The sequence below is a fragment of the Chlorocebus sabaeus genome, chromosome 25 (genome assembly GCF_047675955.1).
Source record: "Chlorocebus sabaeus isolate Y175 chromosome 25, mChlSab1.0.hap1, whole genome shotgun sequence".
NCBI classification, from domain to species: domain Eukaryota; kingdom Metazoa; phylum Chordata; class Mammalia; order Primates; family Cercopithecidae; genus Chlorocebus; species Chlorocebus sabaeus.
In genome coordinates, this window is record NC_132928.1 from 68,656,628 (window position 1) to 68,780,537 (window position 123,910).

Here is a 123,910-nt window from a genome sequence, read left to right on the forward strand (position 1 = left end):
CAAGGAGACAGTTCAGAGGCTATTTGCGTTCATGTAGATTAGGTTTCACAGCCTCTGCACCATTGACATTTGGGGCCAGATAATTCCTTGTTGTGGAGGCTGCCCTGTGTGTCGTATGATGTTTGGCAGCACTCCTGTCCTCTAACCACTAGATGCCAGTAGTGACCCTTCCCCCAGTGGTGCCACCAAAGATGCCTCCAGACATTGCCAAAACCCATGGGGAGAAGAGTGGACAAAACCTTCCCCAGGTGAGAACCTCTGATCTAGATGACCAATGACACTGGCATGGACCAAGGCAGTAGATGGGCAGGTGGGGAGAAGTGGTGAGATTCTGTATGTGCTCTGAAGGCAAAACACACAGAATTTTATGCGTGGATTCTGTGAACAAGATAAGGATTGGCAAGATTTTAAGATTTTTGGCCTGAAGCACTGGAACAATAAAGCTGCTGTTTACCAGGATGGGAAAGACTATAGGAGGAGCAAGTCTGAGAGGAAATCAGGAGTCTGGTTTGGGATGTGTTGAATCGGAGGTGCCTGTTAAATCCACATGGAGATGACAAGTAGGCAGTTGGATATACAAGACAGGAGTTCAGGAATGAGGTCCAGGCTAGAGACAGAAATGTGACAGTCATTAAATTAGGGGTGTTACTTAAAGCCCTTAGGCTGGGAGAGCTTGTCGGTGCAGGGAGTAGAGATAGGGAAGGTGTGTTAGCCAGCATTTTAAGGTGGCCCTCTGACATCTGACCTATGTTATATCCTTTGAAAGTAGACAGGACCTAGACTTGCTTCTAACTAGTAGAATACGGAGAGATAAGGGGTTATTCCTACTACAAGTACACCATGTTACATATGTCTGTTTTTTTGCTGACTGGAGTCAGAGGCTCTCCTGCTGACTTTGAAGAAGTAAAGGGCTTCTCGTCAACCACTGTGGAGAGGTCTTGTGGCAGGGAACTGCAGGAGGCCTCTAGAAGCAGAAGGCAGACTCCAACAGATAGCCAAAAAGAGGCTAGGGCCCTCAGACATATGGGTGCAAGAAAATGAATTCTGCCAAAAACCTAAATGAGTCTGGAAACAGATTCTTCCCCAGCTGAACCTGCAGATGAGAACATAGCCCAGTCAATGCCTTCATCTTTGCCTTGAGGGAGGCTCTGAGTTAAGCAAAAACAGGTCTGAGTTCATGAGCACATTGGTGCTAAAAAGTTGAGGTCAGGATAAGCCAGCAAAGACTGGCAGAAAACAAAGGCCGAGTCAGAAGCTAAGTGAATAAAATGAAACATTTCGAGAAAAACAGACGGACTACTGTTGTCAATTGGGACTGACAGGTTGAGTAATCTGAGGTCTGAGAATGACTTAAGGGATTTGGCAATGTGGTGATTATGAGTGACCTTGAAATGACCTTGAAAAACAGCTGTCTCCATAGAGTAGCGGGACTGGAAGCCTGATGACAGTAACTGAGGTTAAAACACACACACACACACACACACACACACACACACACGCGTCAGGATTTGGATTCATATGGGAGCAACGATCAAGTCTGCATTCTGTTTTGGAGGTAACATCAATAGGACTTGCTGACAGATGGGAATAGGGGAAGGGAAAAGTCATCCCAAAAGTGGAGGCCCTAGCCACTAGGTAGGAGGGAATGCCCTTTACTACAATGGAAGAAAACCAGGAGAGGAACAGGTAGAGGAGGGAACCAGTTAAAGCTGTGTTAAAAAACCTGGTGTCTGTAACATATTTCCATGGAGAAATTCCATAGACAGCTGGATATGAGTCTGAGCTCAACAAACAGGTCAGGATTAGAACTTCAGAGCCTTCCATTTACAGAAAGTACTTTAACCAATGATACTGTCTAGAATCATCGAGAACAGTGGTTCTGAAACTGAGAGACGAGGGCACATAGGAGGTGGCGATCTTGCTTCCAGGGCACACTGGGCAATGTTTGGAGGCATTTTTGATAGTCACAACTCAGGCCGGGAGTGATACTGGCAACTAGTGTTTAGAGGCCAGGGATACTGCCAAATATCCTACAATATGCAATGAAGAATAATATAGCCCAAAATGTCAGTTGTGCCAAGGTTGAGAAATCCTGGTCTACAAAGCACGTGGCTATAGAAGGAGACTCAGAATCAAGCTCTGGGGAATCTGAAAATGTGGAGATCTGATAAGAAAGGGTAACCCTTAAGGGAGATTTAGGATATAGGTCCAGAATGGTAGGGGGAACACCTATGTGACCATGGTGAACTAAAACAAGAACAGGAAATGAGAACCAGGAGACCCTGAGCACATGTTGCCAGGAGTAGACGTCTTTGCTCACACACCTCCTGATAGAATTTACGTACCATCTTGAACATTTTTAAGTTGACACCTGAAATAGTTCATCATAAGTCTATATGTTTTAAAACTAATTATAGGTTGAAAATATTAAGTATTTGAAAAATATAGGAAAAGATTGACTTGATTGGAATAAAGCTTGCCTGATACAATTTAATTTTTTAAAAAACTCTAGATTTCAGTTATTTTGTTTACTTAACCGTACTGAATCTGAAAAACATCTGTTAAAATGCTGATTTGTGTTTCTACCCCCATTGTATCCGGACACTTTTGGTAGTCCCTCAAAGCAATTTAGTTTAATTTAAAAGAATCAGTGTCACTAACCCAAAGGGATTCTACTTTTCTGATTTCAGAGCATGTTAACATTAACCCAAAGACCCTTTTTCTAATGATACCCTTCCCTCTTAACAAGAAAGAAAGCAAGTCCTAAGTGTTGAAGTTTCTGTTAAAAAATTAAGGGAGACCAGTTTTTTGGGCTGAGCTCCTGCGCTAGGCCTCAACGGACCAGACTAAAGCAAAATGGAATGACTTGTACTAACTGCCGTTTAATCAAACTGAAACTTTAAGGAACAGATAGATCCCCAAACAGACCAGTTTTTCTTGAAAACAGGAGATTCCAGTCTACTCGTGTCAGCATCATACGCAAGTTTCCCCTGCTTTAACCCCTACGAAAAGTCACCTGAAGTAACCTGATGTTAACCAATCAGCTTATTTTATTCTATTGTTCTGGTTCCTTGTTCCCACCTTACCAAACCCCCTGTTCTGCAATTTCCCAGTGGGACCTTGTTCTTTTTTTTTTTTTTTTTTTTTTTTTTTTGAGACTGAGTCTCGCTCTGTCACCCAGGCTGGAGTGCAGCGGTGTGATCTCTGCTCACTGCAACCTCCGCCTCCCAGGTTCAAGTGATTCTCCTGCCTCAGCCTCTCAAGTAGCTGGAATTACAGGTGCCCACCACCACACCTAGCTAACTTTTGTATATTTTAGTAGAGACGGGGCATCACCATGTTGGCCAGGCTGGTCATGAACTCCCGACTTCAGGTGATCCGCCCACCTCAGCCTTCCAAAGTGCCGGGATTACAGGCATGAACTGCAGTGTCCGGCCCTCTTGTTCTGTATTGTAGGATGGTGGCTGCCCTGATCCATGAATCCCAAATAAAAGGAAATTAGATCTATCACTAATGATATCCGATGCATTGTTAGGCATATCAGTTTTACTAAAGAGTGTATATGGAAGGAGAGGATCTGGAAAGGGACTCTCTTAAGATGATCTGTGTACATGATTGTATAGAGAGTTTTCAGGTATCCCCAGGGGAATGGTAACCAAGTTGGGCAACCAGGGTATAAAGAAGTATTTTACAAGCTATACTGTGAATGACAGCAGTGCAGGAAACTCAGAGTTGCTGACAGGAGTGATCCATTAGAAAGGAGGCCTTGAGGCCAGGCGCAGTGGCTCATGCCTGTAATCCCAGCACTTTGGGAGGCCGAGAAGGGTGGATCACTTGAGGCCAGGAGTTCAAGACCAACCTGGTCAACATGGTGAGACCCCATCTCTACTAAAAATACAAAAATTAGCTGGGCATGGTGACATATGCCTGTAATTTCAGCTACTCAGGAAGCTGAGGCAGGAGAATTGCTTGAAAGGGGACCTGGGAGGTGGAGGTTGCATGAACAGAGATTGTGCCACTGCACTCTAGCCTGGGCTACAGAGTGAGACTCCATCTCAAAAAAAAAGAAAAGAAAAGAAAAGAAAAGAAAAAGAAAAAGGAAAAAAAAAAAGAAAGGAGGCATTGAGTTACCTCCCCGAGTGGAGGCCTGGAAAGGGCTGGAGAGAACGAGTCCCAAGCCCCCATGGAGGGACCTGGCTACACGACAGCGGGGACACTTGCTCCCCTGTGACAGTCTCTTACTGCTCTTCCCACTAATTCGGCTGTATCTTTAATGAACTTTTAGTTTTTAATCAGTTTATTGTGCATTTGTTCAATTACAATGGAAATTCCATGATGAGAGGGACTTTTCTGTACTGTTGATTACTGAATTACCAATGCTCAGTGTATTGCCTACCATAGAGCAGGTGTTTAATAAATGTGTGTGGAACAAATGATAAAAAATGAAAATACCTGGACACAGATGTACTATAGATTTGATCTGATGCTAAGAACATGTGAGAATTCCTGGGCAGTTTGCTTCTGTTTCCCCAGCAAAAGGTGACATAAGGGCACGAGCTAAGAGGAAGGTGGCATTGTGGGGAAGAAGTAGGGGAGAAACTTGAGGCAAGTCTCGAAGGCATGAGCTAGTCATTTTCATTAGAGGGAAAGCAAGCCCGCTGGAGAGACAAGGGAGTTCACGGTCACTGCTAAGTATCCTGCCCGGGCTCAGAAACTGGTGCCCTGACATACGGCATTTTGACACATTGAACTGGAGAAGCAGCCTCAAGATCTCTACCACCCCATCCTCTTCTCTGGCTCCAGTTCTTTGTCTCTCCCAAAGCACAGGATGAGGTTCTTCTCTGAAGTTCCTTATTTACCTGGAAACCAGACTTCCAAAGAGGAACACAATTGCCCTCCACTCATTTCCTGAAATCTCATTTTCTATCGCATGAAAGAAGACTGAGGAGTGCAACCACATCTGGATGCACTTTTCCACAAGACACTCTCTGCCTCTAGGCCTCATCTAAATTCCAAAGAGAATCATTTTCAGGTTAATTTCTGTCTTCTGGGTCCATTGATTTCCCCTGTAAATTACTTCACTCCTACACCCCCATCTCCCCTCTTCCCAATGAAGAGCACACTTAAGCATCAACCAGCTGGCTGTTTTTGGAGTTTTCATGTTTTGTGTGATTCCAGTGCACATGTGGGCACATAATAAATTTCTGATGCTTTTCTCCGCTAACATGTCTTTTGTTATAGGAGTGTTGTTATACCCAGACCGTTTGTTCCCCAAAGAAGACCACCAGAGTCCAGAGTCAAAGCCAAGCGGCAAGGATCTTTACTACAAGTTTGAACTTGGTCCCTCCATTCCACAGCATACAAGAGGGCCTCGAACAATGCGAGTGCTTGCTTTTTATAGCCCGATGTAAACAGGATATGTAAAGTTACAGGGGAACAAGGTAATTCTCTCGGTTACAGCATTACAATTGGTAAACATTATACATTTAGCATTCCTTATCGGAGATTTCCCAGGTGATGTTTTTCTGAAGTTTGAAAGAAATATGGAGGAATGTGTTTGTGCTGGGCTCAGGAAGTTGGGAGATATATGGGGGATGTGCCTCATTCCTTTCAGTGTCAGCCTTGACCCTTTATGATGGGGAGGAAAGGGATCACCCCTTTTCTGCCTCTACACCCATTTAAGGTTTGTGGCTGAGTACTTTAAAGTGCGACCGGTTGGCTCAGTTCTGTGATTGATTTCTGGGTGTTTGGCTTATGCAGCTGGCATTTGGTGGAGCCATTTATCAAGAAACAAAATGAAGGAGGATAAGTGGGCCTTTCAGGAAAGATAATGAATCAATTTCAAACATGCTGAGTTTGAGGCATCAGTGGGACATCAAAGTGAAGTAGTATTATACATGGGTCTAGTGGAGGGGGGAAAGAAGCACATGGTGAAGGTGTGATGGGAGAATCGTGAGTATGTGGACCAGGACTGAAACCCTAAGGGCACAGCTGAGATGACTGTGGGAGAGGGTAGCATGGAAGAGAAAGGTTAGCAGAACCCCGAGGAGCACTAATGTGGAAGAGTCACATACATTTATCATGCTTGAAGGTTGTGTCTCTCTAAGCAGATTCTGAGCTCTTCAGGGTCAAAGGCTGAGTCTCGAGCTTCATTCATTCTTAGCCCCTGTCATAGTGCTGGCCACACAGAAGACAATTCTAAAATTCACTGATTTTATTTCTCTGCACTTTCATTTATGAGGATCCTATCACAGTTTATGATTTGAAATGCTGCTAAGGGATACTTTTTTAAAATCATAACTTTCATACAAATATAAAAAGGATACTTGTAAAGATTTGAACTCAGTACTTAACAAGAGAACTAGTAAAATGTTACCACCACTTCAAGAGACAATCTAAAGACCAGACAAATATACAGCCAAGGATGTGCAAATGAAATTCCCTAAGATATGCAAAACTGACTTTTTCCAAAGGAAATTGAGGCAAAAAGGGTCAACTGTACTTTCACAGGATAAAATTTATTTGCATGTTTATAGGCAAATGTTACTATTATTTGCATTGCTATCAGTTATCCACAACTTACAGTTGTAAAACAGCTTAAAGTCAAGAAAGGCACAGGATACACCATAGAGTCACATCTGGGTTGGCATGCTAGGCTGACTCTTTTTCGTCTGAAGACAACTGTAACCTTCTTGGTTCATTTCAAAGTCACAATTTCCCCTGGAATGCTAAAAAGAAAAAGATATTATCCCTACCATTTCTATGAGCGGGGTCTATTACAAAACATAGACGGAAGTATATTTGGGTATTCCTATAACATTTACTAGTTGATTAGGGAGACGAGGCCGAATTGGGGACCCCCCCCAACATAATCTCTTCTAATTGGCATGGGAAATGTTCAGGAATCAAACCAAACCACCTCAAACTCACTCTGGAATGAGGCAGAGTTATAAACAAAATATAGGAGATGTTGAAATAGCCCAGTTGGGTTCATTGAGCTTTCCAAGTCAGAATGCAGGTCCTGAAGGTGGTGACTGTCTCCCCTGTCCCCTCCTGCTCCACCCCTACCCCCATGTCTGCCCTCCTCTAGGAATGCAGGACCGTCCGACTGTATCCTCAGCCTTCAGGTCAAGCACATGATACATTTAAAAACGGAAACCCTCCTATCCTTCAGTAGTGAACAAGGGCGACTCTGGTTGCTGTTGGAAAATTCAGCTGCTTTAGTCCAACAGTTCAGGAGAGGATCAGCATAAGAACTTGGTGATGATTACTAGAGAAAATGCTCCTATGATTTCCTGAGCATAATATTTCCCTTGCAATTTTGGAGCGTTCTATAGCAAACCTGCCAAAAATGTGGAGCCTATAAATAGGGGAGAGTGGGAAGAAAAAAATAGGACCTGTCACAATGCCACTGAAAATAGGGAACTAAAAATTTTCCAGAGATGCAAAGTCAAAGGGGGATTAATATTTACTTAGAAATGAAGTAGCAGGTGCATGCTTTATAAAGAAATGCCAAGAAAGGATGAAATTAGGGGATATAAAAGAGAGACTTAAAAAGATGGAAAAATGTGTCAGCTAAAGTCTCATTTTGAAGAAAGTTACAGATCAACAAAGGGGGAAAAAAACTCAGGTACAAAGATTCCATATTATGTCTTGCACTGATTAGGTAGGTGCTTTATATGCACTTCTAAATTTACTCTTCCTGCAAATACTATGAAATAAGTATCACTACCAGAGATGACATTCAAATATTTAACAGCAGACAAATATTTAACAGCACAGACATTAGCCAATCAGAAGCTGGCTAGGGAGCCCTGCTAAGCCAGGCACTAACCCTCTAGTGGTTCCTTGGCTGGATCATGAGGCCAAGTAGGGGTCAGGGCAGCAGCAGATTCTGTACAGAGGCCGTTCACCAACCTTTGAGGTGTTGCAATATTTACCAAGTAGCACAGCTAAATAGTGTGTGCCAGTTGAACATCAGCTCTGAGTGGAAACCCAGGGCCATGTCCTCTGGGCAGTTGTAGGCTTTCTCTCTTGCCTTTGACCTGTGTAGAGTATGATGCCAGCATTGAAGTCTTTCTTGTTGCTCCTGGCTGTGGTGGTCTGCACTACTCTCTGTGTCTCCAAGTGGAATCCCACTCTATGGGGTCCTGATGGCTCCCTTCTGAATCTTCGGAGGAGAGCAGGCAGCAGGGACCCTCAATCGCCTTTGCCACTTAATCCCTTTAGCATCCTCAAGATAAGTCCACCAGTCTGTACAAATTTAGGTTCATTTTATTTCTGAACAATGTCAGAAGGGAATTACAGTGAAGAAAGAAAGAGTTCGAGTTCCAGCTTACCTACACTTCCTGCAGAGCCTCAAAAGAGAAGGCAGGGTTGCAGACATCTTTGTTTCATCTATCCAGCATCCTCTCCTGTGTCTTGGTACTGGGCTGTGAAGGCAGGCTGCCTGGGTTTGCAACTTGCCACTTATTAACAGTGTGACCTTGGGATAAAGGCCCATCTTTCAGAGCCAGTATAGATTGGTTATTAGAATTGGTGGTTTTGTTAGGTGTTACAAAATGTCAGGGTTTTTTTTTCTTCTTCTTTTAATGTGTAAACTGAGGTATTAGGAGATAGGAAATGATGTGGTGTTTGGAATTTGCTTTAAAACATATTCCAACAAAAGGGCCAGACACATTGGTTCATGCTTGTAACCCCAGCAGTTTGGGAGACTGAGGTGGGTGGATCACCTGAGGTCAGGAGTTCGAGACCAGCCTGGCCAACATAGTGAAACCCCATCTCTACTAAAACAATACAAAAATTAGCCAGGTGTGGTGGTGCATGCCTGTAATCCCAGCTACTCGGGAGGCTGAGGCAGGAGAATCGCTTGAACCTGGGAGGTGGAGGTTGCAGTGAGCAGAGATCATGGCATTGCACTCCAGCCTGGGCAACAAGAGTAAAACTCCCATCTAAAAAAAAAAATATATATATATATATATATATATATATATATATATGTATATGTATATATATATCTCAACAAAAAAAAGAAGGTCTTGATGCGGTGGGTGGGGAGGGGCAGAGGAGACAGGTTGATGACGGTTGAAGAGAGGTGCTAAGTACCTAGGGTGAGGTTCTTGCACTCTCTAAACTTTCGTGTGTTTGAAAATTTTCATAACAAGAGAAAACAAAAAATTAAACAGAAAATGAGGTTGTCATTTCCTCCAGTCAAACAAACATAACAGGACTTAGGATGCACTCTTCCCAATCGCTCCTCTGGCAGAATAGTTTGATCCTCCAGCTAGCTTCCAGCTCTCATCCTGTTCATCTGTTCTCTAGACACTGGCAGGAAATAGGCTCTTCAACAGGGCCTGCCAGGTCCAGTGCTAGGGAGTAGAGCGTTTTGGATTCTATGCCCACGTTTTTTTGTTTTTGTTTTTAAGTGACCAGTTTTCCAGTTGAGATACTTGAAATACAAAGTCTCCTGGTGAGGTCTTGTCCTCTGCTGTCCCATTCCTTTTTATGAGCCATCATGGCGTCAATCTTATCTCTAAGGAGAAAAATTGGGAAGAGAGGCCTAGATTCCCCAATAGAAGCAGGAAGGAAAAGTTTGCAGAATGAAGTGTGAAGCGAGGTTTGTGGTTTGAGTCATCAGAATGTCAAGGAGAAAAGAAGAAAAATGAATCATCATCATTTGACCACGGTATTTACAGCTAGCGGAAGGGACAAGAGGAGAAAAAAGCAAGGGAGGAGAAAAAGGAAGAACATCTCAGAATAAAATTGGGGTGGGTGGGGGGAGGAGGAGGAAGACAGTCTGAGAAATTGGTTTGGTTGCACCGCTACTGGCCACAACACAAAAATGTGTCCATTCCTGGTTAAAATTAAAAATAAATATGCATGCACGTGTATTTGTCTGCTGTGTTTAATCAGATAGCGAGGCACTCCTTTAAGCCCCTTGAAGACCCAAAGTTGCGCTCAGAGACTGCCCACCTGGAACGGAGCCCGAGGTTGAACAGGGAGCGGCTCAGAGGACCTAAAGCTGCCTAGTTCACCACATTCTTCTCTATGAGTTCCCAGTAACGGAGCCCAGTGGAGGAGACGCTACACTTCTCTGTGGGTGCAGAGGCTAAGGGCGGGGGTCTCCACAGAGGCGTCAGCGCCCACCAGCAGCAGTGACCACGCACAGGGAGGTGAAGAATGCGACCAGTGATACGTCCAACCTGGAAAACGGGCCTGAGAACCAAAGGGCCAACTTCTGGCCATGCATAACGAAGCGGAGCAATCTCAGAGGAGAAGGCACTGGAAAAGCGTTGCAGGTCAATTTTTCCCAGTGGAAACGGTAGGCTGGGAGGGAGACCTGCTCACCCCTTTTGACCCACCCCTGCAGCTCAGCCACGCCTCCTAGGGAGGTGGGCAGCCTCGCAGGAGCCCGCGCGAGGCTGCAGTGCCGCCCTCCGCCGCATGAGGGCAGCACGGCCTAGCCGGCGCAGCAGTGGCGGCCCCCGTGGCCCTCTTGGCCAGAGCCAGGCGCAGGCCGGCTTGCGGTGCCGTCGTTCATTGGCCGCGGCGCGGGCGCTGCCATGTTGGCGGAAGCGGACCCCCCTGTGCCGTGGAAACTGGCGGTGGCCGTGGCCGCGCCGAGTCCGTCTGCGCAGCCTCCTGCGTTTTCTCCCTTGGATCTTGGCACTGAGAGGCGGTGGCCGGCGGGATGGAGAAAAGTAGGATGAACCTGCCCAAGGGGCCGGACACGCTCTGCTTCGACAAGGACGAGTTCATGAAGGTGCGCGCGGCCTCCGCTCCCCGAAGCCGGGCCATGGGGGTGCCTCTGCCCTGTGCCCTCTGGGGCCCTCTCTTCGGGCTGCTGCTTCTACCCGCGCACGCTCCGTATCTGGTCCTCCTCCGAGACCTCGCTGCACTTCGCAATGAGTCTTTTGGCCTCAGGTTTGGCAGATGCAGCCTGGAGAAAGCACTTCTGTAAAATCGTGCATGTTACATGAAAAGGCCTGAAAGTTCTGGGCAAGTGGTTTTGAGCTGAATGTCAAAGCCTCTGTTACCCGTTCCTGTTACCGTGCAGTGCAGTCAGATTGCCAGTCCCCTTGTCGGAAAGAAGCTTGTTGACCGGGGTCTTGGAGTTCATTAAGTGTGTGTTGAATAAATCCCTGAGCCCACGTACTTTCCTAGGGACTCGGGTTGGAAAGAAAAAGAACTTAACATGAAGTTTTGCTTAACATTCAGCTAAAGCTTCCGGAGTGGGATCTTTAGAAGCTTAGAACATTCTTACTGACTTGCAGTACGACAAAGCAAACCATTACTCTTTAAAGAAGTTGCTGTACTTCTTTTTACATGATGCATTTGAAGAAGTTGGTAGTTGTAGGTCGTAAACTTAGAGAAAAGAAATATAAACTGAAAACACTTCACTGATGATAAAGTTCATCAGGCACAACCTTGAAAATGGCCAGGCTTTGAGTGAGAGCTAGGAGGAGCTTTGCCTATCTATTTGGTGTAACCCTCTGGGTCTGCACTTAAACCATTCAAAAAATGTTTATATTTAATTTCCTGAGGACTAGGAGTTTTGACACCACTTAGTAGCCGCTTTCAGTGTTAAAAAGCGAAAAGTTTTAGCTTGTTAGTAGACACCTACAATTTTGAGCAAGTGAGTTGAAATCTCTTACTCTGCCTTTCCTGGTGACTTAAAATGTTTTCTCTTTTTCTACAATAGCCTATCTCTTTTTGATAATATTTGCATTCAGATTACATCTCCAAAGCTCTGTTGTTGTTTTTTTAAGTATATCTGTATCTTCTCCAGTGTGACCATACCATTTTTAATGTGTAGGACTTATCTATACCCAGGAATAATGTACCTTATTCTTGTAAGTGATATTTCTATTAGACCACTGTACTAAAAGGTGTAACTTCATTAGGATGTCTGAAAGAATGTACAGAATCAACTCATTGATCTAGAAACCCTTTGTTTCTCCCACTGGGTAAGAGCTACCCTGAAATGAGGGTGGAAAGAAACAGCTAAGGGTACATGCTGGGGAGAGGTGCCCTGGAAGAGGAAAGGCCACACACACAGATCGGGGGCGTTGTTGACGTCAAGAATCTCGGAGTACAGAATAATCTCAGCTTGTCCATCTCTTGATTTCTTAAGGCTCAACACCAGCATCTTCTCTGACTCACTAACCCCACCACCTTTCCCACTCTGAGTTGACAGAATGCCTTTGGTATATGCAGCTTCAGTAAGTGAAATCACAGAAATGTAAGTTCTAAAATAGAACTTAGAGTGCAAACGGGGTGGGGGAGGGTGGCTGGAATGCCAGCAATTGCATATTTCGTGGCTCTACGAATATGCCGTACATTTTATAGTGTTTATAAAAGTGACAACATACATAGAAGAAAATACATAGAACAGCTGTTCTGTGTAAAATGTTGATTTTTTAGGTGGAGCTTGAAGATAAAGGTTATTTGCAATTTGTGTTTCCTTAAACATATGTAACTATATATAAGTTACACTTCCATGGCAGAAAGGATGGTTGGAACATTTATCCAGGATATATTTCTGTGTTTGTGTCTCATTCAACACATTTTGTAATTGGATAGGTTTTGTGCGTGTGAGAAGGTTGGGATATGACATTTGCGTTGGGAGATTTGAGACTGCTTGAAAATCCAGTCAGTTGATGGGAAACTGCGTTTAGGTTGCCATAGATCATAGCAGTTGTTTAATCAGTGGGCATTCCATGACCACCTGCTATGTGCCAGGCAGCAGTCTAGACATGAAGGTATAGGGATAAGTGAGATATGTTTTTTAGCTCTCTAGCATGGTAGATAGGAAGGACATGTGTGCCAAGAAACAGCACTTAGTCCACAGTGGCTAGCATGTGGAAGGATGGCCAGGAAAGAGACTGGGAAAGTAGAAAGTTAGATGAGATGGGATTGATTGCAAGTTGCATTGGGCCTTGTATACTACACTGATGAATTTGCACTTGGTGCAGTATTCGTTGTGGAGTTATAGTCAGGTTAAAAGCAGGAAATGGCGTGATCATATATGTTGCAATTGGAACTGACTGGTAGCAGGAGGCTACTTAAAAAGTTATTTCAGTGGTTTTTATGAGATCTGAGAAATACAGGAGGGGATAGTTTGTGAAAAATATTACGTAAATGATCAAAAAGCAGGAGTGGCAGATGAACAAATCACTTGAGGGGTCAAAGGTGGTGGTGGCATGATGCTGCTGACTTTGTCAGCTTAATAAAAGTATACACGCTGAGCAATATAGAATGCATTTCTACAAAATATTAAAAAATTAATACCTGTAGTGGTGGTGGTACATACCTGTAGTCCCAGCTACTTGGGAGGCTGAGGTGGGAGAATTACCTGAGCCTGTGGAGGTCAAGGCTGCAGTGAGCCAGGATTGCAGCACTGCACTTCAGCCTGGGCAACAGAGCGAGACCCCATCAAAAAAAAAAAAAAAAAGAAAAGAAAAAGTACTAACACTCTTAGAGAGGGTTGACAATCGGTAGATGAATTAGGATGTAAGTTACTGGTAGTAGGAGAGAGGTTGTAGGCTAACAGGGATAACTTAAACCTACTTACCTAGGTGTGCTGTGGAAATCACATCCTGTCTCACATATGACTTCATCTGTTTTACAGAAAAAATAGAGGCCATCAAGCGGCAGCTCCTTCATCTTGCTGACAACAACCTCATTCTTGCGTTTGTACCTGTTCTCACTCCCATCGTTAACCTGTTGTGTAGGGCAGTGGTCCCCAACCTTTTTGACACTTTTGGAAGACAATTTTTCCATGGACCAGGGGTGCAGGGGATGGTTTTGGGATGATTCAAGCACATTACATTTATTGTGCACTTTATTTCTATAATTATTACATTGTAATACATAATGAAATAATTATACAACTCACCGTAATGTAGAATCAGTGGGAGGAGCCCTGAGCTTGTTTTCTTGCAACTAGACAGTCCCATCTGGGGGTGGTGGGAGACAGTGACAGATCATTCGGCATTAGGTTCTCATAAGGAGTGCCTAACCTAGACCCATTGCGTGTGCAGTTCACAGCAGGGTCCACGCTCCTATGAGAATCTAGTGCCGCCACTGATCTGACTGGAGGCGGAGCTCTGATACAGAGTGGCTGTAAATACACGCTGCGCTCCTCCTGCTGTGCCATCCGGTTCCTGACAGGTAGTTGGGGACCCCAGTAGGGGTCTTTCCTTCCTCTGGAAGTCTGCCTCCCATGCTTGGATCCAGTGCCCTCTCCCTTCTCAGGACCCTGTTATTCCCACCCTCTCCACACTCCTTTCCATTGGCTTTCATACACACTCCTGTTTTGGTTTCTTCTACTGGACCCTCCAACCTCCAGTTAAAGCCCCTCACTCTGTTCCATCTCACAGCCAAATGCTTAAGGGTTGTCTTTACTTTCTCTCCCTTCACTCTTAAATTCACTTCCTTCTGGCTTCTGGTCCCATCATTCCACTAAAGACTTCTCACCAAAGTTAACTAGATGGAAGTTGATACGCCAGCCCTTTTCTGCCTCCTTCCCTGACCTCAGTAGACCAAATGCTTCCTTCATTTGCTTTCTGAAACTTGGTGCTTTCTGGTTTTCTTTTGGCTTCTCTGGTCTCCTTGTCTCTTTTGCATAATCATTCTCCTCCTCATAACCATTAACTGGTGGGTTATGGACTCAGCCACATGTCTGTTCCTTTTCGCATGCTGTGCACTTTTCCCCAGGTGACCCACTTCATGCAGCTTCAGTGACCACGTGTAGACAGGTGAAAGGTTCATACTTCTGGCCCAGATATCTTCGATCTGCAGCCTCATGTGCACAGCACCTTGCCATCTCTTCTTGGCTATCTCTGTGGCACCTCAAACTCGGCATATTTAAAACTGAATTTGTCGGGGGAAGATGAAAAAAAACAACCTCCTCTCAAACCTAGCTCTCTTCTGGTATTACCTATCTCAGGTAATACTAGACCTGAGGTAATCCATCCATCTGGTTGTGAGTCAGAAAACCAGGAGTCATCCTTGATAACACCTCTCTCCCTCACATTCTTCAAATCCAATCTGTTACTAAGCCTTAGGATTTCACTTCCCAAATATCTCTGAAATTTGTCTACTTCTCTCCATCTCCTCTTTTCCCACTTTCTGACTCATCGTTATCTTTGGCCATTATAATCTAGTGGTTTCTTACTATAGTCCCCTGGCATCCATTCTTGCCTTTTTCTAGTCCATGTTCTACATCACAGGCAGGGTGCCCTTTTCACAACGCATCTCGGTGCTTTTATGTAACAGGTGCTTGTATGTAATCAGACTGCCACCTGTGTACACCATGAAGACATGAGAAAGCATTTTCCAGAACATTTGGAAGTATTCCAGAGCAGCTTGTTGCATTGATGGACAGTTTCTATTGATTAGTAGCTATCTTGGTTATCAGATTGAAAAAACATAGTGTTTGTAGACTTGAGTACTGTCTGGTTTCAGGCATTGACCAGAGGTCTTGGAATGTATCTCCCTCAGATAAGGGGACCCCTTACTGTAGTTCTGAGGCTGCTCTGTATTGTAAGTGTGTGAATAGGGAATATTGAAACAGGAGGTGTGTCCAAGAGAATAATGCCTGGCTGATTGAATAGCAGTGACCTGGAGATGTGGGCCCCAGTTTCAGCTCTGCTGACCACTCACGTGTGATTTTGTGCAAATCACTGGCCTCTGTGGGCTTGTTTCCTCATTTGTGTCATGGGGTGATGCTTATCTCAGTACTCTTTGCAGTGTTTCTGGCTCTTGTCATTTTATGTTTCTGCGAATAAAGAAACTTACAGTTGCCCCTCAGTAGCCGCAGAGGATTGATTCCAGGACATCTCCCACCCCTTCACAGATAGCAAAATCCGCAAATGCTCAAGACCCTCTTGTAAATGGTGTAGTATTTGCATATAACCTACTTACATGCTCTGGAATACTTTAAATCTCACCTCTAGATCACGTACACTACCTAATACAGTGTAAATCGTTGTTATACTGTATTTTTATTTGCGTTACTTTTTATTTTTTACATTATTTTTTTAAAGAGTCTCTTCAATTCGTGGCTGGTTGAATTAGACGGTGTGGAATGCCTGGATACAGAGGTACAGTTGTAGTAGATTCTTCCCGTTTGCAGATAAAGAAACTGAGGTCCAGAGTTGTTGTGACTTCCCCCAAAGTCACACAACTAACTGGGGCAACTCAGGGCCCTTACCTCCTGACTCCCAGGCTTCAGTACTGGAAAAATAATCGTGTCATGCGTTCCTTTCTAGGTGGTAGGAACTTTGGAATGTGTGATTTTGAATAGTAAGAACAGCCCCAAAATATTGCATAGTCCCTATGCTAAAGCACATGCATTTTATCAGTAGGGACAAGATTGAGGGTCATCACTTATTTAAAACAAATTGTAACCCATCTAGTGATCTGGACTCTTGGCCTGTAGATGAGATACAGGAGAGCGGATGTGGGTGTGAAAGCTGCACAGCCCAGTGTTACTGAGTGCCCGGCACAGCGTGTGCCATCATTTCACAGCAACTAAAATACTGACCTTACAGGTTCATGGTTTCATTTTCAGTCTTCATGAAAAGCTTGAATTATCTTTGGCTTCAGTTTGCAACAGAAATAAAGAATATATTTGAGACTGATTGTCACGAAATTTTCTAATTACCCTTAGAAATTTGTGGAGCAATTTCCTAATGTGAAATACTTTTCTCGATGGTATGAGATCAGTACCATTGGACATACACAGTTTATTCAGTTGGCCTTTGGTAAAAAGAAGTTCTTTGGTATGCAAAAAAAAAAAAAAAAAGAAAGAAAGAAAAAGCTTTCTGAGCAGTTGTGACTTTCGATTTTCTAAGTCACTTCTTGCAATATTATACAATGTATTTCTTGAATAAAATGTTGAACTCATGGTCCCTTGAGTTTTTATTACTTGGGATAGTTGTTCAAAGTTAGATAAGCATGATGTAAATAGATCTTTGTTGTTTAACTAGTCATACAGCATTTAACATCAAATTTCTGTGAAGATTTAACTAAACAAATTAATCACAAACGGAGGCTTGGGCTTCCTCAGGTGTCCCTAAAACACCCACAGCAGTGAGCGCTTCAGAATGAGATCATTCTGCTTAAGCGCTCAAGAAATTAAGTTGAGAAAGTAAGCTGAAAGGCCACATAGATTATCATTAGTGTTACATTGGGGTAAAAAGGAGAAAGAAAGAGAAGAAATCAGCTGGAACAGAGCACAAATATTTGTTAAAGGGAAGGGACAGGTTGTAGGTTTTCTTTGCCTTCTCATAAATACGTCAAACCCAGGTACAGTATTGAACAGAGGATTTAGACATAAAATTGATGAATCCATTGAAACATAAGTTATTTAGCACTTAAGTGCTACTATTTCATACAACTTCTAAGATCATCTGTCCATAGATGCTGGAAAGCACTTTAGCATCCATTTTGAATTTCTCAAGCTTCAGTAATTTGGTAACCAAATAAAGGTTTAGAATGAGCCTTGGGAGACACGAGTTCCAGACTAACTGGGTCGTGTGTCCGTGGGGCCACCCTGCACCGGGGACAGCCCTGGGTTGAGGGCAGGGGCTGGAGGGAAGAGCTCCAGGGACGTTTTTGCCCATAGCTTGCTGTTGTGAGGAAGGGTTCCCTTCCCACAGTCTTTCCCGTGGCTGGTGCCTTCATGGCATTCAGATCTCAGCTCAGATACCGCTCTGTAAGGGTCTTCTATCCCCTTTTCACCACTCACTTTCATAGGGTTCCATTTTATTTTCTTTGTAGCAGTTACCACTATTCATAATGTTTTTTTGTTTACATGTTGATTTTCTCGTTTCTCCATTAGAATATATGCTCCTTGAGAACAGGAATGTTGTCTTTGCTTTTCATTGCTGTGCCCCCTGTAATTACAGTAGTGCCTGAGTCACGCTGTGAATCTTTATTTATTTATTGGATTTATTGGGCTTATTTCATTGTGGTTTTATTTTTGTTACTTATTTATTTTATTTTATTTTAGATTCAGGAAGTGCATGTGCAGGTTTGTTACGTGGTTATGGTGTGTAATGGTGAGGTTTGTGCTTCTAGTGTACTCATCACCCAGATAGTGAATGTTGTACCCAATAGGTAATTTTTCAGCCCTTATCTTCCTCCAACCCTTCCCCTTTTGAATCCCCAGTGTCTATGAATTCTGTCTTTACGTCCACACGTACCCATCATTTATGTCCCACTTAGAAGGGAGATGATGTGGTATTTGACTTTCTGAGTTAGTTCATTTAGGATAGTGACCTCCAGCTCTTTCCATGTTGCTGCAAAAGACACAATTTCATCTTTTTATGGCTGCATAGTATTCTATGGTATATATGTACCACATTTTCTTTTTACATTCTCACCAACAGTGTATAAGCATTCCTCTTTCTCACGTCCAGTGTTGTTTTTTGACTTTTTAATAAAAGCTGTTCTGATTGGTGTTAGATGGTATCTCATTGTGATTTTAATTTGCATTTCTCTGATGATTAGCTACATTGGACATTTTTTCATATGTTTGTTGGCTGCTTGTATGTCTTCTTTTGAGAAATGTCTGTTCATGTCCTTTGCTCACTTTTTAATGGAGTTACTTGTGTTTTTCTTGTTGATTTGTTAAAGTCCCATGTAGACTCTGGATATTAGTCTTTTGTTGCATGTATAGTTTCCGTATGTTTTCTTCCATTCTGTAGATTGCCTGTTTACTCTGCTGTTTCTTTTGCTCTGCAGAGCTTTTTAGTTTAATGAAGTCTCATGTGTCTATTTTTGTTTTTTGTTGCATCTGCTTTGAGGTCTTAGTCGTAAATCCTTTGCCTAGGCCAATGTCCTGAAGAATTTTTCCTAGGTTTTCTTCTAGAATTTTTATAGTTTCAGGTCTTACATTTAAGTTTTTAATCCATCTTGATTTAATTTTTATATATGGTGAGAAATATGGGTCCAGTTTCATTTTTCTGCACGTAGTGAATATTTAATGTTTATCAAATATGCAGGGGCATTTATTGTTATCTGTTGATCCTTTGTCTTAAAGAATGGTTTGAAACACAGACATAGAGGAGCTCATACTAATCTTTTATGACTTTCCACCTATAGTTTATTTAATCCACAGTTTAGCACATCATATTTTGTATTGGTATTTATCTCAATGAGACTGAACATGTTTTGAGGACAGAGATCGTGTCTTCAGCTCGGTGTTCCCTCTTAGTGGTACCTCCCATCATTATGAATACAGAATGATGTCTGGGGGATTTGGGTTCTGTCACAGCTGCAGTAGCTGATGATTTGATAGTTTTCTATATTTGGGGAACATTTTACTTTTTGGCATTCAGCATGAGGCAGCTTGGAGAATTTTGGTCTTCTGTTAAAAGCTCTATGAAATTTTCTCAGTGTTAAGGATATTGATATTTGGGTCTCAGGCAAGCTTTAAATGATTACTTCCCCAGTTCTCTTGTGTTAGTCGTTGTTTGCCATCCTTGTGTGCAAGTAGTTATTAAAACAGCTAAACTTTTAAACTTTATTTGGTTTTAAATTTGATTGTCACTACTATTCTAGTTAATGGTTCTTAAGTTTTCCACAGCTGGTTTGTTTTGCTGTCTTATTATCCTGTATATGATTTGTTAGTCAACTTCTAGCTGTTTGGGGCATTTGTACTTTACCTGGGTTTAAGTCAGAAATATCTCTGAGTATAAAGAGAAATGATTTTTCTTTTAATTTCTGGGCTTACAGACCATATTTCTTGACTTCTTCCAGCTTTTTCAGACATAGGCATATATATTTTAATAAGAAAAAAGTCTACTTTAAAAAATATTGCTTTTTAATTAAAATAGCTTATTTTCAAAAAGTGGATACTATTCTATTCAGGTAAAAAAAGTTTATCTACCTTAGTTTTTTTAATTAATAGACTATTTTTTGGAGCAGTTTTAGTTTTGTAGAAAAATTGAGCAGAAAGCATAGAGGTCCCATCTATCCCGTCCCGCGTCCCCCTTCACAGTTTCTCCTAGTAACATCTTGCTTTAGTATCTTACCTTTGTTACAATTGATGAACCAATATTGAGGCATTATTTTTAACTGAAGTGCCATAGTTTTTATTAAGAGTTCATTCTTTGTGTTCTACATTGGATGGATTTTAATAAGTGCATAGTGTCATGTATCCACTATTACAGTATCATGCAGAACAGTTTCACTGCTTTACAAATCCCTTGTGCTCTGCCTGTCCATTCTTCCCCGTCTCTCGGCACCCTCTGCACCCCCAGCACCCTCCCATCCCTAACCCCAGGCAACTACTGATCTCTTTAGTCTCCATAGTTTTGCTATTTCCTGAATATCACGTATGTAGTTGGAATCATACAGTATATATAGCCTTTTCAGATTGGCTTCTTTCACTTAGAAATATACATTTAAGATTCCTCCGTGTCTTTGTGGCTTGATATAGCTCATCTCTTTTTATTGCTGAGTAACGTTCCATGTATGGATATGCCACGGTTTGTTCATCTGTTTACCTATTAAAAGAAATCATATTTGCTTCCAAGTTTTGGCGGTTAGAATAAGGCTGCTATAAACATTCACATTCAGGTTTTTGTATGGACATACATTTTCAACTCATTTGGCTAAATAAGGAGCACAATTGGTAAGACTCTGTTTAGTTTTGTAAGAAGCTGCCAAGCTGTCTTCCAAAGTGACTTCCATTTTGCATTCTTCCCAGAGTTCCTACTGCTCCATAACCTCAGAAGCATTTGGTATTGTCAATGTTTTGGATTTTAGTCATTCTGTTCATTAGTGTCTTGTTTTAATTTGCAGTTCCCTAATAATAACTCATGTTGAGCATTTTTTCAGATCTTTTGCTCATTTTAAAATTAGGTTTGATTTCATACTGCTTGCCCACCCCAGCTTTATTTAGGTATGATTGTCAAATAAAAATTGTATGACAAATAAAAATTATATACAGTGTGATGATTTGATAATGTGTATACATTGTGAAATAATTACCATAATCAAGGTAGTGTGTTCATCATCTCACATAGTTAACCCCCTCTTTTTATAGTGAGAACACTTAGGATCTACTCTCTTAGCACGTTTCAAGAATACAGTATATTATTCACTATAGTCATCATGCTATACATTAGAACTTCAGAATTTATTTATCTTATAACTGGAAGTTTATATCATTTGACATTACTCCCAACCCCAGTCCCCATTCTCCAGCACCTAGTAACCACAATTCTACTTCCTGTTTCAATGAGTTTGACTTCTTTATTTTTTGTTTTTTTTGCTTTTGTTTTTGTTTTTTTGGAGACAGAGTCTCGCTCTGTTGCCCAGGGAAGAGTGCAGTGGCATCATCTTGGCTCACTGCAACCTCCGCCTCCCAGGCTCAAGTGATTCTCATGCCTCAGCCTCCCAAGTAGCTGGGATTACAGGCGCATGCCACCACGCCGGGCTCATTTTTGTATTTTTAGTAGAGACGGAGTTTCGCCATGTTGGCCAGGCTGGTCTTGAACTCCCAACCTCAATTGAACCACCCACTTCAGCCTCTCAAACCGCTGGCATTACAGGCGTGAGCCACTGTGCCCAGCCAGAGTTTGACTTTAGATTCTAGGAAGACACTCCATATTAGTGAGTGTCTAATTTTGTGTTGCTAAAACAGAATACTTGGGACTGGATAATTTATAAACTATAGAAGTTTATGTGGCTCATATTTTTGGAGGTTGGGAAGTTCAAGTCAAGAGGCCGAATCTGGTGAAGGCTTTCTTGCTGTGTCAAAATGGGGTGTAGAGCATCACGTGGCAGAGGTTGGATAGGAGGAGCATGCAAGAACAAGAGAGGGCTGAACTCACTTTTATAACCCTCTCTCAAAAATGAATCCACTTGCATGGTAACAGCTTGAATACATTCATGAGGACAGAGCCCTCATGACCACTTCTTAAAGGTCTCCTCTCATGAACTCTTGTATTGGAGATTCAATTTTCTTGTATGTTTAAGTTCTTTGTAGACTCTGGATATTAGCCCTTTGTCAGATGGATAGATAGCAAAAATTTTCTCCCATTCTGTAGGTTGCCTGTTCATTCTGATGATAGTTTCTTTTGCTGTGCAGAAGCTCTTTAGTTTAATTAGATTCCATTTGTCAGTTTTGGCTTTTGCTGCCATTGCTTTTGGTGTTTTGAACATGAAGTCTGCCCATGCCTATGTCCTGAATGGTATTGCCTAGGTTTTCTTCTAGGATTTTTATGGTTTTAGGTCTTATGTTTAAGTCTTTAATCCATCTTAAGTTGATTTTTGTATAAGGTGTAAGGAAGGGGTCCAGTTTCAGTTTTCTGCATATGGCTAGCCAGTTTTCCCAACAGCATTTATTAAATAGGGAATCTTTTCTCCATTGCTTGTGTCAGGTTTGTCAAAGATCAGATGATTGTAGATGTGTGGTGTTATTTCTGAGGCCTCTGTTCTGTTCCAGTGGTATATATATATCTGTTTTGGTACCAATACCATACTATTTTGGTTACTGTAGCCTTGTAGTATAGTTTGAAGTCAGGTAGTGTGATGCCTCCAGCTTTGTTCTTTTTGCTTAGGGTTGTCTTGGCTATGCGGGCTCTTCTTTGAGATGAGTTTTTTCCAATTCTGTGAAAAAAGTCAATGGTAGCTTGATGGGGATAGCATCGAATCTGTAAATTACTTTGGGCAGTATGGCCGTTTTCACGATACTGATTCTTCCTATCCATGAACATGGAATGTTTTTCCATTTGTTTGTGTCCTCTCTTATTTCTTTCAGCAGCAGTTTGTAGTTCTTGAAGAAGTCTTTCACATCCCCTGTAGGTTGTATTCCTAGGTATTTTATTATCTTAGTAGCAGTTGTGAATGGGAGTTCACTCAGGATTTGGCTCTCTGTCTGTTATTGGTGTATTGGAATGCTTGTGATTTTTGCACATTGATTTTGTATCCTGAGACTTTGCTGAAGTTGCTTATCAGCTTAAGGAGATTTTAGGCTGAGACGATGGGGTTTTCTAAATTTACAATCATGTCATCTGCAAACAGAGACAATTTGACTTCCTCTTTTCCTATTTGAATACCCTTTATTTCTTTCTCTTGCCTGATTACCCTGGCCAGGACATCCAATACTATGTTGAATAGAAGTGATGAGAGAGGACATCCTTGTCTTGTGCCAGTTTTCAAAGGGAGTGCTTCCAGTTTTTGCCCATTCAGTATGATATTGATGGTGGGTTTATCATAAATAGCTCTCATTATTTTGAGATATGTTCCATCAATACCTAGTTTATTGAGAGTTTTTAGCACAACGGGGTGTTGAATTTTGACAAAGGCCTTTTCTGCATCTATTGACATAATGTTTTGGTTTTTGTCATTAGTTCTGTTTATGTGATGGTTTACGTTTATTGATTTGCGTATGTTGAACCAGCCTTACATCCCAGGGATGAAGCCAACTTGATTGTGGTGGATAAGCTTTTTGATGTGCTGCTGGATTCGGTTTGCCAGTATTTTATTGAGGATTTTTGCATTGATGTTCATCAAAAATATTGGCCTGAAATTTTCTTTTTTTGTTGTGTTTCTGCCAGGTTTTGGTATCAGGATGATGCTGGCCTCATAAAATGAGTTAGGGAGGATTCCCTCTTTTTCTGTTGTTTGGAATAGTTTCAGAAGGAATGGTACCAGCTCCTCTTTGTACCTCTGGTGGAATTCAGCTGTTAATCCATCTGGTCCTGGACTTTTTTTGGTTGGTATGCTATTAATTGCTGCCTCAATTTCAGAACTTGTTATTGGTCTATTCAGGGATTCGACTTCTTCCTGGTTTAGCCTTGGGAGGGTGTGTGTGTCCAGGAATTTATCCACTTCTTCTAGATTTTCTAGTTTTTTCGCCTAGAGGTGTTTATAGTATTCTCTAATGGTAGTCTGCATTTCTGTGGGATTGGGGGTAATATCCCCTTTATCATTTTTTATTGCGTCTATTTGAGTCTTCTCTCTTTTCTTATTTATTGGTCTGGCTAGAGGTCTATCTATTTTGTTGATCTTTTCAAAAAACCAGCTCCTGGTTTCATTGGTTCATTGATTTTTTTTGAAGAATTTTTTGTGTCTCTATCTCCTTCAGTTCTGCTCTGATCTTAGTTATTTCTTGTCTTCTGCTAGCTTTTGAATTTGTTTGCTGTTGCTTCTCCAGTTCTTTTAATTTTGATGTTAGGGTGTCAATTTTAGATCTTTCCTGCTCTCTCTTGTGGGCATTTAGTGCTATAAAGCTCCCTCTACACACTGCTTTAAATGTGTCCCAGAGATTCTGGTATGTTGTGTCTTCATTCTCATTGGTTTCAAAGAACATCTTTATTTCTGCCTTCATTTCATTATTTACCAGTAGTTATTCTGGAGCAGGTTGTTCAGTTTCCATGTAGTTGTGCATTTTGAGTGAGTTTCTTAATCCTGAGTTCTAATTTGATTGCACTGTGGTCTGAGAGTCTGTTATGATTTTTATTCTTTTGCATTTGCTGAGGAGTGTTTCACTTCCAGTTACGTGGCCAATTTTATAATAAGTACAGTGCACTGCTGAGAAGAATGTATATTCTGTTGATTTGGGGTGGAGAGTTCTGTAGATGTCTATTAGGTCATCTTGATCCAGAACTGAGTTCAAGTCCTGAATATCCTTGTTAATTTTCTGTTTTGTTAATCTGTCTAATATTGACAGTGGCATGTTAAAATCTCCCACTATTATTGTGTGGGAGTCTAAGTCTGTTTGTAGGTCTCTGAGAACTTGCTTTATGAGTCCGGGTGCTCCTGTATTGGGTGCGTCTATATTTAGAATAATTAGCTTTTGTTGCATTGATTCCTTTACCATTATGTAATGCCCTTCTTTGTCTCTTTTGATCTTTGTTAGTGTAAAGTATGTTTTGGATTAGGACTGCAACTCCTGCTTCTTTTTGCTTTCCATTTGCTTGGTAAATATTCCTCCATCCCTGTATTTTGAGCCTGTGTGTGTCTTTGCACGTGGATGGGTCTCCTAAATATAGCACACCGATGGGTCTTGACTCTTTATCCAATTTGCCAGTCTGTGTCTTTTAATTGGGGCATTTAGTACGTTTACATTTAAGGTTAATATTGTTATGTGTGAATTTGACCCTGTCATTATTTTGCCCGTTAGTTAACGCAGTTTCTTCATAGTGTCGATGGTCTTTACAATTTGGTATGTTTTTGCAGTGGCTGGTACCAGTTTTTCCCTTCTATGTTTAGTGCTTCTTTCTAGAGCTCTTGTAAGGCAGGACCTGGTGGTGACAAAATCTCTCAGCATTTGCTTGTTTGTAAAGGACTTTATTTCTCCTTTGCTTATGAAGCTTAGTTTGGTTGGATATGAAATTCTGGGTTGAAAATTGTTTTCTTTAAGAATGTTGAATATTGACCCCTAGTCTCTTCTGGCTTATAGGGTTTCTGCAGAGAGATCTGCTGTTATTCTGATGGGCTTCCCTTTGTGGGTAACTCAGCCTTTCTCTCTGTCTGCCTTTAACATTTTTTCCTTCATTTCGGCCTTGGTGAATCTGACGATAATGTGTCTTGGGGTTACTCTTCTCGAGGAGTATCTTTGTGGTGTTTTCTATATTTCCTGAATTTGAATGTTGGCCTATCTTGCTAGGTTGGGGAAATTCTCCTGGATAATATCCTGCAGAATGTTTTCCAACTTGGTTCCATTTTCCCTATCACTTTCAGGTACACCAGTCGAATGCAGATTTGGTCTTTTCATCTACTCCATGTTTCTTGGAGGCTTTATTCTTTCCTTTTTTTTCTTTTTTCTCTAATCTTGTCTTCTCACTTCATTTCATTAAGTTGGTCTTCAGTCTCTGATAGCCTTTCTTCTGCTTGATTGATTCAGCTGTTGATACTTGTGTGTGCTTCACAAAGTTCTCATGGTGTGTTTTTCAGCTCCGTCAGGTCATTTATAGTCTTCTCCAAACTGGTTATTCTAATTAGCAATTCGTCTAACCTTTTTTCAAAGTTCTTAGCTTCCTTGCATTGGGTTAGAACATGCTCCTTTAGCTTGGAGGAATTATTACCCACCTTCCAAAGCCTACTTCTGTCAGTTCATCAAACTCATTCTCCATCCAATTTTGTTCCCTTGCTGGCAAGGAGTTGTGATCCTTTGGAGGAGAAGTGGTGTTCTGGTTTTTGGAATTTTCAGCGTTTTTGTACTGGTTTCTCCCCATCTTTGTGGATTCATCTACCTTTGGACTTTGATGTTGGTGACCTTTGAATGGAGTCTTTGAGTGGACGTGCTATTCCTTTCTGTTTGTTAGTTTTCCTTCTGACAGTCAGGCCCCTCTGCTGTAGGTCTGCTGGAATTTGTTGGAGGTCCACTCCAGACCCTGTTTGCCTGGATTTCATCAGTGGAGGCTGCAGAACAGCAAAGATTGCTGCCTGTTCTTTCCTCTGGAAGTTTCATCCCAGAGGGGCACCTGCCCGATGCCAGCTAGAGCTCTCCTGTATGAAGTGTCTGTCGGCCCATACTGGGAGGTGTCTCCCAATCAGGATGCACGGAGGTCAGGGACCCACTTGAGGAGGCAGTCTGACCCTTACCAGAGCTCATACGCTGTGCTGGGAGGTCCACTGCTCTCTTCAGAGCCATCAGGCAGGGACGTTTAAGTCTGCTGAAGCTGTGCCCACAGCCACCCCTTCCCCCAGGTGCTCTGTCCCAGGGAGATGGGGGTTTTACCTGTAAGTCCCTGACTGGGGCTGCTGCCTTTCTTTCAGCGATGGCCTGCCCAGAGAGGAGAAATCTGGCAGTCTGGCCACCGCGGCCTTGCTGAGCTGCAGTGTGCTTCGCAAGCTCCTGAACTTCTTGTTTGGTGGAATACTCAACATCCATATAAAACATGAACGCAAATTTATATGGATTATGAAAAGACATCCAAGTTATATTGTTATATGGGGAAAAGCAGTTTACATACAGCATGAATATTAAGATTCTGTGTGTGCATGTGACACATAGAGAAACATCTGGAAGGATGTGAATCACAGTGTTAGGTAGAGAAAAAAATAGTGCTTATCTCTACAGCATGAGAATTTGGGTGATTTTTTTTTTTTACTCTGATGGAGATTTTTAGTGTAATTCTTTGTTGTTTGAAAGTTTCACATTGAACATTTGTTACTTTAAAATTAAGGGGAAACGTTTCTGTTTTGAGAAGAACCTGATTGAATTGTGTTGTTTTGAAAAAGAAGTTCACTTTTAGAATTTTAGGCAAAAGGAGAGGATGTTGTCCGTCAGGGGCCACCCTTCTTGGCACCTTTATAAAGCGGACAAACACCTTCATACTTTCATGCATGAAGACACTTTCTTCCTGCAGCAGCATGGCCTTGTAAATGAAGGGAATGGGCTTTCTTACTCTTTCTTCCATTTCATTTGTATATGTCACTGTGATGTCATTGCCATAGTTTTTCTTCTCCGGTTTTATTTTTCAGGAAAATTTCGATGTCGATCATTTTGTGTCTGACTGTAGGAAGCGGGTCCAGCTGGAAGAACTGAGAGACGACCTAGAGCTCTACTATAAACTTCTTAAAACAGCCATGGTGGAACTCATCAACAAGGATTATGCAGATTTTGTCAATCTTTCAACAAACCTGGTAAACTTTAAATCCACGGTCCCATTTACACACATACAATTTCTTTCTCACTCATACTTGTTCTTAGAAGTGTTGTGTGTTTTTAGAAACCTTTTCGTTGATGTCCTCACAGAAATTTGAAGAGATCACTAATCTCATCAATAAAATAACCAACTTTCTTGATATACAATTTTACTTTTTTACTTAAGACTATTCTAAATTGAATATTTTTTGAATTTGATATTATTAAAAAGCAAAGACTAGTAATAGCAGAGTGGTTGTTTTTGTTAGCTGCTGATTACTGTGAAATCTCTCTGGTTTAGACCAATTTGCAAGAGCAAATATCAGCTTTTCTTAAGGAAATGTTTAATTGACTTTCAGATACATATGCTAGCCAGAGCTAGATTCAGAGAACATTGGCCAATATTGATCTTTAGGAGGCTTGGTTTTATAAAATGTAAGAATAGTTTGCCATGAGCTATCAGCTGTTTATAAAAGTAGGTTAGAAGTGCTTATGTTTTAATACTCCCAAAGTTTGCCTTTTGGTCATCCTATTCCTATTTTATTTTACTTTGAAAAGTCTCTCCAAAGAAGTACAGAAAGTAACCATCTCCATGGAAATTTTAAGAAGCATTAAAATTAATGAGCCATATTTGCATTTGGGAAATGTACATCTAAGATAAATGTTGTAGTGGGATTAGAAACCTAGAAATTTTTATTTCCATTCTATTTCATTTGGATTTTTCTCAAGGGTTATAATGGTTAGGACAGATAGAGTCCTTGAGACTTTCACATCAGCTGGTTGAATATTGTAAATTACAGACGGATAGCTCTTTATCTCCAGTTAAAATTTCTCAAATTCATTAAAATATTTTATTCAGAGGCAAATTGTGCCTAAGAAAGCTTTTATTTATTATGACTTCTTTTATTTTTATAGTTTTCATGTACATCAAAGGTTTTTTCACATTCTATCAACAATATTTATTGTAAAATAACATGTTATTTAGTTACTTAGCAATATATGGTTTTCGTTTTGTTGTACAGAAGGAATAACAGAAGTCTAGCACTGCATTGATCATTAAATAGATACTTAGCTATTACTCTTGATTGTGAAGTGTGTGTGCCAACATGATCTCTGCCTTTAGGTTGGCATGGACAAAGCCCTCAACCAGCTTTCTGTGCCTTTGGGACAATTACGAGAAGAGGTTCTGGTAAGTTTCCCAAATAACATTAAACAGTTTACCATAAAGATATGCTTGTTTGCCCCTCCAAAAAAGAATTCCTTTAATCTGTTAGATTGTTGTTTTTTGTTTTTTGAATGTTTAGTAATTATAATACCCTCGGAAAAGTTGTAAATCATTCTGTTTTTTTTTTGCGTGTGATACTGTAACCAAAAAAATTTATGTTTGATTTGAAGATGACAGATTCTTGGAGTAGATAGCTTTAAAATGTTGGGGGAGGAGAAGGCTGTTTGAAAACTCAACTTGTTACCGTCAGCTCACTCATATGTAGGTAGTCACTAATTTAAGAATAGCTTCTATTTTAAACATTTATAGTTTTACAAATATTTTCTCAAATAATATTTTATATATTGTTAGGTTCCTAGACTATCTACAGAATCTCTTTAAACCCTAATGTAACTGAAGGATAATATACAATTAATGTAATAACTAATTGTATTTATTTTAATGTTCCTATGAGATAATGTCTGCTGTGAGTTGGGACTCCCATGTCTAAGCCATTGGAGACAGGGACTCCATCCGGATGAACAGTAGAGAAGGGAGTTTTAGCATCATTTTCAACAGAAAAGTGTGCTACCCTGTCCTGTCCCTGCTGGTCCACCCCACAGTCTGTGTCAGGCACCGTGACTTCCATGCTGTCTTAGCCTTGAGGAGCTGTCATAAACTTGGTTCATTGCACCATTATTACCTGTGTATGTCACCACTAGATCATGCGCAGCTTGTGTAGCCTTATGCACTTAGCCTCTAAAACAGTCCCTGGCACATAGTAGGCTCACAGTAGGTGACATACATAAACATTCAGTGCATGTGTAGTGCTGAAAAAAAAAAGGCAGAATAATAGCAATGTCAGTGTTTAGAAGTCCATAGGAATGGCAGGTAAGAAATAATTCTTAAAAGAGAGGTCTCGAGTTGTGCCTTGAACTAGCAAATATTTTCAGATGTTTGTGTCTTGTTTGATTTTTTCAAAAAGCTTTTAAAGTACTTCTTCTTGGCATGGAAGGGAAATTGTTTTTGTGATCCACTGTTGGATTCCACACTCTGGGTGGCTTTTACATGGCTCTTGGGTGGCTCTCCTGCCTTCTTTTCAGTGTACCTCTTCCTACCCCCAGCCTTGGAGATGGGGTGTTTTCCGAGCCTCAGTCCTCAGCCTTCTCCTCTCCTCTCCTGTCCTCTCCAAATTGCCTCCCATGGAGGTGGATTCACTTTCCTGAATTCTGCTCTGTCATTGTTGACTGCTCTCTCACCTGCAGGCTCTAGTCTTTACCTTGCCACCTGCCAGCACCATATGCTCTCCCTCTTTCCACAGCTGTCTCTATAGCCATCTTTTTCCTGATTGGTTTAGCAATAGACCTGTTCTTCCTTTTTGACCTCCAACTCATGAAGCTACTCTGTGAGATTCTGCAGTCATTGAGAAATGAGACTATTTCTATCTTTTTCACCATTGCATCCTCATTGGCTTGCACAATAGCTGACATTTAATAGGTATTTCATAACATTTGTGGGATGAATGAATTCACTTTTCTATAGAATTTTTGTGATTTCTCTAGTTTATTCTAGTTTTTCCATTACTTTCATTTTGACCCTAATTTCTGATTAATTCATTAGCTTCTAGACATGTTTCTTCACCTATTACCTCTCCCTTTTCCTTGCCTCCTGTTCTTGACTTCTTGATTCTGAATTTTCCCAAAACAACTTTTTCGTGATATATTAGTACTTAAAATGTGTAGAATCTAGTCTAAAGGTATTATCTGGTCATAGCCCTCTTGAATTAACCCTTCCTGTTTTATTCCTACTTTTGCCCAAATTGAAGCCTGCAGTTACCCCTGGATGTATTCCTCACTGGTTCTGAAGTATGTCATAACTGTTCTATCTTCCTGCCTTGTCTTCTGATAATCTTCTCTCTATGCTTGTCAGCATCCACAAATTTTTAGAATCTACCTCAAGTCTCATCTCCTCCACCAGACACCCTTATACTTTGACTCAGGTTATCCTTTCTTTACCCTGACCACCTGTGATGCTCGTTGTATATATATTAATTTTCTTTCGGCAGCCGATCCTGCATGACCTTGGCTTTATATGTCATTTTCCCCCTAAATCTTGAGACAAAAACAGCAATTGTGTCTAATATTTTGTAATTTGTCAATATCTGTGTAATACTGGCCTGTAGGTGTTAAGTCCTGTGGAATTGAATTAAATGTGTAAATTTCATAATGTTATGAAACAATTTCTGCAGTACTTTTTTTTTTTTCTTCTTTTAAGAGCCTTAGATCATCTGTCAGTGAAGGAATTCGGGCAGTTGATGAACGAGTGTCTAAACAAGAGGACATTAGGAAAAAAAAGGTATACTCAAATATTATAATATTAAAGCATTGATTCACTGTAGCACCTTGTAGTAACAAGCACTTTCAGGCATACGGTGTGATTTACTCTTCTTGATACCTTTGCAGAGAGGAGCGTGATGTCTCTCTGTTTATATTAAAGTGTCTTCTAAATGTATTTATTAGATGTATTTGTGTATTTATTTTTCTTTTGATAACTTTAGTACCCAAGCACACTTTTTAAAATCTCAAGGGAGAGAAGCCAATTTTAGAGATCTTCTGTTTAACTCTCCTTTAGATCCCGTCTCAGCTTTTGTCCAAAGATTCAAAAATGTAGTGCATTGCTGGAAAAGATTGTCCACTTCATGAGAGAGGGGATTTTTGCCTGTTTTATCCACTTATATTCCCAATGTATAGAAGAATGTCTTGGTTCATGATAGATGCTTTGTAACTATGTATTTAATGAATGACTTTATTTTTGTTATTTTAACAATGAGTTTTTATAATGTTCCCTGATAATAATATCTGCCTTGTGTAATAAATGTCTTTAATAAATTGGCACTTAGGTTTATCGGTATATCATGCACATGTAAATGAAGAGGACAAATATGATTGGAAACTAAAAACATGAAAAAAGGATCTTAAGAACATAAATGTAGTACCAAAATAAAGGTTTATTTAAGATGGGGAAAAGAGGCCAGGTGTAATGGCTCACACCTATAATCTCAGCAGTTTGAGAGACTGAGGCAGGCAGATCGCTTGAGCTCAGGACTTTGAGAACAGCCTGGGCAACATAGCAAAACCCTGTCTTTACAAATAATACAAAACAGCCAGATGTGGTGGTGTGTGCCTGTAGTCGTAGCTACTTGGGAGGCTGAGGTGGGAGGATCACTTGAGCCTGGGAAGTTGAGGCTGCAGTGAGCCAAGATCACAGCACTGCACTCCAGCCTGGGTGATAGAGCGAGACCCTGTCCTAAAAAAGATGGGGAAAAGAAGGAGGGAATAAGGATATAATATAAGAAACCAAAAAAAATAAGTTTTTTTAAATTCTAAAATTGTGATACAATGTTGAAATATGTTTGTTCTAGAAAGCCAAAAGATTTGCATTCTTGGGAATTTAGTGTTATGTAGAAATGCTAAAAATGTAGAATGCTATAGGTAATTTTACACTGACTTTTGACTTTGTATTTTCCTGCACTTAGGATGACAAAATAAGATAATTAAGATTAAACATGACAATAGCTTTATTCTTAATTTTTATTTATAGATGTGTGTATTGAGGCTTATACAAGTTATTCGATCAGTTGAGAAAATTGAAAAAATCTTAAACTCTCAAAGTTCTAAAGAAACATCTGCACTAGAAGCAAGCAGGTAAGTATTTTTTACTAAATAACTCATAAATTAATACTTTACATCCAGGGTAAAAATTTTTTTAGTTAGAACTCATTTCAGATAAAGAAGAAAATCCCAGTCTGTGGCTTAGTGTTTTTAAATGTAGCTCAAGCAAAGCAGAGTGCATGAAATGGTAAAGCTTATACATGTTATTATATAGTCTTGATGGTCGTAGGCCACTGTTCCAACACGGCACCTTTCAGGGAGTCAGAGAACGTGTACTTTCTGTGGAAGGTTTTTATTATTGAAATTGCCTTACCCATGGACTAGTAAAATCCCTATTGACTTTCAAGGTGTGGAATAGCAGTCATCTTAGATTATTTAGACAGGCCCAGAGTATTCCAGTTGATGTATCTTGAGGTTCAAAATGCACGAGTGTTATATCATTAAGAAACAGTACAGGACACATTTCACTGAAATTTATAAACAGCAAAGAAAAAGCTGATGAAATAAACAAAAGATGACGGTTTCCTTTGTTATACTGTAGTGTCTTATTGTCTTCCCACACTGAATTTAAAATCAGTCAGGTTGCTGAGTGACTCAGAAAATGAATTGAATGGATCATTATGAACACGAATGGGAAGCCCCATGGTGCAGTGGAAAGAGCATGGGCTTATGTTGCTTATACCAGCTGGGTAGCTTGAGTCAGGTTACTTCACTCTGTGTCTTGGTATTGTCATCTCTCATATAAGGCTAATAGGAACTTCACTTGCAGGATTGGTAGCCATAGAGTAGACCCTCATACATGTCTAGTTCGGGCCTAACGCAAGCATCTCTGAAAGCCATGTTGATAGCCATCATATTTTTCCTTGACTAATATGGGATAAGCTACAGGAAAACCAACCAGGACCAAATGGAATATACCTGCAGTTCAAAGTCCTGATCATACTATCAAGACAAGTTGGATTTCTTAATTTTAGGATTTAGGATCCTTAAATTCTTAAATTTAGGATTTCAGAATTTTAGATTTGGAGAGACTGTAGAAACAGTATGCTCTGTATCTCTCATTTATAGATGGGGAGATGAGGCATCTGAAAAGGAAATAATTCTCATGTCCTAGGACTCTACTTTCTTTCCTGATCGAGATGTGTAAATAAGTGGTCAATGGCTGCCATCTTTTTTCTTCAGCCTGTAGTACTTGTGCTTCTGTCCCTTCTGTTCCCCTTCATCTGCACTCATCAGAGTCCCCGTCAGTGTCAGTTCTGAGAGAACCAGTGGAGCCCTGTTCAACTAACTGCTCTGCTTCTGTTTTCCACTCAACAGCGTTGACAGCCACTCCCAACTGTGTCCTCACCCGGCATCTGTGATACCTGCTTCCCCGTTTTCTTTTCCTCCTTCCTTATTCCTATTCTGTTCCTTTGATGGACTCCACTGCCCTTTTTCATGCCAGCTTTCTCCAGGGCACTGTTCTTGGCCCTGTGCTCTTGATCAGCACTTTCTGGGTAACCTCATCCAACCCCATAGTTTTAGTGGCCTCCTGGATGCTGATCTCTTTGTCTGCAGACGAACTTCTGTAGTTCTCAGACTCATCAGTCTGATGACTGCGGGGAGTCTAGTGGACGTTCTACAGGCACTTCACATTCATCATGTTGAAAACTGAGCTCTCATCTTCTTTCCCTGCCTCCGCCAGCAAAAACATTTTACTCCTCCCTTTGATTCCTTGTCTTAGGAAACAGCGCCTTTATTTCCTTCACTAACCAGGCTAGACATCTTGGGGGAGTCATTGTCTCCTTTTTTTCCCTTCATCTTCTTTCATTCACTAGGCAAGCCCTGGAGAGTCTGCTGCTCTAGCATCTCTGAGATTGAGAGATGTCTGCCTCTCCCTCTCAGTTCTCCCATTGCCTCGTTTCAGGCAGTGGCCTCCTGACTGACCTCTCATTTTCTCTAGGACAACTAACTCTGTAGCTGTCAAATGGATCTTTCAGATTTGTCTAATCACATCTTACTATGTGATTGGGAAACAATGGTTTCCTAGTGTTTTTAGGGTAAATCTTAAACTCCTAAGCTGCTCCTTGCCACTTCTGTATTCTTCACTAAAGCTATTCGGAACTACTTGTGGTTCCCTGACTGCCCTGAACATTGCTGACTTATGCTTCCTTAATTTTACTATGTATGGCCATTTATTATACTAAAAGCCCTTCCTTTAACTTCCACCTCCTTTTCACGTGCCTGATTTCTCTTTATTCCATCCAAATCTAGCCCAAAACATGCTTAAAGTATGGAAAGGTTCAGAATACTATGCTAAGTGGAAAAAAAGCAGGTTATAAAACGATATAGATTTGTTATGTAAAAATTTATTCTTGTCTCTTGTATGGGATACTGTTGATCCCTTCCACTTTCTTTAAACCTGTCTCACTCAGTTCTGTGAGAGAAAGTATAAACAAGACACTGCAAGAGTTCCCTTCCATAAAGCTCACTTACAAGACCACCTCTTTTAGGAAGTCGTCCCTGACCTTTCAGGTTTAGATGCTCCATCTCCATGCATTCATCAGGCCTCCGGGTCATCCACCAGACAACTTACAGTTGAGACTGGAACTGTTGATTGACTTGCATGCCTTCTCCATCAGTCTATAAGGTCCCTGACATCTTTACACCCACAGTGTCTGGAACTAGTAGGTACCTAAGAAAAGATACCAAACGTCCCCCACTAGTGGGGAACGGGCTTCTGATTACCTCAGTGATGTCTGTTTCTAGACATACTCTTATATTATTATATTATATTCAATATGTTATATTCAGTATAATAGACACTGCACTCTTCCTTGCTCTGAATCATCTTTGAGGAGCTTTTCTTAAATTCAGATCTGCAAATCTGAGCTGTAGAGAAGGTAAAACCAGGGCAATATTACTGAATAGTAGATATACCATGCTTGTTAAGCCAAGAAACATTCAGATAATTTATAAATAATCAATTCACACGAGATTATTCAGGAAAGAGTTAGGGATATTCAAGAAAGAGTTAACGTTTTTGGTTGGTCACACTGGGTAGCTCCTGTTCCTCTAAACTAGTTTGGATGCTATAAATACAGAACTGGGTAGACCACTGATGCTCTCAGTGCAGCATTTTCTGTGTCCTTATGATATGGGCATTTTTCCTCACTCACTGATGAGCCATCAGTATACACAGGATGCCTCAGTATACACAGCGGGTGATTATACCTTTATACTTCTCCTCTGCTATTTTACTTCTTTTTGAGTGATATTGACACTTGATAATATGTTTGGGGGGGAAAAGTACATTTATTATATTTTGTGCCAGATATGTAAAGAATGCCCTGTCACTAGGACCCAGAGCATATAGGTTGACAGCTGTTGCTGTTTGGTAAATGTAATTTTAAAGTAAGTCATTACTATTTAAATTTAAAATAAGATATTTTGAGATATTTATTGCTGCTGGAGGGTCAGTGTCATTTATTGAGGAGACAAATGTATTTGGTATTTTAAAATATTTAGAGGTATTTTAGCAAGGGGAGTGAGGCAAGCAGAGAAGTAGAAAGGATCCAGCTATAAGAAATGGGATGGAAAGAGAAAGAAACGATAAGGAGGGAGAGGGGAAAGGGGGAGGGGGGAAGAGGGAAGAAGAAGGGAGGTTGAAGCTAAAGAAGAAGGTTATGAATGGGAGGGCTTGGAGTCAGTGGCAGAAACATGTAATTGCATGCACACAGGCCTGGCCAGCCCTGCTGCTGTCTGGTCCCTGTGGGTCAAGGCCAGGCCCAGAAGCAGCTTGTACTCAACAGATTCCCCAGTGCACTTAGAACATGCTGTGCATATGGCTCCTGGGGAACATTGACTGATGGCACAAAAGACTCTTTAGCTTTCACCTTGTAACAAGGTGGCCATGTAAAACACTTTGACAAAAGTCAAAATATAGTGGGTGTGAAAGCCTCTCACTGCCAGGTGTGTGATGTATTCTTGTGGAAATAGAGACCTTAGGGATTATACTTCTGTAATTGTTTTCTCTACTAGCCCTCTTTTGACTGGACAAATTTTGGAGAGAATTGCCACAGAATTTAATCAGTTACAGTTTCATGCTGTTCAAAGCAAAGGCATGCCTCTTTTGGATAAAGTAAGACCGGTAAGTGTTGTTTTGGATTTCCACAGTTTGGTGTTTAGGAACTTGCTAAATAATTCTGGTTTAAATTAGTAATATTGTTGATCTAAGGGTTTTGAACTTAGCCTTCCATTTTTTTTTTCAATTTTTAATTTTCTGGGCCCCAGCTTCCTAAGTGTCACACATTATAGATTTTGTGTAAAGACTCAGTCACATTTTCCAGATGATAAGAGTAAAATTAATTCTGAATTTCATGGAATTGGACATATTATATGATGTAGACAATTAATTTATCCAAAGCTCTTAATTGGATTTTAAATCCATGATGTTTCCTAAAGATTGACTCTGTAGCTTAAGAGGAAGATAATTTTTTTCTCATTCTGTAATTCTGTCTAAATTCTTCTTTGATGAAGCGGAAATTTGCTTATAAAGAGATTGGGGTGGAGGGGTTCATTGTTATCTCCAGGAAAAGTTATTATTTTGATTTTATATATGTCATCATCTATTGGTGTAAGAGGCTTGTTGTGTGTCTATTTGCAGTTTCAGAAACTGCTCCAACTAGAGCTTTTTTTACTTACCCACCTTTTCTTGCAGCGTATAGCTGGCATTACAGCCATGTTACAGCAGTCACTGGAAGGCCTCCTATTAGAAGGCCTTCAGACGTCTGATGTCGACATAATACGGCACTGCTTGCGGACTTACGCCACGATTGACAAGACACGGGACGCGGAGGCCTTAGTTGGCCAAGTATTGGTGAAACCATACATAGACGAGGTCTGTGCACCTCCTTCAACAAACATTCACGAGCTTCTGCTCTGTCTTTGACTCTTTACTGGGTGTAAGGAAGATAAGAAGAGAGAACAGAGATCTTTCTGAAAAGATTCTCAGTTCCTACAGTACCAGCTGTAAGGAAGGCTTGGTCTCCGTGGGTTACAGTTGGGAAGTAATGTTACAATGCCAGGAATTGGGCGTGCCCTCTCAGGTGTCCTAGCAGTGCTGTGGCTCAGGCTTCAAGGGCGACATTCTCACCTAGGGAGAAGGTGTGCATCCACGTGTTTTTAGGTCAATTTTATGGCAGGCAATTGTTCCTCAGTAGTTGTTAAAAGAATGTTTTCAAACCACTGGTCTTATGGGTGGACTAAGCAGGGTGGACAGTTAAGCAGTGACAACACTGCAGTGTACGAGGAAGGTGCAGAGAGTGCTGTGAGCGTGGAAAGGTGTGTGAGTGGGGTAGACAGTGGCACCCTCAAGTCTTCAGGGAATAAATGACATTTGGCCCAAGTCTTGAAAAATACGGAGGAGTTTGCTGGACCGGGAAGGTGAGAAGAGGAATATTCAAAGATCAAGGGCTTTTATGACAAATTAGCTGAGTAATACCTTAAATCTAGAACTCGGCTATGCAATATCCTTCACCTATTAGGATATAGTTAAAATATAGGAAGTAAGTATATCCCGCTTCTGAGCAGCCAGAGTATAGACTGTGCTATATAAAGTTGCTGATACTCAGCAGTTTCTGACATACAAAAACAGCAGCTTCGTCTGCTTCAGACTGAGAGAAGTCACTGAGCCCATCCTCAGTGTTTGGGGACTTGCCTCCAGTGTCCTGTCAGTGTGAATGTTCTGACTGTTGTTAGTAAATACAAAGATTATACTCACGTGATTTCAGGGTGAAAGTCTTTTATTTTTTAAAGTGGAGAGTTGAGACTCCCAATGATAAAAGTGAAATTTAGGGACTAATTTTAATAATTATTTTGGCCTTGTTAAGATTACTAAAAATAAATGATCTTTCAGTTCTCTCTGTTTATATCCTGTTATATTCCATAGCTGTCTCTATGGGGGTGAAAAAATTACATACATTATTTCTTTGTCAATAAGTGAAAAATTTATGTGTGTGTGGGTTAGGGGACAGGGTCTCACTCTGTCACCCAGGCTGGAGTGCAGTGGCATGATCATGGCTCACTGTAGCCTCAACTTCCTGGGCTTAAGCAGTCCTCCCACCTCAGCCTCCCAAGTAGCTGGAACTAGAGGTACACACCACCATGCCTGGCTAATGGTTTTTTTTTGTATTTTTTGTAGAGACAAGGTTTTGCCATGTTGTCCAAACTGATCTTGAACTCCTAAGCTCAAGTGATCTGCCTGCCTTGGTCTCCCAAAGTGCTGGAATTACAGGCATGAGCCACCGTGCCCAACCAATGAAAATATTTTAGTCACTCATCTATTCCTTTTTCACTGAACTGAATATAGTATGCTAAATTAAAGAAATATTTGAACTTTCAGTGGCATATTAAATTCAGTAGCCACATTCTGTTTTATTTAAACTCAGCTTATCTTGTCATATCATTCCTGACTCCCAATTTTATCACAAAAAATAAAATAATAAACTAATATATTTTCTATCTTTCTCTGCCTCAAACCCTTCGCTAATCTGCATGATGGTAGAAGAAAAGGCCAGGATGAAGACAGTGAGGAGTTGTAGTGGAGAATCGTGTGCTGTGCTTTAAATCTTTTTTTTAAAAGGTGTTACTTTATTTTCATAGTCACAGGGAAGCAGATGAGAGTGCATGGTTTATCAGCCCATGTCTTCCCAACAGTCGTAACTGTGCAGCCTAATCCGAGGAACTAGTTTTGAATGTGACCTGTTATTTACTTCACTGTTTAGAAAATATGTCACAGGGAGGAGGGTGAGCATGAGGAAGCAGATTTGTAAAGTTTTCTTTATTGTTTTCTCTGAAATATATAGTTTGTACTTCCCTTTAAAATGCTTTTTTAAAAAAATGATACTCTTTTAATAGGTGATTATAGAGCAGTTTGTTGAATCTCATCCCAGTGGCCTTCAAGTCATGTATAATAAACTCCTGGAGTTTGTTCCTCACCATTGCCGCCTTCTTCGAGAAGTCACGGGAGGTGCCATCTCCAGGTAATTTCAACGACCCTGTGTGGACCCCCACCTCCCTTTCAGTGACCGCACCTGCTAAGCGCAGGTGCACGACAGACGATGACTGTCTTGTATGAAGTGAATCCATTATGAATCTTGTTATTTCATTGTTTCTACCCATGATATTGTGAGGCAGGTTGCATTAGCCTCATTTCAAAGATGTGGACACTGAGATGAAGCTGAGACTAACGACCACATTTCCAAATCCAAAGTCTAGCCTTTCTTCTTCTCTGCACTTTTTCCTAAATTTAGTTTGAGGTCAGAATTGCTTTCCTTCCATGATTCTAATATGTCATCATCTGTCTATAGATGTCAGTTCAGTTTAATTTAATAAGTTTTATACTAAGTATGAACTCATCTTCAATTTTTCCTCCCTTGGTTCAGTTTCCAAGACTTCCTGATTCTCTTTCATAAATATCCCATTACTTTCACCATTGCCATTGTCCCAGTCCACGCCTTGTCATCTGCTGTCCACAATAATAGAATCTCCCCACCCTGTCTCCCTACTTCCAGTCTCTCCTCCTCTAAGCTTCTGACTGTCACATTTACCCAGAAATCTGCGATTCATAGATTTCTTCATAAATCCTTAGTGGCTTCTCAGTGCATGTGGAGGAAGATCCAGGCTTCTTGAAGCAGGGCGTGAGGCCCTTTTTGTTCTTGCCTGGTAGCTCTCCGCTGTAGAACTCTCTCTGCCATGGAACTTTCCCTCCATATCCCTGGATGCTCCAGCCACACAGTGCTAGCTGCCTTTCCCCAGCTCCCTTGTACTCACGTGCTTCTGCGTTTTTCCTCTGCTTGCCTTGCCCTTCCTGTGCCCTTCGTTTTCCTGTCAAACCACCTCTCCACATGAATCTGCAGCTCAGATACCACCTCCTTCAAGAGACCATCCTTGGCTGGGCGTAGTGGCTCACACCTGTGATCCCAGCACTTTGGGAGGCCAAGGCAGGCGATTCGCTTGAGGCCAGGAGTTCAAGACCAGCCTGGGCAACATGACAAAACCCTGTCTTTAAAAAAAAAAAAAAAAAAACAACACACAGTCTTTGTCCTAATGTTCAGCATTCATCATGTCCTGTGGATTGCAGGACGTGTTGCTTTTGTGTCTTCTGAGTACTGATTTCCATGTTGCGTTGTGATCACCTCTCTGCTGCTCACACCTTCCCCTGCCTCTTGACACAGTGTCTTAGAGCTAGCAGTTGCCCAGTTAGTGTTTGCAAAATGAAAGAATTAACTAAGTTTATTGCTCAAAAGGCAAATAAGGTCTCTGTTTTCATGGAGCAAACAATATCTTTGGCCTTGAGTTTTTGTTCTTTGCAGAAATGTGGGGTAATTAATATGCTGCTTGGCATTTGCAGTACCCTCTCTCTTTCCTCTGTACCACCTAAGATGAAGCCTAGTTTTGCTACTTTTGTTTAGTAATCATAAGGATTTAGTTGGATTTGGGGATAAGAATATAGTAGAAATCATGATGTAAAATGAAGCCATAGATATGAAACAATCAATCATTAGATTTGACAGAGCCAGTCTGGGTCCAGAGATGTCAAGCTTCAAAGCTTTAGGGGATCTTTTCCACAGTTTTTAGTGTGGGGGAATTCACGTAGAAGGCTTAGAGATTTGAGGAATCTGAACTGTACCTTGCGAGATCATCTTCATCTGCTGCTAGCCCGTCACCGTGTTGCAGGTTCTGTGTATCCCTTTCCTTCCCGTGCTCGGCTCCTGGCTTCAGATTTCCAGCTTGGTGCTTCCCTTGTCCCTCTTTTCTTTTATCATGTGCCACCCTTCATGGGCTTTATAACTGGCAACACCAAAACATTCGTGATTTCTCCTCCAGAGAATACAGATGAGCTTTTCTAATCCGTCTACTGTTAATTTTGCAGGTTTTACATTCTGTCTTTGGGGCTTTCATTAGACATTAACTTTGGGAACGAGGAAATGTTGTCATTTAGTAGTGATTATATTATGTATATCTGTAGTTTGGAGTCCTCAATTTTGCGCTTTCTTTCTCCAGATACCTTAACAGAGCCTGCTCTTACTATTATTTGACAGTGTATAATATGTTGTGTGGAATTGGATATATGGGAGGCAGCCATCTTCTTTCCCCTTCCTGGCCCTCCACCCCCACCAGTAATTTCTTAACAATACTTAGGTGAAACTATAATAACAGTATTTGCTAGCTCTTCTTAGACAGTGAAATAAAGCTTCCTTGATAACTTATCTGTCTTGATAATTTTTGTTAAGCAGGAAAATTACAAAAACTTTTAAAAAATTTATTTTAATACTTACCAGAATGTTAAGTCCCATTTTGATATGGCAACTTAGCTACAAAACTCCCAGTTTTGCTAAAATAAGAACATTTATTAAATTGTTTGCCATTTTAAAAAATTACCTTAAAATAGAATAGAATACAGAGTATGAAACAAAGTGGGCAGATTAGTGAAATGGTGTTTGCCTAGAATGTATGTTTACAGGTCTTTGAGTTCGTGAAAGACTTAAGGAATTTCTCTTATTTAACCGTTACTAACATAGGGCTTTTACTATGTGTTAGGCACTATCCTAAGTACTTTACAAATATTAATTCTTATTATGACTTTGTGAAGTTGGTACTATTATCATCACCATTTTAAAGATGAAGAAACCAAAGCACAGAGAAGTTAAATGATTTGCCCACGCTCCAGTATTTGAATCAGGCACACTGGCTCCAAAGCGCATGCTTTTGTCTCAGTGCTGCCTGTCATCTACATTTGGGAATTTGGAATTTAAAGTCTGGTGCTAAACAAAGACAAAATAAGACAAGCGCGCGCACACACACACACACACAAAATTAATCTATTATCAGATTTTTGTGTCAAGATTTGTGATAAGATTTCACATTTGATAGTCATAGAATTTTAGAACTGAAAGTAATCTTAGAGATAGCTTAGTAAATAAAAGCTGTTATTAATTTATAAATTAGCATAATTTACAATGCCGTATGGTTGATTGGTGTTCAGTAACGTGAAGGTTATTTTTCCTGTAGTATTAGACTACTGTACTTTTTTTCCCCAAGATAGGAGTATAAAGGTGGTGGGAAGTATTTTAGAGGGAAAAGTGTACCAAGGTGATTAGCCTTGACACCAGGTGGAGGAGTCAGGATCCAGGAGATTTGCCGGGTGTGGGGTGAAACTGAGATTAAGGAGTGGAATAGAAATTTGAGTCTAGAAACAAACTAAATTACAAATACGTTTTTTTTTTCAAAGTTGAAATAAGTGTTAGACTGCAGATCTTTTGCAGAAGCAACACAGTGGAAATTTGCTCTTTGTAAATAGATTATGGTGTATTTTACTGAAATGTGCTCTTAATTTTACAGTGAAAAAGGCAATACTGTTCCTGGATATGACTTTTTGGTGAATTCTGTCTGGCCACAAATAGTACAAGGATTAGAAGAAAAGTTACCCTCGCTTTTTAATCCTGGGAATCCCGATGCATTTCATGAGGTATCTCTGCCCATCGTCTTGATTCTTGAAGATGTTAACCGGAGGCTGGAGAAGTATCATGTTCTCTTCTGCTTAGTCTTGGTTCTGTGGTTTATTAAAAATAAAAATTTGAGTTGCTAAGTGAACATTTACCTTAAAACACACACATCACTTTATCCAAGATATGAGCTATGATACTTTTAGGAATAAGAACATTTTCATTTTATAATATAAAGTATAATTAAGTCTAGATACAAGTGTGAGTAGAAATGTACATTATTTTCTTAAAAACATCCTGAGGACCGTTAAAAGCCAGTGTTTTTGCAGTTTTCTGTGAAAAATTAAGTTTGTACATCTCTGCCGTATAATTTTGAATGAAAACAAAGAGTACTCATTGGATTTTTTCAGGCAGCAAGTACAAAGGAATTGATTGGATTTTAAAATATACTATATAAATGTCCTCTATAATTTAAAAAGTTAGAAAGCCCCAATATTTATTTCCTTTTTTAATTTATATTTTATTTTATTATTACTATTACTATTTTTGAAACAGGGTCTTAGTCTGTTGGCCAGGGTGAAGTGCAGTGGCACAATTATAGCTCACTGCAGTCTTTGACTCCTGGACTTAAGCAGTCCTCTCTGCTGCTTCCTGAGTAGCTGGGATTTCAGTGCACACCACCATGCCTGGTCAATTTTTCTTTTCCTTTCCTTTTTCTTTTTCTTTTTCCTTTCCTTTTTCTTTTTCTTTTTCCTTTCCTTTTTCTTTTTCTTTTTCCTTTCCTTTTTCTTTTTCTTTTTCTTTTTCTGTGGAGATGGGTCTCACTATGTTGCCCAGGCTGGTGTTGAACTCCTGGCCTCATGCAGTCCTTCCCCCTCAACCTCCCAAAGTGCTAGGATTTCAGGTGAGCCCCCATGTCCGGCCCTATTCCATTCCCCCCCCCGCCTTTTTTCCCCCTTAAAAGAGAAATCATTATTTTAAAGATTTCATGGTTAGGATTTAAAAAGTTAATGTATAAGTTTGTTTTCCTTTGTATCATTTTAAAGGCTCAGCCTCTTGGTACTTTTCTTCCTTCTCCTTCCCTGGATTTTGGTTTTTGGTTTCTTATGCAATGAGATAATCTTTGTCATTTAATTAGGTACTTTATTAAATTTGCAGTGATTCTAATTGTCAATGCATTTGACTCTTATTTTGTACTTTCTCTTTGTTCCAGTTTTCTTCTCTTATTTCCTTCCTCCCATCTTTTCTTCATCCCTTCTTTTTTCACCTTCTTTGTATTTTAGACTTCTGGGGATCTGTTTTCCATCTTTATTCCATTTTGTCCCCTCTACTAATTTGGAAGTTGTGCCCTTTATTTCTGTATATATTGAGTAACCTTAGTGGTTACTTAACAGAATCTAAAGTTGATTGATGTTCTTGAGCCTTCTCCTGGACAATACGCGGAACTTAGAGCACATTCACGCCAGCCATCCCTTCTCATAGTATATATTTTTGTTTCCTTGCTCGTACTTCTATTTTGTTATTTTTTTTTTTAATCTTAAAAACTGGGCATTTTTATTGTTTTAAATAGTCATCATCCTCTGGGAATTACCCTACATGTTTGTCATTGCTTACTGTTCCTTTTTGAATGTCAGTTCATCCTTCTTGAATCATTCTTCTGAAATTCATGTTAGAAGACTTTTTAGTAAGGCTCTGTTGATAATAATTTATTTTTTTAAATAATTTCTCAGTTTGCGTTTGTCTGAAAATAACTATATTCTGTTTGTAAGGTCAGTTTGCTGGATATATTAATAGAATTCTCAGCACTTTGAGTATTGTCTTTTGAGTTGCATTATTAAGTTCGCTGTTAATTTAATTGTTATTCCTTTGTAGTTAATTTCTTTTTTCTCTGGCTGCTTTTGAGATCTTCTGTGTGACTTTGGTGTGCTAAGTAAGTTCTGCTATGATATGTCCAGTAGAACTTCTTTTTTTTATTACTATCCTTAGGATTTGATAGGTTTTCTGAATCTAAGAATTGGTGTCTTTCATCCATTCTGGAAGATTTTTATTTATTATTTCTTCAATTGTGCTCCATCATCTCCATCTAGATCTCTTGTTTAGACCGGTTCACCCTATCATCTGTATTTGCTGCATTCTCGATAATTTCGCAGTCTGTCTTATAGGTCACTAATTCCATCCTTAGTTGTATCTAAACTCTTTTCCACCTGCATATTGAGTTTCCAGTTAATTGTCATTTTTTTTATTTCTGGAAGTTGTATTTGTTCTTTGTCTAGCCTCCCTGGTGAATTTGTTTATTGATTTTTTAAGTGTAGAGAGGCACAAGATAAGCGTAAACAGCAGATTTACGCCTGGGGCCCAGCAGATTTCCCACAGATAAGACAACACATTGGGAGGTTTACCATCCCAGAAATGCAACATACCTTATCTCTTGGCAGATTGTCCCATATTACAGTGCATTGAATAACAGGATTGTGCTGTTTTCAATAAATTTTGTAGCAACATTTGTGATTTTAAAAAGTAGGGCTTTTAAGATAGCATAAGGAGAGTGAAATAATGGCTTTAAGCAGTAGCAATTGTAAGCTTTAAGCACTGGCAAATGTAAAGACGCTTTACAATTTGCTCTATGCTTTAGAGACTCATATTGACCGTGTTTGACTCAGGAAATGTTTCAGCTCAGAAATGAACCTTTCCGATAGAACTTGACTTTAGAATTTTAGGCTAATGCTTAACGTTTGTGAATATAGTTTCCTGCAGATAGTATCCATTTATTTCCAGAAATACTTTCAGCTTTAAGCCTTAATGTAACATGTTTCTTGTAAGAGGGAAGTATCTTTATATATATTTTTTAGCATCCATTATATGCAGAGGTATAGTTTTGTCCCAAAAGGGAAGAATAATCCCGATTTTTGTCTCAACTCTGCACACCTAGACCACCCTCTGGGATAACAGAAGTTTGCCCAAAACCTTTTGAAAGAAATTTAAAGCCTGTAGGTTTTACTACTACAAAATCCTGTCTAAGCACAGACTTTAGCATATTTAGATTAATGGTTTGGTGACCCTGGATTGAGCCCCTTTTAATTGAGAAGAACATAAAAAAGCCAACAGTGTTCTTAGAGCCTGGGGGCTTCGGGAATAAAGTACCCACAAAAGCAAATGTGCAGTCGCAGTTTTGCTCAACTGACTGACTAGCATTCTGCTTCCTCTACCTCCTAGCTTGTCTTTTGAGCAGGTTCTCTGCGAGCCTCAACAGAAGAAGAAGCATCATTTGTAAAATGGGGGATGAGGAGGAGGATGATAGCAGTTGCCTTGTGGGGTAGTTTTGTGGGTTAAATTAAATAATACAATTCTAAGCACAGTGTGTTGATGATAAATGCTACGAGTTAGCTGCCACTCTTAATGGTTTTGGTACATCTCCCTGTCAGTTTTCATGCTATCTTATTTATAAAAATGATACGAATACTCACATGGTTCGATTATTTCTCTTTTCTCCCTTTCTTCTTCAGAATTTTCTCCTTCTGTTCTTTCTCCTATGTGAGGCAATGATGAATTATGTCGTTTAATCTGCTGTCAATTCAAATTCCAGTGGGCTGGGGTAGGGGGCCCTAGAACATGAGCACTACCGTTTAAAGAGCACCAGACTTGGAGTGCCTGGGTCTCAGATGGGCTTTGCCATGGAAGACACGGAAGACATATCACAGAACCACTTTGGGCATTTACGCATCTTTAAATGGGACATTGGAAGGAAGATCTCGCAAGTTCCCTGTTAACTCTAGAAACTGTGATTCTTATGTGTTGAGCTTCTTTATCTTGATTACAGTTTTCAGTACATGCTCCCTGTTCTGGTTAGTTTTCTGATAATGAAAATTTTCCATTTGTTTTTATTTTAGAAATATACCATAAGTATGGATTTTGTCAGAAGATTTGAACGGCAATGTGGATCACAGGCTAGTGTAAAAAGATTAAGAGCACATCCTGCCTATCATAGCTTCAATAATAAGTGGAACTTGCCTGTTTATTTTCAAATAAGGTTGGTCATTTATTCACCGCCGCCCCCACCCCTACACCCTTCTAAAACATAATTTGAATGCCAATTAAGGTTGTTGTGCCAATTAGTGGCTCCTTTTCTCTGATCATCATAATAGGCTTTGGGAGACAAAATTGAAAGTGGAGAAGGATACATAAGAAGTATTATGGTTGCCAAAGTCTGACTTGCATGACAAAAACATAAGTTTTATTTTTTGGTAATTGGAGAGCTCAGAACACAAGAGTTGGAAGGAGCTGACTCCAAGCCCCGCCTCATTCCCACCCACCATGTCCTCATTCATTGTGAAAAGAGAAAGTAGGAGTTATACAGCAGCTCTTTTTTTCCATTTTCCCTGTGTCATCATCTGCCTCAAATAATGAACCTGTCTCACATCTGTTTTTGCTCATCTGAGATACTTGTCCTCTAGAGGGAATGGAGCCTTAAGTGTTCTTTGCAGCTGGTTCCATCTATTAGTGTATGAGAAGCCTCGTCATTATTTCGGCTTTGCTTATCATCTTTGTGACATTTGTGCCCTCTATTCTGGAAAATGGTGACATTTTTCTTCCAGGTTTCATGATGATATCACCTTTGTCAATAAGCCATTCTGTAAAATACTTGGGGAAATGTAGGATGAACCCTTAACATCATACAGTGCATTGGAAAAACAGATGATAATAGCCATTTTTGCAGATTCTCTTGAATGAGGTCATGGTATGTTCTTCCATAGAATGGCATTTTACCTGAAATGCTCTTTGAAGAATCATAGGCTTTTTTATTTCCATTGCTGGATGCTTTCATTAATTATGATGCAGTCCTTTCCCCTAGAGTTCTGAGGAATAATTATAGAGAGGGAGATCAAGAATTAGGTCCCCTGATGATAATTGCTTGGGATGATTGAGAATGTATGTAATCATCTTTTTATAATGAAATCACAGTTCTCAGAATGAAGTAGTAAGGTGCCCTTTCACTTACAATACTGTGTTTTATGCTAAATCTTCCAAGGTTGCATCATCATGTAGTTTGTCTCTCAGCAGGAAATTATGGATTTGTTCATCTAAGATGTTAATGGGATGCACTGGAAATAGTTGTTATATGATAATCAACATCAAGCCAGGGCAAGAAGCCTTTTTGATTTGTGAGCAGGATTTAAAATAGCAAAGCATCGTTTTATAAAATGATACTGCTGTGGAGAAATAAGGTTTACATTTCCCCATCTCTCTGTCGTCCAGGTTTGGAGTTAGATTACTTTGATTATCTAATGCTATCACCTCACAAACATACTTCTGTGCTTCCTGCCTCCAAACTCTTTCCTGGTCCTTTTCCTCAGACCCTGGGACCCATGCACCGTTACCTCACTCTTCCATCCCACCACTGCACCTCCTGCAGCCCCCATGGGCTATTTCAGCCCGTGCTCTTGGCTCTGCCAGGCTGGGCCCCTTGGTGATGGCACAGCTTGGCTTCAAGCTGCATCTCCCTTCGTTTCAGTTTCTCTCAAAGCTGGTAATTGGGGCTTAAACTCCATTGAAACTCAGCCAGTTCCCTGAAAGTCTTTTTTACCTTTCGCAGATTTTAGCCTTAAGCCTTCAAAGGATTTGATTAGCCTTTTTGGAAAAAACCTCTTTTATTTAAAATTCATGAAATTAAAAAAAATACTTTTGAGTTATGAAGTGTAGAACTTGTTTTTAGTACGTTTGTTTTTCCATCTAAAAAGTAAATTCCATTAAGACTTTGTAGAACTTTTCTATTGATTTTTATCAGGTGTTGGGTTGTTTGCTCTGAAGGATGACAAAAAGTTCCGCAAACATAGTTAGGGTCAGAGTTGCATTGTCATCAGATTCATTTCAAGGTCATTTGAAGTAAACCTAAAGACAGTGGGGTGGTGATGGTTGGACATTTCCTAAGAAGAAATATTAATATTGCACTCTCAGTAGAAGTTTTCTGCTCCTGGATCTGACTATATACCCATATCCCAATCATCTTCAGGAAAAAAGCCACCTCCCCACCCGAGCCATCACCACAATTCTTGTGAACACATTTTGTATCCCCTCACTGTCCCTGAGACCCCACTGCGTCTACATTTCATTTGCTCCTGTGGACATATTGGAAAGTAGATGAGGACTTAGTTTCTCATGGGAAGAAATTAAATGCAGATGTGATCAAAACAGCCTCAAATTATGATGAGTCAGTGACTACCTGGAAACTGCAGGTGTTAGCCCTTTAAATGCCAAAGGCTAAATTTCAGTTTGCTGTTCTTTTTAAAATTGAAATGTGTCTAGTACATTCACATGTATATACTGTATTACATAGTATATGCTGAACACAGTCTTATGATGTGGAATCTACGTAGTAATATTAAGGTGCGGGTAGCCCTTTCTTTCCTGTCCCTGCACTCCTCTCAGACATGTGTATCCACGAGAGACGGGTGCACTTATGATGTTCCTGATACTTCAGAGAAAAAAAACAGTAGGCATCACTATTGTTATCACCATTGTAATTTTTATTTAAGTATTATTGTAGCCCTGTGATGTTCGTGGAGGAATATGTCTAGAGACCTTCCCCGGGCCTATATTTAAGAATTTAGAAATGTTTGTATTTGGGGTTGCCCTTCTTACATGGATCCTGTTGAGAGTAATGACATTCGATGTGCACATGAAAACCACAGCATAGCTTTTCAGATTTCAACAGAGGTTCCCTCTCTCTTTTGGCCATTTTCCAAGAAGAAATATGTTCTGTTGCTTCATTCCTGGCAGTTACCGCACAGCAGAACTGTGTGAGGGGCTGGTCCCCTGGCTGGGGAGCACACCTAGGCCAAGTGACTCGGGCAGTTGTAATCATACATCACTGTCCCTGCTCAAAGATAGGCAGAACCTCTCTGTGAAGTGCAGGGATCAAGGCTCTGCTGCATTTTTTTGGTCCTTTTTCATTTGTATGCTTTTCAGAATTATCGTAAATATACATAAAACTCTGTGGCCCATGTCTTTGCATAGTACTAAATTATACCTATTTTTTCTTATTGGTTTATAGCATCAAGCTTCCGCATTAATACTGCATACTAGTCCATTGAATATACTGCAGATTCTGTAACCATATTCTTTCTTTTGGCCATTTAGGTTGCTTCAGTTTTTCCCTGATCTAAACAGTGCTGTGTCAGCTATCAGGCCTTTTCTGTATCAGGGCTAACTTCCTGTATTTTGTTTAGATTTTCAAGAAAGGCAGGACTGGGGGTCTGAGGTTGAGCTCTAGGAGCTGGTTTGCTCTCCCAGGTGCAGAGCAGTCCCATCTCCCTTGTTCCTGTGTTCAGTGTCACTGCCTCCTCTTACTGCTGTTCCTGGGCTAGTTTCCAGTGCTCTATTATTATTTTATTTTTTTTTATTTTATTTTTTGAGACGGAGTCTCGCTCTGTTGCCCAGGCTGGAGTGTAGTGGCGCGATCTAGGCTCACTGCAAGCTCCGCCTCCCGGGTTCACGCCATTCTCCTGCCTCAGCCTCCCGAGTAGCTGGGACTGCAGGTGCCCGCCACCACGGCCGGCTAATTCTTTCTTGTATTTTTTTTTTAGTAGAGACGGGGTTTCACCGTGTTAGCCAGGATGGTCTCGATCTCCTGACCTCGTGATCCGCCCGTCTCGGCCTCCCAAAGTGCTGGGATTACAGGCGTGAGCCACTGCGCCCGGTCTCCAGTGCTCTCTTATCCCACTTTTCCATCTGTCACTTGTTCCTTCTGTACCTCTCAACTGCAGCAGGAAAAGACTAGCCTTTTGTAAGCTTCACTGGGCAATTAGAGAGTTCCTTTCTTTCCATGGGGCAGACAGGACGGCTGCTGGAAACCAGCCAGCTATAATGGTCCAGGATAGCCTTGGTGTCTTCAGTGCTCAGCTGTGTTGGGTAGGGCTGCAGCTTTTTGTGTCAAGCTGTTCTTTTTACTCTTTAGACAGTTGCCTTTAGCTCAGTCTCTGAACCGCTTTTTAAAAGCACATTATGTACTATAAAAAATAATTTCATATCAGTTGGATAAATTGATATTGAGCATGCATCCGAATTCATTACTAGTAAGGCAATTAGCAGGTGACAAAAGAGCATGCTAGTAAAGACAAGTATGAAATTGGAAGAGTTATACAGTTAGAAAACAATGCCTGCCGAAGCAGCTAGCTTAAAAAAACTATATAACACATTAGCCTTTCACAAAGTCATAAAAACATGTCCATATCCATTATTAGAACAGAGGTCTGTGACAGGATGAGCTGAGGTGCCAGATGAGCCAGCTGTCATCAGGAAAAAAAGAACGCACATCTAGGAAGCACTGGTACAGACACTGAGCATTAGTACCCAAAGGGCAAGTACCATGGACGTGGGAGAGGGTCAGCAGATTAGAAGAGCACCAAGCAGCGAGTTCTAGTTTTAACTGGCTGCTTCCCGTGATTTTTCTCAAGCTGCCAACACAGGTACAGAATGCAGCTTTCTTACCCTGGGGACGTTTACCTACCTGTGATGGTGTTAAAATAGATGGGTTGGAGGAACCAAAGTTTTATGGCCTTGAAGTGAATAGAGGATCATGAGCAGGTGCTACTCACCTGACAACTTCTTGATGGAGACTTAACTGGCAGTTTGTTTAATTTGAGAAACATGGGGAAGGTTATGATTCAGACCAGCTGCAAATAACAGAGAGCCCTTATATAACAGTGGCTTAGTCACGATTTCTTGTTCAGTTAAAAAAAAAAAAAAGGCTGGGAGAATAGGCATTTCGAGGTTGGACTTACCAGCGAGTGACAGAGAAAGTTCCTGTTACTTAGGAAAAACAGAGGATGGATAGGGAAAGGCATCTGTCAGAGTCATAAACACTAATTTGTGTTCTTGTTTTTATCTCAGATTTAGAGAAATAGCAGGATCCTTAGAAGCAACACTTACAGATGTCCTGGAAGATGCCCCAGGTAACTCCCGCAAAGTGATAAGTGGCATGGTATCTTAAATGAGTTCATTCAGTTCACCACATCAGCTAGATCGTAATACTCTGAGCATACTTTCACTGGTTTGTTTTTGTTTTTGTTTTTGTTTTTTGTTTGTTTGTTTTATCATGCCTTAAGTTGGACCTTAAAATCACTTAGTTTGACTGTTTTTTTTTTTTTTTGAGATGGAGTCTCTCTCTGTTTTCCAGGCTGGAGTGCAATGGCATGATCTTGGCTCACTGCAGCCCCCGCCTCCCAGGTTCAAGCGATTCTCCTGGCTTAGCCTCCCAAGTAGCTGGGATTACAGGCATACACCACCACGCCTGGCTAACTTTTGTATTTTCAGTAGTAACAGGGTTTCACCATGTTGGCTAGGCTGGTCTTGAACTCTGACCTCAAGTGATTCATCCACCATGGCCTCCCAAAGTGCTGGGATTACAGGCATGAGCCACCGTGCCCAGCCCTTCTTTTTTTAATAAGGTAAAAATAAACCAAGTAGTTTTGGTACATAGAGTTCTTGCTTTATAAAGATGAAAAAGGAATAAGAATATAGGAAACAGACCTCATTTTCATTCCTGAATATAACTTGTCCAGGGGATATGGCCCCTTGGTGTGCTTATGTCATCAGCTGGTTTTTTTAGCAAATGGGCTGTGATCTGCCTTCCTCCCAGGCTGAGGACTGGTCTGCATGGTAGAGGGTCAGGGTGCTCCTGCCTCTCACTGACAATGACTCACAGCTGAAGCATGCATCCTGGGCCTCCTGGGCCCTGGCGGCCTATGCTGGGCTGCTGGGCAGGTAACAGCTGTAGATATGTGGACTTACCAGTACATGTTTGCATACTCTGACAACCTCATTAATTTTTGTATCATATGTTTATTCCTAGTGACCACTGAAATACTGTGTGCTTATATCTAGGTTCCTCGACTTAAATTTCCACTCTCTTTTATGCAGCTAAGTCTCCTATCATTTTGAATCAGTTTTAGCTTCAGAATTTGTTTTCATCTGTCTTTGCCAAAAATGGTCATATGTAGTTAACTTCTTCTAAAAGAATAAGATGTTGAGATAGAGGAAGACTCTTGTGAAACAGGACAAATTTGAAACTGAAGTTTAAACCTCTGCAAGTGATTGCCACTCCAGCCCATGTTTGTTGATTTGGTATAAAGTACCTATTAAACATTATTTCTGAATGCTATATATGTTTGATGTTTATCCAGACACCTGAGAGATAGTGTCATGTAAAACTGCGTGGCATGAAGGATGTGGTAGGGAACATGGATTGTGGCCACTCCTCATCCCTGTGCCTCCAACAGCTTTGCTGACCACATGGTTTTCTTCAGAAGGCCACTTTCTTTACCTTTGAATCATACATCAAAAGTCTTACATTAGATTATAGCCTAAAATTGTCTGAAATTCCTTAAATGTGTGTTGTTGTTGTTTTTTCTCTAGCTGAAAGTCCATATTGCCTTTTGGCTTCTCATAGAACTTGGAACAGCCTCAGGAGGTGTTGGTCAGATGAGATGTTCTTGCCTTTGCTGGTGCATCGCCTGTGGAGATTCACTCTGCAGATTTTGGCACGATACTCTGTGTTTGTCAGTGAGGTAAGGGCTGGCCGTGGAGCTCATCCATAATCAATACTGATAAAAATTAAAGATGTTAGGCTAACTCCTTAAGCTTTTTGTAAATGCCATGAGAGGTTAATTCAGAGGACCACAGTAGTCTGACTTCCCAAGATTATCTGCAGCTCTGTTTCTGTGTTTCACTTTTATTCCTGCAAGCATTGCATTTAGGGGTGTCTATTATCACGAACTTGTTTTGTTGAAAAGCACCACTCTGGCAAGTCCATGTTTTCCCTTCTCAAAACCAGATTCTTTGAACTGCCTCCAAATTTAAAAAAAAGATGTTCATTTTAATTTCAAGGTGATTATGAAAATGATTAGAAATAAAAATAGGTGCATTTTAATACTTAATATTTGGAAGGTTACAAAACTATATTGTCATCAACATAAGAAGGTATTAAAATTGTCTTTTCTTTTTTGAATATCCTTTTCCCTTTTCAAATAATCAAATGTATTAAATATCCACATGCCCTTGGTGACTTATTAATACTCTACAAAAAGCCAGAAATTCTTGATCCACAGGAGCGTTGGTACAGTCCAGTGCTCAGCACCAGCCCCATGGGTTCTTGCTAGGACCTCGGATAGCTGTGCTGCCCTTTCTCTGGGGGAAGCGTGAGTAACATACTCTCAGGTGAACCAGTCATGGCAGTGTGAGGAGTATGCAAAGGAGATGTGTTCTAAAAAATAAAAAAGACAACATGGAGAAAACAGCACACTTTGAATAAAATCTTTGTTATTTGGAGTAGGAAAGGATCCCAGTCCTCCTCTTGCAGTGTATTTTAATGGAAAGAGTGTCAGCTTTGGAGCCAGTGTCAAACTTTGGCTCTTAAACTTTTTAATTCTGTGGACCTAGAGAAATTAAGCTGAGTCTTCATCTGGAGAATGGGAAAACAGCTTCTATACGTGGCTGTTGTGAGGATTTATTTGGACTAAAGCTTCTGTCAGGTAATGGGAGTCTAGTGAAATCTAGTTTGTCTTTCCCTTTTGCCTTCCCTCTGCTCGGAAGAGTCTTAGTGGACCACCCTGGGCCGTCAGCTGTTTCTGAAGACCGCTGTATGATTCCCCTGACAGAGTTGGGTTAGGACGATTATTCAGTTAGGCTAAGCATGCGTTCTTGCTAGCCAGGAATTCTCTGTTTATCTGTAATAGATCACTTTGCCCTGAATGTTCATTATCCCATTCTATCCCATTCTTTTCTTGGTGCTAGCGTACTTCTTTTTTATTTTTTTCCCTTATAAACAATGTTACACAAAGAACACTTTGTTTTTTGTATTTGAAGGTTTAGATTTTGATATTTTACCCTTATTAATTATAATTACAAACATGGTATGTTATTTGCCTAACATAATTGATTTTTTTTAAAACCTGTGATGTCCCCAAAATTAATTTTATTGTGGTTTGGGTACTTTATTTTTCACATGATATTTTTATCACCAGAAAGTAGACAAGTTCCAGAAGGTAAATGTACATGGGGGCGTAGTTTGTCCTTGTTTCTCTTAGTGCTTCACTCCTTCCTGTAGATACAATAAGGTGTACTTTTATTAGTAAGTTTTTACTAAGTGCTATGTAGACAGCTAGCATTTAATGGTGAGTTATTGACACACATATGTAATATATAAATGCTCGTGTATCTTGCTAGTGTAAAAGTAGTTAATCAGTGAAATCCTTTTTCAGCTTTCACTCAGGCCCATTTCTAATGAAGGTCCCAAGGAGATCAAGAAACCTTTGGTAACTGGTAGCAAAGAACCTTCCATCACCCAAGGAAACACTGAAGACCAAGGAAGTGGTCCTTCAGAAACAAAGCCTGTGGTTTCCATTTCCCGCACTCAGCTCGTGTATGTGGTTGCAGACCTGGACAAGCTTCAGGAGCAGGTAAGCCTGTGTCCCAGAAGAATTCCAGGTGCTTGGTTTAATGTTTTCACAGGAGGTAGCATGTGTAAAAGGCAAACACCATTGGGCCTTACGGGGCTTAAATTATGGGGCCCATGGGTACCCCAAGAGAGAACCTCTCACCTCCCTTTCTAGGTGTCTCTCCAGCTTCCCCTGACAGATCATGTCCATATAGGGTTTCTAAGGGTGTGCACTTCTTCTGCGTGGAGTGCATTCTGTATTGTATTCACCTCCACCCTGCTTCCTTTTCAGTAGTGATGGGACAAGCTGGAGCAGCCATGCTTTCCCCGCTTTTTTTTTTTTTTTCCATTAGCTCACCTTATTCTGCTCAGGCATGATCTTTAGTGGGCTGGATTTCAGTTACTTTACATTTAACCCAGTATTTTCTGTTATTATTTAATCTTCAGCTATACCTTGAAAGTGCTAAAATATTAAAACTTCTTCCTCTGTTTTCTCTGTATAGATCCATATGTTTTTGCTTGTAACATTAACTCTGTGGGGTGAATGTAGTGGTTAAGTCCTCTGATACACAGTTCTGCTTTCTTCAACTTTAGATATTTTGTGGTGCTTGAATAAATACCGTTTTGAATTTTGAAATTTGTATGTTTTCAGTAAGAATATGGTCTTTACTGTGTCTATTTTCGTATTATGGAGAGCCATAGAGTAGAAAATGTTTTTGCTTATTTTCTGTGCCTGTTAGTAGCCATTAAACCATGTGATTTCTCATGTTGTTGAAATATTTTTATAGTAAAAGCATTAAAACTGTTTCTTTCCTTTGATGAAAATTACTGAAATTCCTGATTTTAGATTCACCATTCATTAGCAAATTCTAGCGTTTGTAGATGCAAATAGAATCGCCTCTTCCTTTGATTTATAAAAAGTAACTGAATATATAAAGTGCATATTTATTTCAGCTTCCAGAACTCTTGGAAATAATCAAGCCAAAACTTGAAATGATTGGCTTTAAGAATTTTTCTTCTATCACAGGTAAAAATGAATCTTGACTAAGCAAATCTTTGAATAAGAAATGATTTAAAATAAAATTTCAGAGACTGTAGGGTATATTTAATTTAACATTTTCTTCTGTAGTTGTAAATCCTTGGTTGTTTCTCTATTCTGTTCTGTATTATAACTTCCCTAAATAAGATGTTTTGTTTAATTCATTTGATCTGATTTATTATAGTACACACTGTAAATGCTGTGACAGTATTTCAAATGAAGTTCACATCTGGACCTGAGCATGATGATTAAATCCAGTCTTTAATCTCAACAGCAGCCCTGGAGGACTCCCAGAGCTCTTTGTCAGCCTGTGTGCCCTCCTTGAGTAGCAAGATCATTCAGGATTTAAGTGACTCTTGCTTCAGTTTCCTAAAAAGCGCACTGGAGGTTCCCAGGCTTTACCGAAGGACCAATAAGGTCAGCGCCATTCATGGGAAAGAATTCTGAGGTGGGGAAGTGTGTATTAGGAAAGCCAAAGAGGAAGGAAGAAAGCGGCGGATTCCCAGGGTAGCCTGAGACAGACTGAGCTCATCCCATTCTGAGAATGGTATTGATGAAGAGAGGGAGGTTCGGCAGGGGTGAACAGGGGCTCTGGGCCACAAACTGAAATAGTTAGACCTTTCCCATCCTATCCTAAAAGTATTTAAGGATGTACTCAGTTTCCTTTTGGTCTTGCGGAAAAGTATGTTTTTCAGAAAAAGCGTTTTAGTAACATTTTAAAGTCCTATACATTTTTGTCTCCATATCTGGTATTCCACACTTTATATCTTGTTCCCTCTTTGTTGTTACTGGAAATATAGTTGGCCCCTGTGTCCCCAGGTTCTTCATCCACAGAGCCAACTGTGGATCGAAAATATTCAGGCAAAAGAAAAACTACAACAATAAAAAATAATACAGGCCAGATGTAGTGGCTCACACCAAAATCCCAGCACTTTGGGAAGCCGAGGCAGGAGGATTGCTTAAACCTAGGAGTGTGAGACCAGCCTGGGCAAAGTAGTGACATCCAGTCTCCACACATAAAAAAAGTTTAAAAAAGAAAAAAAATACAAATATTAGTACTCTAAAGATGATTTAAACTATACTGAAGGGTGTGCATAGGTTTTATGCAAATATGATGCCATTTTATATTTGCTCCTTATTGTCTGATTTGAAGCTGCCTCTCGGAAGTGGGAGAGAGAGAGACCTATTTTATGTTGCCAAATATGTTGTTTTTCTTCAGTAATCTTCCAACTCTCCCTTTCTAGTCAATAGGTTGCTACAGTAATATATTTCCTGAGAGTCTGTGTTAGGGTCAGACCCTGTGCCAGACACTTTACATAGTCTTACTATCCTCCTATGAAGTGGGTGCTAGTATTGTCATTTGCAGATGAAGAAACCAGAGCTAAGAAAGGTACATTCCTGAGCCTGGATCCTTGCTTCTCAAACGGTGGTCTGATGATCAGCAGCATTCACATCACCTGGCGGGTGGGAGCTCGCTAGAAAAGCACAGTCCCAGAACTCAACCCTTCCACCAACAGAATTAGAACCTGAGTTTTCTGCCCCCAACAGAATTAGAACCTGAGTTTTACGAGATTGCCAGGTGATTGATGTGGACATGAAGCTACGGGAAGCAGTGCCCTAGTTTCGATGCCCTGAGCCGTGGGTGGCTGTGCCAGCCAGCACCTGAACCCAGCCTGGTTCCAGATGTCACCTTCTTGTGCTGGCTCTTCTTATTCCCTGGTGTTCTCCAGGCAGCTTTCTGTGGACCCCAGTGTTACCTTTGGGAGGGATGGAAGTTGTCCATGTCTCAAAACTAGAACATTAATAGTATCCTTTTGGACTTGAGGTCTGGGTAACTTACTCTATTTCTTTTCTGTTTTTTTCCTGTGCGTCTGTATCTCCTACCAACATCATTCCAGGAGGTCCCAACCACAGCTTCCTCCTATGTGGACAGTGCTCTGAAGCCCTTATTCCAGCTTCAGAATGGACACAAGGATAAGCTCAAACAAGCAATAATTCAGCAGTGGCTAGAAGGCGCTCTCAGTGAAAGCACTCATAAGTAAGTAAATTAAAAGTAGACCTTGTGGGCCTTGCTTAGAAGAGTCTGTGGCAGAAACCCCCGAGGCCATCACGCACTGCGTATGAATAAGGCAGTGAGACGGCCTAGCGCTTCTTCACTGGATTAGTCAGAGTGTGGTCCCGCAGTTTGCTACCTCCCTCCCCACACCCCCGTGGACGGCCCGTGGGCCGGCTTCCTCTGCCTGGGCCGCAGCCTCGCTGGCCATGTGCACAGTGCCCCTGCGTCTCCTGGCCCTGCCTGCGTTCCCTGCAGGTGCCGTTCTCCGAGGTCCAGCCACATCCTTCTTGGAGGCCCTTTCTTTGCTCAGCCCTGTCAGTCCAGAGTGGCTCTAATCATAACAGATAATCAAAGAACTTAGGTTGGTAATCAAGGAAGAGAAAACATACATTTAAAAGTAATTACAGCTGACAAGGACTCGATTCCTAAAACCTCTAAAACACGAGTGTCTTTTTCTAATGAAATATTCTTTTCCTAAATCAAAAAGTATGCTATTCAATTTTGTTAGTGATTTTGTTTAATTATTAAATATTAATTTTGCAGTAGTATTTTATTTACTTATGATTTAAGTGGCCATTTATGGGTTAATTTAGAACATAACAATAACGTCTAATACAGTTTTTGTGGGCAAATGTATTTCAAATGCCAAGTAACCAGCTTGTAGACAAAGCTTTGAAATATAACTCATTTATAATTTCAAAATTATATTGAGAGTATTTTAAAGACAATGAACTTTATTGAAAATTCTGAAATACTTTTACACTCTAAAAGATGAACTGTTCCTAGAACTGATTGGAAATGAACTTGTTACTTGATCTGAGGCATGAGCTACAGATGTCCACCCTTGATTAAATTTTAAACAAAATCCATGCAAATGCATATTTCTTAAATTCTGAGGGAATGCTGTGTTAGACACTTAAGACTATATATACGCATATGTGTCTGTATATATGTGTGTGTATATATATAAAAAAATGATTTTAAGAAACTTAATTACTTACCATGGCTGAATTTTCATTGGAAACGAATTTGTATCTTAAAAATCTCTTTTTTTGGTCCACAAAGCCAGTCACTCTATTTGGTGTTACACACAAATGCCTCTTTTCACCAATAAACGTGTCTTCTGCTCAAGGTACTACGAAACTGTGTCAGATGTATTGAACTCTGTGAAGAAAATGGAAGAGAGCCTGAAAAGGCTGAAACAAGCCCGAAAAACCACTCCCGCCAACCCCGTCGGTCCCAGTGGTGGCATGAGTGATGACGACAAAATCAGGCTGCAGTTGGCCCTGGATGTTGAGTACTTAGGAGAGCAGGTAACCCATCAGCCGCCGGCAGCTCCAGTGAGCCTGAAACCAAATTCTGAGAGCCGGGCAGTTACTTGGTGGCTCACGTGATCCCAGAGATGCTCTTGCAGTGGCTAGGGAATTGCTTCCCAAGTGTTACGACTAGGAGTCGGGGCTCCCAAATTATTTTGCCTCTAGGCAGTATGAGAAGGAAAAGGTAGAAGAAAATGGAGAATTCCCGTTTTGAAGTCCCGTGGCGTGCTCTCTGGTGCTGTTGCCATCTGCTGGTTTCCCCAGTGCCCAGGCTCACAGAGCTCACTACAGTGGGACTTTTTGGTCGAGTGCCTGATACTTAATTGGTGCTAACCCCAGGCTTTTGAAATCCTTGCTGTTTTAGCTTAAAATAACTGAAAGCATTTATCCCTCTATGGTGCGTAGAAAATCCTCTGAGCACAGCTCCTCTGCTTCCCTGGTTGGCTTTTGTAGGTTTCCTATAAAACACAAATTTTAGAATCATGGCATGTGGCTGAATGGTAATGTAGATATTATCACTTAAGATATGGATAACATGTAATGAATGTCTGAGGTGAAAATGAAATTTCATCATAAAATGAAATGTTATGATACTGTGAGGACAGTTCATAAAACCTCTAGATGTTCAGAAACTGGCCTTCTAAACTGTTGAAGTGTCGTCCCACACAGTAGTAGGTCCTCAAAGGAGGCCTTTAAATTGAAATTATAAAGTTTCCATAAGAGGACACTTGGTCTTGATTTGGAGAACTGAGACAATGTTAATAGAAAAAGCAAAAAATAAAAGCAGTCAAAACAAGACCCTTGATTTTCTAGCTTACTAAGGAATTTCTTTTACACGTCATGATCATCACTGAAAATTCAACTGTTTTCTGCTTTGAGATGAATTTAGAGATATATCCTGGTAAAAGTCAACTGCCATGTTGCTTTATTTGGCAAAAAAACCTAAAGACTTTTTACAAGCAAGAAAGTATGTTATAGAAACGTGAAGAGCCAATGAGCAAAAGAAAGGGAAGGAAGGAAGGAGAGTGGGATAGGGAACTAAAAGGAAAGAGAAGGGAAAGAAAAGGTGCCTCCGCAGTCCCAGTCCCCAGAACAAACCACAGAATGCTGACAGACACTTGGTGTGTATCTTTCCGGATCTTTCTCTGTGTGTGTGGTGCGTGTGTGTATGTGTATGGATGTATACGTGTATGTGTGTTATTATTGTCGTTTTTAAACAAAAGTGGGAACATAGTGTGCCATGTCTCGGTGACCAAAATAATCCACGGTAGTTGCTGTGCCAAGCAGTGTTTTCAACTCATCTGATTCTAAAAGGTTTTTGGCAATATGTTAAGAAACTAAGAGCACAGGCCAGTACTTTTTTGAAAATTCTCTACTTAAAAAATAGTACACTTTTTTATTTCCCTAGTGTGGATTTTCTTTTCTAGTGTTTTTTAGGCCCACAAAAGGGGCTCTTATTCTGTCTGATTTATTGGACTAAGATAAATTAACCTACTGGCTTCGTAGAATGGTAAGTGTTTGACCCCAAAAACCTCACATTTCACATTGCTCTAGAGGAAAAAATATCCTACAAGTCTTCAGGAAACTGTCTTCTGGTTTAGTAGAGGATGACGATTTTCTTTCTCCTTCCCCCCCCCCCCCACATTCAGCTTGAATTGCAGTAACATAATTCATTCTCATGGCCTTTGCAGATACAAAAGCTGGGACTGCAAGCAAGTGACATAAAAAGCTTCCCAGCTCTCACAGAGCTTGTTGCTGCTGCCAAGGACCAGGCAACAGCAGAGCAGCCTTAAGCATCTTGGAAGATCTCGAGGTTAGATTCTTAAGCAAGAGAAGAGTTGGACTTCCAGGCTGAAGGGGAGAAAGTGACTCTGTTCTCTTAGCAACCGTCCATAGCGAAGAAGTGCTTCCAGCATCACTCCAGCGACACGCCCATGCGTCTTCTCTCAGCGTATTTGGGTCTTCCTTTGCCCAAAAAGAACACAAAAGCCTTTTTCCATTGTATGGAAGATAGTTTTTAAGACATTTGAAACTTTCTACTATAGTTTACAGAACAAATTATTTTATTTTTATTGTAAATCTTAGTGTGGAAGAGCTGATTTCTAAAATATGATTAAAGTAAATATATACCTATGAATGTCAGGAGTTGTCTCCCTGAGCCTGCAGTTGGAAGTGACGACTGTAGTGGAGATGTCCTGTATAGAAACGCCCTTCTCTGAAATTAAGAGAACTCCTGGGCTTTCTAAAGAGGCTGCCGGAGGCCGTCCTCCACTCCCACTGTGTGTGGGAGCAGTGCTTCTGATCCTGCTGTCACCGCAGCCTCTGGCAGGGGCCGACGCCAGTAGGAAAGACCTCCTTCCTAAATAAAAGACGTGTCTCCCGGGAGTGTGTGCTCCTTTTCTTTGGGAATTCCGCACCAGGAAAGAAAGCACTCCTCATCACTCGTGCCCTGTAATGACATGTGTTCCCTTCCAGGCAGATGCCCCTCTTAGCACCAATGGGAAGGGTCCTGGCCAGCACCAGCCCTTTCTTTCAATGTGTGGGAGTTCCTTTCCTTGGAGGGGTAACACACCTTCCTTAGGAGTCGGCAGGCCCCGCCCTTCCTGGCAAGCTGATGTGGATAGAAGGAAGGAAGACTGCCCTGAGAAGAGCTGGAAGCACCAGGGAGAGGCACTCCAAGACTGGTTTGTTGGTTCGAACTCACATAGGCAGCATGGAGCACCGTGCAGCCCCTGCTTAGCTGTGGCTTCAGCCCTCCCAGCCTGATGAGGAGCTGGAAGCAGCTATGTTGAGTCCTTAGTCTTGCATTCCCGTGCATCTCAGTCCCTTCTTTGTTCAAAGGTTACCTATAGGGAGAGGAAGTAAATGGTAGGGAATGAGAGCGGGTCCTGTAGTTAGCAGGCTTGAGTTTTTTAGCACAGACCAGGATGAGGAGGGCTAGAGAAGTCAGAGGAAATTCCACTGATGAAAGCACCAAGAGCCAAGTGTGTGTGGAGCCCCCGGGGCTTCCACGCGGCCCCCAGCCCGCCACAAAGAGTGGCTTCCACTTTCTGTTTGCAGGTAACAGACCTTGGACAGTGGCCCCCTGTGTAGAAAGCATCTGCTTTGGGCTTAGCACCGGAGGCCCTGCCCCTGGAGGGGGATGTGTCCAGTTCTAGAGTTCAGTGTTGGGAAATTTGGTCAGTGACAGAACCATGGGACAGAGACAAGGGATTTCTTCTCAGGGCTTGACCTCCCTGGTGTGGGAGCCGGCTCACCTGGCAGGGCTGTGGTATGGTGGGGTACCATCAGCAGGGCGCCATCGGAAGGAAAGACGGGCTTGCAGTGGGGGAGCGAGAATGAACTGGAACCTGTGAGGATAAATGGAGCCCGCATTTGGCTCTTGCTGCCTCCTGGTCTCCCCAGTTCAGTGATGGGGTGACGTGCAGAGGAAGCTGCATATGCACTTGGCCCAGGATTCGGGGAAGCTGAAGGAAGAGACTCAACAGGAGCTGGAGGAGTTGCATGCCTGCCTCCTGCCCCAAGCCAGCAGGAGAGCCTGCAGCTCTGGGTCACCGTGCGGGAGCTGCAGTGGAGCGCAGGCTGCAGCAGCCTGCTGCGTGTGAACATGCAGCCACCCCACCCCACCACCTGCAGCTGTTTCCTGTGACCAAGGCCAACCTCAAACCATCCAGGAGGGGAGTCATGGGGAACACAGGTCCAGCCTAGCTAAGCCGATCCAGTGCAAAGCTACCTCAGTAACCACATGGAGGTAAGCTACTTCCTCCACCCCAGCCTTCATCGATAGACCCCAAATGTTTGTCCCCATCTCCCTAAGTGCTCTGCCCTTCCCATTTGTTTTAGAACATAGAAGGAGAGGGTTATGACTTAACATCCCCTCCAACTCCAGCATTATTATTCGCATTTTACAGATGAGGAAACAGAGCTTAGGTCATCAAGATAACTAGTAAGTAGGGTTGAAACCCAAGCAAGATAATTCCAGAGCCTGGTTTACTAATTGTTAGGTAATTCTCCATCCCTAAAATCAGCACTACAGTAAAGAAGTTGACAGTCAAGAATTGGAATGTAAGTTGTTGATTTCTTTGACCCTGTCAAGCCCCACGCTGGCCCTGGACTCAGCACACTGCCTTTCTCAATGACAGCCTTGATGCCATAACTCCTGCTTCTAGGAAACATGCCTGTAATCCCAGAACTTTGGGAGGTCGAGGTGGGTGGATCACCTGAGGTCAGAAGTTCAAGACCAGCCTGGCCAACATGGTGAAACCCCGTCTCTACTAAAATTAAAAAATTAGCTGGGCATGGCAGCACATACCTGTAGTCCCAGCTACTCAGGAGGCTAAGGCAGGAGAATCACTTGAACCCGGGAGGCGGAGGTTGCAGTGAGCCAAGATCGTGCCACTGCACCCAGCCTGGGCAACAGTGTGAGACTCCGTCTCAAAAAACAAAAAGAAAAAGAAACAAGAATCTTTGGGTAAAAAGCAAAAGGCTTCAGAGCCTTTGTCCGTGGCTCCCCCAGAATATCTCTCCTTTCTTTGATACGTGTTTTATTTGCTTTGCTTTGGAGAAATTACTATTGAATAAAGCTTAAAGATAAAATAATACATACTATAAACCTGTAATTAGTTTCAGTTTTTCTAACATATAGACTTAAAAGAGGGTGCCAGCCACAGGAGAAGTTTTTTCATTCTACTATAACACTGCTGGGGAGGCTGTGAATAGGTCATTCGGGGACCCAGGCTGACTGGAAGTCAACGGTCTCCATCCTATGGCTCCCAAGTTCACCCTGGGGGAACCTCCTGCGTTCATTTCCAGGGCTGCTGTAACAAATTACCACAAGTGTGGTGGCTTAAAACAACAGAAGCGCATTCTCTCACAGTTTTGGAGGCAGAAGTCTAAGCTCATGGTGTCAGCCGGGCCGTGCTCCCCCCGCAGGCTCTAGGGGAGATTCCTGGCCTCCTCCAGCGTCTTGTGGCTAGAGGTTCCTTGGTTACGGCAGCATCACCCCAGTCTCTGCCTGTGTCTTCACGTGGCCTTCTCCCCTTCTGACGGATAGGGACACTGTCATCAGATTCAGGACCCACCCGGTTAATCCAGGATGATCACATCTTGAGATCCCATGCTTAATTACATCTGTAAGGACCCTTTTCCAAATATGTTCACATTCACAGGCTCCGGGGGTGGGAGGTGGACATATCTTTTTGGAGGCCACCGTTGAGCCCACTCCCCCTCCACTGCAGCCTACCAGAAAGAGAAAGGAGTGTGACGGGATGCCCAGGGTGTGGCTATGGCCCCAGTTTGGATGAGCACAAAATCCTTCCCCCTCACTTCAGTGTGTGGAGCTCAGGCATGTGGGGCCTGGAACTGTAGTTTTAGTTCGTGTCCACAAAGGAGAGAAAGAAAAAAAGGATTTGGAACTTCTGCAGACAAACTCCCCAATCTCTGATCTGGGATCAATAAAGGTAATCCTCGCAGCTCCCTAGAACTGCTATATGGAGTTGCCCGTATGGGAACCCCACAGTCACCAAACAGTGCTGCCCGTGGCTTAATGATCCCAGCGATGGAGTAAAAGCAGGGTCACTCAGGAACTGTAGTGCAGGAGGTAAGGGCTGATTTTCATTTGCGGGGCCCTTTTGAAATAACCATGAAGCTCTCTGGTACTCGGGTCTAGATGTCACTCCAACAGCAGCAACAGCTCTGGTGGTGTAGTAATTGGAGCCAGTATGGCTGAGTCATTGACGACGTGGACATCTCCATAGTATGTTAATGTCTCAGAACTCAAAAGCAGTGATCAACTGCAGATGCTGAACTGTTAGATTCTTAAACAAGATCTGTTAGGGGTCCACGTTTGAAGGCAGTGTTATTTTCTCTGTTCATGGCATCTGAATACATCTGGTGGATCTTTCCCTCCCTATCAGCAGTCAGACAATCCAGTCGGTTCCAGCAGTTTGTGAAAAGCAGGCCTTTGCCAGTTGGCAATCCTCTCTCCATGTATGACCTCAGCCTCAGCGCCCTCAGGGAAACGCTGCTTGTTTTTTGAGATGTGCGAACAGTCCTGGTGCTGCCTGTGAGTCTCAGTGTTTGCCCTGAAAATATCCTGCTACTTTTGATCAGCCACTAAGCTTTGTGGTTGGATGGCTGTGAACATCTGTGAATTGTTCAGTGAAGGAAGGGTTACCTTCATTTGATTGCGAAAGTTTCTCCATTTTCCACTCAACCCTCAGTTGGTTTTCGTGTGGAGACTGAATTTCAGAACAATCAGCATTCTCATTTTTCCTTAGCTCTCACTAATCTTGAACTAAAATATATTATTGGCCGGGCGTGGTGGCTCATACCTGTAATCCCAGCACTTTGGAAGGCCAAGGTGGGCAGATTACCTCAGGTCAGACCAGCCTGGCCAATATGGGGAAACCCTGTCTCTACTAAAAATATAAAAATTAACTGGGCATGGTGGCGGGTACTTGTATTCCCAGCTACTTGGGAGGCTGAGGCAGGAGGATCGCTTGAATCCGGTAGGTGGAGATTGCAGTGAGCAGAGATCTCACCATTGCACTCCAGCCTGGACAACAGAGCAAGATTCCATCTCAAAAAAAAAAGGGGGGGGATTATTAATCTTCAGAGTGGCATTCTGACTGTTTAAATCTCTTGTGTAATCCAGCTTGATGGCATGTTGGGACCTGATTGACCCTCCGATGCTAAACAACTGAAAATCGACACTGTGAAACAGCGCCGCCCAGTGTTGGATGCCGGCAGTGCAGGGTCCTAGAGAGAAGGGGCAGGTCGGAGATCCTGCGATGGCCCAGGGTCTCGCATGGAGGGTCTCTGGATGCACAGGAACATTCAGAGCCCAGCCGACTCCCTGAGAGGAGGCAGTGTGGAGTTTGGGGACACTGAAGAGACTGGAACTGGGGGTGCAGAGTAATGGAGAGGAGCGAGGTCTCTGGAGCGTCGCTTTGCTTTTGGAGCTGGATATTGACCAGCCTGCCTGTGTAAAAAGGTTGTCAAGGCCAAGGAAGGAATCCCCAGAAAGGAGCAGGTAGAAAAAAGCCCCAGAGCAAAATGGGCCTGAGAAAAGTGTGTCCAGAGTGGAAAGACGTGGAGGGTGAGGGTATGGCCCCAGCAGTGGAGCCAAATTTACCTGATGTAAAGGGCTGCCCTGAAGCCACCTCACAAAACATAGAAGTAAGCCTCGAAGGATGACGCTCTCTCCACCTAACTTCCTGTTTTTAATTTTAGCTGCAGGGTGTACATGTGCAGGTTTGTTACATGAATATATTGTGTGATGCTGAGATTTGGGCTTCAGTGGAACTCGTCACCCAAATAGTGAGCATAGTAGTGAGTAGATAGTTTTCCAACCCTTGACCTTCTCTTTTCCTCCCCCTTTTAGAGTCTCCAGGATCTGTTGTTCCCATATTTATGGGAACATAAATTCCTAGTGTGTACCTAGTGTTTAGCTCCCCCTTATAAGGGAGAACATGTGGTGTTCGGTTTTCTGTTCCTGCATTAATTCATTTAGGGTAATGGCCTCTGACTGTATCCATGTTGCTGCAAGTGACATGATTTCATTCTTTTTTATAGCTACATAGTATTCCATGGTTTATATGTACATTTTCTTTATCCAGTCCACCACTGATAGACACCTAGATTGATTCCATGTCTTTGCTATTGTGAGTAGTGCTATGTCTTTTTGGTAGAATGGTTTATTCTCCTCAGGGTGTATATGCAGTAATGGGATTGCTGGGTCAATGGTAATGCTATTTTTTTGTTCTTTGAGAAATCTCCAAACTGCTTTCTACAGGGGCTGAACTAATGTACAATCCCAGCAACAGTGTGTGTGTGTTCCCTTTTCTCCTCAGCCTCACCAGCATCTTCTGTTCTTTCGATTTTTTAATAGTAGCCATTCTGACTGGTGTGAGATGGTATCTCATTGTGGTTTTGGTTTTCATCTCTCTGATCATTAGTGATGTTGAACATTTTTTCGTATTTGTTGGCCGCTTGTGTGTCTTCTTTTGAGAGGTGTCTATTCATGTCCTTTGCCCACTTTTTAATGGGGTTGTTTTTGTTGAGTTGTTTAAGTTCCTTGTGGATTCTAGATCTTAGACCTTTGTTGGATGCATAGTTACTAATATTTTCTCCCGTTCTTTAGTTCATCTGTTTCTTCTGTTGGTAGTTTCTTTTGCTGTGCAGAAGCTCTTTAGTTTACTTAGTACCGGTTGTCAATTTTTGTTTCTGTTGTGTTGGCTTTTGAGGACTTAGTCATAAACTCCTCGCCTGGATCCAACTAACTTAACAGAAGAATGAGGCTACTCAAGTTCAGGGGTGTGGGCCCTGAGACCCCTACTCTCTTGAAGTGATAGAGTCACTGACATGTTTATGGGTCCATCAGAGTCACTCAGAACATCTCTGATCATTGTGCAACTTTAAAAATTGTGTGGGGTAAACATGTCCACACAAAAACCCACACATGGGTGTCTATAGCAGCTTTATTCGCAATTGCCCAAACTTGGAAACAACCAAGATGTCCTTCAGTAGGTGAATAAATAAACTGTGACACATCCAGACAGTGACATATTATTTAGCAATAAAAAAGAAATGAACTATCATGAAAAGACATGGAGGAACCTTAAATGCATATTACTAAAGTGAAAGAAGCTAGTCTGGAACGGCCACATACTGAATGATTCCACTGTATGACATCCTGAGTGGGAAAGGCAAAGCTATGGAGAAGATGGGAACAGGATCGGTGGTTACCAGTGGTTAGGAGGGAAGGAGGGGTGAATAGGAGGGACACAGAGGATTTTCAGGGCAGTGAAACTCCTGAAAATTGTCTAAACCCAGAGAATGTACACCACCAAGAGCCCACCCTAATGTAAACTATGGACGTTGAGTAATAATGATGTGTCAGTGTAGGTTCGTGGGTTGTAAGAAATGGACCACTCTGGATGGGGGATGTCAATAGGTGGGGAGACTGGAAGGGAGTAGAGGGTATATGGGAAATTGCTGTATCTTCCTATCCATTTTGGTGTGGGCTTAAAACTGCTCTAAAAAACTAAAGTCTGCTAGAAAAAAAAAATCACATGGAATGGTATTCAAATTCACCATACACTATTCAAAACCTTCAGTCCATGTTTCAGTAGTTGGAATTTTTCAGATTTTAGGAAGGTAAAGTGGCCCATATAGTGTATATCCCATAACACCCCCAGGGGCTTCCGGAATAACACCTTATAATCACATGTACATCTTTGTGCAGCAAATTGAGGAATATTCACACTATCAACTTTTTCTTCTGAGGATCTTAAATAGCCTGATGTCTGTCCCCATCAGGTTTTACTGCCAAGTGAGTAAAAAAATCTTTCCATTTTTCAAACTCACTAATTTCCTCAGAGACTGTTCAAAGCATCCCCTGACCGTGGTCTCATGCGCAGCTGAAATCTCGGATTGACAGTGATTGTAGTTGCTGAGTAATTGCCTTGTCTGGGAGACAGGCACTTGCAAATCCAGGAACACTTAGAATTTAGTGAAAAAATGTTTCAGAGAAACTGACCTGTGGAATGAATTTTGTGTGTGTGTATGTTAAGTAACCTGCAAAATGTTAGTATTTTGTATCTTTCTAATAGCTGAGAGATCTATCCTGACCCAGCTTCCCATTTATAAGTGCACAGAAAACAGCAGGAGAACAGCGCTGGTTGGCAACTTTATACTCCTAGTGACTTCCAGAAGCCGAAGCTGCCACTAAGTAGAAGAAATTGGTTCGTCGACTGCCAGCTGCCTTTTAAAATAAAGTCACAAACTTAAATGCTCTGTTTTTCCAGCACATGGCTGCGCTGTCTCAGGTCATTACAAGCAACTTCCAAGCCAGGACCTCCCACAAAATTGGATTCTGACTCTGTAGGTCCAGAAGGGGCGTGAGAAGCTGCCTTCTAACAAGCTTCCAGGGCAGCTGCTGCCACTGCAGGGCCAAGCACCACACTTTGAATAGCGAGACCTTAAGGCACTTCTGGTCTCTGTACTTCCAGTTCTCCCGAGAAACTTGGCATCCTGCAGCCGTTTCGGAGAGTCCATGTGTGCCAGCTCTACCCACTTTGAGGGCAGAACAAGCCAGGAAGCGCTGAGAGTGGGACTGGAAGGTAACTGAATAAAACTGGTGACAGGGAGTTACAATGAAGCAACTAAGGGCACTGCTGTCGCTGACAGAATCCTCTCATCTTGACATCGAGCTAGGGAGACATGTTCAAAATCAGGGGAAGACTCTCGGAAATGTGAGGGGAGAAGCCGAGATTTGCAATCCCCATGGCAGATTTCACTTTAGTTATGATCAATAGCTAACACATTGTACGGCTTATTTATTGCAATATATATGGAAGGGAGGAAGATGGAGTGCCTTACACACATAGGTGGGACAGGATCACCATTGCTATCAGCTGACGGCCATGGGCCTGCTGGGTGCCTACCGCCTCCTTGGCTCTCCCCAAGATTCCAAACTGTGGGCCTAATCCCATCGAGGAGGAGCAGGCGGAGGCACTCAACAGATGGAGGCACTCAACAGATGGGGAAAAATTGCAAATATCTATTTGTGAAGATTTATTTCTCTACCTTCCACTCCCAGAGCACAATACCAGCAGCAGTCTGGCCCTGCGTCACCAGGACGGAAGAAGTCCTGTCTGCCTGGTTCCTTTCCCAGGTACCATGTGGGGTATGGGGCCTTCCCTGTCACCCTCTTCCCACCCCCTGTCCATCACACAGATGGCCGCCACTGCTTACCAATGGAAGTGTCCAGAGAAAAGCATCACTTAAAACTTCAAAGGACTGCTAATTACTGGCTCAGGCCTCCCGTGGAAATTCCATCCAAAGTCCAGGAAAGCACTTTGGTTTGCACAGTCTATCTGCTAAATTGTATACATCTGTTTGGCTGCTAAATGAAAGATAGAATTTTGGGAGGCTTATTGTTGCAAGACGTTTATTACTAACACAAGGGAGAAATAACCAGCTATGGTTTCCACATTCAAATAGAAATTCAGATGCTTGCGTCTTTCATGTGTCGTTCAAAAAAGTCACAAGCATCTGTGGAAAAAACTAAGCTACTGTAGACACTACACGGAGGTCATGTTCTTACATTCAAGACACTAAATACAAACCGAAGGCAATGCAAAAATGTATACTTTAATTTTAAAACCCAATTTTTGTTCTCAACTTGAAAAGGGAACACTTTTTTGTTTCACAAACAAGCTGGTCGGTTGGAATTCTTTTTGGAACGGTGGTCCCGCGCTAAACACTGGTTCTTGCCTCCCCACCCCCGTTCTCTAAAATAAACCCAGCAACCTGGGAGGCGCATTTGTGCTGCCACAGGATTCTTACTGCTCACTCCACGCAGCACCACGTAGACCAAGGAGAAACGACTGCTTTCCAGCTCGAAGTTGACTCATTAGAAGAAAAGGTGGGAGACTGGGGGTGACAAATCGCTGGTTTGTCCAGGGTTGCTATCTGCTGCTGGCCTTCACCTCAAAGGCCAGGGGCAGAGGCCTTGCCAGGCGCTGTGTTCTGGGGCCCCGGCCTCATGCTGGGCTCAGCGGGTTGGCCACACGGCCCAGGAAGTGCAGGGCAGTGGCGCTTTGATCATACACAGCAAACAGGAATGGGCGGTCCAGGGTCACCTCCAAGAACTCAGGCCTGTTCAGCTGTCGGGTAGACTCTGTGGGCTCTCTCTCATCCGCTTCGAGTTCAAAAAAAATGCTGTTCAGCACCTGCAAAGCGGCAGACATCAGGGTCATTCTGCAGGCGCACTGGGTGACCCAGGGTGCTGAGGGCTAGAGGGCCGGGGAGGGCTCAGGACCTCTGTGATGTGCACTGTCCTGGAGGGAGACATTGTCCAGTCTGCCAGGAGGATGCACAGTGTATGCCTGCTCCTCAGTGTAGGCAAGGGTGTGTCTGTGTAGATGACCCTTACTCGGCCACAGTGGCCAAACTCACGTACCGGCTCCTCCCTACCACGCCCCTCACATCCTCCCATCTTCACGTTCCGCCCGGCTGTTCTGGGCAGAATTCCTGGCTCCCTTGGCCATGGCCCACCAGTGCCAGGACTTAGCTAACTTAGCACAGAGGGCTCATCCCACTGGCTCCCATAGGAACTCCCACTTTCTCCCCAGCACCGAGCACAGGGCCCAGAGCATCCAGGCACATCCTTGGTAGCCACAGATGTGCATGGTGCCGCATGGCAGGGGGACATTCTGTCTGCTGCTCAGCATTTCCCTGAAGAAGGGGCTGGACCCAGGGCACCAGGTCCAAGGGTGCTCACTCTCTTCATCCTGGTTTCAATTCCACTGTAGGATCCCTGGAGGACCCTGAGGCAAGGCAAGGCCGAGCAGGACCATAGAACACACCGCCAGCAGGAGGAGGCGGAGCAGGACCATGGAACACACCCCCAGCAGGAGGAGGCGGAGCAGACAAGACCATGGAACACACCCCCAGCAGGAGGAGGCAGAGCAGGACCATGGAACACACCCCCAGCAGGAGGAGGCGGAGCAGGACCATGAACACACCCCCAGCAGGAGGAGGCAGAGCAGGGGAGGGATTTGTTGCTGTGCACCTGGAAAGTCTCACAATGCTCTGGCCACTTCTCTCCCACCTTTGGCCCTACTCTCCTCTCCCTCTTGCCCTGCTGGCCCCACCCACAGCCTCCTTTGTGTCCCTTCCATCCATGCCTCCCACCCTGTGAACACTTGGAACCCAGGTCAGGCACAGACACAGGCTCGCGCATACCTTCCCCACCCTGAGGTTGTCATTGCTCAATTTTTGCAGGTTCAGCTCGGTGCCCAGAATGGCGGGCAGCTCAGCCTGGGCAAGCAGGTCCTGCAGGTCATAAGATCCTCGCAGCACCAGTCGGGGCATGGTCAGGTGGATGGCCCTGGGGAGATGAGGCACAGTTAGGAAGGCTCCAGGCCACACAGCGAGGGCTCTCCCAGAGGCCAGGCGGGCATATGCTCCTTGTACCCAACGCTGACGACAGGGATGTTTGCCCCCCTCCCACCCAACTAGGTCATCCTCCCCCTTGGGGAAAATTTCAGCAAAACCTTCAATAAAAAACGTTCATGTCATTTGAAATACTATGACAGGGACAAAGAATATTTACCGATGAGGACCTAGGAATGATTGTCCTTTGCTGCATTCTGTTTTTAGATTGGCTGCATTGAAAGTGTGTTACTTGGGTAATTTTAAAATGCTATTCCCTAAATAATGCACTGTGTCTTACTACTGCAACAGCAGTGTTCTTGATGACAAGACACCCATGAAAAGGAGGGAGACAGGAGGGTACAGTGTCAACTCGTGCTGGACACGTTGCTATGTCAACTCAATTGATCTTTGTAAGAGCCTCGTCCATCTTCTGGCATCCTTCAGAGCCCATGGACATTTCCAGTGATGTATCAGTGATGTATTGTAAGAGCTGACAGTACATCCATGTTTACAATGTACACTGCACTAGTCACAGCAGCTCAAAGGTGAAAGCAACCCACGTGTCCATCGATGGACGAGTGGATAGACAAAAGGTGGTAACCACATGCAAGGGAATATTATTCAGCCTTCAAAAGGAAGGAAATTCTGACACGTGCTGCAACATGGGTAAACCTCGAGGACATCGTGGTGCTTGCCAGGGGCCCAGGGGAAGGGGAAATGGAGAGTTAGTGTTTCAGCAGGGCAGAGCTTCGGTCTGGGAAGATGAGAAGGTAAATGGAGATGGATGGCGGTGATGGCTGCACAACAGTGGGAATGTGCCTAGTGCCACTGAACTGTGCACTCGAAAATGGTTACGATGGCAAATTTTGTTATGTATATTTTACCACCATAATTTTTAAAACATAAAAAGCATCCAGAGCTGATGTCAAGAAGCCATCGTGTCACTCAATGCCTGCCTCTGGGATCAGATTTCCAGGCCTCGATGATCTGAGGGGATGTGTAGGTTGAATCCAAGGCTCTATGGAAGGGAATTGCAGCAGGAAAGAGGTGCTAACAACACCTGTCCCCGCCCAGCCGCCAGCCGCCAGCAAGGGCGTTCTGGAGTCAAGGCATGCTCCCAGAGAAGGCCCCACCCCCGCTCAAATGGAGTCCAAACCCTCCTGGCAAGTCAGTTCCAAGAAGCTCTTGGATGCCACAGATGTGCTGTGTGTCAGGTGTGGGGCCAAAATGTTCCTCTCTCAGAGGGCGGATTGCAATGTATTCTCTCCCTCCAAAACCACCAAGCAAATGTAAGCATAGAAAAAGCATTCTTCCTCCCCTCCTTTACCTTGCCTGCACCTGAAAGACAGATACTAACTGGAGAGTTGGGTGCTGGGTGGATGGAGAGCTGGTGGACAGACACACAGGCCGCCTGCCCAGCCCCATGCCACCGCGGCCCTGCCCTGCTCTGCACCCAAGGCTCAGCTCATGTGTGTCTACTCCCCACCCCACCCCCAGTGGGGGCAGAAGGACAGTTCGGCTCCCACATTCCAGGGGAGACCAGGAGGCTCCTACCGGGGAGACAGTTTCTTCATCCAGTTAAGGGAGTTTTGCTGGAAAGTGAGACCCTCCACCTTGTCCAGGTCAGAGGCGTAGTGAGGCTGGATCAGCAGCAAGCAGGCGCTCTCAGTGAAGGGCACTTGAGTCACCGAGAAGTTGTCCTGGGCGTCGCTCCAGTGCTGGAAGGTGCCCACACCAGACAGCATGGGGACAGACACTGAAGTGCTGTTGTCCACCCAGAACTCCTGGGGCTCAGCCAGCAGGGAGAAGTCCTTCATCTTCCCTGAAATCCAGACAGGAGACAGGGAGGGAAGAGTCAGCCGGGACAGGGGCAGGGACAAGGGCTGGCAGACACCGAAGGCCCAGATCCTGCCCCTCTCCCTGCCTCAGCCTCCTTCCCTGGCCTGCCCCAGGCCACTCTGTATTCTCCTGGCCACAGGACCCCAAGTGTAGCTCAAATCTTCCTGCAAAATGCAGCCATTTGAGTTCACTGAGGCAGCCCTAACCGCCACCTACTGAAGACATATATATAACATGCCAGGCACTGAACCGGGGGTTAGCGTCGTCACCTTAAGGGACATACACCACTGGTACCTGCCAGGTCAACTCAAACCTACATCTGTCCTGACACAGAGGCTGTGAGTTGACACACTCACTTTTTAAAAATTTTAAGAGATACTATTTTTTAGAGTGACTACGTTCACAGCAAAATCGAGCAGAAAGTACAAAAAGTTCCCATATAACTCCTGTCCCCCCACACACAGCCTTCCCCATGATCAACATCTCACACCAGAGTGGCCCATTTATTGCAGTTGATCAATCTGCACTGACTTGTCCTCAGCGCCCAAAGTTGATAGTTTTCTTTGGGGCTCCGTCCTGGTATTTTACATTCTGTGGGTTTGCACGCATGTAGAATGATGCGCAGCCACCACTGCAGTATGCCACTGCTCCTAGAGGCCCCTGCTCATGCTCACTTTTTAATCCATGTCCAGCCCCAGCAGTGGCAGAGCCTGCCGGCTGTCCTGTGGCCCCCACCCTCCCCCATCACAGTCACGGAATACAGAGCTGGCCACACAGGCTCTGGGAACGAGGGCTCCATTCTTCAGCAGCCCTTGCTACTGAGGAGACTCATAAGACCTCACTGTGACGAATGGATTTGCACACTGGGCCCTGGGGACAGGGGTGAGCCCTCTGTTCTCCCCACCCTCCGCCCCACTCAGAGGGCCGTGGAGAAGACAGAGAACTCGGGAGAGCGCAGCATGAGAGAAGGACACAAACTTGTGTGTGAAGCAGTTACCTGGGGTCTCTCCATGACAGCAGCCCACCCTCTGCCTCGACCTTACACTAGTGCATCACAGGATGCTCTCGGCTGTCCTCCCACTCACCTTGAAAGGCCCATTTTGTGGTTGTTTTTAGGAGAAGAGGGTGAAGTTGTGTATGAGTTTGTCACAGAGCAGTCCTCTGGGCACGTGGCGCTTGGGAGTCTGAGTAGAGATGGTTCAGAAACAGTGGGGTCTCCCTTTGTACTGAATCGGAGCTCCCAGCAGGAAAGTAGGGAAGCTGGGAGGACAGAACTGGCAGGTGGGAGCTGGGCATGGCTGTGCCTCCCCTGAGTCTGGGTCTTGTGAGAAGGCAGTGGCAGACCTGTCATATTCCTCGTCCTCAGTCCTCGGAGCACTCAGTCTCGGGAGGGCCTGTGAGCAGGAAGCCGCAGGATCCTCCTTGCACATTCCCTGCAGGGACCTTGGTGCCGCCCACCCAGGCTGGCAAGGCTTTTAGTTTAGAGGGGGGAAAGGGACAATTCTTTTCTTCCAACAAACTAAACCAAAAAAGGGAAGCTGCCTCCCAAAAGACGTTGGAATTTGACATGAGAGTGGCTGCCCTCTTCCCTCTGCTCGTCTGACACACACGGCTCACCATTCTCATCCAAAGGCTAGGTAAATGTCTCGAGCTCAAGTCAGCTGGCGTCGTGGAAACTGCCGGGGCCAGCATCCCATGCTCAGCAGCACAGCAAGTGCTGGGCAAAGGGTGCCCTGAGCCCATCAGGCCCCAGATCCTCAGGTCCTCTTTAGTGGGACACATCTAGCTGCCTGCTGAGGTCATGTACATAGAACATCATTGCTAAAGGGGAATCTAGAGGTCCCGAGACAGCCCCCGATCTCCTCACTGGACAGGCCATGTGGGCAGGAAGGGGCTGTCTCCTTTCATGGAAACTGAGACCAGCAAAGGTTAGGAAGTGGGGCAGGGTCAGGGCAGCATGTGGTGGAGGCCAGGGAGGATGCCAGGCTTCCTTTGAGTCCTGATGTCATTGGTTTTTTTCTTCTTTCTCCTCTTCCTCATGGCCTGGCTCTGAGGTCTGGGTCAGGTGGATGGGCTCTCTTTCGAAGGGAGACCCATTTCAGATGCCACTGGCTTTCTTGCCTTTGCCTTCTGCAGGACCCTCCTTCTCAGTGAGTGCTCCTCCCAGCACTCCTCCTAGGTTCGGCAGGCTGAGCCCACGTGTCCCTACTCTGCCCTGCACAGCGTGCTGCCACCCTCAACCGGGCAACCCTCAGGCTGGCCTCTGCCCCTGTGACCAGTCAGTGCCAGGGCTGAGCAATCCCCCATCTATCACCTCCCCTGAACCCGCAGGGAGAGACCTCAAGGATGTTGTCATGGTAAGAAAATCACCACGCGCCACTGAACCTCTTTCTCCAGAGTCCTGTCTTTCACCGCCCGCCTGGCTCTCTGTCCCTCACGAGGTTACACATCTTGACGGAGCCTCATCAATGTCTCTCAGACACACCCCTCAGCCCCACCCCACCCACGGATTCGCCGAGCTGCTCCCTGAGCGCGTGTTCCCGTGACTGTGTGCCTGGACTCTTGCGTAACCTTCAAACAACCCTCCCTGCCTCCAGTCCACACACGGCAGGCTTCCGGGACGACCTCTGAACGAATGCGTCCCCATTCCCACACCTACCTGGCATGGCATTCAAAGTGTCTCCAGCTCTGCCCTCCCCAGGCCCATTTTCTGGTTCAACACTCATGCCAAGCCAAACACCCCATCCTCGTTCCCTGCCCCAAACTCTGCAGGCTGGGCTCATCATGCTTGCTCCTGGCTTCACCAGCCCTGTTCGCCTCACTGCCAGGTGAGGCCTGCTCTTCGCTCCCCAGTGACCTCTGTCCTCTGAGGGCTCCGAGCCCTCCCTGAGTACCTTGTAGAGCACGTTTCCCTGCAGCTCCATATCCTAGGCGTTTGCCCATTGACCTTTAAAAGCCTGGAGTCGGCCTATACAACCCTCCTCCGGCCTCCTCTGAGATGCCAGGCTTAAAGTCTTACAAGTAGCAAATCCTCAATGAGTATTTGTTAAAAGAATGCTTTAAGCAATCTTTGGCTGGGTGCAGTGGCTCACGCCTGTAATCCCAACACTTTGGAAGGCTGAGGTGGGAGGATCGCTTGCAGCCAGGAGTTCAAGGATACAGTGAGCAATGATTGCGCCACTGCACTTCAGCCTGGGGGACAGAGCGAGACCCTGTCTCAATTAAAAAAAAAAAAAGAACAAAAAGTCAACAATCTTTGTAGTACGGGTTTTCAGTAATGCCCCTCCTAACATGAAAGGGATTTAAGCAAGCCAATTGCTTATTTCTGCATAGGCCAGGGACCCCAGCTCCTGACCGTCTCCAGAGACAAGAACCCGTAGCCTCTGAGCGTAGAGCTGGGCTGTGGGGCCAGGAGATGTGGGTTGAAATCCCAGGACCCCCACTGGTGGCTGTGTCATCTTGAGCAAGGCACTTTGTTTCTCCGAGTTTCTATTTCTTTACCGGTAAACAAAGGCACAAATACCTCTGCATCACATCATAAGGGGATTAAATGATGTAAGAAAAAGGATATAGTGTAGTCGTGCACATAGTAGGACAGCAGGTCCGGGAGGTGGACATCCATCCAGGGACCCAGCAGAGTAGCCACTTCCCCACTCCTCAAGGGTGGCCACCAGGTATGTCTGCAGGGCTGCCCCTGCCCGTCTCCAAGGCCTGACCTGCTGAGCTCAGCAACGCATTGGAAACTAAGTCTGAGGGCAGAGCCGGCAGAGGGGTCTGCCTTACCTTGGAAATGGACGTAGTTGTTGAAAACCAGGGTGCTGTCCGCACTGGCTCCCGTCAGGGGGCTGCCAATCTTCCATCCTGTCACAGCCTGCATGAACCTGTCAATCTTCTCAGCAGCGACTTCCAGGTCTGTGAAGTCCAGAGAGCGTGGGAGGACCACAGGGGCATAGAGAGCCAGGCCCTGCACAAACGGCTGCTTCAGGTGCAGATCTGGGGCTGTGAATAGGCCCACCACTGTGGACAACAGCAGCTGGGACTGGCCATCAGCCCTGCCCTGGGCCACCAGCAGGCCCTGTACAGCCTGCAGGGCAGAGAGGACCTTGTGTGCATCCAGCCGGGAGGTGCAGTTCTCATCCTTCCAAGGGACTCCCAGGATTGCCTGTAGCCTGTCGGCTGTGTGGTCCAAGGCTCCCAGGTAGAGAGAGGCCAGGGTGCCAAAGACAGCCGTTGGGGAGAGGATGGTGGCCCCATGGACCACGCCCCATAGCTCACTGTGCATGCCATATATACGGAAGCCCAAGAAGTTGGCCAGCATCCCGACCATCGCGGCCCTCAACTTGTCCTCAGTGTCGAGTTTTGCAGCGACCAGCACTAGCTGGTCCTGCAGGGCCTTTTCATCCACAGGGGATGTCTTGGCCTGTATCGGAACAGGTGTGAAGGTGGGATCTTTGGGCTTCCCAGCATTGGCCTTTGCCAGCTGCTCACAGGTACTCTCATTGTGGATGACGAGGTGGAAGGGGTGTATGTACACCCGGTCACCTGCGGCCAGGCCAGCCCAGGCCAGGAGGCAGAGGATGGTGGCCCTCAGGCTCACGCTGGCAGGAGCCATCTCGGACTGGGGCGCTCGCTTCTGCATACCCTGAAATATCATTTTGCAAAGGGTGAAAGGTGATTATTAACTGATCGTTAAGTGCCATCTAACCAGATTTTTCATTGTCTCAATATTCTCTGTCACCATTTAGCCCAGAATGAGTCCATTCATGTCTACAACAAAAGAAAATAAATGGATTCTAAGCTCCATGGAAAATATCTACATGATCCAAATGCAAAATGCACCAATATAGGCTGAATCATGTCCTAACTCCCCCAATGGCCACAATGCATATGTTGAAGTCCTCAACCCCAGGACCTCAGAATGTGACCATTATTTGGAGACAGGATCTTTAAAGAGATGATTAAGTTAAAATGAGGCCATGAGGGTGAGCCCTGATCTGATATGACCTGTGTCCTTATGAGAAGGGGAGATGAGGACACAGACACACACAGAGGGAAGACCATGTGAGGACAGAGAGAGGACGGCCATCTACAAGCCAAGGATAGAGGCCCCAGAGGAAATCAACTCTGCCGATGGCTTGCTCCCGGGCTTCTAGCTTCCAGAACTGTGAAATAATACATTTCTGTTGTTGAAGCCTCCCAGTCTGTGGTACTTATGGCAGCCCAAGCACACTAAGACATACTCCTGCCTGCGGCTGTAAGTTCTCTCCTAGAAAAACACGTATGTGCCAATCAGTAGGTCTTTGTGGAGGCCTCCTAGACCCCTGAGATGCTCATTCAAGGGCCCTAGGGTGAGGGCTCGGAATGGTTTTCTCATCTCCCTGTGGTCCTAATGTGCAGCCAGGATTGAGCACCACAGGCTCAACCCAAAGCCCAAGTATCTTCCACGTGTCTCAACCCCAAAACCAGCTCTCAACCATCCCTGCATAGTGCTATCCCCTGCAAAGCCCCAAAGGCATGCACACCTAGCATGGCTTGCCCACTGATACTTGGATTCCTTAGATTAAAAAAATAAAAATTAAAAAAAAAAAACTTCTCAGGTGACTCTGATATGTAAGCAGGGTTTAGAACCCCTGCCTTAGACACGGGTCCGGCACCATGTTCTCTCAAAGGCCTTGCAACTGGGCTTCAGCCTCAGCTGCTGCAAATGAAAACTACCCTGAGGCCCCAGAAGACAAGGTTCTTGGGCTGGCCCTGCTAATTCATTTCATCTGACTCTTCTTGATTGACGGGATGAATGTTTATTCTATTGATGCATTCAATTCTACACATCTCACTCATTTCTTGTGGAGGGGGTGTACTGCAATATCGTCACTTCTTAGCCTTTTCTGTCCCCCCAGGGCTACGCCAGGCTTCCTTGGAGCTGTAGCAGGTCATCACTGACTCAAGGCCACCTTGATGCCTAGATTTTTCTGCTTCACCTAAGCACACTCAGTCATTCTTGTTACATTGGCAGCTGGCTTCCCCCACCCAGACTGGTAACCAGCACCTGCCCTCAACACGGTGCAACTGCTGAAGTACCTGGTGTGTTTCATTCTGCTTCAGTCATTCAAATGCCAAAGAGACTTTGACTTCTGACCTCAGCTACCGCCTCACCCCACTCCCCATGCGTTTGACTCCATCCGCTGTTCTCAGGAAGAGCCACACGACATGGAAAAACAACAGAAAACTCTCCCTGCTGCTTGCAGGCCTTTCTGTGCAGAGAAGCCTAAGCCACCAGTTCACACCTAATCTAGACAGTCACATCAAATCAGGTCGTCAGGGGAAACCTGTGGGAACCGACTGCTGGGAAGTCCTGCCTCACAAGTGCCACCTGTTCGGGGTTTGGATGGCGCTGGTCACTGCAGCCCACTCACTGTGCTGCTCCTGCGCAGGTACCATCTCCAGAGACGCAATTCTGTGGGCCATTTTTAAGGCAGAGACTCGTTTGTTCTCAGTTGTGATCTGCAGCTGCTCCCTAGGCTGGTTCCAGGTCTGCACGCAGCCGCGTCCTGGGAGTAATGGTGCTCTGGGGTGGCGGGCCTGACACCGTTGCCCGGAGCGCCCCTCCACCTTCTCCCCTCCTGCCCCTGCCTCTTCGCCAGCACCTGCCCCTTCTATGTCTCCCTACTTCCCCCAGGCTGAATGCTACAGGTGAAGAGGACGGCTCACGCTCCCATGGTGCCTGCCATTTGCAGGGCACTGTTCTTATATCAACCCTTCTGACCTCCTCATAGTCCTCACCTTCCCTGAGGTTTCCTTGATGCCGTATTTCACCCTGCAGCTTTCCCCACCACACCGGGCACTCTCAACTCTCTCATCCGGCTCCCCTTTTCCCTCCTTATAACCCCCTGTACCATGTAGTTACGCACTTGTGCTGTCCAGCGTCTTTGTCTGTTTGCCCTGACGTGAATGTGAGCCCCGGAGCAGGGTTCCCGCTGCTGTATTTCCTAATACAGCCCACATTCCCAGGACAGTCCCTGGGACCTAATGCATCCTGGAGAAGTAGTTAATGAATTGGTTCCTGCTCTTTTCCAGAGGAACAAAGAGGTCCAGTGACTTGTTCAAAGTCACACAGCTGGGAAGAGACAGAACTAGGACTCAGAACCAGGCCCTCTGACTCTGTCATCCACAAGCTTAAGCACCAATCTACGCTGCCCTTGAATAAAATTGGAATCTGCCTTTTAGCTTATCCCAAACCTTAGAAAGTACTTTCATGTTATATTAGTTCTCTTCAGCTGTACCACCGCCCCTGAGAGAGGGAGCCCAGGCATCGTCACTAGTTCCATTGTATAGGTGAGCAAATCGAGGTTCAGAGAGATGGTGACCAGCCTGATGACACACAATCAGGGAATCTGTCTCGAGGGAGGGGTAGGGTGACCACTCTGGGGATCCCAGCTGGGGACTGACCGAGCCCAGCCCTTCCCTGCGGCCCCACTTCCTATACAAGCCCTGCTGTTCCTCCTGATGGCAAGAGGACCTGGTGGACTCTTGACCATGATGACTCTGCTCCTGTGCCAGTCTGCTCCATCCCTGAGGACCCTAACTCTTCTGAGCGGAAGCAGGAAGACCTGACCATCTTGTCCTATTGCTAAGGAGGAGCAGCTCCTCCTGGGAGACCCTGGGTGGGCACTGAGCGGGGAAAGCCTGCGTCCAGATGACTGGTCTTATGGGAGGGGAGAGATGCTTCAGCCATCGCCAGTGCCCCTCCCGGCCTTCTCCTCCCAGCCCATAGCTCAGTTACGTCTGAGAGGGACAAGGCTGAGAAGGAGCTGAGGGGGTCCCCGGCTTACCTTCTGCTGTAGTACCCAGAACAATGGCAGCTTCTTCCCCTGGCCGGGTCACGAGGCCCTATTTATATCTGAGGGGTGGGGATGGAGCCGTTCCCAGGCTGCCTGTGCACAGGCTGGAGGGGGGTTACATCATGTGGCCAGACCACAGGCTGGCCAGAAAGACAGACGCCAGAAGGGACACTCACGCTGGGACCTCTTCCAGGAAGTCTTAGTGATCGATGCACAGTTTCACTGCTGAACAGAGTGAGCCGGTGCAGGGTCGAGTTACACATTTACTGAAGTTTGCAGGAGTAGGGGCCAAGGTTCCCAGAAACAGGAGCATCTCCCTAGGTGTGTGACAGCTTAAGGTCAACCGCCCAGGCCTCCTGACCCAGCCCCAGGATGTGCCCCTAAGAGGCCACGGGGACATGCAGGCCGGAGGCGCGGAGGGCAGAGGGCAGGGGAGAGTCTCGCTCAGGCAACCCGGGGGCCACTTCTGACCCTGCTGCCCGCTCATGGGATGTGTGACCTTCAGCTGCTCCAAACAGCCATTTGGCGCCTACCCTGTGCAAAGGCCTCTAATAGACACTGGGAAAAACACACGAGCAAGTGAAAAGTACCTTCTGGTAGCTTCCAGTGTAGCTGGGGAGACTGTTAAACACCAACAATAGCACAGCCAGATTAAAAGACACAAACGAAATGCCTTCAGGATGCAGAAAGCATTCACCTGTGCAAGCTGGGGAGGGGCGAGGGAGAGAGATCGCTGGACCTGCACCTGGAGGAGGAGCTGGTCCGACTTGGAAGCTACAGAAGGGCTTTTCTGAGGCAGAGGCTTGAGTGACACTCACCAACAAGAGGGAGAGCATGCGGGGGGTGTGTGGGGGAATACAGGCAGGCCCGGGTACTGGGCAGGAGGGCTGCAGGAGACAAGACCTGGCCAAACGGCTGCTGCTGCCTGGCCACAGGTTCTCACAAGTTTATGCAGTCACTGTCATATTTCCTGCTGAGCCTCCAGGACCAAGGACTTCAGGCCGCACTCTCAAGGAGCTGGGGTTGACACACATGCAGAAACCTGCTCCCCATCAAGATTGGGGGCCAGGTGCAGTGGCCCACATTTATAACCCAAGTACTCTGGAAAACTGAGGCAGGAAGATAGTTTGACGCCAGGAGTTTGAGACCAGCCTAGGCAACATAGCAAGACCCCCATCTGTGCAAAAAATAAAACTAACTGGATATGGTGGCATGCACTGGTAGTCCTAGCTGCTCGGGAGGCTGGGGCAGGAGGATCACTTGAGCCCAGAAGTTTGAGGCTGTAGTGAGCTATGCTCACGCCACTGCACTCCAACCTGGATGACAGAGTGAGACCCTGTCTCTTAAAAAGGACCCTTGTGGACCTCACGCTTTGTGTCTCTTCTGCTGGCTGTTCATTTGTATTCCTTACAATTAACCAGTAAAGGTAAATAAAATGTCTCCTTGATTTTTTTTGGCAGTTTTTCCATTTTTATTTGTGTGTGAGTTTTTAATATAAATGTGGAAACATAAAGCGTTAATGCAAATCAAAATGTTTCAGTGAACAAGTTTCAGCAATTCAACTTTATGATAATTATAAATAAACTTGTTACATTTTTCTGGACAATGCCAGGATTTGGATTTTTTTTAAACAAGTAAATTTCTTTTTTTTTTTTTTAATTTAATACACTTTAAGTTCTAGGGTACATGTGCACAAACTTGCAGGTTTGTTACATATGTATACATGTGCCATGTTGGTGTGCTGCACCCATTAACTCGTCATTTACATTAGGTGTATCTCCTAATGCTATCCATCCCCCCTCTCCCCACCCCACGACAGGCCCCGGTGTGTGATGTTCCCCTTCCTGTGTCCAAGTGTTCTCATTGTTAATTCCCACCTATGAGTGAGAACATGCGGTGTTTAGTTTTCTGTTCTTGTGTTAGTTTGCTGAGAATTATGGTTTCCAGCTTCATCCATGTCCCTACAAAGGACATGAACTCATCCTTTTTTATGACTACATAGTATTCCATGGTGTATATATGCCACATTTTCTTAATCCAGTCTATCCTTGTTGGACATTTGGGTTGGTTCCAAGTCTTTGCTATTGTGAATAGTGCCGCAATAAACATATGCGTGCATGTGTCTTTATAGCAGCATGATTTATAATCCTTTGGGTATATACCCAGTAATGGGATGGCTGGGTCAAATGGTATTTCTAGTTCTAGATCCTTGAAGAATCGCCACACTGTCTTCCACAATGGTGGAACTAGTTTACAGTCCCACCAACAGCGTAAAAATGTTCCTACTTCTCCACATCCTCTCCAGCACCTGTTGTTTTCTGACTTTTTAATGATCACCATTCTAACTGGTGTGAGATGGTATCTCATTGTGGTTTTGATTTGCATTTCTGTGATGGCCAGTGATGATGAGCATTTTTTCATGTGTCTGTTGGCTGCATAAATGTCTTCTTTTGAGAAGTGTCTGTTCATATCCTTTGCCTACTTTTTGATGGGGTTGTTTATTTCTTGTAAATTTGTTTGAGTTCTTTGTAGATTCTGGATATTAGCCCTTTGTCAGATGAATAGATTGCAAAAATTTTCTCCCATTCTGTAGGTTGCCTGTTCACTCTGATGGTAGTTTCTTTTGCTGTGCAGAAGCTCTTTAGTTTAATTATATCCCATTTGTCACTTTTGGCTTTTGTTGCCATTGCTTTCAGTGTTTTAGACATGAAGTCCTTGCCCATGCCTATGTCCTGAATGCTATTGCTTAGGTTTTCTTCTAGGGTTTTTATGGTTTTAGGTCTAACATTTAAGTCTTTAATCTGTCTTGAATTAATTTTTGTATAAGGTGTAAGGAAGGGATCCTTATAGCTTATGACTAGCCAGTTTTCCCAGCACCATTTCTTAAATAGGGAATCCTTTCCCTATTTCTTTTTTTTTTTTTTTTTTTTTTTTTTTTTTGAGACGGATTCTCGCTCTGTCACCCAGGCTGGACTGCAGTGGCCGGATCTCAGCTCACTGCAAGCTCCGCCTCCCGGGTTTACGCCATTCTCCTGCCTCAGCCTCCCCAGTAGCTGGGACTATAGGCGCCCACCACCTCACCTGGCTAGTTTTTTGGGGTTTTTTTGTTTTTTTTTAGTAGAGACGCAGTTTCACCGTGTTAGCCAGGATGGTCTCGATCTCCTGACCTCGTGATCCACCTGTCTTGGCCTCCCAAAGTGCTGGGATTACAGGCTTGAGCCACCGCGCCCGGCCAATATAATGTGAATCCTATTTCTTGTTTTTGTCAGGTTTGTCAAAGATCAGATGGTTGTAGATGTGTGGTGTTATTTCTGAGGGCTCTGTTCTGTTCCATTGGTCTATATCTCTGTTTTGGTAACAATACCATGCTGTTTTGGTTACTGTAGCCTTGTAGTATAGTTTGAAGTCAGGTAGCATGATGCCTCCAGCTTTGTTCTTTTGGCTTAGGATTGTGTTGGCAATGCAGGCTCTTTTTTGATTCCATATGAACTTTAAAGTAGTTTTTTTCCAATTCTGTGAAGAAAGTCATTGGTAGCTTGATGGGGATGAAAATTGAATGTATAAATTACATTGGGCAGTATGGCCATTTTCATGATATTGATTCTTCCTATCCATGAGCATGGAATGTTCTTCCATTTGTTTGTGTCCTCTTTTATTTCATTGAGCAGTGGTTTGTAGTTCTCCTTGAAGAGGTCCTTCACATCCCTTAAAAGTTGGATTCCTAGGTATTTTATTCTCTTTGAAGCAATCGTGAATGGGACTTCACTCATGATTTGGCTCTCTGTTTGTCTGTTATTGGTGTATAAGAATGCTTGTGATTTTTGCATACTGATTTTGTGTCCTGAGACTTTGCTGAAGTTGCTTATCAGCTTAAGGAGATTTTGGGCTGAGATGATGGGGTTTTCTAAATATACAATCATGTCATCTGCAAACAGGGACAATTTGACTTCCTCTTTTCCTGATTGAATACACTTTATTTCTTTCTCCTGCCTGATTGCCCTGGCCAGAACTTCCAACACTATATTGAATAGGAGCAGTGAGAGAGGGCATCCCTGTCTTGTGCCAGTTTTCAAAGGGAATGCTTCCAGTTTTTGCCCGTTCAGTATGATATTGTCTGTGGGTTTGTCATAAATAGCTCTTATTATTTTGAGATACGTCCAATCAATACCTAATTTATTGAGAGTTTTTAGCATGAGAGTTTTAGCATGAATTTTGTCAAAGGACTTTTCTGCATCTATTGAGATAATCAGGTGGTTTTCATCTTTGGTCTGTTTATATGCTAGGTTACATTTATTGATTTGCATATGTTGAACCAGCCTTGCATCCCAGGGATGAAGCCCATTTGATTAGTTTTTTGATGTGCTGCTGGATTCAGTTTGCCAGTATTTTCTTGAGGATTTTTGCATTGATGTTCATCAGGAATGTTGGTCTAAAATTCTCTTTTTTTATTGTGTCTCTGCCAGGCTTTGGTATCAGGATGATGCTGGCCTCATAAAATGAGTTAGGGAGGATTCCCTCTTTTCTATTGATTGGAATAGTTTCAGAAGGAATGGTACCAGCTCCTCCTTGTACCTCTGGTAGAATTCGGCTGTGAATCCATCTGGTCCTGGACTGTTTTTGGTTGGTAGGTTATTAATTATTGCCTCAATTTCAGAGTCTGTTATTGGTCTATTCAGGGATTCAACTTCTTCCTGGTTTAGTCTTTGGAGGGTGTATGTGTCCAGGAATTTATCCACTTATTCTAGATTTTCTAGTTTATTTGCTTAGAGGTGTTTATAGTATTCTCTGATTGGTAGTTTGTATTTCTGTGTGATCGGTGGTGATATGCCCTTTATCATTTTTTATTGCATCTATTTTATTCTTCTCTCTTTTCTTCTTTGTTAGTCTTGCTAATATCAATGTTGTCAATCTTTACAAAAAACCAGCTCCTGGATTCGCTGATTTTTGGAAGGGTTTTTTTGTGTCTCTGTCTCCTTCAGTTCTGCTCTGATCTTCGTCATTTCTTGCCTTCTGCTAGCTTTTGAATGTGTTTCCTCTTGCTTCTCTAGTTCTTTTAACTGTGATGTTAGGGTATCAATTTTAGATCTTTCCTGCTTTCTCTTGTGGGCATTTAGTGCTATAAATTTCCTTCTACACACTGCTTAAATGTGTCTCAGAGATTCTGGTATGTTGTATCTTTGTTCTCATTGGTTTCAAAGAACATCTTTATTTCTGCCTTCATTTCGTTATGTATGCAGTAGTCATTCAGGAGCAGATTGTTCAGTTTCCATGTAGTCGAGTGGTTTTGAGTGAATTTCTTAATCCTGAGTTCTAGTTTGATTGCACTGTGATCTGAGAGACAGTTTGTTACCATTTCTGTTCTTTTACATTTGCTGAGGAGTGCTTTACTTCCAACTATGTGGTCAATTTTGGAATAAGTGTGATGTAGTGCTGAGAAGAATGTGTATTCTGTTGATTTGGGGTGGAGAGTTCTGTAGATGTCTATTAGGTCTGCTTGGTGCAGAGCTGAGTTCAATTCCGGGATATCCTTGTTAACTTTCTGTCTTGTTAATCTGTCTAATGTTGATGATGGGGGGTTAAAGTCTCCCATTATTGTTGTGTGGGAGTCTAAGTCTCTTTGTAGGTGTCTAAGGACTTGTTTTATGAATCTGAGTGCTCCTGTATTGGGTGCATATATATTTAGGACAGTTAGCTCTTCTTGTTGAATTCCCTTTACCATTATGTAATGCCCTTCTTTGTCTCTTTTAATCTTTGTTGGTTTAAAGTCTGTTTTATCAGAGACTAGGATTGCAACCCCTGACATTTTTTGTTTTCCATTTGCTTGGTAGATCTTCCTCCATCCCTTTGTTTTGAGCCTATGTGTGTCTCTGCACATGAGATGGGTCTCCTGAATACAGCACACTGATGGGTCTTGACTTTTTATCCAATTTGCCAGTCTGTGTCTTTTAATTGGAGCATTTAGCCCACTTACATTTAAGGTTAATATTGTTATGTGTGAATTTGATCCTGTCATTATGATGTTAGCTGGTTATTTTGCTCGTTAGTTGATGCAGTTTCTTCCTAGCATTGATGGTCTTTACAATTTGGCATGTTTTTGCAGTGGCTGGTACCAGTTGTTCCTTTCCATGTTTAGTGCTTCCTTCAGGAGCTCTTTTAGGGCAGGCCTGGTGGTGACAAAATCTCTCAGCATTTGCTTGTCTGTAAAGGATTTTATTTCTCCTTCACTTATGAAGCTTACTTTGGCTGGATATGAAATTCTGGGTTGAAAATTCTTTTCTTTAAGAATGTTGAATATTGGCCCCCAGTCTCTTCTGGCTTGTAGGGTTTCTGCTGAGAGATCTGCTGTTAGTCTAATGGGCTTCCCTTTGTGGGTAACCTGACCTTTCTCTCTGGCTGCCCTTTACATTTTTTCCTTCATTTCAACTTTGGTGAATCTGACAATTATGTGCTTAGAGTTGCTCTTCTCGAGGAGTATCTTTGTGGCGTTCTCTGTATTTCCTGAATTTGAATGTTGGTCTGCCTTGCTAGGTTGGATAATAACCTGCAGAGTGTTTTCCAACGTGGTTCCATTCTCCCCATCACTTTCAGGTACACCAATTGGATGTAGATTTGGTTTTTTCACATAGTCCCATATTTCTTGGAGGCTTTGTTCATTTCTTTTAACTCTTTTTTCTCTAAACTTCTCTTCTCACTTTGCTTCATTCATTTGATCTTCAATCACTGATACCCTTTCTTGCAGTTGATCGAATCAGCTACTGAAGCTTGTGCATTCATCACATAGTTCTTGTGCCATGGTTTTCAGCTCCATCAGGTCATTTAAGGACTTCTCTACGCTGTTTATTCTAGTGAGCCATTCATCTAATCTTATTTCAAGGTTTTTAGCTTCTTTGCGATGGGTTCGAACCTCCTCCTTTAGCTCGGAGAAGTTTGATCGTCTGAAGCCTTCTTCTCTCAACTCGTCAAAGTCATTCTCCGTCCAGCTTTGTTCCATTGCTGATGAGGAGCTGCCTTCCTTTGGAGGGGGAGAGGCACTCAGATTTTTAGAATTTTCAGCTTTTCTGTTCTGTTTTTTCTCCATCTTTGTGGTTTTATTTACCTTTGGTCTTTGATGATGGTAATGTATAGATGGGGTTTTGGTGTGGATGTCCTTTCTGTTTGTTAGTTTTCCTTCTAACAGTCAGGACCCTCAGCTGCAGGTCTGTTGCAGTTTGTGGAGGTCCTCTTCAGACCCTGTTTTCCTGGGTATCAGCAGCAGAGGCTGCAGAACAGCAAATACTGCTGAACGGCAAATGTTGCTGCCTGATCATTCCCCTGGAAGCTTCATCTCAGAGGTGTACCCGGCCATATGAAGTGTCAGTCTGCCCCTACTGGAGGGTGCCTCCCAGTTAGGCTATTCAGGGGTCAAGGACCCACTTGAGGAGGCAGTCTGTCCATTCTCAGATCTCAAACTCCATGCTGGAAGAACCACTACTCTCTTCAAAGCTGTCAGACAGGGACACTTAAGTCTGCAGAGGTTTCTGCTGCCTTTTGTTCAGCTATGCCCTGCCCCCAGAGGTGGAGTCTACAGAGGCGGGCAGGTCTCCTTGAGCTTCCATGGGCTCCACCCAGTTCCAGCTTCCTGACTACTTTGTTTACCGACTCAAGCTTCAGCAATGGTGGGCACCCCTCCCCCCGTCTCACTGCTGCCTTGCAGTTCGATCTCAGACTCCTGTGCTAGCAATGAGCGAGGCTACCTGGGTGTGGGACCCTCTGAGCCAGGCACGGGATATAATCTTCTGATGTGCCATTTGCTAAGACCCTTGGAAAAGCGCAGTATTAGGGTGGGAGTGACCTGATTTTTCAGGTACCGTCTGTCACCACTTCCCTTGGCTAGGAACGGGAATTCCCTGACCCCTTTTACTTCCCAGGTGAGGCAATGCCTCTTCCTGCTTGGGCTCATGCTCGTTGGGCTGCACCCACTGTCCTGTCCCCACTGTCCGACAAGTCCCCATGAGATGAACCGGGCACCTCAGTTGGAAATGCAGAAATCACACGTCTTTTGCATCACTCATGCTGGGAGCTGTAGACTGGAGCTGTTCCTATTTGGTCATCTTGGAACCACCCACCAACAAGTCTGTTTCCTTGATTTTTGTGAGCCTTTCTAGCAAAACATGAGGAAAGGGTCATGGAAACCTCTGATTTGTAGCCAAGCCAGACAGAAGTGTGGGTAACCTGGGGACCCACTACTTACAATTGACGTCTGAAGTTGGGGACAGTCTTGTGGTACTGAGCCCTGCAGGGTTTACACTAATTCCAGGCAGCTAATATTAGACCTGAGTTGTGGAAAACCCAGTAGGTATCTGAAGAGTTGGAAAATTGGTTGGTGTTGGAAAATTCCCCACTCATTTGGTTTCACAAGTGTGAGTAGAGAAACAGGTTTTCTTTTAGGGAGGCAAATGCATCAAGGTACAATTCAAGCCCTGTGAGTGGAGACATTTTATCCATGAGGAGAGGAGAGAGGACAGAAATCCAAAAGTGGGGGGAGGGAAAGGAATCAGGAGAGGAGGGGTCTGATGGGCAATGCAAAAAGGAGATGCTGTTCCAGAAGCCAAGGGGAAGAGTTTTGCAAAGTGAGGAGTTTGGGGCTGAATGAGGTATTTTCGGCAGTATGTCCTGATGGCTTAAAGCCTTTGGTGCTCAGATGCATCTCCCCAGATCATTCTCGGCCAGTCATTTCCCAAGTCTGTACAGCTCATCAAAGACCAGAAGAAGCAAGTGGAGGTCACTGGTGAGCTGCAGAGTGGCCTCAGGGAAGCATGAGGGAGAGGCCAGGCTGAGCGGATGGAAGAGATGCAGGCATATTGAGTTGTGAGCTCCTCTTTAAAGAAATGCGGTATTGAAAGGAAGAAGAGGGGTTGGGAAACTAGACAGCAGGAAGTTAATATTGAGCAGTTGCTACATGCTAGGTGCATAAATCCTCTCAACATGTCTGCACCATGTTTCACTATCCCCATCTTCTAGGAAGAGAAAACCAAGGCCGAAAAAGGTTCAGCTACTTGCTAAATGTCACCCGGAAAGAAAATGGTGAATTTAGGTCTGTCTGACTCCAACACCCACACATTTTCTACCACGTTCATTAATTTGTTCAACAATTTTTGACTGGAAATCTACTACATGCCAAGCACAGAATCTCTGTGACCACAGTAAACAACTGAGACATAGCCCACCCTCAGATAGCCTGTAGTTTCACTGGGAGTCAGGATTAATCCATTATTGCACATAATGATCTCTTTAAAGTTGGGATAAATGTTAGGAAGGAAAGAGCAGTGAGCGTCCTGAGTATACAACAGAAGCCTGGTCCAGCCTGAAAGATCAGAATAGACTCACACTAAGAAAGGAGGAGTCAAGGCAAGACCTTGAGGATGAGTGAGAGTCACCCTGGGAGTAGGATTGCTGGGGCCCAGATGATCTCCATGGCTCCATCCATGTCTAATGGTCCATGTCTAATGGATTCTTCCAGAAACAGGACTGGCCACAGGGATGGTGCACTCCTCCCTGCAAGTCTCTGTCCTTCAAGGCTGGGGGTGTTCTCTTGCCCTACCCAAGACAAGACTAGGGCAAGACCCTCTCAGACAAGACCAGGAGCATCAGCAAACTTTCCTATTCCTGCAAGAGAAAAGACACATCCAGCCCAGGCAGAGGCACTGGCTGGGAAATGTGCTCTCCCTAAACCTATTTGACAGCCCATTTCTCCCCAGGCACATGATTCGAGCATCACGAAAGGAATTTAAGCCAGGTGCAGAGGCTCATGCCTGTAATCCCAGCACTTTGGGAGGAGTTCGTGACCAGCCCTGGGCCACATAGTGAGACCCTGTCTCTGCAGAAAGTAGAAAAAAAAATTTTTAATAAAATGAAAATTAGATCGTGCTTGTTAATGTGGAATTGCAGTTTACTTTCTGATAAGCTGTTTTAGACTTGTTCTCCAAAGGACCACAAATGCTTCACAAAAATGGCAGTATCAAGGGGTGGGGGGACACCTGCCCTTTAGACAAACATTGCTGCACATTTTTTTTTTTTTTTTTTTTTGACAGTCTTGCTCTGTCACTGGGCTGGAGTGTAGTGGTGCAATCTCAGCTCACTGCAACCTCCAGCTCCCTAGTTCAAGCAATCCTCCTGCCTCAGCCTCCTGATTAACTGGGACTACAGACACGTGCCATTTTGTTCAGCTAATTTTTGTATTTTTAGTAGAGACGGGGTTTCACCATGTTGGCCAGGATGGTCTCGATCTCCTGACCTCGTGATCTGCCCGCCTCGACTTCTGAAAGTGCTGGGATTACAGGCGTGAGCCACCGCGCCTGGCCACTTTTTAATTAAACCAGTAGTTTGGCAGAGGAGTCCTGAACTCCAAGTATGTGCATAACCAGGTTTTTCTATATTATCTCCAAATGGCCCAAAGACAGTGGGTAACCTAAGGCAAGAAGAGTTGAATGAAACTAGGACCATGAAACTAGGAGGCTCCCAATGGGACTGCCGTTAAAGCCCCAGCTCAGACTGCAAGATGTACCCAAGAGCACTTTCCTCCAAGTTTTCTAAGTTCCTCCTTGGTGCCCGAGACTGGTGGAGGGGCAGAACCATGACCTGTGTGATCCCTGGTTCCTGTTTCTCCCCTTCAGTGCATTTCCTCTCCCTCTACTCATCTCCAAGTTGCAGCAGGGTGACCAGATGTCTGAGGATCTCTGGGACTCCAGCTGATGGGGCATCTCACAGCTCTAGGAGGGCCATCTTCTAGTCGAATCACTCTTGATGACTGACACAGGGTTTCTTTCACTGATATTAAACAGCAGGACCACAGGAGATTGGGCCGCTGTAATGGTGGTGATGTGTTCCTTTGAGGGACTCACAATGCACACAGGACTTCAGAGCTCTGAGTTACCAACTGCCCTTTGACAACTGTTGGGCTTTTGTATGGGCTCGTGTGTCTGCCCCCATCCATCCGTGTTCCATGGTATCCTCCCTGCTCTATAGCATTCAAGGGTACAGGTGGCAGCAGGCATCCTTCTCCCTGTGTGTCCCCTGCCTCTGACTTGAAATGGTCACCACACGCCCTCTGCAGGCTCTGCGCCCTGTGTCAGGCAGTCCTCCAGCGGTAGCTGTTCTTGCTCTTTCAAGCGCTTTCCAAAGTGTTGCAGTGTGAGCTAAGGACCCTTCTAAGAGATGTCCCTTCTTCCTTCCAATCGATGTAGTGACACCATGCTTTCTGGGGCTGGTCTTCAGCCATGCCAGATGAGGAAAGAACATTCTTTCGGACGATGAGATGTTCTTTTCCCTCAGCCCATGCCCTTGCATGTTCTCTCCACTGATGTCCGGGTGTGAAAGGCAGAGTCTGACGAATATGGAAAGAGAACACACTCTCGGAGTGCAGCCTACCTGCATGGCCTGCAGAGTTCCAGAGAAGCCACATTTGAAAGATGTGCTGTTCTAAGTTTACACTGTACAAATTGCAAATGGTAAGTTTCACATGACCAGTAAGAGGATTATAATTCTTGTTTTCCTATAAGTAAGACTTGCTTTTGTAGTTATTATAAGGGGGCACGATAATGACCTTGGTGAGAGTCGCTGGAAGCCAGTGATCACAAGTGATGCAGTGGGTGAGGCAGGTTGGGAGCGGTGATGTGTCCAGCCTTAAATACACGGTGTTAGGGCACTAACAGGGCAGGGGCAGGGGCAGGAAGGAAGATCCTGCTTCAACACAAGCAGGTTCAAGGAGCCACGGCATATCCACGGTGGCAGACATGAAATTACCCAGGAAAGGAACATTTAACAACAAAGAGCAGGAAGAGATGGTGCCTGGATATGAGGTAGAAGCTGTACATTCACTGACCGAACAATAAACAAATACACATGTACCTCTTTTCTACCCATTACTCTAAATCTTCATTTGAAAAATCATATCTCACATGGGCCTGTAAATTCTGTAATACATTTTTAAAATCACTTTGTTCCTATAGATAGGGACTCCTCAAAAATTACTTGTCTGGGGCCCCACAATGACTTAGAGGTGGCTTTGTCTCCAGAGAACCTTCAGGCCAGGTACAGTGCCTTGCACTTGTAATTCGAACACTTTTTGAGGCCAGGAGGTGGAGGTTACAGTGAGCTCTGATTGTACCACTGCACTCGAGCCTGGGCCACAGAGTAAGACTCTGTCTCTAAATAAATAGATAATTTTTATTTAAATTTTTTTAAATAAGAGACCGTTCAAAGTGCTCCTGCCTGAGAATGGGTTAGTTGGAGCAGTAGAGACTGGGGTCCTAGGCCTGGCTCTGCCACTAACTAGTTGTTTGAGGATCAGCAAGTGGTTTAACTGCAGTAACAAGTAGACCTGGGCACAAGGGGGAGGTAAGGATCTAGCACTGACTAAGCACCAACCTTGTGCCCAGTGTTTAAATATTTCAGCTCTTTAAAGCCTCCCAATTTGTTTCATTCATTCACTATTCCTGGTGCTCAGCATATGTCGGGGAACAACACAAAGATCCTGGTCTTTGGGAGAGTTTCCACTGTGCCTGGGCCTCCTTCCTCTGGTCCTTGGAATGATCACTCCATTCAACAGCAAAAATAATGAACAACTGATCGGGTAACATGCTGGAAAGTGGTGTAAAAGAAACTAAAATTTCAGGACCCTCTAAATGTGGCCTCTAAGCAAGCCAAACTTCTCTTAATAATGACACATTACTGGGGAGAACATAAGAAAATAATTTTAGTTAGATTGGACCCAATAAAGAATATCTGCTTAAACGTGTTACAAGATTGGTTAAAAGCCCTTAATCCACGCCCAAGGCTGTCAGCTGGGGGATCTTCTATGTAAGGCTTTAAAGCTTACTAAAATCAATCCGAAAATTACTAGAGAATTTTACTGAGAATGTAAATTATTCCCATAAGGAACAGCCATTCAAACTGACCACAGACATTTGACCCAGCTCAGATTCAGGCCAGTTTTCTTCCCAGTAGGCACCTTCTGTTTCTTATGTGTTCATTCCACCAGTGGAAGTTAGAGACAGAGTTTATCTGTGGCTAAATGAAGACTGTTGAATGAAAAGCAGAGACTCTACATAGAAACCGAGTAAGCCATCTGATATGGGTTGGCTGTGTCCCCACCCAAATCTCAAATTGTAGCTCCCATAATTCCCATGTGTCATGGGAGGGACCCAGTGGGAGGTAACTGAATTATGCGGATGGGTCTTTCTGGTGCGGTTCTTGTCATAATGGATAAGTCTCATGAGATCTGATGGTTTTATAAAGGGGAGTTCCTCTGAACATGCGTCTCTCTTTTGCCAGCCACCATGTAAGACATGCTTTTGCTCCTCCTTCACCTTCCACCATGATTGTGAGGCCTCTCCAGCCATGTGGAACACATAAGTCCATTAAGCCTCTTTTTCTTTATAAATTACCCAGTCTCTGGTATGTCTTTGTTAGCAGCAAAGAACAGACAAATATACACCATCAGTCAGAACTGGATCCAGGAAACCAGCCACATATGGAGTTAGCAGAGCGTGATATATTAGTCAGGCAGGTACTATTGGGATGATAACGTTTGGGATCAGTTCTACTCTGTGGTTTTCTGAGATGAGACTTGGTCTAAACTAGGACTCCTATTTTCCAATCTCTTGACCACCCAGCTAGTCATGGGATGGACACATAAACTCTTCTCTCCAGCAAAACTAAACCAAACCAGGAAAGCAAGAGATTATTTATTTATGCATATGATGCAATCAAACCTGGAACCTGTATGAGGTAAGGAAAGAATGAAGGGTAAATACAGAAATGAGGTTTCCATTTTTTGCCTCTGAGCCAAAACTAATTGTTTGACAGGAGCCTTGTCTCTGCTGGGATCAGAACTGCAACCCCACATCATGCCTTGGGAGGGGCAAGTGAGCCCTGAACATCATTTACTGGAAAACAGGGAGAGGGGTGGAGCCTGCTGCCCTGCATCCCATGACGAATCCTTGAAGTTCTATGTTTTCCTTGCATGACAAGGACACTTCCCAGCATTTCTGGTCTTCATTGCTACCCATCTACATCATGGGGGCTGGAACCAGGCATTTGGAGCTCTTAATTTGTAAAATGGGTTCATTAGGGTTAGGGGAAAGTCCATTTCTTTCCTATAAAGAACACTCAAATACAAACAGAATTTTCTTAAGTTGGCTTACATGGGCTTTAGACTCCTGAAAAATAAAACAAAATAGTCCGAGCTCCCCCATTTCACCCAGGAGAAATGGGTGTGTGTGTGTGTGTGTGTGTGTGTGTGTGTTGTTTTAGAGTTGGGGTCTTGCTCTGTCCTCCAAACTGGAGTGCAGTGGCATGATCATAGCTCAAACAATCCTCCTGCCTCAGTCTCCAGAGTAACTAGGACTACAGGTGCATGATACCATGTCTGGCTAATTTTTTTACTTTTATTTTTTGTAGAGATAGGGTCTTGCTATGTTTCCCAGGCTGATCTTGAACTACTGGTCTCAAGTGATCGTTCTACCTCAGCTTCCCAAAGTGTTGGAATTGCAGGCATAAGCCACCATTCTCAGCCTGTTCTTTCTTTTTTAATAATAATTTTTATGTATTTATATAAGGTGTAAGCATGATATTTTGACACAAAGATAATAAAATGATTATGGTAGTCAAGAAAATTAACATATCCATCATCTCACCTCATTTAGGTGGCAAGGACACCTAAAGTCTACCCTTTTAGCAAAAATCTCAAGTGCAATGTGACGTTTTTAAGTACAGTCCTCACGTTGTACAATGGATCTCTAGACTTGTTTATCATACATATCTGCTGCTTTGTATCACTTGACCTGCATCTCCTCCCTGCTCTCCTCCTCAACTCCTGGTAACCACTGTTGTATTCTCTATCTCTGTATATTCACTTAAAAAAAAAAAAAAAAGATTTCACATATAAGTGAGATCATGCAGTATTTTCCTTTCTGTATCTGGCTTGTTTCATTCAGCATAATGTCTTCCAGAGTCATCCATGTTGCAGCAAGTGGCACATTTCCACTCTGCTTTTTTTTTTTTTTTTTTTTGAGACGGGGTCTCACTTAGTCACCCAGGCTGATGCAGTGGCACAGTCATGGCTCACAGTCATGGCTCACTGCAGCCTTGACCTCCCGGGCTTCAGTGATCTGCCCACCTCAGCCTCCCTGGTAGTTGGGACTACAGGTGCATGCCATGACACCTGGCTAATTTTTTGTACTTTTCATAGAGACAGGGTTTCACCATGGTGCCTGGGCTGGTCTCAAACTCCTGAGCTCAAGTGATCCACCCACCTTAGTCTCCCAGTGTGCTGGGATTAAGATATGAGCCACCACACCTGGCCTTTATGCTTTTTTGAAGGCTGAATAGTATCCCATTGTGTGTATACAGTATACCAAATCTTTATCTATTCTGTATCTATTCATCTGTTGACAGACAGAAGTTGTTTCCATATCCCGACTATTGTGAATAATGCTTCATTGAACTTGGGAGTGCAGATATTGTTACTAGGTGTTGACTTTATTTCCTTTGGTATATTCCCAGATGCCTGCTCCTCCTATTGAATCCTTTTAGACATCACCTGATACCTCAGGCAGTGCCCTGTAGATTGCTGTTGATTCAGACATAGCTGTCCATGAGCTGGAGGAGAACAGTCATATAAGATAAAGTTCTGGGAAATTTTGTGATTGCAGCACATTTCTTTCTTTTTTTTTTTTCTTTTTTTTTTTTCTTTTTTTCTTTTTTTTTTTTTTTTTTTTTTTTTTTTTTTTTTTTTTTTTTGAGATGGATTCTCACTCTGTCGCCCAGGCTGGAGTGCACTAGCACAAACTTGCCTCACTGCAAGCTCCACCTCCCGGATTCACACCATTCTCCTGCCTCAGCCTCCTGAGTAGCTGGAACTACAGGCGCCCGCCACCACGCCCGGCTAATTTTTTGTATTTTTAATAGAGACGGAGTTTCACCATGTTAGCCAGGATGGTCTCGATCTCCTGACCTCGTGATCTGCCCACCTCGGCCTCCCAAAGTGCTGGAATTACAGGCATGAGCCACCACGCCTGGCCGATTGCAGCACATTTCAAAAGTTATAGCCAAGCCAATGGCTTTTCTTGTCAAGTTGCAGATTTGTAAATAAGAAATGAGTCATTTGCCTCTGTCGATGTCAACATTAGCTGACATAATTAGTGAATCCAGTTTCAGGTACTTATGAAAAGCGGTGTCATCAAGCAAAAAGGGATTGCTGCCTGATGCACTAGAAGTCAATGCAATGACTGGGTTTTTGACAAAAGAGAAAGCTTTATATTACAACAGGGGTCAAGCTCAAACCTGTCTCCCTAAGATGGCTTTAAGGCAGGGCGTAATTTTATTAGAAAAGGTTTAGGGGGTGAATTTTGGGATTGTAGGTGATTGGTGAAAGGAAAGGGGAGACCTAGAAAGTCCTCTGGCTTGCACAGTTTTCTCTTCATGCTGCCTCATGGGTCCCGTGAGAAAATTTCAGGGGATTAATATGAAACACATGGTAGAAATTCAGGCCATGACTTCAGCAGGCTCACTGTGTGCAAACTCCAGTTGGCCATGGTGGTTCCAACTGATTTCTGCTAGTTTTACTCACAAGCAGAGGGAGTTTCAGCATTTGAGCAAGTTGTTTCTTACCTTGCAAACTCAATAATTTGTTAGTTACTGGCTTCTTTAATTCTTTAGGGCACAATTTCAGTGATAATAAACTGTGGGAGGTTGACTACACCCCTCTATTCCCTATACCTTTCTCCTTTGTCCACATCCACTGAGAAAAGAAATTGAGAAAACGAAACACTCACTTTCCTACAAAGAGCAGGAGGAGGCAGCCAAATGCCTAAGCAGATGGGGTGGGTCCCCGGTGAAACCCCACCTCCAAGCTAAAGAGAGTTTAAAGTCTGAAAGCCAAGCTACAAGTTAAATCCTTGAATGGGATTGAGAACTTGTCTTCCTGTTTGGTGTGCTTTCCTCTGATTGAACCCCACCCTTCACCTATTTTACATATACCTGTCCTTTCCTAACTGATTTTCTGCACTGTCCCACCTTTGAGTAGTGTCTTTGCTTTAACCTTTTTTGCACACTCATAAACCAATCGACACGTACTTCCCATTCTGAGTCCATAAAAAACCCCAGACCCAACGACATGGGGGACTTTCCCACCTTCTGGTAGACAGAACACCCCTGCGTCCCCTCCGCCCTGAAAGCTGTTTTTTGGTCAAAAAAATTCTTCTCCACCACCCTCACCCTTCAGTGCTCAGCACATCCTCATTCATTTTGGGTGTGGGACAAGAACTCAGGAACTGGTATACAAGCCAGACCTGGCCCAGGGGGGCCAACTGGGCAAGGCTCCTCCAGTAGCAGATAGTGTGCCCCAAGTAAGGCCTCCAACATCACCAGCCAGAGGTCCCCGACTGGCAACGGGACCAAGAAAAATCCTGCATCACTACTCTCCTCTGTAACCATCAGTGGTCAAGTAAGATAGTTCTGACCAATGAGACATAAGCAGAAATCTGTTGAGGGCTTTTAGGAGAGCTTTTCCTGTCCTTTTATCAGCAGAGTCAGTGGCTCAGACACTAACTCTTCTTCCTCCTTCAAATGTTGATGTAATGTCTGGAGACAAAACAGCCATTTTGCAACCATGAGGCAATAAGTGTAAGGACCAAAAGCCAACAAGCAAAAAATGATAGGAAACACCTGGGTTTTTGCTTGGCATATAGAGCTATTTAAACTAGTACAAATGATTGCCTCTCTCTGCACTACTGTGTGAGCACTATTTGCAGCATTTTTAGCCAGAGTAAATTGGTGCTGCAGAGAGTGGGGCACTGCTGTAAAGATATCAAAAACTGTGGAAGCAACTTTTGAACTGGGTAGCAGGTAGAAGTTGGAACAGTTTGGAGGGCTCAGAAGACAGGAAGATGTGGGAAAGTTTGGAACTTCCTAGAGACTTGTTGAATGGTTTTGACCAAAATGTCGATAGAGATGTGGACAATGAAGTTTAGTCTGAAGTGGTCTCAGATGGAAATGAGGAACTTATTAGGGACTGGAGCAAATGTCACTCTTGCTATGCTTTAGCAAAGAGACTGGCAGCATTTTACCCCTGCCTTTAGGATCTGGGGAACTTTGAACTTGAGAGAAATGATCTGAAATAGGAGCTTATGTTTAAAAAGGAAGCCAGAGCACAAAAGTTTGGAATATTTGCATCCTGATGATGGCGTAGAAAATAAAGAACCATTTTCTTGGGAGAAATTCAAGCCAGCTGCACAAATTTGCATAACTAATGAGGAGTCAAATGTTAATCACCAAGACAATGGGGAAAATGTCTCCAGGGCATGTCAGAGACCTTCACCACAGCCCATCCCATCACAGGCCTGGAGGCCTAAGAGGGAAAAATGGTTTTGTGGGCAGGCCCAGGGCCCCCCTGCTCTGTGCAGCCCCTGGACTTGGTGTCCTATGTTCCAACCCCTCCAGCTTTAGCCATGGCTAAAAGGGGCCAAGGTACAGCTCAGGCCATTGCTTCAGAGGGTGCAAGCCCCAAGCCTTGGTAGCTTCCACGTGGTGTTGGGCCTGTGGCTACACAGAAGACAAAAACTGAGGTTTGGGAGCATAGATTTCAGAGTATGTTTGGAAACGCCTGGATGTCCAGGCAGAAGTCTACTGCAAGGTGAAGCTCCCATGAAGAACTTCTACTACAGCAATGTAGAAGGGAAATGTGGGGTTGCAGCGCTCACACAGAGTTGCCACTGGGGTGCTGCCTAGTGGAGCTGTGAGAAGATGGCCACCATCCTCCAGACCCCAGAATGGTAGATCCTCCAACAGCTTGCACCGTGCACCTGGAAAAGTCACAGACACTCAATGCCAGCCTGTGAAAGCAGCCGGGAAGGAGGCTGTGCTCTGCAAAACCACAGGGGTGGAGCTGCCCAAGGCCATGGGACCCCACCTCTTGCACCAGCGTGACCTAGATGTGAGACATGGAGTCAAAGGTGATCATTTTGGAGCTTTAAGACTGAATGACTGCTCCACTGAACTTTGGATTTACATGGGGCCTGTAGCCCCTTTGTTTTGGCTAATTTATCCAAATGCCTGTAACCCCTTTGTATCTTGGAAGTAACTAAATTGCTTTTGATTTTAAAGGCTCCTAGGTGGAAGGGACTTGCCTTGTCTCAGATGAGATTTTGAACTTGGACTTTTGGGTTAATGTTGGAATGAATTAATCCTTTGGGGGACTGTTGGGAAGGCATGATTGGTTTTGAAATCTGAAAAAGCATGAGATTTGGGAATGGCCAGTGGAGAATGATATGGTTTAGCTCTGTGTCCCCACCCAAATCTCATCTCGAATTGTAATCTCCACATGTCAAGGGAGGCAACTGTAATCCCCATGTGTCAAGAGAGGGAGGTAACTGGATCATGGGGATGATTTTCCCTATGCTCTTCTCATGATAGTGAGTTCACACAAGATCGGATGGTTTTATAAATGCCTGACAGTTTCTTCTTCACACACGCTTTTCTGTCTCCTCCAGCCTTGCAAAGAGGTGCCTCCTTCCCCTTCCACTGTGATTGTAAGTTTCCTGAGGTTTCCCAAGCCATGAAGAACTGTGAATCAATTAAACTTTTTTCCTTCATAAATTACCAAGTCTCAGGTATTTCTTTATAGCAGTGTGAAAATGGACTAATACAGGCAGTTATGTGCAACTGAAAACATTCTTAAATAGTAGCACCTTTATTCTCACTCAGAGGCCAGAAGAGCGTTATTCAAGAATTCAATTCTATTAAGCACAGTATATTTCTTGTTGAATTTTGGATCCCTCTTTGTAATAGGTTTTGCTTTTTACAATTGTTTTAGTTGTTTTGTTTTTAGGGGAGTCATCAAAGTGCAGAGTATAATATTTTCCTAAGGCCAGAGCTTGTCTGCTATACCCAGATGAGGCTAGTAACTCTAAGCATGACTGAATACCAAAGCTAGTGTCATGCTTTGCTTTCCTATTAGTTTTTATTTTATCATCTAATATGCTCCATCCATAATTAGTCCTGTGATATGAGTCCAGGTGATTGTTCTGCTTCTGTTTTCAGTAAAACAGGAAAATGGTTATCTACTCTGTGTCCACTACCAAGAGGTTTTATCATTCTTAATTTAAGTCCACAGGGTGTTGAGCTCCTCTAAGAAAACTGTATATGAGCCTGGTGATATATGCACTGTTGGTACACAGAGCTTTGTATGACAACTGTGATCCTGAAAAACTGGGCGGAAAGAAAAACTTCCAATGTACATTCCGGGAGCTCTCTATTTATGGTAGTTCATGGTCCACCTGGCAACTAAAGGATACTCTTACTAAATAAAGAATAGAATGAACATTTATCTGTTCCAAGGATCGGCAAACTATGGCCCATGGGCCAAATCTGGGCCGGACCACCATCTGTTTGTGTAAATAGGTTTTATTGCAACACAGCCATGCTCATTAGTTTATGAATAGTCCAGGATGCTTTTGTGCTACAACAGCACAGTTGAGTTGTTGCAACAGAGAACATATGAACTGCAAAGCCTGAGCTATTTATTACATGTCCCTTTATAGAAAAAGCTTGCTAACCCCTACTCTGTTCTGTTAATTCAGATTGTCCGTGACAGAGGAGTTAGCTCTAGACTTATACATTGTCCTTTCTTTTAAAAATTAGCTTTAGAAATACCTACTGTATTTACAGCACTTATTTAATGTATAATTTTATTATTCTATTCCTATATGAAGGGATGACTATGCTGGGAATTCTGAATATAATGACACCAAAATAATTAGACAATATGTTTTATCCAATCCATAATGAATATTATAGGTAGAAATAGTCACTTTGTCACCAACCAAAAATTGATTAAAAAGAATATTGCTGCTAGTTGGGCACAGTGGCTCACGCCTGTAATTCCAGCATTTTGGGAGGCTGAGGTGGGTGAATCGCTTGAGCCCAGGAATTTGAGACCAGCTTGGGCAACATGACAAAACCCCGTCTATACAAAATATACAAAGAATTATCTAGGTTTGGTGGCATGTGCCTGTAGTCCCAGCATCCGCAGGAGGCTGGGGTGGGAAGATCACCTGAGCCCAGGAGATCAAAGCTGCAGTGAGCCATGATCATGCCACTATACTCCAGTCTGGGTGACAGAGTAAGACATTGTCTCAAACAAACAAACAAAAAGAATATTTAGATATGCAAAATTTGAGCCTGAGATATTGGACTTGACTATGGTAGGGGAAAAGTAAATCGAAAGGAAACTTTGGATCTGGCCATAAAAGAAAACTTGTAGTGGCAGAAGCTATACTCAGTAAAATCTGAAGAGGACAAAAGTTAATTGATTAATCAGCTCTTTATTATAAGCTTTAAATTGAAAAGAATCTATCTTGATGAAAATTACTTTTCAGAAATAAAAATAGAAAATATTTCATTAATTAACTTTTAGAAAAATAAAAATGATTTAACTACACTACATAAAAATTGATTAAGGGATTAAATTGGTTTAATGGATTTTATTCCAGAAAACACTTTTTTGATGAAAATTCATCAGCAGCCACATAAATCTGAGTAAAATACTGTTATGTAAAATGTGAATTCTCCAATGTCCTCAGTTTGTTTTGACGGGGGATGCCTGCCTAGTTCAGGGATGACCTGGGAAGGCCTAGGGTGCTATTTCCATGTCAGTAGAGGGAGGGATCATGAAGTAGAGACAGAAAGTACCGTTTCCAAGTCTGTTATCTCCATTCAGACTTATTTGCCCTTATATTACTGCAGCAACATGTCAGTGGTCCGAATTTTGTGTGTTTGCTTTGGCACTCAGGGTTGGGAAAAGTCTACAATGAAGAGTTCTGCTCACCATTTAATAAGTTTAGATAAGAAACAGCTATCCAAATGGAAAAATGTTGTCATCCTTTTCCCACCAAAACCCCATAGTTGCAATGATATAAATATTGCCCTTGTGGGACTGAAATGCTATCTCTTGCGAAAACTGAGTTCTAGAAATAATGTTTATTTAATGTTCAGTTCTTCTACAGAAAACATTGCAAAGAAATTTGGAAAGAGAAATATCAGTTAATGCCTTTTTACTGCAAAGAGAAGTAGAGAATTCAGAGTGGATCCAAGAGGCCAGTCATGGTAGGATTGCTAAGAAGGGCTTCCAACCAGAGCCAGTAGGACAGTAGTCATTGGGATTTCTGTCACCATTAGGGCCACCTGCCAGCCACCGCACAGAGACCTAAATGACTGAACATCAGTGTGAAGAGAAGTGCCCACAACAATGGCTTTGCTCATCTTAATGACAAGAAGGATCAACTGCCTTATAAATGGTTCAGTGGAAATGGTCAATTCAAAATGTCTGGGTTAGTATTTCTTCTGGGGACAAGGCAGTGTGTGCTATTTAGACCACAAAACTGGAATATCTTCACTTGGCATTATGGCAGCCAGAGCCAACTTTGAATGGATTCCTGGATCTTCCAGGTGAATGGAATTTCACAAGCACAATAATAAACAAGCTGTTGATGACTATGTGCCAGGAGTTGTGTTAGACACTTTATATGCAATGTTCTATTTTATTCTCTCTAAGACACAGTGTTATTTTTCCCCATTTTATTTATGAAGATGACAAAGAACAGAGAAGACAGATCTCAGTTAGTTATGGAGCCAAGATTTGAATCCAAGCATTTTATCTTCAGGTACTGTGTTTTTAAACCAACAAACCTACTGGAAAAAATGTCTGAATGTCATTCCACTCCTTCCACATCCCCTTCACCCATAGGTGCCATTTTTGTCATCCTAATCCTCTAATCCTCCAAATTTAAAAACTAAAAGAACAACAACAACAAAAAAGACTTGACCTAAGGACCTAAGATATCACTTTACTGGCTAAGGTGGGAGAGGGCTCTATTTAGTTTGCATTTACTACGTTTTTTTTTTTTTTTTTAAATAGCTTAATAGATGACTTATATCACTTCATTGCATCCTTAATCAATAGTAGGAAATCTAATGGGTGAATGAATCTCTTCAATCATCCTTTCCAAGCATCTCTCCTCCAAAACTCAGCGAAGAGTCTTATTCAAACTGGGAGAATCATGATCTGGAGAGGAATAACACTCGAGTGCCTTTTGTCTCATTCTTCCTCCTGTCTGCAGATTTGTCTCAACCCAGCAGGGCCTCCCAAAGAAGCCAGATGCTATGTCCCCCCAACCATTTGCTTCCCACCCCACGCCACTCTTTCGTATCTCACAATGCTTCCTAATAAGACATCTGGGCTAGCTGAGTGACAAATAAAGAATTTGGATAAAATACTGAAAGTTCTCCCTTCTCCCTTTCTCCTAAGCGGTCATGTGAATGGTGACCTGGAGTTAAAGTTACTGTCTCTGTTTTATACACTGAGGATATGAATGGTGGGACGTTCAGGAATGGTGGCAGGAAATTAGCACCACAGTGGGCCTTGGAGAACCCTAAAATCACAACAGGGGTGCTCAGGGATGACCCGGATGCCTAGAAAGGACTCGCTCTCCTCCTAAAATGTTGAGGCAAGAGAAAAACACAACTCCCCCCAGCTTCCTGCTCCAGACATTAATGACTCCACTCTCATCAGGAATTGTTACTTATGCCTTAACCCAAGGGTGGCCCCCCAAGCCAGGGCAGAGAGATTGTCTCATGACACCAAGCATCCAGATTGTGAATCCCAGATGTCCTCCCAGGAGGCAAATATCCAACTGCCCTCACTGAGCTAGTCCAGATCCTAACCCAAAACTGTCAATCAGACTCAACAAATATTTACTGAGCACATATAAATAGACTGCTGTTACAGAGGAGATTAGAAAATTGAGAGGGAATACCAGGTACAGATTTACGCCATAAAGTGTGAAAACCTAAGTAATATGCGTAATATCTAGCAAAATTTAAGTGACAAATACAGCTTCCAGAAGAAATCAAGACCCTAAGTAAGTAACTAAGGAGGATATATATAGTTCAGTCAGAGCTCTGTCCCCTAAAAGGCACCATGCCTGGAATGGGAAAATGACTTCTAGGGAACCAGTAATTCTCATCTTCTATGAGTAATTATTGATAACTACTCTATATAACGTTCTGACATGGGAGACATAAATTATACGACAATTTCGTGCCTTCAAGAACCTCAGTCATATTGAAGAGGTAATATTGTAACCACCCAATTAGCTCATCTTCCCCACTGCCCAGATAGAGCTGATTTATCAAGACAGGAGAGTTGCAATAGAGAAGAGTTTTATACACATAGAGCTGGCTGAACAGGACACCAGAGTTTTATTACTACTCAGATCAGCCTCCTCAAAAATGTGGAGGCAAGGGTTTTTAAAAGATAGTTTGGTAGGCGGGCGGCTAGAGAACAGATGCTGCTGATTGGCTGGAGATGCAATCATAGGGATGTGGAGAAAATGGTCCTCATATGCTGAGTCTGCTTCTAGGTAGGGGGCCACAGGCACGGGTCACAGGTTGAGATGAAGTCATCTGGTCATCAGACATACAAAAGTCTGAAAAGGAATCTGAAATGGCCAAACTTAGGGTCTACAGTAGTGATGTTAATTATAGGAGTAATTCAGAAAGTTGCAAATCTTGTGACCTCCAGAATAATGACTGGTGATTGTTCAACTATGTCTGCATCTCAGGAGAATGCAGGCCCCTCTCATCCTTTTGACCTGGTGGCCTTTCATTAGTTTTACAAAGGTGACTTAGTTTTGGGAAGGTCTATTATCATTTAAACTATAAACTAAATTTCTCCTAAAGTTAGCTTGACCCATGCCCAAAAATGACCAAGGACAGTTTAGAGGTTAAAAGGCAAGAAGGAGATGGTTAGGTCAGATCTCCTCCGCTGTCATAATTTGCTCACTGTTACAATTTTCGCTAAGGAGGTTTCAATATTTATACCTGTTAAGATATAACTGGCAAAATGATAGCCACGATAATAAAATGTTGTCACTTAGAACTTTTGAGGTATGGGTCACCCTTTCAAGCGTTTTGCATCTGTGGCCTCATTTTCATGCTTTGTAACAGTGTCCACAGCAGTGTACAGAGAAGGGGAGACAGGGTTTGTGTGTACTCTTTGCACCATAGCTCTTTCAGCACATGCATTAGTTTTGCTCTAGCCTCACATCCTCTTTTACTAATGCCAGGAAACACATCTGACACATTTTTATACTCCCTGCAATTCCTGTCTCATGGGCTGTAGTGAGGATTGAGTTAGTTAACACATGAAAGCAGAGCCTGCCAGGCAGTGAGTTAGTTAACATTCGGAGCAGAGCCCGCCAGGCAGTGAGCCCTGGGAGAGCATTAGTTGCTTTATCACTCGTGAAAAGCCTTCCGGAAATGTGGTTGTCCACTAGTAGACTGGGCAAAGAGAGTCAGGTACTCACGCAGTTAACTCAGTCAGGCTAACAGCAAACAGAACTGCAAAGGCCACCTGACCCTCTCCCCTGACTCAGAAAGCCTGAGGCATCTGCCTGGTGCAGTTTCTCCACCATCTGCCATGCAGGGCACCACCATGCTCTTTGACCCCCACCTTCCCCTCTCTCTCTGGACTTTCATCCACGCTCAGCAACAGCCTGTTGGCGCCAAATGGCCTCCAACCCCAATTGCTCTTACTAGCTCCTGGGCAGTGTTCCCAACACCTAGTAGCCACTGTAAGGACAAATGCAACTTAAAAACAAGAGGCTTAATTCTCCCAGTTGAAAATGGGGGAAGAGATTTCCTTCACTTCTTTATTCTCAGAGCATTTACCTTAGAAAACTTGTAATTATAAGCACTTTCTCCTCTCTTTCAAATGCATATAACTTTTTTTTGAAGGTCAGATAGGTCTTTTGTCAGCTTGATGACTCAGGCATGTCTCAAGGACCCGGGAGCCATCTCCTTGAAAGGCAAACATCAAGGGAGAGACAGTGGCTCCAGCTCCCAGTGTCTGTGGGAGGGTGAGAGCCTGCCTTTAGTGGGCACCTGCCTCCTAGTTGCAAAACTGCCTCCCATCACAAAGATGTAAGAAACTTGTTTTTCTCTAGATAAAGCCCATTAGCTAATACAGATGGTCACCTCAGTTACCAGGTAAAGTTAGAATGAACTGCGTGTGACAAATAGTGCTGTCAAGTTCTCTTACTACTTATGTCACCCAGTGTAATGCCTACCTGGCATACCTGAATTTCCACTCTCCTCTAACCTATCTTCTCTATCTCATCTTTAAGAAACAGGAAGACAGGCTGGACATGGTGGCTCAAGCCTGTAATCTCAGCACTTTGGGAGGCCGAGGTGGGAGGATCAGGAAGTCAGGAGATCGAGATCATCCTGGCTAACACAGTGAAACACCATCTCTACTAAAACTACAAAAAATTAGCCAGGCGTGGTGGTGCATGCCTATGGTCCCAGCTACTCAGGAGGCTCCTGACCTTGTGATCCTCCCCCCGCCCAGCTAATTTTTGTATTTTTAGTAGAGATAGGGTTTCATCTTATTGACCAGGCTGGTCTCAAACTCCTGACCTCGGGTCATCCACCTGCCTCAGCCTCCCACAATGCTGGGATGACAGGTGTGAGCTATCATGCTTAGCTACCTTTTTTTTTTTTTTTTTTTTTTTTTTTTTGTATTTTTGGTAGAGGTGGATTTTTACCATGTTGGCTAGGCTAGCCTCGAACTAATGATCTCAAGTGATCCGTCCACCTCGGCCTCCCAAATTGCTGGAGTTTTGGGCATGAGCCAGGGTGCCCAGCCAAGATACTCTATATTTTAACCCCCTTGCCTCTCACTAGACAAGAAGTTGATTTGCGGCCACGCTCCCGCTTCTCCATTCCTTGGTCATTGAATGAAGTCTGCGCTGCTTGGCGCTCGCTTTGGGTTTTGTATATTGGCTTCACGACGCCGCCTTTAGAGGAAAAGCTGACTCAGTTGGTAACAGTTACTGTCCATCTTGAAAATGTATGTGGAACGAGCTGTGTCTGCTTAGCTCCATAAACAGGTGAGATTCCTTCCTGTCTTGGCTGTCTCTTAGCAGGTTGCTTGTGGTGTGTAACACTTTCTGGTTTAAAGTGTTTTTCAGTAATGAGAGTGTTTTCCTTCTTCGCTACCTTTGTAGAGAGGATTTCTGGGTTGGGAGATTTTGTTTTCTGTTATACTTCTCCAACAGTGCCCACAGCTGTTGAAGAAGGAAAATAACTTTTATCTGAGGACTGTGAGCCTTTTCAAATTATTAGGCCCAGATAGGCATTAAAATGAGACAGCAATCACATCCTACATGCCCCTTTTGAGCTATGTATTCATCCACTGAAACTGCTTGCTATTGCTAAGAGTAGTTACGAATTAACCTAATAATGCCTCACTGGACAATGTAACCCACACCCTATTGCTTAACAATGTAACAATAGCCAATCACTAATCAATGTTATTTCTGAAAACCAATGAGAATTCCTGACAGAACTTTGTATCAGGCCACTCCCTGACTCCTCCCTTTTTGTTCCTTTAAAAACCTTGTGACAAAAGTCAAATGGAGTTCATATCCAAGGTCACTTGTGTCTGAGGCTTCCAGGCAGCTGTTCTTATTCTGGCTCGAGTAATATTTGTAAACCACACTTTGTGCTTCAGGTTGTCCCTTCTAGGTCCACACTGTTTACCTAGTGCAGGGGTGGCTTCTAGGGGTCCCACAGGCTTCCCAACCCGACTCTCTGCTTCCCCTCCAGTCCCCTTCCATCTGTTATCACACAGAACACAGCCAGTTATTTCTTCAGTATGAATCCATGAGATTTCCTCCCAGAGGAAAACTCCACAAGGCTGCCCATTGCAATAAGAGGAAACTCCTGAATCCTTGCAGTGTGCAGTCATTTACACAACCTGGCTGCTGCCCTTCTCTCTACAGCCTTGTACCATGCACCTCATTGTCCTCCGTGTTCCAGCTGTGCTGACTTCCTCTGTGTCCTGTTAACACAGAAACTCGGCCAGACATGGTGGCTAACGTCTATAATCCCAGCACTTTGGGAGGCCAAGGCGGGTGGATCACTTGAGGTCAGGAGCTCAAGACCAGCCTGGCCAACATGGTGAAACCCCGTCTCTACTAAAAATACAAAAAATTAGCCGGGTATGGTGGCATGCGCCTGTAATCCCAGTTACTCGGGAGACGGAGGCAGGAGAATCTCTTGAACCTGGGCGGCAGAGGTTGCAGTGAACCACGATCACGCCACTGCACTCTAAACTGGGTGACAGAGTGAGACTCCATCTTAAAAAAAACAAACAACAACAACAACAAAAACACAGAAACTCAAAGCTTCCTAGGGCACAACTCTTGCTGTTCCCTCTATCCAGCATGTTTGTGCAGCAGCTCCTCATCACTCATATCTCAGTTCAAATTCCACCCGTCTGATCACCCCCAAAGAAGAGCCCTGCCCCGCAACCCTATCTCACCTGATTCCACTGCACCACCCCTGTCTTCTCTATAGTGACTATCATCCCATGAAATTATATTACTTATGTGCTGGTTTATGCACCGCGAGCATTATTTTTTGTTGTTACTTTGATAGTTTGTGTGTAGAGACGGAATTTTGCTATGTTGCTCAGGCTGGTCTCAAATTCTGGGCCTCAAGCAATCATTCCACCATGACCTCCCAAAGAGCTGGAATTATACGCATGAGCCACCGCACCTGGACATGGTGAGCATTTGGAGGGTTGATCTTGTTCATTGCAATATTTCCACACCTAGAACTGTGTCTGGCCAGAGGTGGGTCTCAAAACTCTCTGTGCCCACCAAGAGCAGGGTGGGGCTGGGATGGGATCAACCCCGGCTTTCGTGGTGAACTACAGTTGATCCTTTAACAACACTGGGGTTAGAGGCACTGACTCCCTTTGCAGTTGAAAATCCAAGAATGACTTGACTCTCCCCAAACTCAACTCCTCATAGCCCACTGTTGATCAGAAGCTTTACAGATAATGTAATGTTGATTAACACATATTTTTATGTTGTAGTTATTATGCACTGTGTTCCCGCAACAAAGTAAGCTAGAGAAAAGAAAATGTTATTAAGAAAATCATAACAAAGAGAAAATATATTTACTCTCCATTAAGTGGGAGTGGATCATCATCAAGGCCTTCATTCTCATCATCTTCAGGTTGAGTAGGCTTAGGAGGAAGAGGAGGAATTGGTCTTGCTGTCTCAAGGGTGGCAGAGGTGGAAGAAAATCCGAGAAGTGGACCTGCATAGTTCAGATCTGTGTTGTTCAAGGGCCAACGGTATTTGAGGACTATACTGTATTAGCACAGTGAGTGCAGACAGGCACCTGCAACCATCCCAGGCGCAGAGGACAAGCTTAAATAACTGATCTGTTAAAAGTCGGTCCCTCCCAGTCACGGTGGCTCACTCATGTAATCCCAGCACTTTGGAAGGCCGAGACAGGCAGATCACCTGAGGTTGGGCGTTCAAAGCCAACCCGACCAACACGGAGAAACCCCGTCTCTACTAAAGATACAAAAAATTAGCTGGGTGTGGTGGAACATGCCTGTAGTCCCAGTTACTCAGGAGTCTGAGGCAGGAGAATCGCTTAAACCCAGGAGGCAGAGGTTGCGGTGAGCCAAGATTGCACCATTGCACTCTAGCCTGGGAAAAAAGATCTAAACTCCATCTCAAAAACAAAAACAAAAAAAAAAGTCAGTCCCTTTTTGCAAAACTCCTTTCTGATTGAAATGATACAGTATTACTATCAGCTCTGAAACTCAGTGTTTCCAAATACACTTTTCCACTTTCGCCTAGCAAAGTAACATCAAAGCTTATGAAAGCAAGTGCTCATGAGAAATGCCACAAGGAGACTCCAGTGAGAGCCTTTGTTTGAGGTAATTTTTACTGGACGAATGACTAAGTTACTTGTTTGCCTTTGTCTACACCCTGACAGTTATCTCATTTGCTACAACTTAACAAGTCATGCCAAAATGTCATCCTTGCTTATTGTGTGAAAACAGAATGTACTTGAAGGACAGAATTTTCCTCTGGAGAACTTGGCAATGAAGTTCATTGAGTTGGGATGAGCTAATCCAATCATGTATTAAAGAGACATACAAATGGATTTCCACAACTGTTTTCACCCTAATCACTGCCTGGTCATTACATTTGATTTGATGGGGCCATTTGAGGACCGCTGCGAGGACTGGAGTAGCCTTCATCTCGGCTGGTCTACCAGTTAGCCACTTCCACATGACTGTCTTCTGCGCGGAGACCATTTCATGGGCTTGTTCTGCCAGTCATTCAGGGCCCACTACCCAGGGGCCCGGGCCCAGACAACAGTCCAGCCTCCACCTTTGTGATGCACAGAGGCCCAACTCAAGCCTCTTGAAGTTTCTCATCTGCTCTCTTAGGTTGGCACATGTGTTTTATCTTTCTCTTTTATAGATGACCCTTTAACAAGTGGGGGTCCCTGGCACATATTGGAGTTTGTGTGTCATTGTGTATGTCTTATATTTGCAAAAAGTGAATGCAACCCAGTGTCCACCAACAGATAAATAGAAAGACAAAATATGACATATACATGCATTGGAATATTATTCAGGCAAAATAGAAAGGACATTCTGACATATGCTACATCATGGATGGACCTTGAAGACAGTATGCTAAGTAAGATAAACCAGCCACAAGACAAGTGCTGTATGATTCCACTTATACAGGGCTCCTGGAATAGTCAGATTCGTAGAGATGGAAAACAGAATAGTGGCTTCCAGGGGCTGGGGGAGGGGAGAATGGGGAGATTTTGCTTAATGGGCACAGAATTTCAGTTGGGGAAGATGAAAAGATTTGTGGAGATGCATGGTGTGATGAGTCCACAACAATGCAAATATACTTGATGCCCGTGAACTGAGCACTTCGAAATGGTTAAGGTTGTAAATTTTATGTTATATATATTTTACCATAATTTTTATATATGCATATATAAATACATAGATGGGGGGTGTGTGTGTGTGTGTGTTTCATCCCTATGTACAGGGCAAAACTGCTTCTGGTGAAAAATTTAATTCATAGCTGGTGAATGTAACTGGCTGTGTTTATCCCTGGAGGAAAGGGTCTGTTTTTATCCCTGGAGGGGAGGGTAGCTCATTGCCTCCACGTTGCTCCTGGAGGACTGTGCTTAATACTTTATAGGCCTCCCGCCCTCCTGCAGAAGAGCACTGTCAACATCACAACTGGCTGGCAGGGCCACTGCCTTTAAGGGCCTCACTGAACGTTTCCTTCCGCCACCTCCCAGAGCGTGGAAATCTTCTCGCCCCAACTGCAGGGGAAGAAGGGGGCACAGTGCTGTCTCTCCTTCCTCCTCCTTCTCGCTCCTTCTTAGGGTGGGTGAGCAACCTGGTTTCACCTTCCAAAGTGTTATTAGTTACCTCAAGAAGGGTCATCAACTTCTCAGGAGATCCTCAAACTCAATGATTTCCAAGTCACGTTTAATATTTCTACACTTTTATTTTAAAATTACAATGTAAATTAATACAATCTTTGGTAAAAACTCGATACAGAAGTATGTAAAGTGGTTTTTTTGTTCTCCTCTGCCCCCCTGCCCAACCCCACTTGGAGGAGGCTTGCCCCCCTTCTTAGCATCGGTCCCTCGGCTGATTCACCTGGCGGCCCCTCCTTCGGAGTGCACTTGTCACCCTGCTCCACCTCCTGGGAGGGTGACTACGCGGATGGTGTCACGGGGCTCCCTGGCTTCCCTGGCTTCCCTGGCTCCCACTCCACAGCTTCTCCTTCCCCTTAGGATGGCCTCAGGTGACTGCATCCTCCCCCATCAGCTCCCATCCCACCCTCCTTCCTGGAACTTCTTCTTCACCCCCTCAAAGCTGGAGATTCTAGGGGTGCCCTGCTGCTTCCAGCTCCCACAACTGCTCAATCTGTCATGGCTTTCCTGCCCACATCTTTGTAAATAATTCATCGATTAAGCACTCCTCTGATTGCCCCATTCAAGTGTCTTCTCAGGACCCTGACTTCACTGTTTAAAAGAAAATAGTCCCACCCATCATTTAGGTGGGATTTGGGAAAGAATGTCAAAACACAAAGGTGATGTCTTAAATCCAAAGAGTTTGCATATCTTTGCTATATTTCTTGATGCAGTTGAAAACACAGAGGCTGATTAATAATACTCAGGTTCTAAAATTATTTTCTGCTTCCAAGCTTGTGAAACACATTTATGTTTAAGGCAAAGTTTGTGTGTGTATGTGTTTGTTTTTTAACACAGTTTACCCCTTATCATTTTGATCTTGATCATCAGAATGATTTCAGCCAGGCACGGTGGCTCAAGCCTGTAATCCCAGCACTTTGGGAGGCCGAGGCGGGCAGATCACAAGGTCAAGAGATCGAGATCATCCTGGCTAACATGGTGAAACCACATCTCTACTAAAAATACAAAAAGCTGGGTGTGGTGGCAGGTGCCTGTAGTCCCAGCTACTTGGGAGGCTGAGGCAGGAGAATGGCGTGAACCCAGGAGGCGGAGCTTGCAGTGAGTCGAGATTGTGCCACTGCACTCCAGCCTGGGCTACAGTGTGAGACTCCGTCTCAAAGAGAGAAAAAAAAGAATTATTTCAAACACTTTTGTTTCTGTAGTATTCTTGCAACATCTGGGGCATAAACACAGTTCTCAGACATAAATGGGGACTGAGCAAAGAAGAAATAGGTTACTCTGGGTGTTCAGGATTTCATTAAATGTTTTCACTACCTCAGCTTTTTTCCCCCCTAAGTAGTCAGCGACATGATAGTATCCTATCTAATCCAATTCTTCTAGCAGCACTCTGGGGCAAAATTTCAAAGCCCCAAAGCTCAGTTTCCTGCTAGGCTGGGCTTCAATCTCTTAAAACGGTAGAGGTGGTCACAAGTGATGCTTCCCTGGACTCTGTGGGAGGCATCTGTCCCTTTTCAGCACCTGGATCCCTGTTGTTCTTGAGTGGAGGCTGGAAGCTCTGTGAATTGGAAGCTCTGTTCTCCTTGGGCTGAGAGGCGGGTACCTGCTAAGCCAACCACCCTGGAGCTGGAATCTGGAGCACCGAGGTTCAAATGCTGAAGACAGCTGACTTTCACGCACAGACATTTCTGACCCTGGTGCAAGACCATTTCTGCTCCTGCTCCCCGATCTCCCCCAGCTCCTGCGCATTTCCATGCCTGGTTCTTAGCTTCCCAGTCCATTTTCTGAGCTCCCCAAACCCTTCATCAAATACCTTTCTGCCTAATTTGCACTAATCAGACTGCATTGCTCTCAACGGAAACCCTGACACATGCAGGAGTCGTCTGTACAGAGTGCCATGCGTAGGTGACTGCTAAGAATAATACTTAGAAACTGTTTATTGTTATTATTATTATTTTGAGATGGAGTTACACTTTTGCCGCCAAGGCTGGAGTGCCATGATGTGATCTCGGCTCACTGCAACCTCCGCCTCCCAGGTTCAAGCGATTCCCCTGCCCCAGCTTCCTGAGTAGCTGAGAATACAGGTGCCCACCACCACGCCTGGCTAATTTTTGTGTTTTTAGTAGAGATGGGGTTTTACCATGTTGGCCAGGCTGGTCTTGAACTCCTGACCTCAGGTGATCCACCTGCCTTGGCCTCCCAAAGTGCTGAGATTACCTGCTTGAGCCACCGCACCCAGCCTGTTCATTATTATTATCATTGTTGCTATTAAAATTTAAATCTCCCTTTTAGTACTACAACTTTACAAAACACTGTAGGAGGCAAAATTAGGCACAGAGCTTATTTATTTTTTAAGATAGCTTTGAGATGTAATTCATATACTGTACATGCAATTCATCTACTTAAAGTGTACAATTCAATGATTTTTAGTTTATTTAGAGTTGTGCAACCACCACCACAGTCAATTTTAGAAGATTTCATAATCTCAAAAAGAAAGCCTTTAGCCATCACCCCCACCCCTCCCACTTTACCCCACCCCCAACCCTAAGCAACCACTAGTCTACTTCCTGCCTCCATAGATGCCCTTGTTCTGGACTTTCTATGAATGGAGTCACATAGTATGTTGTCCTTTGTGACTTGCTTCTTTCAGTTAGCGTAATGTTTTCAAGATTCATCCAAGGTGTAGCGTTAGTACTTCATTCCTTTTTATGGCTGAATAATGTTCCACTACGTGGATATACCACACATTATTTATCCATTCATCAGCTGATGGACAATTAGTTGTTTTCACCTTCTGGCTGTTATGAATAGTGCTGTTGTAAGCATTCGTGAATACGTTTTGTGTGGACATCTGTTTTCACTTCTCTTGACAGATACCCGGGAGTGAAACTGCTGGCTCCTACAGTAACGCTATGTTAAATTGTTTGAGGACCTGTCAGACTCTTTTCTACATTGGCTGCACCATTTGACAGTCTCATCAGTTCATACTTTAAAAAATTACCCACGTTAAACAAGAAATGATGTTTATAACTCAGTCATCATAATTGAACCTCATACCATGGTAGTCTCGTGTGTAAAAAGTGCTATAAAAAATAAGTGCTTATTATGTTACTTTATGTCTTCACAGCTATGATTGTCAGTGGTCTTATAAATTATTTTTTCCTAGAGACCCAAGCTAATAAATCTCTTCTGAAAGTTGAATCATAAAAATTGCTATGACACTTTGTGAAAGCCGTAAGCTCAAAAGAGACAAATAGTTCTCTTCCCGAGCCTTCTATCCACACAAACGTTAGGTATGCTTGCTGGCTAACGCTGCCTTGCCAAAGCGGGAGGATGTGTCATTTATAAGAATCAGAAAATGGTGCATTAAAAGGAGAAAATGGAGAGTGGGAAAGGATGAGACGCATGAAGAGATGCTGAAAATAAACCTTTACCACAAAAAGATGGGAATTCAATTAGATGTATGTCCCATAACTAAATACACAACTATAGACGTAGGAAATAAATCAAATGAGATATTTTAAATTAAATATTTTAATAAGCCCAGTAATATTGTATATAGACAATATAAAAATCTCTGTAGTCAAAGGACTTTTTAAAAAATTACATCTCCTTCTGCTATAGAAAAACTTCACACACCTCCAGCAGCAAAGAATCTTATTTCTCAGTGGTAAGGCATGTTAGGGATACTCTTGCTACTATATAACAGACTTTATCAATGTTCCCTATAATTAAAAATAACAAGGCCAGGTGCAGTGGCTCACATCTGTAACCCCAGCACTTTGGGAGGCCAAGGTAGGAGAATCATTTGAAGCTAGGAGTTCAAGGCTGGAGTGGGCAACATACTGAGACTCCCTCCTCTACAATTGTTTTTTTTTTTTTTAATTAGCTGGGTATGACTGTAGTCCCAGCTACTCGGGAGGCTAAGGCAGGGGGATGGCTTGAGCCCAGGAGTTGGAAACAGTGAGCTATGGTCATGCCACTGCACTCCAGCAGTGTCTCTAAAATACTAATAATAAATATCCAATCACAATTTCCACTATTGGGTGGGGGGTGGCTGAGAATTAAGAGTCACCTTGTCCACAGGGGTGTTGCCCTGAGCAGGCAGGAGATGGTGTGGCAGAGTCTGCAGAGCTGAGACCCCAAAGCTGGGGACCACTGAGAAGAGCGACGGAGTTTCTGAGATTTGGCAAGCACAGAGAAACCAGGTGGAGGGCTCATCATTAACGGGAAATGCTGGAGCCAGACTGAGCTTCCCGGGTAATTATGGTGCATTGCCCCAATAGGAAAATGAAACACAAGTTACGCTGCTAGCTGTAACCCCTCCACAGCAAATACTGTAAGGAAAGAAGCGGGTTCCCAGAGACATTTCAACCAAGAGATCCCAGAGAGCCAGAGATCCCTGCTCCAGTGGCAGGTTTGGTAAGATTCACCCTGACCTAGATGCCACTATCAGAAGAAGGAAGGAGGAGGAAGATCACTTATTTGGGGAAAAGTGGACCTGTTACCGGAAAGGGGTCCTGATACAGACCCCAGGAGAGGGTTCTTGTACCTCGCACAAAAAAGAATTCAGGACGAGTTTATAGATCAGAAGCAAGTTTATTGGAGATATAAAGAAACAAAAGAATGGCCACTCCATAGGTAGAGCAGCAGTATGGGCTGCTCAACTGAGTATACTTAGGGTTATTTCTTGGTCATATGCTAAACAAAGGGTGGATTATTCATGAGTTTTCCAGGAAAGGGAGGAGACTTCCCTGAAACGTGGCTTCCTCTCCTTTTTAGACTATAGAGGATAACTTCCTGACGTTGCCATGGCATTTGTAAACTGTCATGACGCTGGTGGGAGTGTCTTTTAGTATGCTAGCACATTATAATTAATGTATAATGAGCAGTGAGGACGAACAGAGGTCACTTTCATTGCCATCTTGGTTTTGGTGGGTTTTGGCAGCTTCTTTACTGCATCCTGTTTTATTTATCAGCAAGTTCTTTGTGAACTGTATCTTTGTGACCAGCTGACCTCCAATGTCATCCTGTGACTAAGAACTCCTAACCTCCTGGGAATGCAGCCAGGAGGTCTCAGCCTTATTTTACCCAATCCCTATTCAAGTTGGAGTCACTCTGGCTGAAACACCTCTGATAGACCTTACAGGATATTTGAACTTTGAAGTAACTGCTAGTTTACAGAGACAGAAGAAGAGAGATAGAGTAAGAGAGACCATTTTAAAATGAATAAGAGTGTCACACAACAAAATCTAAATACAATTTTTGGTGCTAGGTAGTAATTGGGGACTCCAGAGGGCAAGAAGAGATTTTTTTTTTTTTAATTAGGATTTTTGGCCAGACACAGTGGCTCACGCCTATAGTCCCAGCACTTTGGGAGGCCAAGGCGGATGGATCATGAGGTCAAGAGATCAAGACCATCCTGGCCAACATGGTGAAATGCCATCTCTACTAAAAATACAAAAATTAGCTGGGTGTGGTGTAGCATGCCTGTAGTCCCAGCTACTCGGGAGGCTGGGGAAGGAGAATTGCTTGAACCCGGGAGGTGGGTTACAGTGAGCTGAGATCACACCACTGCACTCTAGCCTGGCACACTTCCACTATGAGACTCCGTCTCAAAAAAAAAAAAAAAAATTAGGATTTTTTTGTGCCCTAAACTGTGGAGAGTAAATTCTTATTCTGCTGCATCTGTGGTTCAAGTCATCCTAAGATCTGTGCATAGGATCAACCTCCAACCCCTAGATGAGACGGAGAAAGAAAATCATCTTGGGCTGAGATCAAACTCCAGGGAAAGAAATCCCAGAGAGTTAACAGAAGGCAGACAGGGATATTTATCATTTTTCAACACTGAATGTTTAAGGAGTGAAACTACTTCTCAGGGATGGAAGTACAATTTCAACGGTGTCACCTTAGGCTATAGGGGCAGTGATCTAGAGCTTATTTAGGGAGATTAGGCCTTGGAGGAAACTATATTCCACAATCAAGCCAGAAAGCAAGGCCGGAGCTGAGAGAAGCTACAGGCAGCTTGTGCAGCCCTGGGAAACCAGGGGAACCACCAAGTCGTCCACGAGCCTGTGCGCCTCCAAGCTGGGACCTCTTGAGTCAGACAGCTGAGGCCAAAGACTGGGCATCACCCTGCGGAACAGTGGGTGTGGGAGAGATTTGGGCTGGGCTGGGTGCTCTGTTGCCTTTCAGGAGATGATTCTCACCCTATGGTGTGATGCCTGATCACGGCTCATTCCCACTGAAGAAAAGCTTTGTGGTGCTTCATGAATGAGTGCCTGCTAGGACAGGGGTGAAATGAGGAGTGTTCCAGGGATGGACAAGTCCCCGGATGAAGAAAGTGAGACCCTCGCCTGGTGTCAGGCTTACCAATGACCATGGGAGGGGATGGATAAGGAAGCAAGGTCTGGGTGAAGATCTAGCTCTCAACTTCTAGGAGACGGGGGTGGCCTTCAGGACAGGTAAACTCCTTTGCAAACACACAGACATCTTGCAAGGAGAGATACACGGGGAGGGGAAGGCAGAGCCCACCTAGGCCAAAACATCATTGTGGGCTTTAAGTTTCAAACTAGACTTTTAAAAGTCGACAGCAGTTAAGGCTAGCATTGTGGTGCAGACCTGTAGTCCCAGCCACTGGGGAGGGTGAGGTAGGAGGATCTCTTGAGCCCAGGAGTTCAAGCCGTCAGTGAGCTATGATCATGTCACTGCACTCCAGCCTGGATGACAGAGCAAGACTCTAAAATAAAATTGAAAAAAAAATTCAGCCAGGTAAATCTATAGGGTTAAAGCTTAAAAAGTATAAAAGGTGTATAGAAAAGTCTCCCCACATTCCTCTACCCCCATCTACTCCACCCACCTCCAGAAAACAGAACCACTATTAGGAGCAGATCTTTGTGTAGTTTCTGAGAGATTTTTATGCAGATACAAATAAATATTTTTTGCCTTCTTTCTCCACAAATGCTGGCATACCCTACGTGCCATTCAGCACTTTGAATTTTTTTTTTTTTTTTTTTTTTTTTTTTTTTTTTTTTTTTTTTGAGACAGAGTCACTCTCGCCAGGCTGGAGTGCAGTGGTGCCATCTCAGCTCACTGCAACCTCCACCCCCCGGGTTCAAGCAATTCTCCTGCCTCTGCCTCCCAAGTAGCTGGGATTACAGGTGTCTGCCACCACGCCCAGCTAATTTTTTGTATTTTTAGTAGAGACAGGGTTTCGCTATGTTCGCAAGGCTGGTCTCCAACTCCTGACCTCGTGATTCGCCTGCCTCAGCCTCCCCAAGTGTTGGGATTACAGGTGAGAGCCACTGTGCCTGGCCACTTCGGCTTTTCAGTTGAACACTGTGTCTCAGGGACCCTCCCACATCAGTGTATGCAGAGTTTCCTGGTTCCGTTTTATGGCTGTATACTGTTCCACTTCATGATTAGCTGGACCACAATTTTCTTTACCATTCCCCCAATAGAGGACACTAAGTGCTTTCCGACTTTTTTTTTTTTTTTTTTAACATAAACAATGCCACCATGAAATGAACAACCTGGTATACCTTTCACTTTTTGGGATGCGGCTCTATCATCAGGATAAACATAAATTTCTAGAAGGGAAATATCTGAATCAGAGTGGGTGCATTGGTAGCTCTCAGAGGTATTCATAAATAGTTCTCTAAAAAGGAGACACCCATTTACACTCCCACCAGCAAGTAGGAGGGTGTTTTACTTTTTCTTTTTGAGATGGAGTCTCACTCGTTGCCCAGGCTGGAGTGCTGTGGCTCGATCTCAGTTCACTGCAGCCTCTGCCTCCCAGGTTCAAGCAATTCTCCTGCCTCAGCCTCCCAAGCAGCTGGGATTACAGGCACCCCCACCACACCTGGCTCATTTTTCGTATTTTTAGTAAAGTCAAGGTTTCACCATGTTGGCCAGGCTGCCCTTGAACTCCTGACCTCAGGTGCCCCATCTTCCTCGGCCTCCCAAAGTCCTGGGATTACAGGTGTGAGCCACCACGCGCAGCTGTCTTACTATTAACATATCCAAAGTGTTCAACTTTTCTTCCAAGTCTGCCTCTCCTCCTCCTCTCACCACCATCACCCATTTGCTCAAGTCTGAAAGCAGGACGCCACCCTCACACCTCCATCCTTGCGCCCCAGCAGAACACCCTGACAGTACTTCTCCTAGAAGAATCTGTCCCCTTCCCGCCTTCACTCCAGTTACATCTGGAGTTAGCCTCAGCCCCTCTCACCTGGACACCTGTGCAGGTCCCCTGCCTCTCCACTCTTCCCGCTCCTCGCCAGCCTACCCCATCCTCCACACTGCAAGCCAAGGGGCCACAAACACTGCAGCCGGGCAGGCTCACTCTCAGCCCATCATAGGGGTGGAAAATAGGACACTCCCCTCTGCAGGATCCAGGCTGTTTGGTATATCCCTCAAAACCCGGGCCCTGCTGTAAGGCCCGGACCGCCTGGAGTTCTAGGGGTCGTCTCCCTGCATCCATGTGAAACTTCTGAGCGTTCGTCCTTGGGGTTGTGCCTCATGGCATCCCAGAGCCACGCAGGCACTATGTTCACACCCTGCTGCCCTGCCAGAGGAACAGGAAGGAGAGCAACAAAGGGAGACTGCCGCAGGCCTGAGTGTGGAGGAGAGAGAGAAAGAACGGCACAGGAAAGAGAGGCCGGGAGGGCCCCAGCTGCCGGCTCAGGTTCACTTCGTGTAGACATTGCTTCAGCAGGTTGCTCTGCTAAAGAGAGGAAAATACACTTGACGCATGGTCCCTGCTTGGCTCAAAGCTGCGTGTGTCTCTAGGCTGGTGACAAGCGGGCAGAGCTTATTAAAAGCAGTGCACATGGTTCTCTGCCCAAGCTCAGAGCCCTTTCCCTCTGAACCGCTCAGAGCATTTCCCAGGGTGGGTGAGGAAGTGTGCAAGGCCTAGTAGTCCTCAGACTGTGTGGCTGCAGTTTCTGTAACTGTTGTTCATCCTGAGAAGTGAAGGTTTGGAAAACGAAACGGAGAGACCCAAGAACGCTATCGGCTTGGGGCATTGGTTCAATGTTTACTCGGCAAATGTGCACCGTGCTCCTGCCCCGCGCTGGGCTGAGCTGGGAGCAGGATTAGACACTAAGACAAAGTCATGGAGAAGTCCGGTGCCACGAGCTCTGCAGGAAAGATGGGCCCAGGGCTCTGTGGGCCGACTTTGGGCAGGAAGAATGATGAGGATGTAAATCCTGAGGACGCGCTGGCTCCCGCAGACATTCTCAGAGTCCCAGAGAGCCAGGGGGCAGGAGGAATTCCAGCTGTGGTTCTGGAGGATTGTTAAACCTTTGTGGTGTGTTTCCTACTCTGAGGCATGTTTGCTTTACTCACAATGACGATGCGATTCTCTGATTACCTAGCAACTATAATAAAGCTCTAAAGGAAAAGACAGGTTCTTCCAATGCACAGAGAGTCCCAGGTGGAAGGACAAAACCCCAGCCTGGAGAGGAGTTTCTGTCGGGAGGAGAATGAAAATGTAAATCCCTGAAGCTGGGAATGGGTCCGGTGCTGGACCCACTCTGGACAGTGCTGAAATGTACTTCAAGGTCCTTTCTCAGTTGCTGGAGCATTTGAAGGGGATGTTCTCAGAGATCTGGGCTGGTAATCGTTTCCCTGCCAAGGTTTCACCAGATGGCCCTTATGTTGCCACACCTGTCTCCCCAGGTTGCCCTCCTTAATCACTTCGAACCAGAGCCATCTGCCAGGGCAGCGGGCAATGCAATGCTCGTGGGCAGCTCCATCATCTCTAGCCAAGAATCATTTGGATGGGCCAGAACTGCACTCTGGTCCCAGCCAGAGGACCCCAAGTTCCAAAGTCCCTCATTGTGCAAACAAAGAGACACAAGTTGAGGCAAGTCAGGCTCAGAAGGAGACCATGAAAGTCAGCATCTGTGGGAGGGGCAGGGGGGTGCAGAGAGGATAGGGGAAAGGGAGGAACCAGCAACGCCTGATCCCCTCCATGTGCCCGACTCTGCAAGTGGTTTTGTGTCCACAAACCTGCCATGCCTCTAGGAGGCAGCACCAATTGTCCTGATTCACAGCTCGGAAGCAGGGACAGACAGCATGGAT

At 43.7% G+C, this 123,910-nt stretch overlaps 2 protein-coding genes across 3 annotated transcripts; one reads left to right on the forward strand and one right to left on the reverse strand.

Annotated features, from left to right (window-relative positions):
- Positions 1 to 10,562: 10,562 nt before the first annotated feature.
- Positions 10,563 to 62,204, forward strand: COG2 (component of oligomeric golgi complex 2). 2 transcript variants are annotated; one of them, XM_007989766.3, is made up of 18 exons: positions 10,563 to 10,762; positions 27,454 to 27,615; positions 28,740 to 28,805; positions 31,095 to 31,175; positions 32,421 to 32,524; positions 36,512 to 36,620; positions 37,191 to 37,370; positions 39,389 to 39,513; positions 42,875 to 43,001; positions 46,866 to 47,005; positions 51,865 to 51,926; positions 53,389 to 53,540; positions 55,233 to 55,430; positions 56,363 to 56,435; positions 56,722 to 56,864; positions 58,346 to 58,485; positions 59,636 to 59,816; positions 61,511 to 62,204. In XM_007989766.3, exons 1-18 carry the CDS (start codon positions 10,691 to 10,693, stop codon positions 61,610 to 61,612), a joined length of 2,217 nt encoding a protein of 738 aa, XP_007987957.3. In that variant the 5' UTR covers positions 10,563 to 10,690; the 3' UTR covers positions 61,613 to 62,204. The 2 variants fall into 2 exon arrangements, with proteins under 2 accessions (XP_007987957.3, XP_037841952.2); XM_037986024.2 differs by having other exon boundaries at positions 56,725 to 56,864.
- Positions 62,205 to 70,955: 8,751 nt separating this feature from the next.
- Positions 70,956 to 82,565, reverse strand: AGT (angiotensinogen). Its single transcript, XM_007989767.3, has 5 exons — positions 82,433 to 82,565; positions 78,387 to 79,245; positions 74,319 to 74,586; positions 72,573 to 72,717; positions 70,956 to 71,557 (listed from the first exon to the last, which is right to left on the reverse strand). Exons 2-5 carry the CDS (start codon positions 79,240 to 79,242, stop codon positions 71,369 to 71,371), a joined length of 1,458 nt encoding a protein of 485 aa, XP_007987958.1. The 5' UTR covers positions 79,243 to 79,245; positions 82,433 to 82,565; the 3' UTR covers positions 70,956 to 71,368.
- Between the last annotated feature and the right edge of the window lie 41,345 nt (positions 82,566 to 123,910).

Bases quoted from the DNA above. Each gene is read 5' to 3' on its own strand.
- COG2 (XM_007989766.3), top strand. From the start codon at position 10,691: ATGGAGAAAAGTAGGATGAACCTGCCCAAGGGGCCGGACACGCTCTGC. The intron at 39,514-42,874 runs GTAATTTCAACG...TTAATTTTACAG, and splicing joins ACGGGAGGTGCCATCTCCAG to TGAAAAAGGCAATACTGTTC. The intron at 47,006-51,864 runs GTTGGTCATTTA...TTTTTATCTCAG, and splicing joins CCTGTTTATTTTCAAATAAG to ATTTAGAGAAATAGCAGGAT.
- AGT (XM_007989767.3), bottom strand. From the start codon at position 79,242: ATGCAGAAGCGAGCGCCCCAGTCCGAGATGGCTCCTGCCAGCGTGAGC. The intron at 72,718-74,318 runs GTAGGAGCCTCC...TCATCTCCCCAG, and splicing joins ATGAAGAAACTGTCTCCCCG to GGCCATCCACCTGACCATGC. The intron at 71,558-72,572 runs GTATGCGCGAGC...GCCGCTTTGCAG, and splicing joins ACAACCTCAGGGTGGGGAAG to GTGCTGAACAGCATTTTTTT.